Source organism: Gymnodraco acuticeps, unplaced genomic scaffold, assembly GCF_902827175.1.
Source record: "Gymnodraco acuticeps unplaced genomic scaffold, fGymAcu1.1, whole genome shotgun sequence".
In the NCBI taxonomy this organism is placed as follows: domain Eukaryota; kingdom Metazoa; phylum Chordata; class Actinopteri; order Perciformes; family Bathydraconidae; genus Gymnodraco; species Gymnodraco acuticeps.
This window is the reverse complement of record NW_022992287.1, coordinates 745,414-849,992: the sequence shown is the minus strand read 5'-3', so window position 1 is coordinate 849,992 and position 104,579 is coordinate 745,414. Positions and strand designations below refer to the sequence as shown.

The 104,579-nt window shown below is 40.8% G+C and overlaps 9 protein-coding genes and 1 non-coding gene across 17 annotated transcripts in view; 3 read left to right on the top strand and 7 right to left on the bottom strand.

Moving 5' to 3' along the window:
* Nucleotides 1-493: 493 nt before the first annotated feature.
* Nucleotides 494-14,527, top strand: tbc1d31 (TBC1 domain family, member 31). Of its 3 annotated transcripts, none has more exons than XM_034207689.1 (23): nucleotides 494-893; nucleotides 1,693-1,833; nucleotides 2,591-2,706; nucleotides 2,839-3,017; nucleotides 3,410-3,561; nucleotides 3,662-3,821; nucleotides 3,905-4,105; nucleotides 4,215-4,373; nucleotides 4,510-4,589; nucleotides 4,682-4,828; nucleotides 5,377-5,510; nucleotides 5,789-5,922; nucleotides 6,002-6,181; nucleotides 6,271-6,503; nucleotides 6,579-6,651; nucleotides 6,784-6,863; nucleotides 6,933-7,068; nucleotides 7,242-7,334; nucleotides 7,680-7,802; nucleotides 7,956-8,150; nucleotides 8,418-8,481; nucleotides 8,558-8,743; nucleotides 12,702-14,527. In XM_034207689.1, exons 1-23 carry the CDS (start codon nucleotides 823-825, stop codon nucleotides 12,848-12,850), a joined length of 3,186 nt encoding a protein of 1,061 aa, XP_034063580.1. In that variant the 5' UTR covers nucleotides 494-822; the 3' UTR covers nucleotides 12,851-14,527. The 3 variants fall into 3 exon arrangements, with proteins under 3 accessions (XP_034063580.1, XP_034063579.1, XP_034063581.1); XM_034207688.1 differs by having other exon boundaries at nucleotides 3,905-4,111; XM_034207690.1 differs by lacking the exon at nucleotides 8,558-8,743 and having other exon boundaries at nucleotides 3,905-4,111.
* Nucleotides 14,528-26,177: 11,650 nt separating this feature from the next.
* zgc:101716 (uncharacterized protein LOC492784 homolog) lies at nucleotides 26,178-33,259 on the bottom strand. Of its 2 annotated transcripts, none has more exons than XM_034207638.1 (8): nucleotides 32,430-33,259; nucleotides 31,577-31,678; nucleotides 30,461-30,604; nucleotides 28,649-28,699; nucleotides 28,050-28,194; nucleotides 27,707-27,851; nucleotides 27,186-27,318; nucleotides 26,178-26,621 (listed from the first exon to the last, which is right to left on the bottom strand). In XM_034207638.1, exons 1-8 carry the CDS (start codon nucleotides 32,532-32,534, stop codon nucleotides 26,448-26,450), a joined length of 999 nt encoding a protein of 332 aa, XP_034063529.1. In that variant the 5' UTR covers nucleotides 32,535-33,259; the 3' UTR covers nucleotides 26,178-26,447. The 2 variants fall into 2 exon arrangements, with proteins under 2 accessions (XP_034063529.1, XP_034063530.1); XM_034207639.1 differs by lacking the exon at nucleotides 32,430-33,259 and adding an exon at nucleotides 32,100-32,398.
* Nucleotides 33,260-35,637: 2,378 nt separating this feature from the next.
* On the bottom strand, nucleotides 35,638-38,092 carry LOC117540811 (fucolectin-like). The gene is made up of 5 exons (XM_034207675.1): nucleotides 38,039-38,092; nucleotides 37,816-37,853; nucleotides 37,359-37,650; nucleotides 37,096-37,241; nucleotides 35,638-36,378 (listed from the first exon to the last, which is right to left on the bottom strand). The coding sequence occupies exons 2-5, from the start codon at nucleotides 37,847-37,849 to the stop codon at nucleotides 36,032-36,034; spliced, it is 819 nt and encodes a 272-aa protein (XP_034063566.1). The 5' UTR covers nucleotides 37,850-37,853; nucleotides 38,039-38,092; the 3' UTR covers nucleotides 35,638-36,031.
* Nucleotides 38,093-38,602: 510 nt separating this feature from the next.
* On the bottom strand, nucleotides 38,603-54,775 carry LOC117540810 (zinc fingers and homeoboxes protein 1-like). Of its 2 annotated transcripts, XM_034207673.1 has the most exons (8): nucleotides 54,369-54,775; nucleotides 52,782-53,114; nucleotides 50,977-51,440; nucleotides 50,314-50,520; nucleotides 49,760-49,975; nucleotides 48,925-49,089; nucleotides 47,509-48,705; nucleotides 38,603-43,752 (listed from the first exon to the last, which is right to left on the bottom strand). In XM_034207673.1, exons 2-8 carry the CDS (start codon nucleotides 52,993-52,995, stop codon nucleotides 43,474-43,476), a joined length of 2,742 nt encoding a protein of 913 aa, XP_034063564.1. In that variant the 5' UTR covers nucleotides 52,996-53,114; nucleotides 54,369-54,775; the 3' UTR covers nucleotides 38,603-43,473. The 2 variants fall into 2 exon arrangements, with proteins under 2 accessions (XP_034063564.1, XP_034063565.1); XM_034207674.1 differs by lacking the exon at nucleotides 48,925-49,089.
* Nucleotides 54,776-55,296: 521 nt separating this feature from the next.
* On the bottom strand, nucleotides 55,297-83,438 carry LOC117540804 (ATPase family AAA domain-containing protein 2-like). Of its 3 annotated transcripts, none has more exons than XM_034207658.1 (30): nucleotides 83,075-83,438; nucleotides 81,758-81,912; nucleotides 81,328-81,383; nucleotides 81,001-81,181; nucleotides 80,715-80,802; nucleotides 80,487-80,571; nucleotides 79,457-79,621; nucleotides 79,020-79,137; nucleotides 78,792-78,806; nucleotides 78,212-78,313; nucleotides 77,644-77,752; nucleotides 77,333-77,448; nucleotides 76,978-77,152; nucleotides 76,678-76,766; nucleotides 76,036-76,195; nucleotides 75,796-75,886; nucleotides 75,348-75,525; nucleotides 75,084-75,220; nucleotides 74,825-74,936; nucleotides 71,288-71,474; nucleotides 65,849-66,034; nucleotides 62,092-62,227; nucleotides 61,134-61,330; nucleotides 60,849-61,008; nucleotides 60,600-60,722; nucleotides 60,190-60,363; nucleotides 59,256-59,960; nucleotides 58,945-59,078; nucleotides 58,571-58,699; nucleotides 55,297-55,807 (listed from the first exon to the last, which is right to left on the bottom strand). In XM_034207658.1, the coding sequence occupies exons 1-30, from the start codon at nucleotides 83,273-83,275 to the stop codon at nucleotides 55,775-55,777; spliced, it is 4,497 nt and encodes a 1,498-aa protein (XP_034063549.1). In that variant the 5' UTR covers nucleotides 83,276-83,438; the 3' UTR covers nucleotides 55,297-55,774. The 3 variants fall into 3 exon arrangements, with proteins under 3 accessions (XP_034063549.1, XP_034063550.1, XP_034063551.1); XM_034207659.1 differs by having other exon boundaries at nucleotides 80,487-80,568; XM_034207660.1 differs by lacking the exon at nucleotides 78,792-78,806.
* Nucleotides 71,109-71,243, bottom strand: LOC117540824. The gene has a single exon (XR_004568217.1). It is a non-coding gene; the product is annotated as a small nucleolar RNA SNORA5 (small nucleolar RNA).
* A 399-nt stretch (nucleotides 83,439-83,837) lies between the features above and the next one.
* psma2 (proteasome 20S subunit alpha 2) lies at nucleotides 83,838-88,657 on the bottom strand. The gene is made up of 8 exons (XM_034207649.1): nucleotides 88,506-88,657; nucleotides 87,902-87,978; nucleotides 87,228-87,360; nucleotides 86,683-86,805; nucleotides 85,984-86,065; nucleotides 85,768-85,841; nucleotides 84,958-85,015; nucleotides 83,838-84,867 (listed from the first exon to the last, which is right to left on the bottom strand). Exons 1-8 carry the CDS (start codon nucleotides 88,544-88,546, stop codon nucleotides 84,751-84,753), a joined length of 705 nt encoding a protein of 234 aa, XP_034063540.1. The 5' UTR covers nucleotides 88,547-88,657; the 3' UTR covers nucleotides 83,838-84,750.
* Nucleotides 88,658-89,263: 606 nt separating this feature from the next.
* mrpl32 (mitochondrial ribosomal protein L32) lies at nucleotides 89,264-94,750 on the top strand. The gene is made up of 3 exons (XM_034207650.1): nucleotides 89,264-89,447; nucleotides 89,597-89,793; nucleotides 94,270-94,750. Exons 1-3 carry the CDS (start codon nucleotides 89,351-89,353, stop codon nucleotides 94,519-94,521), a joined length of 546 nt encoding a protein of 181 aa, XP_034063541.1. The 5' UTR covers nucleotides 89,264-89,350; the 3' UTR covers nucleotides 94,522-94,750.
* Nucleotides 94,751-95,016: 266 nt separating this feature from the next.
* zmp:0000000930 (telethonin) lies at nucleotides 95,017-98,616 on the top strand. The gene is made up of 2 exons (XM_034207651.1): nucleotides 95,017-96,731; nucleotides 97,802-98,616. Exons 1-2 carry the CDS (start codon nucleotides 96,598-96,600, stop codon nucleotides 98,139-98,141), a joined length of 474 nt encoding a protein of 157 aa, XP_034063542.1. The 5' UTR covers nucleotides 95,017-96,597; the 3' UTR covers nucleotides 98,142-98,616.
* A 5,886-nt stretch (nucleotides 98,617-104,502) lies between these two features.
* The window catches only part of LOC117540806 (coiled-coil domain-containing protein 127-like), a 2,546-nt gene continuing 2,469 nt past the window's right edge, over nucleotides 104,503-104,579 (bottom strand). For both annotated transcript variants that reach the window (XM_034207662.1, XM_034207663.1), the window contains exon 4: nucleotides 104,503-104,579. This exon is cut by the window's right edge and continues 1,076 nt beyond it. The gene's annotated coding sequence lies outside the window, so the exon portion shown is untranslated.

Genomic DNA, 104,579 nt, shown 5'->3' with positions numbered 1-104,579 from the left:
TGACTCTGAAGTTAGGTAAACGTTTTCAGGGTTTTGATAATAATTGTGTTCAGCTAATTCAATATAATAGGCCTGAGGGATACATACAGTAGGCCTACTGACTGAGTAAGGATTGTATTGCCAAGTAAGTTTACACATACAAGGTATTTGCTTTGGTGTACGGTGGTGCATACATAATCAACATTTAAGGAAATTAGTTGTAGGAGATGATCAGAAATATAATATAACGCTTACAAAAAGAAAACTTATAAATAGAACAATTGGGAAACTGAATGTTATGATGGAGAATGATTGATTCAATGTTTCCCTTTTCACTAATAATAATACAATAGGCCTATACAAATCACAAAATATAATTATTTACAGATGAATATTACACACTTATTGTAGGGTCCCTCTCAGTTAGACCATATTTATGTAGTCCATGAGTGTAGTTTTCAACTACAACTCCCATATTGCTCCGCCTATTTTACGTCATTTTAGGGCGCCTAAACTGTTCTCAAAACAAGCAAAAACCTCTCCTGTAGCTGAAGTTGAAGCAAACTCTTAGAGTCTGATAACCTTTTTTAGGGGCTGTTGAACTTTGATTTACACTAAATGGTGGCGAGCTTTACGCCTTCTATGGCCGTAACTGTAGATAAGTGTAATGTTATCAAATGAAGCGCATTCAAATTTCGCGCTGTTTGATCCGCCTTTAAAGAGAGACCAGTCTGTTAGCTAGCCATGTTTGTCACCGTAAAAATGCGTCAAGAGCATACATAAGGTAAAGAGGACATTCTGTTTTGTATATGTATGCTGTGAGACCAGACAGACGTCTTTAAAATGGAGGTGACGGATATCGGAAACAAAGAAGAGGGGAAAGTCTGGCATCGAAAACCAACACCAGGAAAAGGGTAGGTCTCAAATATCCAGACGATGCACCTGGTTAGTGGTGTAATGTAACTAAGTACATTTAAGTACTGTACTCAAAATTATATTCCTTACACTTCTTTACAGCTTAGGTTAATACAAAATATAAATGGACTCATACATTATTATAGGCTATCCAGTAGTTTATAAAGTAGCCTAATTCAAATTAACCTTTACTACAACACTGAAGTGACGAACAAATAAATGCACCAATACTTTAAATAAAATAATTTTTAAAAAAACGACTTACTAACTTACTTTTGGTACTTAAAGTATATTTTGATGCTTATACTTTTTTACTTCAACTTAATTACAAATATGAATGCAGTACATTTACTTGTTGTAACAGAGTGTTTTACACTGCTTATTTATTGTAAGGGAGTTATGTTCTGTAACACGTGTTGCACTCCTCATAACGTTACATTCAACCAAGTATGAATATGAACTGTAAACATTTGAATGACAAACACTATGTATAAAGTTTAAAGGTATAGCCATATATTGTATACCCCCCCCCCCCCCCCCCCCCCCCCCCCCAAGAGATCTGTCTTTAGATCTGTTGTTTTTTTCCAGCCTCTTTTTTTAGTTTGTTTTTGAACCACTAGAGTGCATCCATGGTTCACTAAAAAGTGTTGCTGAGTTAGCATTTCTCCTTTCTAATGTGTATGTTTTTGTGTAATTGACAGTTAGAGGAATATAAAATAGCCTGTGATATATCACACTAGCCACAAATAGTAAATAGTTGGTTGAATCTTTTAAAGGTGTGTTGTTTGTCCTCTCCAGAGTGTTGGTGACGGTGGTCCGCACTGCTCAGCAGGCCAAGATAGTGCGTTTTCTCCATGTGACCTTTGACACCACAGGGGACTCCTTCCTGGCTGGAGATCACCATGGCAACATCTACGTCTTTGACATCAGTAGAAACAGGTGAATGACTGAGCTCAAAAGCCCAAAAATAATTGTGTTTAAGACATTCACAAATATAATGGGCCACTTACTGTCTTAATTACTGTGCACACTTTCCTTATCAATGCTAGTAATGGAAATGTAATACTGACAATTCTATTTGGAGTGGTAAATACACTTACACACTTTTTATTTGTCCCAATTTTCTTTTTAATATCCAAGCACATAATGTTTTATCATAAATGTATTTTCCTTTCTTATTTAGAGCACAGACAGAACACAGTTGCCTTAAAGGTCACCTATTGTGCAAAATCCTTTGTCATGTATTTTATACATCAACATGTGTCCCCTCTGTGTAAAGAGATTCTGAAAGTTTCAGGAAAAAAGATTTGCTCACTTTTTGTCCTGATCCATTTATATAAAAACCTGGTAACCAAGGTAACACCCCCCCCCCCACACCTTATCTCCTCCTAGAGTACCATTGCGTTCTTTTTAACCAAATATCTCTCAGAGGGGCGTGGGGAGGGGCTCCTTATTTTTTATCTCAGACAGAAAATCAGCACTTTAGAAACAGAGGGGTTTATGGGATGCTACAATGATCTGTTGGAGCCAAACACTTCCGAAACATGTTTGTATATATCTGAGACCTATAATATATTGATGAAAAACAGTATAATAGGGGACCTTTTTAAAGTGATCAGCCCTTACTCCTTAGACTCGGCATGCTTTCACATTTATCTGAGCTTGTGTTTTCCATTGCTTCTTTTCTTCGGTGCAGATTCCGTCTGGTGCAGAAGACAGGGCAAGCCTGCACTGCTCTGGCCTTCAGCCTCCGCAGGACCACAGAGTTCCTGGTGGCCTTGGCTGACTACACCATCAAGTGCTTTGACAAAGGTAGGATATGAAAACATCCCCACTTCAGTTTGCAAATTGTTATTTTCATAGATGTATGTTTTTTGGTTTTAAAGACTTTTTCTACACGAGTCATTTTCGATGACACTTATCTTTTCATTCCCTTAATTTCAGACACAAAGCAGCTGGTCAGTTGGATGCGGGGTCACGAGGGATCAGTTTCTTCGATCTCTGTCCACAGCTCCGGTCGCTACGCCATCAGCACGTCTTCAGACACGGCTCAGCTCTGGGACATGGACACCTTCGAGAGGAAGAGGAAGCTCAACATCCGACAGTCTGTTGGTATTCAGAGGGTAAGCATCCATAAACAAATAAAATAGCAGCATTCACAACGTGAAGCTTAGCATTAATGGGGCATTCTGGGTTTTATCTTTTGAAATAGGGTTTTACGTTTTTTTTCTTCGAACGGGCTGCACGATATGGGGAAAATAATGCCATATAACTTTGTTGAATATCGTGATAACCAATTTTTCTCCATAAATTAAATATATTGAACATCAAACTGAACAAAAGAATCACCAATAAAATATAATTATTATATAAATATTGTAGTCTTTTGCCATGTGTAGTAATTTTGGGTTAATTCTAAGCTATTGATACAATATGTCTCGCACATGTATGGTAGGCGAACATTTTGTGTTCTTTTTCAATTGTTTATGGGGACTGCACACTGTTTGTGTTGCAGGTGTTTTTCCTTCCTCTCAGTAACACCATCCTCAGCTGCTTCAGCGATGACTCCATCTTTGCTTGGGAGAGCGACACTCTGTCCTGCAAATACCAGCTCCCTGTCCCTGACTGTGGACCCAAAGTCTCCTACAAGGCCTTCGCTGTCACACGGTGGGTCTTTCGCATCACTACACCTAACTAGCTCAGTTATTATGTAGCTTCCAAAGTACTTTTTCATGATTTATATTTCCCACTCTCACTGTGTCGGCAGTGATGGTAAGAGCCTTGCTGCTGGGGGGCGTTCCAACCTGCTGCACCTGTGGTGTCTGGACAGCAAACAGCTGATCAGGGTGATTCAGATGCCCACGCAGGTCCGAACCGTCAGACAGCTGGATTTCCTGCCGGACAGCTTTGACGGAGGAGCCAGCCAGGTGTGGTAAATGTTAAACATATGATTATTTTCTCCACAGCAAACATGTCGGGTTTGTTAGAGCATTTCTTTCTGTCTATGTAGACGCTAGGTGTATTGAGCCAGGACGGTGTGATGCGTTTTATCAACATCCACACCTGCAAGCTGCTGTTCCACATGGGTTCCCACGACGACGCCATCACCACAGCGACGGTCAGCCCCAACGGCAGACACGTGGTGGCCATCATGGATAATGGCAGCATCAATGTCTACAGTGTTCAGAGTCTCACTCAGGAATTAAACAAGGTGGCAGTGAGTTGTGATATCAGATCAACAATGTCAAAGATTCAAAAGTGATGTAAGGTGTTGTTCTGTATGTGTGTTCATTATGTGTGTGTGCCCGCCCCTCGGCCAGCCTCCTCCCTCCAGGGTGGCAGTGGTCTCTGGCGGTGGAGCTGATCAGGACTTGTCCAACTTAAAGGTCAAGGTCAGGTCAGAGGTCGTTCAGAGAGGCAGGCAGACACAGGTGAAGATACTGAGACCCCCTGCTTGCTTTACAGCTGAGGAGAAAGAGGTAGGATCAACACTCATCAATGCTGTTATATTTTACATGTTCTTAATTTCTTTTAAGTCATAGGAATGTTCCACCACAAAGTATTACTTGCTACAATGAGTGGTTTTTCATGTTACGGTTATACTTCTTTGAACAGAATGAACTGCCTGCTGGTCTGAATAAGAAGAGGTTGGTCGCTCTGCTCAAAGGGTTTGGAGAGTATCCGGCTAAATACAGGTGAAGATAACTTCCACAGGATGAGGATTCATGCCAACCTTTTTACACTTGGTGTCAGATTAACATGAGACATTTGCATGTCTGTGTTGCAGGATGTTCGTGTGGCGGTCTCTGTTGTGTCTCCCAGAGAACCATGCGGCGTACAGCAGTCTGACTGACAAAGGCCTGCACTCAGCCTACCTCACTCTGCAGGATAAATACCCCATCAAAAGTCACAAATTACAGAGGGGCCTGCAGAGGTAATTGCTGCACACACACACACACACACACACACACACACACACACACACACACACACACACACACACACACACACACACACACACACACTATTGCAGTGCTTTCTTGTTTCTGATACTTGTAATTTAGTTTCTATCCTTTGTTTAGAGAAGAGTGTTAAGGCCAGGCCTGAATGGGAAGAAATAGGAGTATTTCATTTTTTTAATTTTGAATTCAAGAATAATGTAAAACGTTCAATGTATTTGCTTCCACTAAAAGTTGGATTTATTGTCGACATCTTACTCTATTCTTAAAAAAAATATGAATACTTAAAATCCAACCATATTCTCGCCCCTTGACTTAGTACTTACATTATTCTAGAAATGTATTACATTTTGGACATTTCAACTTTATTCTCTGCTGTTCGACTTATTCTCCACATTTAATCTTAATTCTCAACATTTGAACTTTTTAGTTTTAAAAAATAAATAAAGGTCTTCTCCCCTTTTCTGACCTTAATGCCTGACCCTGTTACTGTTCCTTAACTGTCCTCTCCTCCACTCCTCAGGGTTCTGTCTGCCTTAGCTCACTGGGCAGCCATCTTTGGAGAGGTGGAGTACCTCCCCCTGGTAGCCTTCCCTTTCGTCAAACTCTTCCAGAACAACCCAATGCTCTGTTTTGAGGTGGTGGCCACTGTCATAGGTACTGAATGTTTGTATTTATGAAGTAGTAGGCACAACATTATGAAAAAATATGAAATGACATCGACACATATTTGAAAGTATTGTGGCCTTTTTATGTGTAGAAGGTAGCACTGCTACATTCATAAGCCTAAAACCAAAAATCACTGCTACTAATGCGACTAAAGATTGTTGGACTGTTGACATTTCTGAACTTATTTTAAGCTCTGTTAATCAGGAATTTCAATGTTTTTTGGCTCAGTTTATTAGTCTGTTGATGACTGATGTTTGGTTGCACAGTGAATTGGGGTCAGCACTGGTTCGAATACTTTCCCAACCCCCCTCTGAACATCCTGAGCATGGCGGAGAACGTTCTGGCTCATCATGACAAGGAGCTGCTGCAGCACCTGGTGGACTGTGGCATCACCTCCCAGGTAACTGCAGGACAAACAGCCTGACGTGAAACACCCCTGTGATGCTAACACTTACTATGCATCTCTATACCTGTCCCAGCTCTACGTGTGGCCGCTGCTGGAGACCTTGTTCTCAGAAGTTCTTACTCGTGAGGAGTGGCTCAGGCTCTTCGACAACATCTTCTCCAACCATCCATCCTTCCTGCTCCTGGCCTGCGTGGCTTACATCACCTGCTGCCGGGAGCCTCTGCTGCTCTGCTCCCAGAAAGAGGACTTTGAGGTAAATGGATCAAGTCAGACCCATAGTCAGTAACTGGATGTCCTCCCCCATCTAATCATCCTCCATTGTCCTGTTTCTTTTCCTCTCAGTATTTCTTCCACCATCGTAACAACCTGGATCTGGGAGCCATGATAAAGGAGGCTTACCGGCTCATGGGCAGCACACCGGCTGACATCCATCCCAGGACTTTGCTCTCTGACTTTACTCCACTGACCAAAGGCCAGTACCCCGTGTTCAACCACTACCCAGAATTCATAGTGCAATACCAGAGCCGGGAGAGGGAGAAGATACGACTGCAAGAGATGGAGTATCTCCGCGAGAGGTGAGCGTATAGCTAGAGTATTAACAGTTTTAAGAAGATACATTTCAAGCTGTAACAGATGTTTTATCACACCAGGCAGGAGGTGTCAGCACTGCACACAGATTGCGTGCGTCGCCAGGCTGAAGAGGAGGCCTATTATGCACAACAGGTAGATATTGTTTATCATAAATCCATGTTAAGCACATATTATGTTATGATGAAATTCTTGTCTTCCTCGTATAGTTCGCCCTTATATGAAAATGTTGTGAGCTAAATACATGATTTCTTCATATGAACATAGGAGCTGTTGCAGAATGCAGAGGAACAGCGCAGAAACATCCTGGCACAAGAAGAGGAAAAACTAGCTCAGCAGAGGACAAAGTAGGAGAAAGAGAAAAGAGTGATGTGATTTAGCAGAATAGGCTTCTGACACGGCTCTGTTCTCTGCAGGTTGGCAGCCATGAAAAGAGAGCTGAAGGTGAAGGAGCTACAGCTGCTGGATGCGACCAAAAGACGTTTCCTCAAACACCAACAGGACCTCAGAGCCTCGCAGGTCCAAAGGCTGGACCAGGAGATCAGTACAAAGGTAACCTGGGGAGATGCATTCAAGGTGGTATTTCATATAAAGGAGCCCATGTTAGAAACACAAGCTCTGCTGATCACAGTTCATCCAGCTGGTGGGATTGTCTGTATGTATTCAAAGGAAACGTCATTTTGAGCACTGACTGACCCAAGCATAACCCACATGTTGTGCTACAGATGGATCTCCGGGAGCGAGAAACGGCTACAGCAGTCCAGGATCTGGAAGTCCGACAGATGGAGCTGGAGGCCCAGCGGAAACGACTCGAACAGGTGACCGAGATTCAAAAGACTTGAAACTTCTTTTTACTCGTCTTACGCCTTGTCTTTTGATTAACTTCTCCCTCCCTCCTTCCTCTATCCGTGTGAGCATTTATCCCCCAGTGATGTCTCATCTAAAGCTAGTAAACATGTTGCAGTTGAAAATACTAAAAGCATATGTTGTGCTTTCTCATGGGACATTTAATAGAGCACATGTTTGACACCAGTCCCAGGTCAGCCTTTAAGTTGAAAAAATGGTTTAGAGTATAGGTTACACTAAGGTAAAGCAACATATTTAGCTGATCACATTTTTGTAATAATTGTGCATCTGAAGTGTTTGTTTGTCGTTTCCCTCAGCACCTGTTTAAGGAGCAGGAGCGCGTGGGACGGGAGGTTGAGGAGGAGATGAAGATGAGGAAGGCAGAAAGAGAGGAGGAGAACTACACAGAGCTGTTACACCACACAGAGACCAACATGCAGGTTAGAAGGACTTTCCGATACGCAGCCAGTGTGATAATAACAACATATGTCAGCATTTCAAACACTTGTGAATTCCTCTGACTTCACGGGAAACTATCAAAGCCTCGCTGGCACGCAAACTCTGTATCTGTTAACTCTCTCTCACACACGCAGGCGCTGGAGGAGTCCCTAGCGGAGGCGTGCCAGCTGGGCCTGGAGTCGGACTGGCAGAGGGAGGTGGGGGGGCGCCTGCAGCAGGTCCACGCCCAGCAGCAGAGCAACAGGGGGAGACTGGCAGAGAGTCACAGGCAGACGCTGGCAGAGGAGGAGAGGCTGGAGGACACCATGAGGGATGTTGCCGGGAGGAAGGTGAGAACAACACGAGTGTTTGCCAAGACAACAATTTAAGTATTCCTAATGTACAACTATAACTAACAGCATGGGCGTTTCTGTTATCTTTAAATAAATATAAACAAATGGCTCTCAAGAAATTGATCTTTGTGATCGACACGCATAATATCCCACCTTCAATCCATGAATTACTAACTGTGAAACATCACGGAAGACACATTGTGGGGTCTGGAAAATGAAATGTTTTGCTTATTGTTATTCATAAAGGTACTTGTTTAATTGCAGTGGGATGAGGTAATGAATTCCAGAGCTGAGTTACAGGAGCAGCCTCTGTCTTCAGCTGAAACGGGTATGACTCCACACACACACACACACACACACACACTCGACGTGGATCTAATGTACCAGTGTGTGCTTTGTCTCAGACGTCCGAAGACAGATGAGGGTAGTATCGCCTCCTCATCGACCCATACCCGCCCCTTCTGTCAGTGCTGGACCCAGCGCTGCAGGTCCAGACATCAGGCCCGGCCCTGCCCCCCCCCTGAAGCAGGCACAAACCAACATGGTGTGTCTGAACAGCCGATCGCCTTCAGAGAGCACCTCCACCGTCTGTAAGTCACTGTAGACATTCTCCTGTTTTCTTAAGGTATACCAACAGGTGTGTTGTTTTCATACGGTGACGATACAGACTGCTTCAGCTCAAATGGCTCTCTGATGAAGAGCCACAAATGCAAAGCAGCAGCAGACTTGTGTTTGGTGACATGTCTGTGTTGCCCACCATCAAACAAAGTGATCAATTGCAGAGATCACAAGATGTACAATGCCTTGCAAAAGTATTCACCCCCCTTGGCATTTTTCTTTAATTCGTTTTAATTTAACGATTGAATTAGATTTGTTGAGAATGTGTGGTATTTGATATACACAACATGCCTACAACTTTGAAGATGCAAAAAATATTTTTTATTGTGACACAAAAAAGAAATAATAATGAAAAAGAGAAAACATGAGCGTGCATAACTACTCACCCCCCCCAAAGTCAATACTTTGTAGAGCCACCTTTCGCAGCAATAACAGCTGCAAGTCTCTTGGGGCGTGTGTCTATAAGCTTGGCACATCTTTCCACTGGGATTTGTTTCCATGCTTCTTGGCAACACTGCTCCAGCTCCTTTAGGTTAGATGGGGTCCGCTCGTGTTCAGCCTTCTTTAGGTCATACCACAGATTTTCCATTGGATTAAGGGCTTTGACTTGGCCACTCCAAAACGTTTCCCCTTAAACCACTCTAGCGTTGCTTTAGCAGAATGCTTTGGGTCATTGTCCTGCTGGAAGGTGAACCTCCGCCCAAGCCTCAATTCTCTGGCAGACTGAAACACAGTTTCCTCAACTATTTCCCTGTAATTAGCTCCATCCATCACTCCTTCTATTTTGACCAGCTTCCAGTCCCTGCCGATGAAAAACATCCCCACAACATGATGCTGCCACCACCTTGCTTCCCTGTGGGGGTGGTGTTGTGAGGGGGATCAGAGGGGTTGGGTTTGGGCCAGACGTTTACCTTGACGGCCAAAAGTTCCATTTTAGTCTCACCTGACCACAGGACCTTCTTCCACATGTTTGGGGAATCCTCCACATGCCTTTTGGCAAACTCCACACGTGTTTTCTTATTTTTTGCCTTAAGCAATGGCTTCTTTCTGACGACTCTTCCATAACGCCCAGCTCTGTGGAGTGTACGGCTTACTGTGGTCCTATGTACAGATTCTCCTCTCTCTGCTGTGGAGCTTACCAGCTCCTTCAGGGTTACCCTCGGCCTCTTTGTTGCCTCTCTGATCGATGCTCTCCTTGCACGGTGTGAGAGTTTTGGTGGGCGGCCCTCTCTTGGCAGGTTTGTTGTCGTGCCATATGTTTTCCATTTTAAAATAATGGATTTAATGGTGCTTCGTGGGATGTTCAAAGTCTGTGAGATTTTTTTATAACCCAACCCTTTGTCATACTTTTCCACAACTTTGTCCCTGACCTGTTTGGAGAGCTCCTTAGTCTTCATGGTGTCGTTTTCTCGCTTAGAAAGGCCACTTGCTGAGGTATGGAGGACTGAGGCCTTCTACAACAGGTGTATATATACAGAGATAATGAGGCACTTGATTTAACACAGGTGAACTTTATTTAAATTATTGTGTGACTGAAGGTCTTTGTTTGGGCTAAATAGCACACACCACTTTTCAGTTTTTAATTATTTTTTATGTTTTAAAAGATGCTCTCTTTTTTTTCACTTCACCAATTTTTTGTGTGTGTGTGTGTGTGTGTGTGTGTGTGGTTCACAAGTCTTTTTTTGCAAGTCCAAGTCTTTGGTCACGAGTCCAAGTCTTTGTGGGGTGAGACTTGATCAAGTCTCAAGTCTTTGGTCACGAGTCCGAGTCAAGTCTCAAGTCTTTGTGGGGTGAGACTTGATCAAGTCTCAAGTCTTTGGTCACGAGTCCGAGTCAAGTCTCAAGTCTCTAAAAAATAAAAGTCTCATGTCTCTTCTGGTTGTAATAAGCCTTCTATTGTCTGCTGCTATCCAGTCTGTTAAGAATACTGCACAGCTATATCTAAGAAATTCAAAGCATTTACTGTATTATTACCACTCCTATATCTATTAGCATACAGTATCCGTACTGATTAGTTGTTTGTTATATGATCACTTTAAACAGACTATTGCAATGCAATATGAGGAAAAACATCACACTTTAGCTAAATGCAAACAACTAAGCAAAACACTTCAGAATCAGAAATCAGTATCACAAATACTTTATTAATCCCCCGCAGGGAAACTGTGTTAAAAGTACTTTAAAATAAACATTTGTTCTGTGCCATTTGCAACTAAAAAACTATTGCTGCAATATTATCTGAAATATACTGAACTGGTGATATTAAAACATGACCTGTTCCAAAAGAGATATCTACCATTAACACCATTTACCAGCCAAATGCTGGTAAATCATGCAAGTGGCTGGTACTGTATGTTGCACGCACCAGCCACAAATAACAATGGCAATCTATTGAGTGGCTGGTAACATTTCAACATTCACTAGGCTAGCCATTTGGCCAGTTTGACCTCTGCAACCGTATTGTTTAATTACACTGGGTCTCTAATGACATCTTTTAAGTCTACTATAAATAAACATATTCCTCTATCCTCTCACTCAAACCCAGTGTAATGGTAACCTGATAAACCTGTAACATTAACGTTACGTGGTCAACAATAAACCTGTAACCTGCCTATAAACCGACAGATGTATTTATGTATGTAACTATGTATTTTTCTACGTTTAACGTTAGCCAGTAGATGGTGGCAGCGGAACGTAATGATTAACGTTACCGACCTTTTTTATGTCATGTCAAGAGTTGGATGTCAACGCCACTCAACGCAAACAAGTGTGACAAGCAAACATTCACTCATCTTTTCAAATATTCAGTTACAAAGCTAGTATCAAGCTAAGTTAACATTACATAGCTGATGCTGAGCTAAACATGTTTGCTAACCGTCCATATGCGTTAATGTGACTGACCTCTCCGGGTGAGTTTTCAAGTGCCTGATGAAATTTGACGTTGCACCAGCATCCTTGATTTTAATATTGCAGACTTTGCAGTGTGCGCTCCTTTTGTTGGTGCCGCCGGCGTTTTGTTCGAAGTTTTTATAGTTGAACCTAATTACAAGCGGTACAGCTGCAGGTGTGCCGCCGGTCGCCATGGTGTTACCATGATGTTAATGTTAAAGGTGGGGTAGGTAAGTTTGAGAAACCGGCTCGAGATATACTTTTTGTTATATTCCATGGAATGCTCTTAACATCCCGATAGCAATGAATATCTGAAGTGCTTTCACAAAAAATCCATAAAAAACTTTCATCTGTGGAAGCCGTAGTACTGTAAAAAGTACGACCAGTTATTTTAGCCGGCCCGGCTAAAATAACTGGATGGCCTACCTGCCTGTCAGCCTTCCATCGGGGCACAAACGTATCTCGTGCCCTCATTGGTCATGTGCGCGTTCGTGTGTGTTGGAGGAGGGGCTCTGTAAGGAAGTGGCAGATTTTCTCCGGTTGTGTATTTTCAGATTCTAGCGATCTCGAGCCGGTTTCTCAAATTTACCTACCCCACCTTTAATACGCCAAAAATAGAAAACACAAACTCGAGTCCCCATCTCTGGTGTGTGTCAAATACTTTCTTGTTTCTCATCTTGCTGGACAATGGTTATTGCAATTGGGTAACAAAAGGTTGAGACCTTATGAAGCACTAAACCTACTTTTTCGTAGAAGGGGCATTACAAATATTTGTATAAAGAAGATGCTAAATAAATTAGCTGTTATTTTTCACAAGCAATCCATTAGTTGTTTGCTTAGTAAAAGAGCAAGAGATGATGTTAAATTGCTCTCAAGAGGGGTGGGTCGAATGGGCAATTACTCTCATACATACCTTTTTGTTCATCATTCAATCATTTAACTGTTTCATCCATTGCAGCTCTAAATAATATGGCCAGCCTTCTCTTCAGTTTGAGTGTGAATAATGTTTCTATGTGTTTGTCTTTCTTTGACTCCTGACAGTTTCCTTGGACAGAGGTCGGGCCCAGCTGGACAGCAGCGAGAGAAATCTGATGAAGGAGATCAGAGAGTTGAGACAGAAGCTGGCTGCCAGAGCCAGAGAGGGCAGCTCCTCCCCGTCTGTCCTCACTCTGTCCTCTGTCTCCCAGTGACACACTCTGTCCTCTGTCTCCCAGTGACAGACTCTGTCTCCCAGTGACACACTCTGTCTCCCAGTGACACACTCTGTCTCCCAGTGACACACTCTGTCTCCCAGTGACACACTCTGTCCTCTGTCTCCCAGTGACAGACTCTGTCTCCCAGTGACACACTCTGTCTCCCAGTGACACACTCTGTCCTCTGTCTCCCAGTGACACACTCTGTCCTCTGTCTCCCAGTGACACACTCTGTCCTCTGTCTCCCAGTGACACACTCTGTCTCCCAGTGACACACTCTGTCCTCTGTCTCCCAGTGACACACTCTGTCCTCTGTCTCCCAGTGACACACTCTATCCTCTGTCTCCCAGTGACAGACTCTGTCCTCTGTCTCCCAGTGACACACTCTGTCCTCTGTCTCCCAGTGACACACTCTGTCTCCCAGTGACACACTCTGTCCTCTGTCTCCCAGTGACACACTCTGTCCTCTGTCTCCCAGTGACACACTCTGTCCTCTGTCTCCCAGTGACACACTCTATCCTCTGTCTCCCAGTGACAGACTCTGTCCTCTGTCTCCCAGTGACACACTCTGTCCTCTGTCTCCCAGTGACACACTCTGTCCTCTGTCTCCCAGTGACACACTCTGTCCTCTATCTCCCAGTGACACACTCTGTCCTCTGTCTCCCAGTGACACACTCTGTCCTCTGTCTCCCAGTGACACACTCTGTCCTCTGTCTCCCAGTGACACACTCTGTCCTCTGTCTCCCAGTGACACACTCTGTCCTCTTCCCAGTGACACACTCTGTCTCCCAGTGACACACTCTGTCCTCTGTCTCCCAGTGACACACTCTGTCCTCTGTCTCCCAGTGACACACTCTGTCCTCTGTCTCCCAGTGACACACTCTGTCCTCTGTCTCCCAGTGACACACTCTGTCCTCTGTCTCCCAGTGACACACTCTGTCTCCCAGTGACACACTCTGTCCTCTGTCTCCCAGTGACACACTCTGTCCTCCGTCTCCCAGTGACACACTCTGTCCTCTGTCTCTCAGTGACACACTCTGTCCTCTGTCTCCCAGTGACAGACTCTGTCTCCCAGTGACAGACTCTGTCTCCCAGTGACAGACTCATCTCTGTCTTCATCACAGAAACATATTCCTATCTCAGACTACAGAAACAGACTGAGGAGCATCCTGGCTGCTGACTGTCATAGTGTTCCTAAAGCATCCTCTAAAAACCACTTGTTCTCGTTCTGTGTGCATTCAGTCCTCTGACTGGCTCCATCATCTGCTGAGTTCTCTGGTAAAATCCCCACTAGCAGCTACAGTACCATTCATTTTCAACTCCGTTCTATCTGTGACTCTGGCCAAACAAAAGCCAGAAGCTGCATCATCCTCACTGTCTGTAGCCGCTGAACACTACCCTGTGTCACAAAGTGATGCAACACACAATACTTTGTATATGATAGACATCTGTTAGTTTGTTTACAGAGCAGTGGAACATCTTTGTAACTATTTTACCTCCAAATGTGTTATTGTATCATTCCAATGTAATGTTCATTTGTACACTTTATATTCATAGTTGTAGATTATTTAAGTATTCTTGCTGGTGCCCCATTTAGCATTTTTATTTCAATGCATTTTCTGTAATTTTATTATTTATGATCTGGTTTGGATAAAATATTTTTTAAAAACCTAATTCCACCTTCTCTTTCATTTTGCTTTTAAATAATTTATAGAAAGTAGGGGTTGGGGAATAAAGGATGGGATGGGAATTTGAAAGCATAAGTATATTCGAATATTCGGCCCCCCAAAAAACGGTTAACCGAAATGTACATATCCTATAAAATAAAAAAAATTCAATAACTTTTGGGAATAAATAAATACATGTTCAAATAAGTATAGAAACCAAGTCTAATTTGTCAAATGTATTGTAGTTATTGTAGTGAGAAGGGACAGGAACGTGAATGGAGGTGGTGTCTGCATGTACATACATAAAGACACCAATTTCAAAAACCGTACTGACCTGCATCATGAAAATATTGAATCTGTGGGTTGAAATTCTTTTTGACAATGCTAAATCTGTAATAGTCGGGACAATCTATAGACCACCGGAACAGAGTGACTTTTATGATACATTAGATGGGTGTTTGGCTGATGTGGGGGATGTAGAGACAATTATTATTGGAGACTGGAACACGGATATGCAACGTAAAGACACGTCCGTCTTCAAGTCCTTCAGTAGGATTTGTGATCTGCACGGCTTCAGCCAGCTAATCACCCAACCCACCCGGGTATGTGAAACAACACAAACTACCATTGATCTCATTCTGACCTCTGACAAGTCCAGGATCTCCAGTAAAGGGGTTATAGCATGCGGGTTAAGTGATCATTATATGATATTCTGTACCCGCAAAAAGCTAAAACAAAGGGCCGGCTGTCACAAAACAGTCATATCTAGAGACCTCAAAAACTACTCTAGCGAGGCATTTAGCCTAGAACTGGAGAGCCTGGACTGGTCAGATGAGCTCAGTGGTACACAAGTTGAAGAAACATGGCTTGGTTTAAAAAACAAATTCTCTGCAATACTCAATGATTTGGCCCCCCTAAGAACAACCAGGGTAAAAAATCGCGCTGAGCCGTGGATGCACTCCGGCATACTGACCGCCATGAAAACCAGAGACAAAAAATGCTCTCAGTTTCATAAAAGTCAGTCAATGCTTTCCAAAAGCACGAGCAGTGAACTCCAGGCCCACGTGACTGAACTCAAAATTGAAAGAAACAGACTAAGAAATGACGTAAGCTCCATGATCAAAACTGCCAAAAAGAATTTCATCAATGTCAAAACTGAGGAAAACAAAAATAAACCCCGTGAACTTTGGAAATTACTCAATAACCAGCTTGGCTGCAGTAAAAAACTCAAAACGAGATTTTCTAACTTAAACATAAAGACAGATAACAGGCTCATCACAGACAAACTGGATGTGGCCAAGTACTTGAACATTTTTTTCACAACATAGCCACAACTCTTGTAAATAAATTACCCTCCCACTCAGGGCTTTTTGGAGTAGATCACATCATGACCTGCTACAAAAACCTAGGGGTACGCAAAGATGATTTCAGTCTAGCAAGGGTAACAACAGCAGAGGTACTCATTAAACTGAGCGCCCTCCAACCTAACAAGGCCACTGGCCACGACAATATCCCCTCCAAATTCCTCAGAGACTCAGCAACCGCCATCTCACCAGTCATAGCTCACATAATTAACCTCTCCATAAAACAGGGAAAAGTACCCAAAGACTTCAAAATTGCAAGAGTAACCCCCCTGCACAAAAAGGGCATCAAATTGGACCCAGGCAACTACCGCACTGTTTCTATACTTACCTCCATCTCGAAAGTCATGGAAAAAATAGTATATGAACAGGTCGAAAAGTACCTCGCGGAAAATAAACTAATCTATGAATTTCAATCTGGCTTTAGAACATCCCACTCCACTGACACATGCCTTCTTTATTTGAGCGACCACATCAAACAAGAGGTGGACGAGGGCAAGTACTGCGGCATGGTGATGCTGGACCTACAAAAGGCTTTCGACACTGTCAATCACCCCATTCTGATTGACAAGCTAAAAGCAATTGGTTTTGATAAACTATCGGTGAGCTGGATGCAATCCTACCTGGAGGGGAGAGAACAGATGGTGGAGGTAAACAGTACTCTGTCCCCCCCCCCTCCCAGTGAGCTGTGGTGTTCCACAAGGAAGCATATTAGGTCCGTTACTGTTCCTAATTTATGTAAATGACATGTCATCAGCATGTGACTGCAACTTGTTCCTGTTCGCGGACGACTCAGCCCTGCTGGTCTCTGACAGGAACAGGTTGCAGGTTGAAAAAACCCTCAGCTCCGAGGTCGGCAGAATCTGCACCTGGCTCGCCGATAATAAATTATCATTACACCTGGGTAAAACAGAGTCCATTCTCTTCGGTTCGAAACATAATCTCAGCAAATCCGACGACTTCTCAGTTGCAGTGGGTGACATTGTCACAAGTAAGAAGGAAATTACATACCTAGGATCTATTCTTGAGGCAAACCTCTCCTGTGACAAAATGGCATCCAATGTAATAAAAAAAGTCAATCAAAGAACTAGATTCCTATACCGGATCTCCTCTCTGGTAAACAAAAACACCCTGAAAACTCTGGCAGGAGCACTCATTCAAGGGTACTATGACTATGCTTGCACGTCATGGTACCATAGCACCTCCAAGGCGCTAAAAATAAAACTTCAAACATCGCAAAATAAACTGGTCAGACTACTGCTTGACCTTTCATCTAGAACCCACCTCACCTCTGCCCACTTTGACAACCTAGGATGGCTTAGAGTAGACGACAGAGTACAGCTACTTGCAATGGGCCTGGTCTACAAGATCCACTACACCTCTATGGTACCCATGTACATGTCAAAATTCTTCCCAAAGGTCAAGGAATACCATGATCATAACACCAGAGGGAGCTCCACAAATCATGTGAAACCCAGATTTGGCACAAAAAAGGGGGAATACACGTTTCGCAATTATGCCACATCAAGGTGGAACGCTCTTCCCACAACTGTAAAGGAAAGTAAAACTATACTTACCTTCAAAACCTCTCTTAAAGAGCACCTTCGGGGGAGAGCATTGCAAAACTGGCCCCGGTAATGGTACAAATCTCAACCTGTCGTTCAATGGACAGCTTCCCCCCCCCCCCCCCCATCTATGTATATACTCGCATTTTAGACTCTGTTACTAACTGTATATCTGTAGACTTGGTATGTCTTAAATGTCCGGTTAGGATGTATTAGAACGAAATCTAAAATGAAAATTGTAAATAAGCAATCTGTATGTAAAAAAACCACCTGTATGTAAATTGTAAATAAGCCATCTGTATGTCAAATATGTCTTATATGTCTTAAATGATATGATGAATTGGAAATGGGGGACCCTGATGTAAACAAGACGAAAGTCTTTCTCTGGTCTGCATCCCCTTAACAATTGTATGTTTTGAGCTGTACTGTACTGTACCCAATATACAAGCTGTTAATAAACTTTTCAATCAATCAATCAATCAATCAATCAAGTATAACCGGACGTGAGAGAGAGAGATCAGCACCTGTGCAGCTCTGCCCGCTGTGAGGGACCGGTGAGCGGAGCAAAACACACCTTTAGACGTCAACTAACACATTTAGCTATGGCACTGTCGTATACATTGAATTATTGAATTTGATAATATGTAATCAACTTAGGCATCCCTCCCAAAAAAAAAAATAATAATAAAAAAATTAATAACTCATATTCGAATACCTGAATAATTTCGAATATTCGATTAATCGTTCCCATCCCTAGGTAGAAGTAAGATTTGCTTCTTCTAGGATTCTGTTTATCAACTTCCAAAAATGTTAATGCTACTAATGGACGGTATTTCTACAAACCAATGAAAGACGTGTTGATCATTATTGTGTTGCGTTACTTATTAAAAATTCACAAAAAAATACCAGTTTTCACGTTAGTCTGTGTAAAATGCATTTTGGAAATGGCTAGTTTCTAAAAGAAGCTAGCATTATGTTTCCAAATAACAGGTTATTTTTACATAAGTTGAACTTGGTCTTGAAGTCACAGAATTGACAAATACTAAAAGGTTATTATTAAACAGAGATTTGTGCAGTAGCATGGACCAGTATTTTTACTTAGATTTGCCCTGTGTGTTTACACAAATACCATTAGCTGATATAACTGTATTTATTTAACCAAATATAACCAACATTTTACAACAGCAATCTTTCCAAGAAGCCAACAAAGTAATTCGTCTTGTTTCTGCAAATTACGTACTTGCGTACAATAAAATGCAAATGGTATGACGTTAAAACAAATGGTCACGCATCAATAAAGATTTGTAAGTGCGTCATTACAACAGACATGACAGGTTGTAATGTATGGTTGTAATGTGTTGTGGCTTTTGAGTCCATCCTGCAGGTCATGCAAAGAAGGGAATTCAGAGATTCCTCTACGTACTTGAGTAACTAGCCTAGAATGGCCTTGTACATGAAATACACCAGTGCTGCATCCCGCTCATATCAAGAGAGAACTGCCACATCGCATTTATCAATCGCAAAACTGATTGGAGAAGATCCTAACAAAAAAGCACCTCTAAGTACTGAATCTGTATTATTTTTTAATCCATTAGTGAAATACCCAAACATTTACACCTCTAACAGATAGTGTATTAAAGAGACAACGTGCAAAATGCTAATCCAGTTCCTACTTTAGACATCACTATAAATGAGGGATATTTGTTGAGTTGTTTTGTGTTCATGGTCTATGTGCTTTTGACAATCAAAATCAATCTGTCTCTTCACAAACCAGCTGCAGATCAGGTTGGACTGTGCTCCGACCAGCAGTGTTCTCACTGTCAAACAGCTGAGAGCCCGAGTGTTTCTCTCCTCCCTGGGTGTGTCTGGAACTCTCTGTCTTTTCTTTTACTCCCATAAACATCAGGTGCTGTTTGACATGAGCCGTAACGACAGCCATCCCCATTCCTGTCACTCAGCCCTTTCTCTCCCTGCACCCATCATGTATCAGCCCTCACCTGCTCTAATCGCTCTCAGGCCCTTGAAGCAAAAATCGTTAAACAAAGTTCTTCATTTATGTTCATGTTTAACCAGAAATGCACACATTGTAGGAAAAAGCAGAAATGTCATATTTCACAAATAAACGTACCTATGGATAGATTTTTGTTACATGTTTTCTTGTGAATTATCTGCCTTTTTTAAACACCTTATTGCATAACTGTTGCTCTCACCTTTCCTCACGTGTAACCATATTGCCCTCAGCAGGGGCGGGTCTAGGGTTTTCTCCTTACTTCTATATATGGTTCAACCAGTAGTTCTTTCATTTATGTAATGTCAGAGAAATGCAGATCACCCAGGCTCTTGAGGATCATGCACCGCTTTTGATCAAATAATTGTCTGATGAGAATATTTTACCTCTTAACAAACTGAACAACATTAAGTCCATCATCCATGGATGCCAGCAGCGTGTCAGTGCTGTGGTACAGGAGGTCGAAGCCCCTGGGGAAGGTGAGGCGGCGGGTTCAGGACCTCCGCATCCCCTCCTCTTGCAGTGACTTCATGGCCAGCAGACCCCCGTTGGACCTGAGCCACAACGAGAGCGCCCGGCTGGCGGTGGACTGCCTGCTCAGCCGGGGTCTGGAGGGGTACCGAGAGATGCTGAGTGCAGAGGAAGAAGTGGACTTTCTCTCCGAGCTGGAGAAGAGTTACATCCTGGAGAATGGCAGAGATGGTTCGTGTTTGTTTTTAGCTTGCTCTTTGCTGCCTGAGGTTTGAACACATCGGTAACCAATAGATTCATTAATTGGATTTAAAAAAAGATAATGATTCCTGGTTTGTTTCTTTTTGTAGCTGATCCTGGTGCCTGTGATGATGGAGACGAGGTGGAGACCCTGTCTGCTGGCTCCCAGTCTCCCACAGCATGTTCCTCTGAGGATTCTACTGTGGTCGGTTTGGACCTGAGCCCCAAAGGTGGGACAAGACTTATAACATAACATCTGAATACCTTTATTCATCCCACATAGGGGAAATGTACATTGTTACAGCAAAAGTGAAGAGACAACAAATAAAACACTAGTTCGTCCACAAAAGAAACTACTCTGAAATAAGGAATTTAATACAATCTTTCTGCTGTGTCTACATTTACAGTGTAATCTCTAATAACATGGGGAATTCAAATTGGTAATATTCTTTATTTGTGAAAACAAAACGACCTGAATGTGTCACTTCACATAGGGTATGTTTATTTTCATACAAAAGTCAGCAATCATAAAGGAGTTCAAATGTGATTGACTTGCAAAGCTTCAAACAGGTCCTTTATCACCTGCATTTTAAGATAACATAATTATTTGAATGTGAAATTTGGTTTCACGTATAAAATCAAAGCATCACGTGATTTATTTTGTCTGAGATTGACTTTTGACATGTTAGAGTTTTAATTTACATGTAAGGTTACAAAAATGTGTCTTTCATCCCATGTACACTTTAAGATAAAAATGTGAAATCACAACACCAAGTTAAATGTTTTTGTAAAGTATCAAAGCATGATCTCCACTCATGTCCATGTCTCTTCCAGATGTGAGGCGGACTGGTTCTGTGCTGGACGAGCCAATCGCTGAGCTCTTCTTCCAGTCTGGCAGCCCAGCAGGCAGCATGAAGGACCTGGTCCGAGGGTTCATCAGGAAGGCTGCCATGGTGGGTGTGTTTCTGTGTGAGATGAGGAGAGCACTTAGTGTGTTTCCTCGTGTGCCTGCACATTATAAGAACATGCCATATCATGCATGCCTGTACATGTGAGGGATTATACAAATGTGTAGCCCTGAGTGCTGTGACACAGTGAGTGATATCTGTCTGCACAGGTTTTTGTTATAGTGATTGAAATCTTAAATGAAATGTGTGTGAGCAGGCCCTGGCCATAGTGATGGACACCTTCAGTGACGTAGAGCTGCTCTGTGATCTTCTGGAGGCCAGCAAGAAGAGGAATGTGTCCGTCCACCTGCTGCTGGATCATCTCAACTTGAACCTGTTCCTCAGCATGTGGCAGGACCTCAAACTGGACAGCAAACACTTCCCTGTGGGTCTCTTTATCTACCTCTGTCCATCCTCCTGTCTGTCTGAGCCTGAAAGCATTGTCCAAAACTTGGTTAGGGGGGAAAAGCACCTGTTTAACATTCCTTGAGTGCAGTATTTTTATCATTTCTACATAAATAAATACCATTATAGTATTCAAAAAGAATACTCAAATACAGGCTAATATCATGCATGTTGTGATATTTGTGATTATAAATAAGGTAACAGTTGGACAGGTTTACATTTAAACTGATGCTGTTCTTGATGCTTGTGCAGATTTGTGCGTTGTTTTATATATTATATAAGTCTGTGTAAAGTGTGCGTATAGTCTTCATTCCAAAGCCGAAACGCTGTTTTTTAACAATACATGCATTTAATATTATGCCTTGTGCAAAGACCTGATGTGTCGCTCGTAAACACAAGAAGTATTGGGTATAGTATTATTTCTAAAAAGGTGGGGATAAATTAGGTTGTCTGAGTCAAACTTTAGTTCTGATCATCACTATCAAATATTCATTTTCAGAATACGCACCCTAAAAGTGTGTGTGTGTGTGTGTGTGTGTGTGTGTGTGTGTGTGTGTGTGTGTGTGTGTGTGTGTGTGTGTGTGTGGTGTGTGTGTGTGTGTGTGTGTGTGTGTGTGTGTGTGTGTGTGTGTGGTGTGTGTGTGTGTGTGTGTGTGTGTAGAAGCTGTCGGTCCGCAGTGTGGAGGGACAGACCTACTGTGCTAGGACGGGCAGGAAGCTGACAGGACAGGTTTCTGAGAGCTTCATCATCACTGACTGGAGCGAGGTGCTGACCGGCTCTTACAGGTACACACTACACCAGGGGTGCCCACACTTTTTTGGCAGGTGAGCTACTTTTGAAATGACCAGCTCACCGAGGTCTACCAACCAAAAATAAAATCCCAAATTGCAAGGGTTGCTGAATAACACGTTTTATTTATACATGGGATAACTACAATAGGGCTGCAACAAACAACTCATTTGATAATAGATTAATCTATCGATTAATGAAACGACTAATCGACTATTCGGACTATTACTGTATGCCTTGCACAATTTCTCAAACCCTCTTATTTAGCCATCAACTTTTAGATTTAGCTTGAGGTTGTTTTAGGCATGTGGAAACTAACAATGAAAACAATAAAGATGAATACTTGATTCAAAAATACATATATTATTAAATGAACTTAACAAATTGTTAACAAAATTAACATTGCTTTTTATTTAAATTAAATAAATAATATTTCACATCAAAAGAAACAACAATGTTTTAACAAATCGTATTAAATAATCTGATGACAGAACTGTAAACAGAATAGCTGAAACTTTAACTAAATAAATAACTCAGTTAATCATTAACCCATGTTTGTATAATTGAGTTAACTGCGTGTGTTGCTGCTAGCATACACCTGACGTGGAAACGTTACTCGTGGATGGGGCTACAGAGCTACTAGAAAGACAGTGGAATCCGGTGCATTCCTCCGTCTGCATGTGGTGCACTTTTGATAAAGGTTTAGACAAATTGCTCGTGTTACCGCCCTGACATGCTAAACACTCTTGGCAAGGAGCATTGTCCACCTCAAGACGGGTAACATTTAACCACACCTTGGAGCGCTTCTCTCCGCCATCTCCTCCGTGTGTTGCTGCTTGTAGCAGCTGCGTGTGTGTAAAATGCCCCGCCTCCTCGCGCTAAAACGGGGGAGAGAGAGAGATCTCGTCTGGATTGGAAAGATCGAAAATTCACCGACCATAGACGCATTTGTTTGTCTTTTTGCATGTTAGAAACGAGTTGGCGACAGACTGCGAGATAATGTTTGTGTAGCAATAATACATGACCTTTCTCAACTCGCTACTCGGAGGGAAGTCGCTGTCATATGCTTTGTGAACACTCCGATAATGCCTCTCCACGTTACCTTTCTTTGGCAGAGCGACGCTTGCTTTACAAATAAGGCAAATAACCTTTGAATGTGACATCACAACAAAATATTCTTCCTCCCATTCTGGGTGGAAGTGGTATGTCTTTAGCTTCTTGCTCGGTCCCGCACTCATTTTGTTGTTTGTCTCTTGTTTGTCTCTTTAACTTAATTTGAGTTTTCCCGGCACTTGACTGATTTTGTATCGCTTTGCATTCTGGGTTAACAGACTGGAAAGCGATAGGTCGCTTTTTCTGTCAATCAAGTAAACTCCTGAATTAAGTGGCAGGAGGCCAAGGGAGGAGGGATCAAAACCTGTTTTGTCTATTTTAACGGAGCTGGATTTTTTGTAATGAATGACTCGCGATCTTCCAGCATTGCCCCCGCGGTCGACGTACTGGGAGCCTCTGCACTACATGCTTTAATAACATCTGATGGCATGCTAGGATTAGTTATGACATGTTAGTATGACTTATATTGAGATATTCATTTAAAAAACATTATATTATTATATTGGTATTATAAAACCCAAATGAATTTTAATGGACAATGTTATCAAATGGTATAGTATAACTAAGTCATATACAATACAATTGTTTTAATTAAATGATAATGGTATACTGTGACTTGTTGTTTTCTTTTTATGGCATACTATATTATAACTTTATATATGACATTTTTCTAACCTTATTTGTCATATTATGTTGTTCAGTACAAGCAATTAACGGGAGTTATGAGCGTAACGTCGTCCAGCGGTTACAGATTAAGTGTTGTGCAAATAAAAGACACACCTCTGTAGTCAAAGATATAAATCCTTTGTCACCTTTCCTTACATACTCAGCTATTTGTTCTATAATATAGGTTGCTTTTTAATGGCATACTATAGTAGGACTGTTTTATGACTTTTAATGGCCCGTTTTGATCTCCTCAGTTTCTCCTGGCTGTCCTGGCAGGTCCATCGTACTCTGGCTGTTCTTGTGAGGGGCAGCGCGGTCAGACCTGTCCATCAGGAGTTCCTCAGGCTGCATTCCAGCTCCAAACCCATCCCTGGCTTTATCTCCTTTATCACCGTGCCCCTCCTCCTCCCTCTTTACCAAACATTACAGGCATCTCAAAACGCTGAGCTGAAATCCAGCACGCCCACAGCACCATGCCACAGTGCTCCTAAAGGGACATCACAAAACCCTCACACCAAAGTAAAAACGCTGGTTTCATGCAATCCACAGAGCACAGATTTGGAGTGCAGCAAGGCCACGCCTCAAAGGGCAGGTGAAGGTACACACAGGCATAAAAAACGGACACAACTGTACCCAAAACCACTTGTTAACCCTGGAGCACTGCAGAGTGCACATCAGGGAATGGTAAAGCATACAGTGGGAGAGCACAAGACAAATGTTGAGAAGCATCAAATCCAGAGTCACTCAAGTCCTCTCAGTCCGACACATGTCTCATATGTTCAGTCACAGCTTACCAGCCTTACCATCACCACTACAACTGAACAAAATGCTGAAAGGTCAAACCCTCGACACACTGCTTCTCCCGCGTACAGAGAGCTTAGGACTGCCAGTGAGAGGCCAACTCTCAGGACAAATCAACAGCACCATAATGACAGGTTTCTGTTTCGCCAAAGGAATGGGAAAACCATGCCTCTGGAGGGGATGGCTGCCGGTCCGGAGAGAAAAAGACAACAATGGAACTGCAACTTTAAACCACAGGTGGACTTTCTATCTGATAATCCCAAAGTCCTGCCTCCTTCCACATCACAGCAAAAACCAGCAAAGACAGGCCCGTGGTTCCCTCTAACACACACACGAGAACACACATCTCAGCTGCAGACTGAAGTATCGTCTCTAGAACACAGGAGGCAAGATCAAACCCAGAGACACCATCAGGTTTCCTTCGAGTCCCACCCTACAGCAGAGGCTCTGAGTCCTAAACCTCGGATGGACTCCCAGCTGTTCTCACCGTGGACACATCTGCAGCCCCCCCCTTCTCAACAAGCCAGGTCCCCTCCCATAATGAACTGGATACCCCAGAGCAGCACTGGAAGACCCAGACCTGTGGCCCCCCGCAACTCCCTCCTCACCACCTACAGGACAGACAGACCTGAGGGCTGGAGGACATTTCACAGTGACAGGACTACAACATTAGGAAGGAGCCACAGCTTGACCGACAGACACCGAGCAGGCCCTCCTCCAAATGTACCCAATATATGAAGATTAGTTTCACTTATGGTCTTCAATTTATGGACACGTATTCAACTTCACAGTCTACTCATACAGGTCAACAAAAATACTTTATTCATCTGAAATTCTATTCAAAATAGTGTATTAGGAAGCTTTTTCCAGATATCATTTAGCTTAGCATAAAGACTGGAAGCAGGGGCGTAGCAGCCAAAATGCGTATTTATATTGTGTTTATTGTCTTATTATCATTATTGTTAACAGCACACACATGTGCAGTTAGCCACTTCTGCTAATTTTCACATGGGGGTGGTTTATGGTATTTATGGCACTTTATATGTCCGGATGTTTGTCCGGATGTTTGTGGATGACAAAGCCTGATCTTTTCTGTTGCCCGCACGGTCTTACCTTGGTTATTGTTTGTTCATTTTCTTTTCTTTTTAATCCTAAAACTTTAACGTCAGTTTTCTGAAAATGTTAAGGCATGAATGACATTTCCGCGAATACAATTTGTATCAATCATATATCACTTTGATGGTGGTCCAGAAAATAATCCTTGTCATAAATCATAACACACACACTATGAAGTGGATATTTGTATCTGCTTTATTAAATACTCTACTGTATCTGTGCTTGAATAAAATGAATACAATTCTGTGGAAGTGTGTGAGTCAAAACAGTTGACATATTTCTCTTTATTAGGGGGGGTATTTCTGAGATTGTCAGCATTAAAATGTACTGTGTGAATGTATGGGGTCTTGTTATGATATCAATAATGTGGATTTCCCACTCAATTTCTCCTGCTCTTTGGTGGGACCTGCACAGGGACAGGGTCTTCCTGTCAGCGAACAGGCCTCAGTTCTCTGTGTGCGTCTGTGTCTGAGGACGGCCGTCTGTTTCTAGCACACCAGTCAGTAAGATCTTGTTCCACCAGCGCTCCTTGAAGCTCTGCAAACACACACTGGACAGACTCTCCCCGTCCTGGCTGTCCTCTCTCATTTTGTCTGGGATCAGGTCCTCTGACACCACCTGGGAGATCATACAGTGAGAAGGTGAATGTGTGTTTCTAGTGGAAACTAGGGGTGGGAATCACCAGGCTCCCCACGATCCGATACTATCACGATACTTAAGCCACGATACGATAGTATTGCGATTCTACGATATGCTAAGTATTGCGATGCGATATATTGCGATATTGCAAATCACATGGGTCATATTCATGTCCGTCTTCCCTTCCTGGTTAAAAAATGTATTTGCAATATGAATAGTTTATGTAAATAACCCAATTTGTGTTCTTTGAACCTGAAAAGGAGATGGCATTGTTTTTGTTACTTTCATTGCAATTGTATACATGTCTTAACGTAACTTCCTGTTTTATATACGACCATCTTTCGGAGCGATATGCTACAGTTTATATAAAATAAATAAATAATAATAATAAAAAAGTTTATATTAATAAAATATCGATACTTGGCATCCGTGTATCAATACAATATCGCCACGCAAAGTATCGCGATGCTATGCTGTATCGATTATTTCCCCCACCCCTAGAAACCGTCCATATTCAAGCCAAAACCAGGAGCACATGTTCACCTCGGTGAGAGTCTGCAGGGTTGTTTCTTTGGGATTGAGCCTCTGCAGCACCTCATCTGTCGTCTGTAGGGTGCTTTCAGTGCGCTGCAACACAAAGGAGGACTGCTGCTGCCGGAGGAATCTCAGCAGGAGTCTGAGGGAGATATTCAGACACCACGATTTACATTTCAACTGTGACTTTCGTCAGAGTATTCACAGATTATTGTGTAGCTTGATGTGGGCAAAAAATACAACTCTGATCTTGGTGGGGGGAGGTAAAAGTTTCAGGATAAAAATCTGTATATATGATTATCTGGATGAGCTTCAGATGTGCGGGACAACTGATTTTAATAATGTATATTTCTCGCTGAAGTGTTGATCAAAAGGATCAGGGGTGCAAACTTCTTTCTTTAAAGAAGTTCATAAAATATCCAATATTTCCAGTGGATTTCAACAACTACAATATATTTAATTGTAGTTCTACCGACTTCTATTAGTAAGTTGTCTAATTTGTGCTGTGTATTAAAGTGTATTTACTTGACCTTGTCCTGATGAAACAGGTGCAAGCTTTCAGCCAGACTCTGTCCCCATCGAGCTCTGCTGCCTCCTCCTCCTCCTGCTGCTCCTGAATGTCTCCATCATTCTGCGTTTTCTCTGCTGGTTCACAACTCTGTAGAGAACAAGATCCTAATAAAGGAAAATACAACAATCAAATAAAACCAATGTCAATTTGTTTTATTTTTCATTTATGCATTTGGTTTTTGCTCAAATTAAGCGATTGCAAAAGCGTTAGTTCAACATATCAATAAACAACAAACACCAACAAGCCTCCTGCATTGTTGACATTTAATATATGATATGAGTGCTAGATGGAGCCCATCCTACCTGAGGTGCTGTTGCTGTCCAGCAGCTCCAGACACATCTGTCCCAGGTTGAACCAGTGCCAGGGGTTGAAGGGCAGCAGGATGCAAAGCTGCTGCAGGCAGGACATCCTCGATGCTAAGGCTCCAAAATGCTGGTAGATCCTGACCTTCAGTGAAGGATTACATTTGAATTAAAGGAACACCTCTAAAATGATAATATTAACATGCAATCATCAGCCTGTCAAACGTTATCTTTCTCACATGCTTTCACAGTGAAGGAATAATTCAGTAACGGAGAACATTTCTTGATGAGTCGATGTAAAAGGGGGGGGTCGCGTTTAACGACAGCAAAACGATATAAAAAGACGTGAGACTGTTTTAGCATTAGTGTTTGAGATATTACAGTTTTAGTGTAACTGTGCTTGGGAAGTAGTGAGCATATGACTTGATAAATGAGACTTAGATTACACAGCATGAGTTTCTATACGGGTGTTTTCATACATTCTTTCTTCTTTGACCTTTAGGGCATGCAAGGAAAACAAAGCTTTCTTCGAGGATTCAAGGTCACACAGGTAGAGGAATGTATTAGAATGATTTGCTTGTGTTCTTGCTAATGCTTACCTTAAGCAGCAGGATGCTGATCAGGTGACAGGTGTTGGACGCGTCTTTGCTCTGCAGAGAGATCATGGAGACTGAGTTCTGGTCACTTTCTAATGAGAAGCTTTCACACTGGTTTCTTATCTCAGTTTATTAGAGCTATGGAAATGCAAATGTGACTACGGCTTTTTAATACCGGAGCTTCCCAGAATCTGGGGCACATAAAAACACAGACACACTCCTCTTTAATGGCGCAGAAATGTGACGAAAAGGGCAATATTAAGGCTGTCCCAGGGAAATTGTCAGGTTTACTCATACATCATTTTAATAGGTATGAACCCATTGAAGGCACACAACTAACATGCGGTGAAAAGAACAATGGCTATCTTGAAGTTAAGAAATAAACGTTTAATATTTGCTTATATTGAAAGTGTATTGTATCATATAATACACATATGTATACTGTTTAAACTTCAACCTACCATTTGACCTATAGCCACTGCCTAAAGGCCCTGTCACACTGTCCCGAAATGTACACCCGATGGACACACGAATATGGAATTGTGAATTTCGCACGAAGATGGCCCCGAACCACACACGAAGGCAACATTTACATTACATTTAAGACATACAACTGCAATGAAAGTACCAAAAACAATTATGTTACAGTACTATGATACTGTACTGATATCTTCAGCCTTTCTTCTTTACTTTATCCGTCGTTATATGTAGAAAATATTACGTTTTCTCCGTAATGTTGTTTCCATAACAACAACAACTTCCTGTCAACTGTCCTTCAAAATAATATATTATATCCTTTTTAGTTTCACAGAACACAAATTGGGTTATTTACATAATATATTTACATGATTTTGTTGTGCAATAAAACAACCCGATGGACACACGATAAAGGAAATGTTCAAATTCGGCTGTGATCGTAGCAACATCGGGCCATTCGTGAGGGCATCTTAAGCCTTCGTATGACCGCCGGTGGAGTTTCTCAGGCTCCGGCAGCAACTTCGTGAGCGGTGGCAAAATCTTTGGCATGCCAAAAAATTGCCGAAGGACCTTGCGAAGGTTCATTTTCGTGTTGAATTCGTGTGTCAATTGTGCCCTTCGTAAGGCCATCGTGAGGGCATCTTGTTATCATCGGTGCCATCGGGCATTCGCCCCGATCAGAGTGAGGGCGAATGCCCGATGGCACCGATGATAACACGAAGATGACACGATTTGACAAGATGCCCTCACGAGTGCCTTACGAAGTTGCCGCTCACGAAGTTGCTGCCGGAGCCTGAGAAACTCCACCGGCGGTCATACGATGGCTTAAGATGCCCTCACGAATGGCCCGATGTTGCTACGATCACAGCCGAATTTGAACATTTCCTTTATCGTGTGTCCATCGGGTGTCAATTTCGGGACAGTGTGACAGGGGCTTACACCAGTGAAAATATCTCAAATGGTGAATTATTGTTTTTGTCCTTGTTGGTTTTATACTAGTTATCATCTACTAAATGTTGTGCACAATTTGGAAAAATAAATCATTGCGAATATTTTACATAATATTGCAATAGCAATATATATTATTGCAATAGCAATATATATTATAATATTTAAAGGATCGATATAAAATAAGGACGTTTAGTCTGTAGGATACCGGATTTTCTGCAGCAACATAATACTTCATTTAGAATGATACTTTCATATATGTTGCATCTACCACATATTGCACTACCACATATTGCAATTTTGATTGATTTTGAAGCCCTAATTTTTTAAACACCAAACATACAGATGGGGACTTGCAGTCAGAATAGGAAAAGCTCATTGGAGAATTACCAACAGGTCGGTCAAGTGCAGCGCCCGGTCCCTCTGTCCCAGTTCGGTGCAGCATCGGGCCATTCCCTCCAGCACATCTCTCCTGATGGTTAGGTTGTTGGCAGAGTTCAGCTCCAGGCAGCTGCTGTATACATCCAAGGCTTTCTAAACCCACCGCACCACGACAACACAAATGTTACATTCCTCAAAGGGGATAACAGATCACATGATCGGTATGGGACTAGGGTTGGAACAATACAGTACAATTGGAAAAGATGGAAACTTTTTAATTAAATAAAAGCGTTAATTCTTACATTGAAAAATAATGTTCTTTGAAACATTAATAATAATAATAATAATACATTTTATTTGTAAGTGCTTTTTCAGGTGCTCAAAGACACTTTACAGTGTTATAAAATAGGAAATAAAATAAAATGTAAAAAGTTGAATTAAAATATTATAACAACATTAGACAAACTTATAACCAAGACATGCCATCGGACCGAGTGTAGTACACATAATGTCACTAGTAAAAAGTTACATTTTTGTAATAAGATTGTATTGAGAGAGAGAAAATGTTTCCGGATAAAAGCTAACTTTGGAAAATGTAATTAAATGTAGCATCCCTTTGCAACCCCGAAGGTCACAGTGTGTGTATAATTACATATCATGATAGCAGAACTGTGTTGTTCTAAATACAGCAGATTACAGCTGTATTTTAACATCTAAACCTGGTTTCACAAGGAGGTTTGGTGTGATGTAGTTATATGTTATTTAACTAGTCTTTTTCCTGCTATCTTGAAATGTTGCTCAGTAGCACACGGCTGAATATAGTTAATATATTCATTTTTGCTCTGTTGGGTAGAATATGTCAATGTGTACATGACAGGAATAAGTAATGTAACCAATGCTGGATATTGTTTACATAGCAGCAGCTCTAAAAACATGCAAATACCGGCACATGACAACAGTGCTGCATACTGTAACAGTCCCCGTGAACCAGCAGGAACACATTGAACTCAGAGTATCCCCTTTGTATTTGTATTTAACTTGTTTTCAACTTCACTGGTCAGTAAAACAATTCACAATGGTCGTTGAGAAGTATTTAAAATGAGAGATAATCGACTGTCTTAATACCTGATAGTTCCCTTGTTTCAAAGCCAAGTCTCCTCTGAACTTATACACCTTCTGCTTCTCCAAAGGATCATCTGTACAGAGAGCAGAACTCTCACAGAACCACTGCAGGGAAACAAGACGAAGAAATAAGGGTGTACTCTGCAAAATAACTAACGCTGTCATGTAAGGTACAAGGAGCATACCTGTTGTTGTTTTTTAAAGTCTGGTAACCTTATTTGAGTATAACATGTATGTACTGAGATAGCTTTATGCAGTGGTAGAAAAAGTATTCAGATTCTTTATTTCAGTAAAAGTACTAATACCAAACTTAAAAAAACACAATTTCAAGTAAATGTACTGCAACAAGAATGGTACTAAAGTAAAACGACTCATTGCAGAATTGAAAAAATCTTTACATTTAAGTAATCATAAATAATCATATATTTTTTAAATACTTTCCAAAGTGTTGTTCGTCAAAATCTGAATGTTTTAAAGTAAATAGTAAATAAATCTGGAAAAATAAATATAGTTGAGTTAAAAATACCAAATGTGCCTCCAACATGTAGAAGAGTAGTACTCGGGTAAAGTACCAGTACCTCAAATGTGTACTTAAGTACATTACTTGAGTAAATGTGTACTAAGTTACTTTCCACCACTGGCTCTATGTTCGTGGAGACAGGCCATACTGTTTACTAAAGAGTTGACCACAGCTAGCTTGCTGCTTCCTTTCATTCATAGCCTTTTCCCGCCACAAGACCTGGGTGGCTTCTTCAATGCCCGGCATCATATACTACTACACACAGCAGCTGCTTGTTTATCCAGTAACGTTACGTTTATAACGTTGCAGTGTATGGTTTGTATTGAACAGACTCGCCTCTGGTTCACAGCGTTTGGCGTTGTAATGGGACAGAGGCACGGCGACTCGGTCCTTCGACTGAAGAAACACAGAGTCGTCGAACGTGCTTCCAAATATCTCCATCGGGAAATCACGAATAACTCCCTACTATTAATATTTAACGCGACAGAAACAAATGTCTATCTGAAACTCATGCAGGTTTGTTTACACTCTCATGGTTACACAGTCATTAAGTGTAAAGTGCACAACGGATACAACGTCGAGGATGAATAGTTCCGGGCAGAAAGGTTCCGAGCGACGAAGGAAATGGGTTACACAGTCTATGGTTACACCTTTATATATACAGTCTATGGGTTACACGCAGCAAACATGAACACGATTGATTAAACTGAAACTCAAATGCCAAAAAAAACTATTGTTGAAGGCAAGTGTGTCGTCATAATGCCCAGCCAACAAAATTAACCCACCAAGTATAGGCAGTAGCTTACTTTCACACTATGCATTTAGAGGAAATAATATAAGTGTAAATGTCATTCAATCTAAAAATAAATACTGATGGCGGCATATAGAAAAGTTGTAACTTACTAAAGTTATACCAAAGATTTGTGGTCACATAACAATTATTGAATGAGAAAATACAAAATCCTTTTAATTTAAGAGACAATTGAAACATTTCTGCATTTGGTATATTTATTAATATCAACATTTATCAAGAAGATATGGACAGACCATTCAAATGAAGCCAGGATCCATTTCAATAATATGATTTCAAATATATATATTATTGTATTACTTGAGGTCGGCAGTTATGTTGATCTCAGCACCGCTTATATCACTATGAGAAGAACGTTTGTTGAAGGTTTGGAGTAATTCTGTAGACACCCATCAGATAAATTCTCCAACATCTGTTTCAAGGTGTTAGCACATATCTCTACATCCTCACCAATAGCTCTTTCAGAAGTGTATTTCACATTATTCTCGTCTTCATAGAATGAAGTTGTATACTTTCTGTGTTGAAGGAAGCTGTAGGTGAACACAGAATTATTACAAATAAATTCCAAACACTGGCCCTTACATATTTAGCAAAGAAATACATTTACCCTTTTTTTAATTACTAGGCTATGGTATCAGAGCAGTAATCACATATCATTTTAGTTAAGTTAATGTGCATTAAGTGAGCTACTTACCAATCAGAGAGAAAGTATAGCCACTTCAGTTTATCGTCTATACAGTGACCACAGATATATACATTCAGAAATAAAGGTTACATTTCCTTTAAATTGCACAAGCTATATCTAGAGGGAGATATTTTGTAATGACTCAAATTGCAAACATATAGGATCAAATGTAAGTTGGACCAACCTTTCTTACCTTGTTGGGCTTTTTCTCTCTCCACAATTTACAGCTGTACTAATCTCCTTCCCTACTGAACATATACTGAACAAAAGCAACATTGCTCAGCTGTTATTTCCATAGTCAAATCACCTACAGACTTATTTTAATATCTGTGAACATGACTGCTGTGTTCTCTCTGCTCTACCAACAACGGAAGAGTGTTACAACATGCAAATATCCCTGCATCTCCTTCATATTAGCGAACAGGATGTTTTTTAGCTGTTTGGGCCTGCGTACGTTTGTTTAGGTATCCTACTGAATACATTTAATCATCTGTTACATTAAAAAAAGGCTTTTGTTTGATGGAGAAAACTAATAATATTACAAAATACTGTATTTCAAACTACTGACAACATTTTAAACACTGTTACAAATAACAGCAGTGACGGTTAATTACTGATACGATTCTCAACGTAAAAAGTAATAAATAGTGACTGACATAGTTTTATTGGGACATTCTCAATACTTGCTGATCTGGTTCTGCATTTAGTTCTTATTTCACATTTACTCAAAGCAAAATAATGTTGCTCACAAAGCTCACATATTAAAATCTAAATGCATTGGGGTTTGTCTTTAAAGAAGTTTCATTTAGCTGGAAATCCGGACAAAGCCTCAATTAAAGCAGGGACTTAACATAGCACAAACTGTTGCCTTTACATCTGGTCGCTACGAGCTGATGGTCGCAGGGTTCACAGAAAGGAATAGTTGTCTTTCTAAAGCAGAGGTGACACCCAAAGATACAGTTTTTAATCTAAGTTTACTCTCAGGGTTTAACACCGTTCTGAAATATAGTTCAGGCAGAGTAGGAATAACTTAACGTAGATGGAAATATCAGTATCATAGACACAGGATAACACACATTGAGTTGTTTGAGGTCATCATCAGTGACATTGTTGCATTCATGGCATAGTTTCTTAAAGTTCAAGACTGAGATTTAAAAAAAACTACCTCTAGGGCAGTGGTTCTCAAACCTTTTTCAATAATGTACCCCCTTTGAAACAAAAATTCAGCCAAGTACCCCCTGATCAGTGCAAAAACAATTTGTCAGGGGGACAAAAGCTCATATAAAGAGGTACAGTACAGTGCTGCACCATCAGTGTCTGATTTATTAAAAAAACAACCTTGTTTTCCTTACTGAGAAACACAGTCATTGTCTGCCTGCTTATCAAAGGACATCTAAAGCAACCACTGTTCTACCCTGGAACCGAGGGGAACTCTGAAAGTATACCCCATTGGCTACAAATCAATATGATTGGTTGATCAAACTGTCAGTCCAAACGTACGCTCTCATTCAGTGCAAGGGCCAGGGCATTCGATCAAGGATGTAGAATACCTTGGTTGAAGGATGTTCTATCCAGAGACCCAGAAAAAGATCTGATTGGTTGCTTTCTTTTCTAACACAAAACCACTGAAATGCGTAGTGCATGGTCCAAGAAGGACAAACAAATGAACGTAACACTGTAATATTACAGATCAACAACACAGATACGATTCTCATTTATTCATTTTATATACATTTTATTAAATTGTATTTATATAATTAAATCGATTTTGTTTTGTTTTATCTGAGTGTTTCAGGGTATTCTCTGAATACCCTGAAGGCCCTGACGGTTCACCACTGATACGGTGTACATTTTATTCAATCTAAAAATAAATACTGATGGCTGCATATAGAAAAGTTGTAACTTACTAAAGTTATACCAAAGATTTGTGGCCACATAACAATTATTTAATGAGAAAATACAAAATCCTTTTAATTTAAGAGACGACTGAAACATGTCTGCATTTGTATATTTATTAATATCAACATTAATCAAGAAAATATGGACAGACCATTCAAATGAAGCCAGAATCCATTTCAATAATATGATTTAAAATATATATATTATTTAATCACTATATTAAAGTATCATAAATTACAAATGAAGGATACATTGAAAACACTTTGAACACATTTTACAAAGTCACTGCATATCTGGCCTAAAATACATAGTGACACAAATTAAATCAACTGTTGCCATTTAAACCAATTTAAAGTATAAATGATCAGTGGAAATACCCTCCGCTTTGTTCCATCACTTTTATATGGGATGCTGCTGCACTGAGCCTGAACCGTAACATAGCCTACCTATTGGAGGAGAATCTGTTGGAACACAATATTGCCACTACTAAACCTAATCCAAATTAAAATAAGACCAGAGAAGAGACAACAACAATGATTTCTCTCACTTTGCACAGATGAAATTAAGCTGCTGATCAGCGTTCTTTTTGTGCCAATGATGCTCCCAATTTTTTTCCATGGCAGCACTCACGTCACAGACGTCTGTCCCACTTTCTGGGGCCCAGTATTCAAATGTTAAGCAGTGATCATTAACCCAGAACCAGAAATCAAGGATGCAGATGTGGCCGAGGCCCAGCCACACAAAGTCAGTGGTGGCCTTCATGGCCTCCAACCCAACCAGGGTCTGGGTGTTTGCGTCAAGGATGGAAGCCAGGTCCATGTTCTGGGCCCTGCAGTGAGACAGAGCTTCTTCCCAAGTCTTATTCTCTTGGATCAGCACAAAGGGTGATTCTAGAAAAACAAACACATAAGCTTAATATTTTTAAAGTGAATAAAAACCAAATATGTGAATAAGCAGTTTTGGTGGTAAGGGCAAACACACAATAGTTTGTGTTTAGTTATCTCCCACAGTAATGACAGTAAATAATAGGACAAAAATGACAAATGATTTTAAATCTTCTGTGGTAATAATTAGGGCTGGGCGGTGTGACAACAAACTCATTTCAAGTTTTTTTCTCCAAATTATAACGGCATCACGGTATTTATTTATTTTTCAATGATTTGACATTTGTTTACATTTATATGTTTTTCCTATCATAGAACAAATGCTTCTTCAAGCGACGCCTGACTCGACTTTACACATTTGTTGAAGCCCATCATATTTTCATACATTCTTCGTACTCCGATAACTATTTTCTGTTGAGGTGGTGGAGTAAATTACTTGTGTTAAATAAATGCAATAAATGTTGAATTGGTCCAGGTCAGATTTTTTTTATCTGAAAAACCTCCAAACGACAGACACAAAAAAGTTGTTCTTGTGTGTCATATGTATCTCCATCTCCAGTCTCATTTTCTTCAGTGTCCAACTTTACATTCAGCTTCGCATGTTATGTTACTGCTACTACACTTGGCACTGTACCCCAGCATGCATTTCAGCGGTGCGGCAGTGAAAGGAGTGCCAGGGCACACTTTTATGCTAATTATTAAATTATTATATATATTTTGTACCTTCTTTTGTGCCATTGATCTTCACTTCGCACAGAACTAAAGGCTCCTCTTTTGGGTAGATCACAGTGATGTAGCGTCCAGACACATTTCCATTACCTTTAAAGGTATTCCAAATGTCTGTGGCGAAGTTTTCAATTGTTTCAAACCTTGAAGAGAGAAAAAAAGATGAACACAAAGTAAGATGGAGACACATTTTCTCTGACGTCTTGAAGCCTGAAATGGGAATTAAAGTAAATCAAAGTAACATGAACTTAGGCTATTACTTGAGGTCGGCAGTTCTGTTGAGCTCAGGAGAGTACCCGATGTAGATCTCACAACCGTTTATAACACTATGAACAGACGCTTTGTTGAAGATTTCGATACTACTAATTCTGTAGACACCCATCAGATCAATTCTCCACCAGCTGTTCATCTGTTGCTTGGTGTTAGTACATATCTTTACATCCCCATCAATAGCTCTGTCAGAAGTGTATTTCAATGTATTGTCGTCTTCATAGATTGAAGACTGGCTTGTTTCGGTCCCATTCAGTTGTATACTTTCTGTGTTGAAGGGAGCTGTAGGTGAAAACAGAATTATTATATACAAATAAATTCCAAACACTGGCCCTTACATATTTAGCAAAGATATACATCTATCCTTTTTGTAATTACTAGGCTATATCAGAGCAGTAATCACATATCATTTTAGTTAAGTTAATGTGCATTAAGTGAGCTACTTACCAATCAGAGAGAAGAACAACAGGCTCCACAGCATTTTTCTTGTGGAGAAGAAAGTATAGCCACTTCAGTTTATCGTCTATACAGTGACCACAGATATATACATTCAGAAATAAAGCTTACATTTCCTTTAAATTGCACAAGCTATATCTAGAGGGAGACATTTTGTAATGACTCAAATTGCAAACATATAGGATCAAATGTAAGTTGGACCAACCTTTCTTACCTTGTTGGGCTTGTTCTCTCTCCACAATTTACAGCTGTACTAATCTCCTTCCCTACTGAACATATACTGAACAAAAGCAACATTGCTCAGCTGTTATGTCCATAGTCAAATCACCTACAGACTTATTTTAATATCTGTGAACATGACTGCTGTGTTCTCTCTGCTCTACCAACAACGGAAGAGTGTTACAACATGCAAATATCCCTGCATCTCCTTCATATTAGCGAACAGGATGTTTTTTAGCTGTTTGGGCCTGCGTACGTTTGTTTAGGTATCCTACTGAATACATTTAATCATCTGTTACATTAAAAAAAGGGACATTTAGTTCTTATTTCACATTTACTCAAAGCAAAATAATGTTGCTCACAAAGCTCATAATATTAAAATCTAAATGTATTGGGGTTTGTCTTTAAAGAAGTAGAACATATTGTTTTTCATTTAGCTGGAAATCCGGACAAAGCCTCAATTAAAGCAGGGACTTAACATAGCACAAACTGCTGCCTTTACAGCTGGTCGCTGCGAGCTGATGGTCGCAGGGTTCACAGAAAGGAATGGTTGTCTTTCTAAAGCAGAGGTGACACCCAAAGATACAGTTTTTAATCAAAGTTTATGACGGATACTCAGGGTTTAACACCGTGTTGAAATGCAGTTCAGGCAGAGTAGGAATAACTTAATGTAGATGGAAATATCAGTACCATAGACACAGAATAACACACATTTAAACTGTAGAGTTGTTTTAGGTCAGCAACAGCGACATTTCTGCATTCATGGCATAGGTTTTTTAAGTTGAAAACTATGATCATAGCTAATGTTTTTTTTTAAAAACCTACCTCTCTAGGGGACCAAATGTTTGTTAAAGGAGTGACATCTTTAAATAAGGGGTGATTAAATGAACATTAACACATTTATTTGGAGTATAGTTTGATCATTGTATTATATCTGTGTCTACGGACTGTAACCTAATACAGAAGCTGAGAGATCTCTGTCATGATTCGGTAAAACGGGTCCAGAAGTAAACAAGTTGTATTGAGACAAAAATAAAAAGCAATTGAAGCAATACTTTTTGGGTAAAAACTATCAACAGATAATCAGATCTGAAAAACCAGAAGGCCAAAGTTCCACTGTAAATGTCAATGCTGTAAAAACATTTGAATCTCTGATTTCTGTAAGAAACATTCAAGCGACTACCTGTCTAAATACAGACAACGAGTGAGGAGTATAGCAGGAGTAAAGGACACAGATATGACATATGCACAACAGGACATCAGGTAAACTACGCAGATCACAATGTTAGCTCTACTGCACAAAGTTAACTGCAATACATGTTAGAAATAAAATCAAAACTCAGGGAGCAGACTTGGCACCTCATCATCCAGGAACAACTATTTGAGAACATGATTAATATTGAAAACAGATGTATCAGACAGGCTGGTTGTGTTACTACCTTCTGTCTAAAAGCCGGCCAGGAAACCATTAAAGGGGCACTCCACGATTTAGTACCTCGAATACAGAAAGTTGGGAAGACATGTTTTTTTTTAAATACCAAAAACACTAGACAAAAATCAAGCTGAAAGCAACAGATTGGTGTATTTTTATGACCCTCTATATATCAACTTTTTCAAACCTACAATTTCAAGTGCGAGTTCACTGCTATACCATTGGAAAATCTGAATCCCCCTAAAGACATCACTGTGACATGAGTTTTTTCACCAAAGACCATAATACCAAATTATTTTTCTTATTTAACAAACTTCTGTTGCGATTTGTTAATAAAGCTTTTAATGTCTGTCATCATTCTTTATGACGTTATTGCCTCGTTTGTGTGTGGCAGGAGTGTTTTAATGGCAGGGAAAACAATTTAAAAGGTTAAACGCCAACAAACATGTATTGACATAATTATTTTACAAATAAACATCTGTGGTGAATTTAGAAAACTATTACATTTATATCTTTCCCCCCCCAAAAAAATGATTCAACTGTCTTAAAAATGTTTCGATCACGAGTTGGAAACATTCCTTTGCAACCAATAGTTTCATGCCAACAGTAATAGTGTGGACTGATCTTTATCTGCGAATCTGTAATATAACTTTCCAAAACAGCTCCAAGTTCCTCATATTCGGACACATAATTAACATGTAGAAACGTTTTTTTAGACTATTCCTTTAACTAATTGCATGTCTTTTCTCTTGAGTTTTAACTTTATATTATTGGCAACATAAGAACCTCAAAAAGCAACTCGGGGAAACACTGGCTGAACTCTAAAACTGACTCTATTTAAAAAACACTACTCTATTGTCTATCCACTGCTGTCTGGAAAGAGTAAAGACACAGTATTCATAGATAGAAACATATAAAACCATTTAAAACAGAGCGACTATAGTAAAGACAAAGCACACTGTGGGCTGGATACCGGGGGCAGGATTAAGCCTAACCCGGATTTAAACAAGACAGCCAGTTTGTAACATGTGTACAAATTAGCATGTGAAATACCAGAACTCTATAGAAAGGGCAGAAAATGGCTGCCGTGCAATGACTGCAATTTTGGTGATAACATAGTTCTGAGCTAAGGACTGAAATGAGTCCATGAGTTGGGAAATAAACAAAAACAAGAAACAGGTCCATAAATGAAAAGTGACTGGTATTTTTAGAAGGTAAACAAAAAAGTATCGCAGATTAGGCTTGTACTGTGCCAAGTATACCAACCCAAAACACTGTATGTACAAAATGAGCAGTTGTCTTGGTTATTGCATGCATTATTAGACAAAAGCTATACCTTGATATTTTGAATTTCCTTTTGTTCAAGGGCACTTGTCACATTACAACAAAATGCTTTGAGGATTCAACTCTCCTTCACTCGCCATTAAATTAAAAAAAAGTAGCTTGCGGCTAGCAGACTAAACTGCTTCAAAAATTAATCATTTAATTGTAGTGTAATAGTGCCTGGTGGGGAAAAAAACAATTCAATTGCCAAGGTATCCGTTTAAGTACTTACAACAAAAGTTTCAAATTTCAACTTCAGTTTTTTAGGCATCTTTTAGCAGAAAGCAGAGCTCGGTCATGCATCACAGCTTAGTTTGAACAAGCATTCTTTAGGAATCACCCAACAGTATGTGATTTCCAAAGCATTCACAAATCCTCATCTTCGGTCGAGAGTTGGGGAAGTTCTGTTCAAACAAGCGTACGAGCCATGTAGGCACATATAGGTTTATCTGCAAAGGTGAATCAGTCTCTCCTCTTTTGTGAAGAACTCAGGTTGACTGTTAATGTCCTGTCATGTCATACGGTTAAGCGTGTGAGAAGAGTTTGAAAGAGGAGCATTATTTGGTTGACTTTCCCGCCGCAAAGGCAATGCTGTGCTGTTTCTTCAGGCGTTACAACAATTCCTTCCACAAAAAAAAGTGAATTTTCCAAGAATGTCTGTTTTCTGAACAGTTTCAGTCTTTTGAAGAGTTGTCCCTAAGGCTCTGTCTGCCTTTCTTATAGACATTTAATGCGGAGAGAGTAAACAGGACACCAAAATCACAGAAGCATGTCTTGGGAAGTGCACATCAGGAGTATAGGCATTCATTTCACAAACGAGGAATAGAGGAGAGGGGTTAAGAATCAGAGGGAGAGATGGGAGGGAATCCCCATGTTTTAAAGCAACAATACATACATGACGACACATATAACACGTGTTCATTTGCAGAAGGAGAAAGGCTAAAAGAAAATCAGGCTCAAATTGTGCAATTTAGCAAAAGAAAGCAATGGATGATTGCTCAACTAGTTTTTGAGCCATATAAACATCCAAACATTTAACACATATCATTAAAAACATGGATAAATTAATACCCCTACTGAAAACACACGAGGATTAAGAAAAGAAGGCAAAATACTGGTTTAGATTTTAGTCATACAAAACAGATTTGGTCTCTCAGAGCCATTTTATGGTTTAATAAGAGATAAGGTGCCAAATAAAGATTCAGTCCACTATATACACAAGTGGACAAAGTGCATTTTTCTTTGAAAGTTTAGTTTAGGTGCTTCACGTTTGTCTCTTGAATGCAGACTAGGGTCAATTCAATATTTGAAATACTGTTTAACAGTTTTTCGTAAAAGTCAAGGTCAAGACCCAAAAATTATTCACTGACCTTGTTTTTTATATGAGCAGAAACGCCCAGACCTAAAAACATTGTGTGGTGGCAACTTGTGGTTTAACATTTGCATGGGTTAAACTCTGCAATGCATCCCCCACATCTTAAAAATGTAGTACATCCATTCAACCCATCCCAAACCCATAGGCAAGGGAAAACACTGCGGCGAAATAATTCAATTATCATTTCAGTGGACTGCCTCAGATCATTCAGTTCACACTTGGTGCCTCAGACTGTAAACTGTAGCTCACTGCTCAGAAGAACACACATTCAACGCTGAGACCACAGCCTCATACTGTCAGAATCCCCCTTTAAAAAGGTCATAATAGCACAGGAAGTGTTCTATAAAAAGGTGACATTTGTTTTAAAGCATTATTAACAGTACATACTAAACACATACATTTTGTCCATCAGATTTCTATGTGTTCTGTTCAAAATCTATAACACTAATGAAAAAAGAAGCTGCTATAAAGGGAAGACTTGGGTAGACACCCTGTGTTTAAAAGCACCGTGGCATTGGCATTCATTCAGCAGTACGGTAATTTGTGTCTTATCGTTTCTGACTTTCAGTGTCATCATCAATCCATGTCGGCTCCAACAACCTGCTGAATCATATCCGGCCCTTGCATTAGACTACACAGGTGCTAGGAAAAAAGGTGCCGTTAGAAGTAAAATCAACCGGTTCCACAAATAGACGTATGCTAGTTTCATTGGGGACATTGCTTAGCAGTGACATCTAGCTGTGATACGCTTTAAAGCACTTTTGTAAACACACAAATGATTCTGGGACATTCATATATCAGTAGATTTAAGTTAGAATTTAGGCCACAGCAGCCTAATTTAGTACATTTATCTCCATTTAAGCAGTCAATCATTTAACGAGGGGCAACATTTAAATCCCTCATTTACAACAGTATTCATGATTGCAATGTAAAGATGTGTCTGTATATCCTTTTTTTGATTTCATTTTAAGCTTGAAGATTGCACTTCATTGTATTCCTTTTGACAACATATTGCTTTATAGGCTTCATCAGAGTTTGGTGCACCAGGGTTTGTTAAAACTCCTTATTTACCAAGATTCTTAAAATGTTACACATCACTTACAATAGGTAAGATTCAGGGGGAGAGCTAAAGCTAATATTCCACCTGTTAGTCTGATGTAGACATGATGTCAGAAGTAATTTGAGAATACAGTGAATTCATGCTGCAGATGAGTACAAATGCCAATCAGTGGCAGAAAGACTTTAGCTGAGTGTTCTTCCAGCATTAGCCGCTATTTCTCTCGGGACATTCTGGGATGTTTCAGTCTTCAGAGACTGACAAAGACTTCCTGACGCTGCGGGACGGCTCCCAGACCTCGCTGTCGTCCGTATCGTCCCCGTCATCCTCCTCATCTCCTTCGTCCTGATCCTCATCTCCCCCCCCTGTGCCGGCTGGCTCCTCGCCGGCTGTTGACGCCTCCCCCTGCACCCCCACCTCCTCTCTGGCTGCGTCTCCTCCGGTGCTCCCTGCAGCCACCTCCAGGAAGGGATCCTCCCCCGTCTCCAAGCGCCGCTGAACCTCGGCGAACCACTCCCTCACCTTTTGAAGGAGAGAAAAGCATTAACTGGGTGAGGACAGCAGACTGTTACCACCTTTAAGGAAACAGAGATTAAGTCTTCTTGAAAAAGTGGATTTTGCATAATAGGTGACCTTTAAGACAACACTTATGCTGTGTTCACACCGGACGCTATGCGATGTTTGGGGGCGGCGCGATTACATGTAAAGTCAATGCAGAGATACGCTCCAACGGCGCGCATGAAGCGGTTGATGCGAATGCCGCGGCGCGATTGAGGCGATTGGAGGGGCCCGCGACAACCGCTCGAGTTCAATTTTTTCAACTCGAGAGTGAAATTCGCGTGACGTGATCTCGCGGTATCCAATCAGCGGTGAGGATCTCAGCCTGCCGCCACTGACATAGAACCACAAAACCAAAACATCAGCCGTTAGCTGTTAGCACTAGTGCTGTAGCGACGCGTCGACTTCAAAATATCGTCGACGACATATTTCCGCGTCGACGCGTCGCTACACACACGTGGGTCACCCAAAGCAACAAGCAGTTCGCAATCGCACTTCAAACACAATGGAGACTGAAACGGCTACCACCTCCTCCTCACAGGATTGCGCACGAAGCCCCCAAACGAAAACATCTCGCCCTAAATCTTCAAAAGCATGGGAATATTTTAAAGTTAGTCCAAAACGCAAAGATATTTATATATTTATATCTCACTGAGACTGCTGCATAGCCTAGCAGAAGCAGCAGCTAGCTGTGGTGGCTACCATTAGCAGCTAGCATTTGCTCTCCGATTTTTTACATAAAATGGAATTATGGATTATAAATTCAATCATTTTTTTATACATAGACGTTAAAAACCTATGGATTAACCGATTCAGCCGCGTTTTTTCTCATTTTAATGCCATTGAACACGTCTTTTGATCAGATTGACAGCTACGGTGGTGAGACGATCTCCCTAGAAGCTCTGTGAAGGTACGTGTTGTGATGACTGTATTTGCTTCCCCTGTCGCGAGTCCGGATCACTCAGTGATGATACTATATACCTACATAATCTGTGGAGTCTCAGCTTTAATCGGATATCTTGTATGTGCAGCTACGATAAGTAATAAGGGTACTTTTTATCTTGAGTTCTGTGCCAATGTCCGTTAGCATTTTTCGCTCAGGGGTCATTTAGATGCTTCTTATGAGACTTGTGTTTTGTTTTGGTAAACATGGTTTGTATCGTCAATTAGCTGAGATTATTTCCGTTAATCTGGTATAACACATTAATAGGTTCTTAAATATTAAGATCCCCTGAGACACAGTATCGTGAAAAAAATAATTTTACATTACGTTTTTTTTACATTACGTTTTTTATGAATTGAACAACAGAAAAATAATCGTTAGATTAGTCGACTAATCGATCAAATAATCGCCCGATTAATCGTTTTCAAAATAATCGTTTCCCCCCAGCACTAGTTAGCATTCAGAGCTCACAGCTCCTCATATCTGTTCAGAAACTGGACAAAAGTTAAACATGTACAAACCACAGACTGTCTGTGTCATGGTGAATACAGTCGCTGCTTTATTTATGTCTGTAGGCCGTTGTTATGAGTGTGGATGGAGCATATACAACGTTAGCTTAGCCTGGTCGATCCGATCTTCATTCAGAAAAGTCTGCAGACTTGTCAAGCATTAATTCATGGTTTCTACTAGCCGGTATCAGTATGTTGTTACGTCGGCATCATTTAGAATATGTACGTGTATTACAATTACATCACGGTAAAATATGTTCATTTTGTTGTAGTTGTAGCCCCCAAGCCAGCGCGTCTTGTTTGAATGATGCGAGTAAACACAGCTGACAGCCACGGTGAAAGTTGAGCGTTTAGAGCGATGCGATAAGAGCGATTAGAGCGAAGCGAATATTCGCATCGCGTCCGATTATGCTGCGTTCACACCGGACGCGATGCGATTTTTTGGGGCGGCACGATTACATGTAAAGTCAATGCAGAGACACGGACAGATGTGAATTCGCTTCGGCGGCGAGCATGAAGCGGTGGACGCAGCGCGAATCACGCGATTGAAGGGGGCCGCGAGTTCAATTTTTTCAACTTGAGCGTCAAATTCACGTGACGTGTTCTCGCGAAAGCCAATCACCGTTGGGATTCCCTCTGACATCCTGCTGTTGATCTGTTGTAAAGATGGAAGAGATGATCGTTGTGGCTGTGAATGGGTTCCCGGAGATTTACGATACAATGTCGTATATCTACCGGGACCGCAACAAATAGGAGCTGGCTTGGAGGAGTATAAGAACCCAGACATGACGGCGTTTGTTGCTACGTTTGTACAGTAGGACTTCCACAGAAGGTACAAAGCAGCAGTGGCGACTGGTCATTAGGGGCAGGTGGGGCACAGCCCCACCTAGTGTCAGCAGAAAGTATTTAAAATAATGATTACAACAAAATGCAAAAAATAAATTAAAAAATATATTAAATATATTTTAAGATCATGTTTAATCATCTGATTCGTCTGTACATTGCTGTTTTAGTCTGTGTTCTTCTAATTAGTGTCTACAGTGTGTGCCTATTGAGCTGTTTAGAGCCATGTGGGACAAAACCCGATCATGCCCCTCCCTCTCACTGTCTAAGTCAATGGTGACTGTTAAAACTACACTGCGCATGCTCAGAATATTTTCCTATTTAATGTGTGTGGCAAAAAAATAATGACCATAGGGGCATTAAGCTGCCATCCCCACCATACGTCATCTCACATCATTCAGAGCTGATTGGCTGTGTGCCGCGAAAAGTGTGGTGTGTGAAGAGGAGACGAGAGAGCTGCAGTGACGCATCCTAAAACCCGGAAGTAAGCTACGCATGGCTTCCCTCGACAAAAAAGCAATGAGATTTCTCCATAGGATTTTAGAAAATAGCTCCAAATAAGGTCTGTGGGAAACAAACCTGTTAGATAAATGCACGTTTTGTTCAGCCGGATAATATCCACATGTCTACCCTACTTTTATAATTTTCGAATCATAAATCTATTGATTAGATTAGATTTTTGATAGACTTTTGAAACTACAAGAACATAAGGAGGACTTTTACAAAAAAGTAATAGAGATTTTTGTCCAGAAGGATAGGCAAATGGACTTCATCTTCAAGTCAAGGTAAGACTGCAATTGTATTGAAAATGGGATCTTACTAAGAGAGAACAATTCAATATTTAAATGATAAAATTACATTTTTTGGGTATCCTTCTGTTGAACTGTCTGTTTAAAATTAATTGAAGCATCAGACAAAAAAAGCTTTTGAAAATAATATTATATTTTGATTTAGGTCAAAATATAATATTTGTAAACCTGAAGAGTCAGTGCCAGTGCATCACCAGCCATGAACCTCACTGCAGAAGTTTATAGACATCTAAGTTTTTTGTGCCCCACCACTTTTGTACATATAAAAACGCCACTGCAAAGCAGCAATAGTTGTTATATCCTCCATAGTCAAGGACAGAAATAACCAAACCGATCTTGCATGGAAGTGTAAACAACCTCAACTGTCCGTCAACAGCGCGCCAACGGCATGTCTGTTTTGAATGACGCGATAAAACAAACTGCAAGCCGCAGTGAAACTTGAGCGATTGGAGCGATGCGAATATTTGCATCGCGTCCGGTGTGAACGCAGCATTAGGCTTACCTTTTGACAGCTTATGCACAAAAATAACAGTTACAGTACATATATTTAAATGGTTAATTAAATATATTTAAATCTCCCATCAGGAAAAACACACGGACACTGAGACACACACACCTGTTCGTAGCTCATGTTGGTTTTGCCGACGAGCTCATCCAGATCTTGCTCATTGAGGAAGCGGTGCCTCATGTAGTACTCCTTCAGAATCTCCCGCCCACTCTTGACTTTCTTGGTGGGGAGACATCTGTCGACATCTGTACTGGAGGAGGCGGACCTTCTCGGCTGCTTCCTGGTTCTGGACCGCCCCCAACCACGGTTTCTGCCGCGTCTCTTCCGACCGGTGCCGCTTCCCATTTTATTGCTTCCTCCACCGTTCGGCCCTTCAGCGTTTCCACTTTGGTACTGGAAGAACCATTTCAGGTTGCTGTTCTTCCACGAGTATCGAGAGTCTCCGAACCAGCTGACGATGTAGGAGCGAGGGAGGCCGCTCTCCTCTGCCAGCTGCTCGTACTCCTCTGGGCTGGGCCACTGGGTCCGCACAAAGGCACTTTTCAGAATGTGGAGCTGCTCTGGAGTCTTTTTATTCTTATCTTTCATGTCTCTGTTGCTGCTGGTGGGCAGCTGCTTACTGCGGCCGCCGGGAGGAGTTTGACTACCTCTACGGGACGAGGAGGCAGAAGGAGAAGAAGAACTGGCTCCTGCTCCTCCAGCCTCCATCTTTCCTCCCTCTGAAGAAGACGGGGAGGAAGTGCTAACAGATGGTATTTTTCTTCTCTCTGTGAACCAGGCATCAATCTCCCTCCGGGTCAGTTTAGTCTCTGTCCTCAGGCGGCTCTGTTCATCATCTGATGGGGTGCTGCTTTTCTCAAAACTTTCCTCCAGCACCACCAGCTGCTCAGGAGTTTTCTCCTTAAATTTCTGTAGGGTAAAATCCGGGAATGGGTTCCAAGTTTTTGGCCGTGTCTCCTTCTCCTTCACAGGCGGAGTTCTCGGAGGGGGGGGGGATGTGGGGGTGGTCTCGTCGCTTGAGTCGATAACGATGGTGGTGCTGGCACTGCTACAGCTGCCACTCCCTCTGCCTCCATCATGGAAAACAATGACATTGCTGTTCTTGGAGTTGCGCTGGTTGTACCTGGTGTCGCTGAACCACTTCTTGATCTCTCCCTTTGTGAGATTGGTAAGCTTCATCAGTCGGGAAATTTCCGCATCTGTGACAAAGTGGTTCTTCAGGTAGCTGGCTTTCAGCTCGGCCAGCTGCTCTTTGGACTTCTTGGGACGCAAATTGAATGTGTCTGCACTGAGGGCCGAGTTCTCCTTAGAAAGGGAAGGGGAGATTTATAATTTTAGACAAGGGTTGCTACAGTGCCACACAGAGGTAGCAAATACCTAGTAGACTGCTATTGCTCTGTGCACCTTTTTTAAAGTTCAGACAATCATTACATACAACTGATTAAGACCCCTTGTTGTACATATCTTCCATTAACTCAGGTCATAAAATATAAACTTCGCAAACAAGACAACAGCTGTCCCCACCTGCGGAGAGAGAGAGGGAGGCTGGACAGTGGTAGCCCGTTTCAGCTCACTGTTTGTCAGGGTGGGCTGGCAGGAAACCCTGCTGGAGCTCTGGGACTGGCTGGGCAGCCCTGCCACCGTCAGAGTTATGGGACTGGTCACTGGAAGGTGCCCCCCTGGGCCCACCTACACAGAGTCACATGATAATGACACTAACACTTAAATAAAAGCCCTGAAATGATCTTGTGTCACTGCAAAAACATGCCCTCTCTTCTCAAGTATCCTTTTTAAGATATCAGTCAGAGCTAAGTATATACAGAGTATTGTTTCGATTAGCTACTGCAATATCATTGATTGTAATTGTAAATTAGAGAGACTTGTCAAAAAGCAGGAGCTATTTCTTACCAGTGAATCTAAAATATTTTATGACCTGGTATCAAAAAGTTTTCATTTACTTTTTAACCGTTTTATGATGCACATAATAGTGAATTGAGTGTAGAGTCAAATCAAAGTTGCTTCTTAACCCGGCATCGGTCACTTGGTTGGGTCTGAGAAATAGTGTTAAAATATTTTTTAACTAAAATGTCGACAGTTAGCTATTGTGGTTATATTAGGGTTGCTACACATTGTCCCACAATGCATTGCTGCCACCGAAAATCATATCCGGGGCGAGGAAAACTATTTTTTTACTTCGTTAAATAGTCAGCTAAACACAACAATAGGAGTTACTGATCTGTGAATGTCTATTAAACTCAAGCCCACATAATTCTCCCATTTAAATAATACATTCATTTAATGGAAATAAAATCTCTAGCCGCGTCCTGTTAGATATGGCGTCTTTTCTTTCCTTACCTACCTGTGTGAACACCAGGCCATGCTGGCCCACTATCTGGCAGGTCTGTAAGATGGACTGCAGGCCGTTGGTAGCTGCTGAGAGCTGGTGAGCAGGTATCACAGTGATGGTCTGCGGCACCGTGTGCACCGTGCCGTTAAACTGCTTCCTCCTGGCCTCCTCCACTTCCTCTGGGGTCCAGCTCACACCATGCTTCAGCCGCTGGGCTGAGAACCAAACCTGGGTGATATAAAATAATATTTATTAACTCCACCATATACAAAACAAGCAAAGGCTATATTTAGTATACTTTTAACTTAACATTCCATCAGACTATTAATTAAAGTCAAGGAGCTAGTTTTCACATTTTGTATGCAATTATAACTCTAATAGCTGATTATTTGCAGTTAACACTACAGTAGAACATTTTAAAGACATTCAAAATTGTATTTAAGACCTTGTTATGCTTAACAGTTTTAGACAATTGAATATAAGACTTTTAACAGACTTGCAATACCAAATAATAACAGGAAAAGCAGGTCAAAACAACACCAAAACAATAGCTAACTTTCACCTACCTTGATCTGCTCCTCAGTGAACTGTGTCTGCGCTGCCAGGCGGCTGATCTCGGCCATGGAGGGGTACGGAAACCTCTTGTACGTGCTGCCCAGCAGGGGGTTGGTGTCCATAGCTGCACTGTAGGAGGGGATGCTGCTGAGGGGGATGAGCAGCTGAGGCTGAGCTGCTGCTGCTGCACTCTGCTGGGCCTGGAAGGCAGAAAGCACCTGCAATAAAGGGAAAGAAAGGGACGGGGTATAAGAAAGGTCTGCAATGATACACCGCTCCAGCTCTGTTTGGTAAAGATGCTTTCCATAGTGTCTCTGAACAAGATAATGTAAATATATCAGATGCAGGGCTGCTGCTCTGTAGCTTGAGTAGAACCTCTCTGTTGAGGGTATTTGCCATTAGAGAGCAGGGCTTCACTCTTACATTTTAATGATGTCATGTGAATAATGTTTTTAAATGATCACTCTCTTATATTGCAGACCTACCACAATTACAATATCAGTCAATATAAGCGCAACTAGATTTTTCTTAAAAATTGTGCTGTCCTAATGAAGACATCGATTATCCAAAGTCTAGCTAAAGTTGTACGGTGTGCAAGCTTACACACTAAGGGGTAAATCTTACATCCATGCTGCTGCTATGAATTTGTATACCATTGTACAATCATGAATCACCTGTGCCAGGCCTGCAGGCAGGACTGCAGGGTTGAAAGCCGCTGATTTCCTCTGCTGCTCAGAGTACGGGCTGACCAGCAAGCCGCCCCCCCCGAGCTTCATGGAGTCGTGCAGCAGCATCTCCACAGGCGTCATCGGGCCCAGGGGGGCTTCGATGGGCTCCTGGTCTCCTGCCCTCACATCCCCCTCGCCCCCCCCGAAACCCTCCAACGCCTCCTCTGTACATTTCAGGGACACAGAGATCCTCTTGGGTTCAGATTTGCTTTTCATCCTCATGATGGGGGTCTTGCTGAGGGAAATGGCGGCGACCGTAGCGGGGTCTGCGCCTCCCTCCTCGGGTGTCTCGCACTGTTGTTCCTGTGCCTGCTGCTCGCTGCTGGGATCCTCAGGAGGGTCTGTAGCGCTGCGCTTCAGTGAGGGAGCGAGGGCTTCACTGTCTTCTACAGTAGAGACACTGGGCTCCTCTATAATAATAATAATATTAATACCACATTTATGGACGAAGTTTGTGTATATTTCAGGCCAAGAGTGTCATTAGGCCTTGTTTAAAGGTCACCTATTATACTATTTTTAGGCATAGGTAAAAAACATGTCAATAGGCACTTTCACACCGGAGTACTTTTCCCTTTTAGTTTCGATAGTTCCTGGGATTTAGCGTTCACACCAAAAAGAGAACTTAGTTCATGAGAACTTTTCCCCCCTTTTCAGTCCCTGCTAGAGAGCAGGTATTTTCCTGGGGAGAAAAAAGTTCCAATTTCTGATTGGCTGGGCGAATTGCAAACCAGAAACCTTAAAACTCTGAAAGGTTTTGTGAAGCCGCCATTGTATTTGCTGGAATTAGCATTAGCATTAGCCCAGCGCACCAACGGAGAGAGACTAACTTACGGCAACACAAAAGAAAACATGGGAGCGGTGGAGATGGCTTCAGTAGAATCTGCTGGCACTCCCAGCAGCTTCTACTGAAGCCAGTCCCCAACTTCGGGGACTTCGGGTGGCAGTATACGCCGTGAAGTTGTTTGCGGCCTGCCAGTAAACCCAAAGCAGAAGAAGAAGAAGTGACGTCAGCGGCTTCATTTGCGTAATCTTCCCTCAGGGAACTTATTCCGGTGTGAACGCGATCTGGTCTTTAGTTCCATTGGGGAACAAAGTGCTGGGAACTAAGTACGGTAAAGTACTTGGTGTGAAAGCGGCTTATGAAGTGTTTTGCTCAAAATACCAAACAGATCATCCATTCTAGCCATGCATCATACCCCTCTATTTCAGCCCTGTTAGAGAAGTGCTGATTCTGGGTCTTTAGCTTCTATAAAAAATGTAAATAAATGAGAGCTGAGACGAGAGCTCATGCAGGAGAATTTTACCCAGATAGCTAAAAGCTGCCGTGATTAAACGCCATATGATTTTCCAAACCACATCAAGGATTATTTCTGAAACAGTATGGAGCTCAAATGCTTCTTCTCTCACAGGTTTACCTGTCAAAGAAGAAGTGTATTATTAAAACCCACATAAGCAGTTACCCATTATTATTATTTGTACATGTATTTGTTTTTTAACTAAATTAATGCACATTTAAGTGCTGAAATGTTTGCCCAAAATATTGGTTATTGTTTGTTTCAGATGAATAATAGAGGTTTTAGATCACATGATGATATTAAATTATATTCATTTTGATATTATTTGTATTTAAAAAAAAAAAATAATCCACATCATGAATCTGCTGTAGGTTTCTTTATGATTTAAGAAAAATGTTGAAAGATATTGATGAATGAGGAATACTGTTTTCTACACATGGGAAATGGGATTCTTACCTGTAGTGGGAGGAGTGGGAACAACCACTACTGCCTGACTCAGCTCTTCTGCAGTCGGACCCTCCTCTGCTCCTTCTTTCCCCTTCTCCTCCTCCTTCTCCTCCTCTGTCTCTTCCTCCTCTGTCTCTTCCTCCGTTGCCCTTTCGGTTATCTCCTCCACCACATCAGAGGGCAGCACCATGCAAGGTGTGGACGATTTCCGGCGGCTCGACATCGTCAGACCAAACTCTGTTAACTTCTACTCAGGGTCACCAAGATCTTGGACAGAAGGGTTGAGGCTTACATGTCTTGGGGGGCTGGTTTCACATGCTAGAGTCTTTCAATTATGTATTTCTGGAGGAACAAACATAAGAAATAGCAAATGTCGAGAGATTTCTCACAAAAAGAGTAAATGTTATAAAAAATACATTTAAAATTTCAAATACATATTTTGTATTTATTTTATACATATTTGTATATATATATATATTATAATTATATTGTATTTTGTTTTCCTCGCGATTGTGGGAAACGGTATTTCGATCTCTTTGTCTGTAGCTACATACAAACTGAAAGATTGACAAAAAAGTTGAATTTGACTTGACCTGTTGGTCTCCTTCAAATCGTAAGTTATTTAAAGCAAAGCAGATTCAAAACTGTGAGGAGGAAGTCGTTTTTCTGTTTCCTATCAATATAAACTGAATACCTTAAGGATTTAGTGCAAATTAAGCAATTTGAAGCTCTCATTCATTATGTCAATATAATGGCCATTCTTTTTTTCAAACAATTTGTTCACAAAATAACCATTAGATATATCAGGAGTTAGTTACAACCCTAATTATAACCCTGATATATTAAGACTTCATCTTCAGGAAGGCATTCATTTGCAACTCTTTCATGATTGGCTAGTTTTGAACTAGTCAGTTTGTAATATCCCAATACAAAATGCTTCCACATTCCAAGACAGTAGTGGATTGTCACCAACACCTTCATTCATTCATGCCTTTTTCCACCAAATGATATTATACACTAATACAATATAATTATAAACTGTGTTGTAGTGTATCACAGGGTGAACCCACATCAAGTCAGCTTGTTGGTCATGCAACAGTACCAGGGCCCGAATTATATCACCAGAAAAAAATAAGCAATACAAGGATGTGATTTACATTTTCTTAACTACACATTTGCCAAACATTGCCAGGTTACTGTAAATAATTGATTTCGGTTTTCTTTTGTCTTGGCGATGTGATAAAGGTGTTGCAAAGGTGTAATTGCAATGTCAACTTCTAAGACCCCACAGCAGCAAAATGCCTGGGAGATGATGATTTATTTCTGGTGGTCTGCTGAATAGAATGCAGTGTTAACAATAACGCCAATACAATGCGCCACGCTGCACTGCCATCATTTGCATTAACAGTTAGCACAGTAATATCACTTTGGAGATGTGAGCTTGCTAATGCGTAATTATTAAAGTATTGTTATACATTAACATAAAAGGACATGTAATTTAGCTCTACATCATCTACCGTCCATACGAGGTGGGCCAACTAGCCGGTGTTAGCTCGGGCAGTCATTATTATTGATCACGTCTCGCGGTAAACTTACTGCAACTACTGAAATGTGCGCTGTGTTGATACCAGTCTACCGAGGCGAGGAGTGATTTCCTGGCTCTCCGCGGGTAACTTCTGTCCGGTGGTGTGTCTCCTTCCCCCGGCTAACCATTCAGCCCCAGCCTGGCTGGGACTACAGGAGCTAGCGTTAACGTTGTTGGGCTTGCGGGTCTCCGAACCCCAGCGGTGGGAGGCAGACCGGTCTAACGACTGCAGATGCTGGAAACACCGGACATCTCTCTCCTCGGCTGTCTATCTTGTGCCCGGGTTGCGCCTCGGTGAAAGTTATATCATCATAAACACGGCGGGGACACACTCTGAGCTTGGCCGTTGGTACTGTGTTAGTTTGGTGACCTAATACTCAGATATTTTTTAACGGCAGATTTTTTTAATGATCAAACGGCGTCATCATTCAATGTGATACGTCCTGACGTCATTCCTCGGCGACTCTCGCAGTTTACAATTTCGGAAACATGGCAAAATTGTACAATTGTACGCCTAGTATATACTATTTATGAGGTGAATGTAGCTTTGCGCTTTCCAGAAAAAATTATAATACGCAATTTAAAGCAGGACGGTTAACTCATTGGTTTCCCGACCCGGCTGTCCTCACATGACCCGTCAGGGCAGCACGACAAGCTACTTGAGGACACTGACATTGCCAAGCCTCTCAAAACAACCCAAAGACTTATTATATAGTAATGCCTCGGCAAAAACATTATGTACCAAACATTTAAAATGTTCTTGTAAAAAAACAAACATGTAAATATAAACTGAGGGAGATGAACAAAAGCAGAAGATACCTTTCCTTTACTAGGATGTAAATTAAACTAAACAACGTCTGTAAAAATGAAAGAGGATACACAGAAATACAGAAAAAACGTCAGGCAAGCATGTAGTGTATGCGCTGAAAAACACTGGGATTTATACACAAATAGACAACTTGTTTATTAGTCAGTAGTTAGTGAGATTTATTTTTACAATAGTCTGGAACAATTTAGTATTTTTGTTTAGCTTTTTTAACTTAAACAAATCCTACACTTCACATAATGCGAATAATTAGTATCTTTGGTTTGACCCTCCATTTATAAAATGGTAAAACTGTGTGGTCCCTGTGCACAAGACAACTCAAGAGTTGTTTCCAGAAAACAATCATATTGCCTTACACACCATAATGGCCAGGTGGATTAGGATTTGGGGACAATAAGTAAAAAGACAAACTACAACATCTGGAGAACACATTACATTAAATATTTTTAAAAAACGTAGTACCAGGCTAATGCACAAATATAAGTGCTTGTATAATTCTATGAAAATAGAACCTATGTATATTTACATAGCTAAGAGGGTGATGTGTGTGATAATTTTAAAAAAAGAGGTCATATTCTTCCTGTAGAGAAGTCAACAGAAGTCTGCAATCTCTCGTTCCAACTCCTGTTCAAAATGAGAAAGCAGGATTATAAACATATTAGAACCATTAAAAGTACGTAAGGCAAGAAAAATACATACATATTTGCATGATAAATTAGTGGTCAAATTTGTAAATGTGTTTGCACTAGTCTTAGATAGCCATTTAAAACATACAAAACTCAGGTATCAAAAGCCGCCTTTAACCCTTAAAGACCTAGACGGAATTTTCGCCTGCCTGACTCCTGTATTTATTTGTTTCTCCTAACCTGTTCTAACCTTTTCTAGCAGTCAGCATCAAGTGCCTTACCTCATTTGATTCAGGAGAACCTCTAGTTCAAGTCTGGTTAATTTAAAGTCCACATTTTACCTTAACTTTGTGTGATAATGGCTGAATTTACCAGCACCTTTCAAAAACGCCAGTACAAATGTTGTGTTTTTTTTTACTGTTTACTCCGCCAGGAACATAGGAATTTTCTTTTTTATTATTTACAAAGCTGCATTTAGATGTTTTAGGCTTTCAAATGAAATTTAATCTGCATATTATGTTCCCTGAGCAAGTTACAGCTATTTATTACAATATTACCCTAGGGTAATATGGAATAATTAAAACGAAATGTATTTCCATATTTAAATGACTGATCATGTTTCTTCTGTCAAGAAAAGGTTGAGAGAGATCTGTTAAACCATAACAGATGACATTGCAACAAAAATGACTTGTTTCAGAGAAATATATTATCATTTGAACATTTAAATACAAACACAAACAGTGAAACAAATTCAAAGTGCAAATTATCTTGAAACTATAAACAAAGTATTAGGAATATATAGAAAGTGCAAATGTACAAAGAGCAAATGATCTTCAAACTATAAACAAAATATTAGAAAAATATATAAAGAGCAAAGGAAATGTATCCACATTCATCATGGTCTGGGTCGCTCAGATGTACAGCTCTGCTGATTGCCATGAACCTGTCTCTTGTCATGACAGAAGCAGGAAAGAGAACACTCAGGTGTGATCCCTTCCTCCAGTAGTCTCTTACTTTTGGCAGTTTTAGAAGTGCCATGAACATCATAAGGCCGACATACATGAGGAATTTTACCGGCTTTAGCTCTTCCCAAACAAACTTTTCCCCCTTAGCCTGCTCCTTTTCAGCATTTTTGTTTGTGTTCTTGCAGATGATATTTACAGCTTGGTTGTTAAAAAAATGTCTAAATATTTGTGCAGGACACAAAAAAACCTTGGACTCCAGGGGCTCTTTTCGGGCAAAAGTGTGGTAGTTGTTGGGCAGTATCTGGCACCTCGGGTCCGTTCCAAACAGCTCCTGGCTCTTCTGGGGTCAGAGATGTTTTGTTCCCTTTTCCTCTTCCTCTCCCTTTCACTGTCAGGGGGGCTGGCATTGGTTTGGCCTTTTTTCTGGCTGCTGCACCCTCCTGGCCACATTATTTTCCCTCTCGGTTTAAAGGAGGCCTACTGATGGGGACAGTGGCTTGTGCATCCTCTTTCTCATCCTCTGGACTAAAATAAAAGGGAGGAAAATATACAGATATAAATGTCTGAATTTATTTTATTTCCTTTATTGCTTTTATTTCTCCAGTGTCATCCTATCTATTTTCTAAACACAGTCTCAACTTTGATTTGATTCACACTTTATCCCTCTGCTAACATTACTAGTTGATGGAATCAGTAACTGAATTGTAATGCAATGAATATAATAACATTAGACCTTATAACAAACAACCAAAGAGGGCAAGCGGAATGAGGCAATAAATGAAAGGTATTGCTTGACGTTTTTTTACTGAAATAAATAGTAGCCTCTATTGATAGTGAATCTATCAATAGAGCTCAGGACTTCACTTTATGACACAATTACAGCAAATGGCCATCCATTATAAAAACTCTTAGGACTAATTATTTTCGGCGTTATACAGAAATAGCAACCGATAAATGCAACACAAACAATAAGATATAAGCAAAGTTACTCACTTTTTATCTTCGAAGGGATCAATCCCGTGATCATACTCCTCTTCATCACGCCAGCTGTCAGCTTCAGAATCTGAAGAATCCACCGCTGCATCGCTAAGCGGTCCGCCAGACAAAATAAATGCTATGGCTTCTTCCGTAGTGTAATGCCATTTTGACATGTTGGTTTGAATTTGTCTTGGGATGTGTGTGTGTGTGTATATGTATATGTATTTGTGTGTGTGTGTGTGTGGGTGTGTGACTGTATCTAGATATCTCGTGTTGTATTTATTTCTCTTACGCTGGCAAAATTACTCTTCTTTAGTATTACTCTCTCGTCTCTCTGTTTCTCTTTGTTTATCTCCCGCCGCCAAAAACATACACAGCAACCTATGTTGATTGGTCGAGAAGATGGTAGCATGGGCAGAGGTTTGCCTGGACCTTTACATTTTATCTGGATATAGGGGGGTGGGACTTAGTCTAAAACCTTTGCTGTTTGGCTCAGACGGAGGGGCCGCGTGGGTCTCCTTGACGAATCAAGGCTGTACAATGTGATGACGTTGCCCCGATCACGTCGGAGCCTCTGAATCCCGGAAATGGACATAGTGATACCAGCAAAAAGCCTAGAATAGCCGCTTTACCTCACTTTTTAAATCAGATGGATAGGATTAGCGGTTAAAAAGTTATTAAGCATTTTAGAACGCTACCTCTTTGAAGCCGCGGGCGGCTCGCTCGGTCTTTAAGGGTTAATGCACTTTCTTTGCTATGACAGACCAAAATCAGTGTCAGTATCACGGTATTCGTTATCAGTATGGTCCAAAACTAACCTGTATTAGTAACGTTTTGTTGTAGTCGCGTCTGTGTCTGTAGATGCTTTGGCAGAGCAGAGCATAGAGTTTCTCCAGCTTGTAGACCTCGTAGCTTTCAGTCTTGGTCACTACTCTCTCCAACAGCTCCTGAAGAAATGAGTGGACAAGGCAAAAGAAAAAGGGAATGAAATGCAGATTACATTTTAGTTGACAAATTTCATAAACTTCTATGGAAAAAAGGCAGAAGAGTACAGGATAAGGGAAAGTTAGCTTTATTTCATCATCTCTTTCTAAGGTTGCCTGTTAAGTCATGATGCAAAAAACCTGTCTGACCAGAAACTATAAAAAGACTGAAGACAAAAATATTCTGCCAGCCGCAATATCTCACACACCTTTAATCCGTCTCTGTCCACCACCAAAGGAGGAGTTTCCTGTTCAAGGATCTGCAGGGCTTCGTCCACATCGACTTTCTGCTGCTGCAGCACAGCGTTCTTAAGAGCCTGTGTTACAGGCCTTACGCTCCGTTCTAAAAAACATACAAACAATATAATAGATGGCAATCTGTTGACACAATCAAGCTAAAACACTGATCTTGCACTTACTATAGTCTCTAGAAACACTACACAAACTTCTGATAAGCATGTCTTTTAGTATATTCTTAAAGCCAAAGTTGAAGAGCTGAGCTTTAAGTGTAGTATCAAACCTTTGTCTGTGTCCTCCTCTCCTCTGTGAGCTGCAGAGACGTCTGTGGTTGAGGTATTTGCTGCTTCCACCTCCATTGGTTCAGCAGGGCTGTTCTGCTCTGCCTCCTCTACAGTAACTACCTTGTTACTGTCGTCTGTCTGTGTTACAGCTCGACATTTTTCAGTCCTTGTTTCGGTCAGCTCTTGGCCTTTAGTTTCAGCCCCCTCCTCTGTGTTGGATGGCCCCTGGGTATCTCCTTTTGTCACAGTGTGGCTGTCCTTGTTAGTGTTGACTGGAATGCTTTCACTGGTCTGATTTCCTCCCTTTAAGACTTTGATTTCCTCAGACTGTCCTGATTGATCTTTATCCACACTTTCTTTTTCAATCTGGTCGTCATCTTCTGGTTTCCCTGATCCACACAGGATAACCTTATCCTCAGCAGCCGGACTCTTCTCCTCTCGTCCCTGCTGACTGTCCTCCTCATTCTCAGTAGGCCCTAAACTGCCTGACTCTCCATCCACCATCATGGGATCCTCGTCTCTTTCAGTCCTTTTCTCACACTCAGCTGCTCCTCTCTTCTCAACCTCCTCCTCCTCATCGTCTCCATCTTCCTCCTCAGACTCTAAGTGTGCATCGTCTCTGGATGTGTGAGGAGAGCAGGACGATCTTTTCTTTGCTATGAAGCCGGAGGACCAGCGACTTTTCCGCCTTCTCTTCTTCTGGGCTGTGGAAACAATTTCAGGGGGGGGTAAAGATTTTTTGTGATAGTTCTTTGAATTAAATAATGTCTAAACTTTCTATAACACCCCACAACCCCCCCCCCCTTCTTGCTAGCAGAATACTCTTCTTTACGTCCTTTAGTTCTAAACCAGAGTACATTTTCCCTATAAATAACCCTAAACAATTTGTACATATTGAAATCTTCTGGGTGAGTTTTTTACAGTGATTTTTACCTGTATGTTTAGGGGTTGTAACAAAGGAGGCACTTGTATTGGGATAGGCAGCAGCTGTGGATTGAGCTGGTTCACTTTGGGGGGTCTTTTCAGTGGTTTTGGCCTCAGCAGGGGATTTGGACAGTTTGGGAAGAACGTTGTAGAAAGAGGGCGCAAACTGGACAGTGGTGCAACCTGTTGTAGTGAAAAAAGAAATAAGCACAATGTTTTTCTGTCCTTCTTCACTTTAGTGAATATAGACTTTAAATTGAGCAGAGTCAGTGTTAAGGTAACTAAAATGACCATACTGGTTAATATCTTTGAATCTGGACTCACACATGTCTGGGTAACCCAAGGGTGTAGAACAATGTTACATTTGCTTTCCTACTACATGTATGTATATGCACAAATATTCAAATAAACGCATTCACCTCTTGCGCTGCGCGATGCTTTGCTCTCTTCACAAATCTTTTCAAAATCTTCATCAAGTTCATCTTTGATGATAGCATGGACGCTGTCCTTCAGAGCGCATGCTCTGTGGCGGATCTGACGGTCTGGACAACACACACACAAGACTCAAATGAGCAAGAATGTAACATTTATGTTCAAACAGTTGCATTATAATAGTCTTTTATTTATTTTCTTGTGAGGATGTTTTTGCTGATGATTTCACTGTGTACCTGAGGGGTCTCTGTCTGGGTTATATTCGAGGGCATTCTGCCAGATGAGATCCACGTCATAGAGGAACTCCTTCACCGTCTCATACTGATGGCGGTCGATCTTAGAGAGAACTGTCGACAGGTCCATAGGCTGCTTGATAACCTCAGCGTAATCTGGCACCTGAAACACGACAACGAGGCTGCTGTGAGTACAACTGAGGGGAAAAGGGATCGGACTGAACACTGAATAGTAAGGCTTTATTAGGGAATATGGAATGAGATGAAAGATTATAATGGAACAGTCACCTCTTCTAAATCCACAGGCTTTGTAAAAGCCTTGAAGCGTTTGTCTTGGGACAGGCGGTTAGTTACATCACGCAGGAAGAGGCGGAGCTCCCTGAAGGTCCCTTCATCCTGCTCAGCCAATCGCTGAGTCTCCTCTTCTGTCAGCTGGCGTGGGGTAGGCGGAGGGGCGACAGGGAGCACCTCCAAAGCATTGAGCACTGAAGAAAGTGGAATGTTGACAGAGGAATACAAAGTGAAATCAACGAACACAATACTACATAAGGCACAACATTTATTTGACATAGACTTTTGGTGTGCCGACAGCCTTCCTGTCTTCTCTGTGTTTACCCTCACACAATCCTCCACCTGAGCCATTTGGGCAGGATATGTAAACAGTAACCAAAAATCCAAACTTTTTTATTGTCCATCCATGGAAGGTTTAATGAATATATTTTTCAGGCATTTTTCTAAACAATCAAATCAGTAAAACCAATTGCTGTAGTGTAGCGAATAGGTGTATGACATCATCATTAAAATACTGTGTAAAGTAAATGTTAAATACACAAAACCACACTGAAAACCCTGAATGATGCTTTTCTAGTCCTCAGCTTAGGGACTAAAACCTACTTTAACTACAGATCACATAAAGCTTAGAACCGGCCTTACAATCATAACAAAAAAACTGTACCCCTCTGCATTGCTTTAATGTGTGTTATTTTATTTAAGATTTAAATATAGTATGTTGTTTTTAAAGTGTACCATTTGTATTGAATATAAACAATTGTTTGTGTATTGATCTTGTGTTTTATATAAAATAGTGATTTTAAACATTATTTAGGCTTTAAATAAGCCCCATGGTTTTTTTTGTCTCTTCCTGCACTGTTTATCGTTTGTTTTCTGTTATGTTTGTGTATTTCTAAATTGTACAAAACCATTAAATAAATAAAAAATGAATAAAATAAACTTCTCTATTTCTCACCAGCTTTCTTTTTTGAGGCAGGGGCCTTGGCAGCCTGATTGAGGATTAGATCCTCAAAGAAGTTTCTTCTTTCTCTGCTGTTGGGGACCTGGACATGGAAAACCTCCCCGTACTCCATCCGGAACAACTCCTGCACCTGAGACAAGAAAATAAGGACCCAAGAGAAGACATGTGGATGAGTGTTGTCAGTGGTAGAGAATCTTCTATAGAGAGAAAATTAGATGCATTGACATCTTATTTTCCCTCAACAACTATCTCCTTTAATGTTGCGCCCTCATGTATCACCGCTCTAATGGCGCATTTCCATTACAGCACAGAGGGCAGTTTAAGCGTGCCGTGCCCGGTCCGTTTTTGGTTGCGTTTCCACTAGGCGTAGTTCCGGCTAGCGGGTACTTTTTCACAGTTTTTCTGGCTCTCCAAAATCGAGGTTCTTTCCGGGTCAACAACCGGGCTGAGTATGCTTAACTAGTGAGAGAATAGCTGGCAACTACAACAAAATGAACATATTTGACCGTGATTTAATTGTAATACACGTTTCAAAATGATGCCGGAGTAACAACATACTGATACCGGTTAGTAAAAACCATGAATTAATGCTTTGACAAGTCTGCAGACAGACGGGAGACGAAAAACCTTTTAGAATGCGTGTTTTCTGAATGGAGATCGGCTAAGCTAACGTTATATATGCTCCGACCGTCCACACCAAGCGGCAAACTCTGGGGAACAGCCGGGACGCCAATATGGAAGTGCCACACACTGCAGTTCATACATGGGCCGCTAGGGACTGGCTGCAGAAAGGAGCAATTTCCATAGACCCCCATGTTAAAATGCCCAACTTTACAGCAGAAAAAAACATGTTTCTACCCATGGATGCAATAAATATTATTATCGATATAGTTAGATTCCACCTTCATGATTATGAATCTGTGAGTGAATTGTTTTCTAACACGACCCTTTTATTTATATTAGGTCTTAAAGTGTTTGCATAAATTAGGGCGTGGTCACTTTGATGGACACGTACATGCCTCACTGTCAGCTAACAGCAACTTGTCCACTCTGCTAGGCTACAACCATAGAGGCTACAACGTTAGTCATAGTACTGTACTTGACCCTTTAGCTTTAGCCGTGTTCGTGGTGATTGTGCCTTTTAGGGAATATTGTTACAAATACCAGACAATTAAAATGTCGTGCTGTGCGCTTGAATGTACTAACAGATCTTCCAAGAAGTCTAAAATGATAATATTATACATGTAACCCCATTCGCAGGTGTTTGTGTGCTTGGTAGCTTAGCTTGTTACTTATTAGCCAGCTAAGGACGTAACCCTTTATGCATACATATTAGGGCTGCACGGTATTGAAAAAAACTGACATCGCGGTTTCCCCCCCCCCTGCGGTATATATCGCATTTTTTTTAACCTGTTAAACCCCAAAGTCCCGGCGGGTACTTTACTTTTTTTTTTCACGACAGTGTCTCAGGGGATCGTAATATTTAAGAACCTATTAATGTGTTATACCAGATTAACGGAAATAATCTCAGCTAACTGACGATACAAACCATTTTAAACCAAAACAAAACACAAGTCTCATAAGAAGCATCTAAATGACCCCTGAGCGAAAAATGCTAACGCACTTTGGCACAGAACTCAAGATAAAAGTACCCTTATTATTACTTATCGTAGATGCACTTACAAGATATCCGATTAAAGCTGAGGTTCCACAGATTATTTAGGTATATAGTATCATCACTGGGTGATCTGAACTCGGACAGGGGAAGCAAACACAGACATCACAACACGTACCTTTACGTAGCTTCGAGGGGAGATGTCTCACCGTAGCTGTCAATCTGATCAAAAGACGTGGCATTAATGGCATTAAAAAACGCGGCTGAATCGGTTAATCCATAGGTTTTTAACGTCTCTGTATAAAAAAATGATTTAATTTATAATTTATAATTTCATTTTTATGTAAATATCGCAGAGCAAAAGTTAGCTACTAATGGTAGCCACCATAGTGGCTGCTGCTTCCGGTCTTGGCTATGCGGAAGTCTCTCACACATTACAAAATAAGGACTGTGTGATTTCCCCTCGATTCCATTGGCTCTGACGGTCAAAAAGAGATGTCACATGTCAAAATCCAGCAAGGTGGGCCAGAGATATGGAAAATCCACCCAAATGGCCCCAAAAGAGGGTTTTTTTGGTGCTAAATCTGTCTAAAAAGGTCAAATATCAGGGGAAGTTCTACACACACCAACACATGAACAAATAAGGAGTGAGAGTGACGACGCGTAGCCAAAACCGGAAGCTGCATACCACCAAGGTGGCTACCATTAGCAGCTAACTTTTGTGATCCGATTTTTACATAAAAATGGAATTATGGATTATAAACAATTGCTTCAAAGCCACAGATACATTATCAACCTATGGATCAACCGATTCAGCCGCGTTTTTTCTTTCTCGTTTTAATGCCATTGAACACGTCTTTTGATCAGATTGACAGCTACGGTGAGACGATCTCCCGTAAAAGCTCCGTAAAAGGTACGTGTTGTGATGTCTGTTTGGTTCCCCTGTTGCGAGATCGGATCGCTTAGATACTATACTTAAATAATCTGTGGAGTCTCAGCTTTAATCGGATATATTGTATGTGCAGTTTCGATAAGTAATAAGGGTATCTTTATTTTGAATTCTGTGCTAAAGTGCGTTAGCATTTTTTTTTTTTAAATGAATAAAACCGCACGTCCCTGCGGTGTGAATACCGCGCATGCGCATACCGCGGTTATCGCCATGACACGGTATATCGTTCAGCCCTAATACATATACATTTTAGTTTATGATTCAGCCTTGGGTAGGACTTTTATAGTCTATGGCTATGACGCTCATACTGCTAAACGGGAGCAAATGTTAATAGGGGACCCGATTATCCCAGTGGTGGCCGCCGGAGCTAACGGAGCCGCAGGGGGCTAGCTCCAGCCGGCGTCCCGGAGCTAGCCCACTGCGGCTCCGTTAGGTCCGGGTGGTGGAGTCCGTCTTTTCTCAACGTGTGAATGACAAGCATTAAGAATAACAAAATATAGCTAATTCTCTTGCAGATTGTCTCATTTGATTATGAATGTAACGTTTATATAGGGGAACTACACTGTTAGCAGTAACTTGGTATGCATGTATTTCATGTTAGCTTAGCTTCTTAGCCTGAGCTAGCTCTGTTTACTTCCAGTTCGGAGGCAGCTGGTCCCGCCTCGGCTCCGCCTCTTTGCCCTTATTTGGAGCAGGCGGGATTTGACTCTGACGTCACAGTCGAGCCGTTAGTGGCCGACTCCGCCTACTAAGGGCTTCACGGCAACTCTGCAGAATCCTATGGGTGACGTCACGGACACTATTAATATATACAGTCTATGGTCCACACTCACAACAACGGCCTATACAGACTTAAATAAACCAGCGACTGTATTCGCCATGACACAGGCAGTCTGTGGTTTGTACTTGTTTAACTTTTGTCTAGTTTCTGAACAGATATGAGGAGCTGTGAGCTCTGAGTGCTAAGAGCTAACGGCTGATGATGTTTTTCTGTGGTTCGCACTGAAGATGATGTCACGGCTCTGCCTACACTGCGTTAGTATAGTTACTACCCCAGTTCCTAAACTGTAATGGAAACGCAGCATAAAGTGAGCCTGGCCTACCAAGGCCTAACTATACCGTACTAAGCCGTGCGAGGCCCTGCAGTGGAAATGCGCCATTAGTCTACAGGGCCTCACTCCTCTTACCTCCACACTCAGTTGGTCATACTGCAGGTTGCATGTAGCAAGGAGCAGTATAGGAGCGAAGGAAGGGATGGAGCTGAGCAGGCTGAGGAAGGTGGCTCTTAAGGCCGGGCTCACTGTTTCCCACCACTGCCCGATGTGAGGGATGTACAGGATGCTGGGAGATGTCCGCTTCGCTTCAACAAAGATCTGTAGAAAAAAGAGAAATAAAGATTAATTGATGATACTTGTATTAACATTATTGTATTTACAGTGTCCACAAACATTGGCACTTACACAGAACAGTAGCAATTTCACTATGACCAATATGACATGATCTATCTCATCTTATAAAGCAGTGTTTCCCCTATATACAAATAGCGGCGGCAAAGCTGAAATATGTGCGCTGCTGCTAGGGGGCGCCAGCCAGGCACCCAAACATTTTTTTTAATAATAAGTGGCGACCCTTTTTCATTTTTGATTGTTTGTTATGTGGATTTGTAGTATTTGTGTTACTGTATGTTCAATAAAAGGTGTATTTTTGCTAAATCTTGAGACATTGCCACTGTATGTACTGGCAGGGCCGATTTTTGACATAGGCGCTGTAACGGCCCGTCCACACAGCGGCGTTGGAAGCTTCTTCCAACGCTTCTGCCCATTCACTTTGAATGGGGTGACGTCACTTTTCGCCGAACTGCATTGTGGGAAGCAGAGCGGAGCTTTCCTGGCGTTATATGAAGGTAGATATGGTGCAAAATGCGAGAGCGTGTAAAACCTAATGTGAGAACTTGCAGAAAAACAATCTGAGCTTGTGTGCATACATTTACACTTGTATAAAATATCCACGTAACTTTGAACCAAATTTACACTTGTATAAAATATCCACGTCACTGTGAACCAAATTTGAAGTCACAGAAGAAAAAAAAAAGTTTTGTAGCTTGTAGAAAAAAAATAACTTGGTGATGAAATGTTCACTTGCAGAAAAATACATATTTTTTAAATATATTTTCCATTACAACTGCAACTTGGTTATTACAACCTCTCAAATCAGTCATTTCAACTTGACGAATCTGCTCTGTGGCAGTATAAATCGACGAATCTGCGGTCTTGACTTTTGCTACACTTCTTGCGATAAATGTGTCGCAAAAGTAATTTTCACCTGTAGATGTGGGGGGAGGGAGGGGGGTTGGAGCGAAGGGGAGGAGCTATCAGAACAACGAGGCTCGAGTCAGTCACACAGTCACAGCCATAGTCACGTCGAACCCATGGTCGAACCGGATGACTGCGGGCAGTGCGGGGCAAACGGTCCGTGTCGCTACCAGTCCGCTGACATGGCGCGTCTATCAACGGTAAGTTTTGCCCATTACTTGCCCAGTATTACTTTGAATATTATTATTGTGATTGAGGATTAAATCCGCTTTGAGGACCACCGTTTTATATCATGCAGTTTAGCGGCAAAATAACGTCAGTTCGCCAGCTAACGCTAGCTTTGTTGAGTTTATGCTAGCTAAACAAGTAGTGGTTGTAGTCTACAGCAGTAATTCATATTAGCCTACTGCTTTGGCACTAACGGTTGATAACCGTTTATGAAATTAAAACCAATTGAACTGTACTGAAATAATGGCAAGTTTTATAATTATCTTGGGCTCTTGCTGTGTTTTCAAAGCCTTTGTAAATTATCCATGCTATTTTCTATTTAGAACGAAGACTTCAGAATCGTAAAATCCCTTAATGTGTGTATGCAATTGTGCTAAATTAAACTCTGGAATCAAGCAAATATTAATATGTTTGCATGACATTATTTATATTTTGCCATCACTTAATTATACGTTTAATACATTTAAGTCAAGCTAAGGTACATGGGATGGTAGCTAGTTAGTACTCTTACCTGTGATGCCTCCCCCAAACAGCATAATAAACAGACTGTATCATTAAAACTGCAAGTACCAGTTCTAGATCCTTGACTTTAGACAAACAATTCAAGAGACAAAATGTAATTAAAGACCAATCTTTATTTGAAGGTGCCTCTTAACCTGAGATATTAGTTATACAGTAATAGTATTGACAATCTAAAAAAACTGAGCAACTCAACTGTCAACTTTATATTTCTTATTGTCTAAAGCATTTATTATTTTTATTTTCCCCCTCTCATATTCAGTGTGGACGGATTGAGACAGCGTGGTGTCCAGAGAGCTGCAGAGAATTCAGGGAGAAACCTCCGTGTGATGGACGTCCTGTCTGTTGGTTTGGAGAGGACTGAGGGTCTTTCCTCAGCGAGGAGGACCAGGGCTGATGGAGGAGCCCATGCTGGGCATAGCTGATACCAACTGCACAGGCCTAGTCTGTCACTTTATTTGACTAAATGGGTTTACTTATACATTTAATAGGTTTACACCTTCTGTCCATATGTGCTTTTTATTTAAAACATTATTGATTAACTTTTGGTTCACATTTCAATAAATTGTATTTGTATTGTCACTCCTTTCGTCCATTATTCTTACTGAAAATGTTAGATTACACATTCACATCTGACTGAAGATTGGCCCCATTTATTTGTGACGTTGCAAAACTCTGCAGTACAAGGCACAGGTGATGTGAAGCTCATAAAGTGAGGCAAATATAAATAATCAGCTGATGGAGTGTAGATGTGGAAATAGATGCATCCCATCAGCTGACTATGTTTTTCGCCACACTTTATAAGCCTGACTATAACCACCCCTTCTCTGAGGTGTAGGTAGCGTCACAAACAAATGATGGTCCTGGTAGACTACAAAAATATTCGGTGTACAGATCTTTGTTTTCACAATAAAAGTAGTTTCTTAGTGAACGTCCTGTACTGGTCTTAAAATCTCATAACATCAGCTTTTAATGTTCCTCTTGGATGTTCTTCTTGACCCTCAGAGAAGGAGAACATGTTGTGTCTTTCAGGCATGTCCTTTCCTAACAAAAATGACAGGAAACATAAAACACATTATTGCAGAACAAGTGTGTTATTTATGAAAGCGGTGTGTTTAGGGGCTGTAGATATAATTATTTTGTAATTGTAATGTTTTTTTTTTATTTCAACAGTGAGCTACAAAGACAATCAGATTATGAATGAACAGTATGAAGTTCATCAACATTGAAATATATTTTATTATCAAAATAATATTTAACTGTTACAAACGTAGTGCAACTGTAGAAGCTTGCTCTGTTGTCTCACTGAAAGAATAACTTTTACCACGTTTTTACAGACAATATTGAGAGATAAATAGTAGCAGTTCTCTCTGTGTTAAATATATTTGCCTTCAATACATTACATTAGAAAGCTGACAGTCATATTGCTTGTTAACATCTAAATGTAACCTTTTGCATGGAAAAAACCCTCAACTTCACTGATGTGTAGGTGATCTAGTATTTAGTATTGTTTAATGGAATATATATCAGTGTATTAAAGTCAATATTTCATTAATTTAAACCAATATCTTTCTTGATTCTTTGTACCTGTGCTAAAGTTCACTGCTGTGAGGAGTCCAGTTCTGTCTCTCACTCTCTGGTCCAGCCTGTCTGCATCACCTGGACACCTTAAACAAACAGATATATATGTAAAGTACCATGTGTACAAACAATATAACTGATTCTCTTCTGTTGAACATGTTGGATTGTGTATTGTCCGAGTCAGGGTCCTTTTTATTTTACTGTAACTTTGGAAGTTGTGTTACCAATGCTTACTGTTTATTTGATACCAATTTGGTAATGCAATTAATACAAACAACAAGGTTTGGGTTCGTTCTTCAGATGACTGTGACGTTAACGTGTAAGCTCAATAATGAACTCCAGCTCAACCAACCATATTGTAATATCTAAGTAATCATCTTGAAATATGACATTAATAATTGTAATATACACACATCTTATTGTGAGGTTGATTTCACATACACTACTTCGACGTTAGCTAAATAGAAAATAGCATAAACTCAACAAAGCTAGCGTTAGCTGGCTAACTGACGTTATTTTGCCGCTAAACTGCACGATATAAAACGGTGGTCTTCAAAGTGGATTTAATCCTCAATAATAATATTCCAAGTAATGGGCAAAACTTACCGTTGATTGACGCGCCATGTCAGCGGACTGGTAGCGACACGAACCGTTAGCCCCGCACTGCCCGCAGTCATCCGGTTCGACCATGGGTTCGACGTGACTATGGCTGTGACTGTGTGACTGACTCGAGCCTCGTTGTTCTGATAGCTCCTCCCCTTCGCTCCAACCCCCCTCCCTCCCCCCACATCTACAGGTGAAAATTACTTTTGCGACACATTTATCGCAAGAAGTGTAGCAAAAGTCAAGACCGCAGATTCGTCGATTTATACTGCCACAGAGCAGATTCGTCAAGTTGAAATGACTGATTCGAGAGGTTGTAATAACCAAGTTGCAGTTGTAATGGAAAATATATTTAAAAAATATGTATTGTTCTGCAAGTGAACATTTCATCACTAAGTTCATTTTTTTTCTACAAGCTACAAAACTTTTTTTTTTCTTCTGTGACTTCAAATTTGGTTCACAGTTACGTGGATATTTTATACAAGTGTAAATGTATGCACACAAGCTCAGATTTTTTTTCTGCAAGTGCTCAGATCAGGTTTTACACGCTCTCGCATTTTGTACCATATCTACCTTCATAGCGTTTCAGGCTGCAAAAGTTAAGCAATGTTCAACTTTTGAAGCTTCTGAAGCTTTCGGTGGAAGCGTCAGCTAATCAAATCATATGCCAGTACAAGCTCTGTTTTTGTAGTGTATTTGTCTTTTGTAGAGATTTTTTTTCATTTATTCTTTATATATAAAATCTCGCCTAGGGCAGCAAACTGTCTAGAACCGGCCTTGGTACTAGGCCTCAAGAGCCTTTCTTGTGCTGGCAGACACATAGAAACAAATTGGCGGGGCGCACTTCGCACACACAAAAAAATTCCCGCACTCACATTGTGCTAGGCCCACGTGCCTTAGCACCGCTGCTATGACTCCATCCTAGGGGAAACACTGTAAAGGCTCAATTCCTAAATCAAAAGGTATGAGGACATAGGAAAGGAAGGTGAAGACAGCACAGTGGCATTAAACCAATCAGTCCCATGAAAAGCATTTTGATGATGAATATTTTTTGTAAAAAAAATAACAAAAATGTTTCCTGGTTACAGATTGTTTTTGAATTGAGGATTTCTTTTGTTTTTCTTTATTTCACATTACTCTAAACTAAAGTAATTAAATGTGACAGACTTCTGTTCTGGTAATGTGATGGCTCTTTCATAAAAGTATTTGTCAGTAGTACATATTTATCCCCACAACCCATTTGCAAAGGAGGCGGGGCCCATGAACTACAGTCACTGTTGCAGCCATTTTGGCCAGTGAGGTCCACTGAACAGAACACACTGAATTTGACAAGGCTGCAAAAGTAGAGACTGAATGTTTTACTTTGCAATGTTTCTCATTTACCTGAGCACAGGTCTCTTCTGGTGCAGTTGCGCTGGCTCCAAACAGCACAGCCATGTCCAGTGTGTACACGGTGAACTTCTCCAGAGCGTGGAGGACGGCAGGACCCAGGTGGGAGCTCTGCCCTGAGCCCAGTCTGCCCATCAGCAGCAGCCTGGGCCGGTAGGAGGTCGGGTGGCTCAGCACACTCCTACACACCCAGAGATGACCCAGAGATGAGTTAGGTGGTAGGAGAGGTTTCATTATTTGGATCAAAGATTTGACTTGCAGCACTTTTAAAATAAAGCAAAGATAAAGGGAACAAAAGTAAGACCCATAACAACATAGTGTAAATGCCTAAGAAGTATCAGCAGTGATTTTGTTTAAGAAATAATGTAAAACAAGATTGATTTACAATCATATTGGCCCTTGAGGAAGTGTGCCACCAAAATGTCACAAAGGATCCAAAGGAGGCACTGCTAGGTGTGATACCAGGAGAAATATTCTACAAATACTGCTTACAGCAGAAATGAAGTGGTCAAAACCTGACCCCCAACACATAATGTATGGATTGAGAGGGTGTGGTGAAATCTGTTGGGTGGAGTAAATAACATTCTCTGAGGATCCAGAAAGAAATATTTTGTAAACGGCTGAGTCCCCGGATGAATGTGCTGATTCAGTAAGACGACTCTGGTTGGCCAACATCTGCTGAACCATCCCAGTGGCTAAATCTCCTCATCAAGGTGCAGGGGCGGACTGGGGGGAAAAAGTGGCCCGGGGATTAATTGACAGACAGGCCCACTTAATGCGCGGCATGTATCGGCCGGCCGGCGACGAAAGTATGTTACTTAACAAAAAACCCTATGCATTTTATGTTATTTTGGACCATTATTCATATAGTAATCACATTACCTGAGCCCTTGAGTTGCCTAGAGCAAAATAGTTACGGCATATATTTAGTGATTTTAATGTTAACAGATCATTGATGCAATAACATTTGGACCCAATTTGCCTGACTTGACGCATGGAATAAAACATGGGGGTAGGAAGCATCCTCAATGTGGGTGAGACAATTTGACAGGGGGTGTGGGCAGGTGGTGGACCTCACCTCCTCTAGGGGGGTCCGGGGGCAAGCTCCCCCGGGAAGATTTGTTTTAAAATGTTGAAGTTAAATGCATCAATCTGGTGCATTTGGAGAGCAAAATTAGGGACTAAAGCTATGGATACATCTCTCAACACCAATATGAAACAGAACTGTAAACAGATTTACTTTTTCTTTCAACATTTATTTGAACAGCAAGTGGAGGCAAAAGTGACTGCACCCAGAACAATAAACCTGCTCACTAACGCCTACACTCAGTAACAGAATGTGGGTTCTGAATGAACGTTCTTCTCCACAGCCGTGCGACCTCTGAGTCAGACGTCACTTCCCCCTTTTCTATCCTACGGGTGCAGCCACTCTACCTGAACCCCTCTCTGTACAGAGAGTGAGGTGTTCCTTGAGACACACATCATATTTTCCCAGCAAAACAATCATCTCTAAAAAGTTACCATGATCAATGGTGTCATCATCTTGTGTATATAATGCCTTCGCCTGCGTGCCCCTGTAGCTCAAACCACTTTGACCAATGAGCTTCAACACATCTATGATGCGCTCCAACACTTGACGCTTCCTGCGGACTTCCTCTCTGTGACGTGACATCTGAGGTCCCATGAGAAGGTCCTGAATTGTGTTTTTTGAGAATCTGAGGAAATATGCCTCAGCGCAACCTCTGTGAGCATGGCTCTGATCATGCTCCTCGACTCTCTGATGTATGTGTGTGAAGTTGGTCATGCCAGTGATGAAGGAGTTGCTATCTCTAGGATTAGCAAAAGCCATACAAAGGGAGCAGAAGAGTACTTCTCTGGCTTCACTGTATGATAGCTATTTCCTGTTTGTGCCGTCTTTGCAAAAAAAAGCCCTCTGCACTACAGCCTTGTCTGCCTTCTGCTGGGGGTGAAAACGGAAGAATAGGTCTAATGTGCCTGACATCGGCCTGGTGAAATAATCAACTGGGGTGGCACTGACATCCTGGCCTTGACTAACTCTGTCAGTGTCAGCAGCAGGATCATCTTCAGCCTACATAAATGATTAGTATTGATTAGTATGTTACGTTATTATGTTACCACCATGTTATTATTATGTATGTAAACCAAGTAAAGTCTTAAAGACAGTAACAGGCTAATTTCCACCAGACAGTAACTTTAGTTGCAGGTTGACAAATAATGGACCCTTTATTATTTGTAGTATTAATAAGGTAACCTAACGTCTAAGCTAATCAAACAAAAGACAGTATAAGCAATCATCGTAGTCTCATTGATTCACCAGCCCAAGTCAAGTGGCTATAATGTTCAAATAGATTACCGTTGTCAATGAGTGAAGCAAATCTACCAGCAGCTTGCATATTTCACCAGAATTTGGTCAGTGAATGTTGTTAATTTTACCCTGTCCCTGTGAACACACAATGTACTGTAGGCAATAGGCTAGCTAGCTAATGCATTAGCTGTCCCTGTGAACACACAATGTACTGTAGGCAATAGCCTAGCTAGCTAGAAATAGGCTAGCTAGCTAATATTACCTCATCTGCTACATTAAAAAGCAAGCTAGCATTAGCCAAATGAGGATTTTCACTTTCAGCATCAATCATAACATTAACTTACCATCATATCACTGCTGGTACTGGGCTCTAGATGCCGCTGTACTGTGCCAGTTTCATTGCTGGACTCACTGCCACTGGGAATGGCCGCTGTGTCGGCTAACGTTACATCAGCTTCTCCGGTGGTGGTTGTACTACAACTACAACCAGCTGCAGGACCAAACGAAAAGTCTGTAATTTATTTTTATTTTGCTGAACCTTCCTCAAGTGCTTTCATTTTTTTATCCCTAAGTTTTTGTGCACCTCCTTTACGCTTTGGAGCTTGTTTATCCATCAGTAACTCACTCCTGATCTTTCACTGCGCAGTGACAGCAGCTACGGGCCTGATGGGGAGTGGCCGGCCCGGAACGCTTACAAATGTGGGCACTTACAAATGTGGGCCGGTAGGATTTAGTTAAGCAAAAAAAAAAGGGAGTGGCCGGTATACTCACAAATATGGGCCGGTAGGATTTAGGCAAAAAAAAAAATATTTAAATTTAAAAAAAAAAAAAAAAAAATGTATTTATTGTTTTGGCCCTCCGGCCCATGCACAGCACCGGCCCACCGGGGAAACTCCCGGTATTCCCGATGGCCAGTCCGCCCCTGTCAAGGTGTATCAAGTGTAGGGTTGCACAATTCCGGGAATTTTCAAAGATGGAAACTTTCCGGAAATGTTCCGCCCCTTTGCAACCCTAATCAAGTGGCAGTGGCCTGCACATGTCTTTCTCTGTACTGGCTTTGTAGATACAAATAAATGAAAAGAACTTGACAAAAGTGTGAATATGTTTGTACAATGAAACTTAAGTAAAAAAAGAAAAGAAACTATCGATGAAGGATGAGGAGATAATTTCTGCATAACTTTGCATTATATAAATTGTTAACCAACCTGGTGAGGTTGAGGAGACCCTTAACGGCAGGCGTCTGTCCACTAGAGCATATTTCTGAATTCTCATCCTCACTGTACATCAGATCATCCTCAGACAGACCACAGGCCGCATCTGGAAATAAACAAATGTATTCATTGTAAAATGAACATTCAATATAAGTGTGTTCTCTTTATAATAACTTACAAATAAAAGCGAAAGCCATTTGCTAAGGCAAATTAAATGATGAAACAGAATAGAAAAAATAAAGCAAGACCCCACCTAGTACACTCTTCCTCTTTAAGCCCTGCTCAGCGTGTGGGAACAATCTGCTGACGGTGTTGAGGATGTTCTGCAGGGCGGCGCTCAGCAGAGGACGGATGGCCGGTATCAGGGCCTTGGCTGGTGACACTACTGCCCTAAGAATCACAATCAGTATCATATTAAAATAAAATAAACATATGCAAGTACCAGGCACTGGAAACTAAGACAATTGTTTATAGATGTTCCAAATGGGTTTTAACTATAGAGTACGTTTGGTTATACCTCTGGGACGCAGGCACCATGTTGGACATGGCCGACATAAAGTCTTTGCTTGTGATCGCGATTGAGTCCACATCAAGCACAAGTTTCTGCGATGAGGAGTAGATTTGTGGGTAGCGTCGGCGCAGTGCACACAGGGCGGACTCTGAACACACTGCCTTGATGTCTGCACCGCAATAACCTGGCACAGAGAGAGAAGTTGGAGGAATGTAAAAGGATGTGCTGGTAATTTTGTTTCCTAGACACAGGTTTTGTCCTGGGCTCACACCAGTGTCATTTCCAGTATATGTTGCACAGAAAGCCTGAAAATGTGTTTCAGTAAATTTGATACCAAGTTATACATTAATGACATTTTTCATTTAATGTAGTAGCTTTTTGTTCATGGGACATTTAGCATTTGCATCTTCAAGCTGTTGGACCATTGTTCTTGCACCATACAGTGTAAACATACCAACACATTTATCGGCCAATTCTTCCAGAAAAGTGTCACATGGAGGTGGATCCCACAGTCTGGTGAGGATCTTCAGGATGTCCTTCCTTGCCTGCCAAACAAAATAAAATCTCAGCATTTCATGTTTTTTTGGTCAAATCGTTGAAAGCTGAAAGGATTCGAAAGCAGAAAAATCACCACATGAAATTATTTGTAAATATATATGAAAAGTGTTAAAGAGCATCTACATCATCTCCTCACCTCTCTGTCTGGCAGGCCGAACAGGAACTCTCTGTCGAAGCGCCCTGGTCTCCTCAGTGCGGGGTCGATGGAGTCCAGTCTGTTTGTAGCTCCAATCACAACAACCTCTCCTCTAGCATCTAACCCGTCCATTAGAGCCAACAGGGTAGACACAATAGAGCTACAGAGAACAAAAACAATGTTACTCACAATGTCTTCGGGAACAAAGAGGATAATACCGCAGTGAAATGATCCAGATTAATTGTTTTGGATTGTTATCACGACTACATGCTTCCAACCTGTGTCTTTACACAAGTACAGTATCCTTAAATATTGTGAAGCCCTCATTCTCATTGCAAGCTGCTCTACCTACTTTCTTTTCCTGATATATACAACATTCGGATTAAATGATACTACTATAGTAATAATAAATGTCAAGGCAAGTAGCTTTATTTTCTGAAGGACAACAGCCGAGCTATAAATAATTTGCTAAATGCTGATTAAGATGAATTTATTTATTTTATTCGTTCAAATTTGGCAGCCATATCTGGCAACCCACCACAAGATAAACATATTTTTATGGTTTTACTATTTGTTACTTACTGGTCTCAGTGCCATCAACAGACATGTTTTGTTCAAGGTAGGAACAGGGGTGCTGCTCACCTGTGGATCTGGTCCTGACGGCTGGACCTGACTGGAGCCAAACCATCAATCTCATCGAAGAAGATGATGGACGGACGCATCTGGTACGCCTGGAAACAATACGAAGAGAACTCAGTTGCAGATTGTATTATCTTTAATCCTGACACTTGATCATTTCAAAATAGAGCTATTTTATCCCAATCAACAAGTTAATGTGTGGCATTCTAAAAGTGATAGGATTGTCTTTTGCTGACTACAGGGACCAATCGCACTTCTCAATCCCAAAAAGTATATTGTGTGTTGATGAGGAGTTTGGTTTACCTGATCAAAAAGCAGTCGTAGCTGTCTCTCAGATTCTCCCACCCACTTACTGAGGCAGTCAGCTCCTTTCCTCATGAAGAACGACACCTTTTTATCCCCCTGACTGCACTCATTGGCCAGCGCTCTGGCTACGAGGGTTTTCCCTGTGCCCGGAGGACCGTAAAACAGACAGCCCCTAAAGACAAGAGAGAAAAGACAAAGAACAATAATGAGGATATTATTATGTTTTTGCTGCCATTGCAACCCAACGAGCTTCCTATAAGAACACAGTAAATCAGATATTGAGTCACAGAATATAAAATGAATGCTTAACCATATCATCCCGTTATCTTCTCTACAAACACACGCTGATTACCTGGGAGGCTGAATCTTGAACCTCTCAAAGACTTCTGGGTAGAGGAGAGGGAACACCACCATCTCCTTCAGCGATGAGATGTGTCTGCTCAAACCTCCAATACTATCAAACCGCACCTGGATGACAATAAGTGGGATGTGGTAAGTGCTGCTGTCCAGTCCTCCTTTCACATGTGTTGTATTAGCAGGAACACAAGGCTTTGTTTTATCCTTAGTGTTCAAAAGGTGGAGGAGGCATACAAGGCATGCCCCTGTTTATAAGACTGCTTTGTGCATCTCTCTCTTTAGATTCATTAAAGTACCGATGCTTACCGTCTTGTCTATTTGCATAGGGTCCACATCAGCCAGGCTGGCTCCAATCTTCATCCTGTCCTTTTGGATCCCCAGCAGGTCGTCTTTCACAAGGTTCATAGGCAGACATCTGCAGGGAGACACGGCAACATAATAATCAACTTTCAGGTGGTTTTTATTGGAAGCTGTTTTATCTCAAATATGATGGACTTTCATATCATATCATATCATTGTGTTTTGCATCAGAAACATTCAGTTATTTTTCCTGCTCTATCGATATAACATATTATGAGAGGATGATGGGTACTGGAAACATGTAGAATGTTATCACAAAGGGACCCAACACTAAGCAAGCATTATTTCACTCTTAAAATGGTTATCTAATTTTACACCTTAACTTACATTTGGATATAGAAATACAAACTCTAGAGTGCTGGAAAAGATGTATGAAGTTATGAAACTTGAATCAAAAGGGGAGAAGTTTATATGTTATTGATTTATTTTTGCAAATTAAGTCTTTTGGAGCACATTGATATTTGAATACAACCAGAAAACATATTGTTTCGATGACACTGAGTTGCGCTCTCACCTGTTCACGGACCTGCTCCTGTTCTTATTTCTCCTTATCTGGAATTTCTCATCGTCTGAAGATGAGGAAGTGGAGTCACTACTGTGGATAGCGTGTCTCCTCCTGCGAATGCAACGAAGCCACAACATTATCTCTCATCCCATCAGCATCATTATGACTGCAACACATTTATGCAATGCTTGATTTTTTATTATTTCAAGCCACTAAATGTTACCGATTCTTTATTTGGTTGTTCACAAAAAGCAGTGATTCACCACTTTTTAAACGACATCATCACCATGCCCGTCTAACACTTCGTCTGGACAAAGCGCAAGGAGAACTTCACTAACATAATTCTCCTATGAAGTTTAATGTGATAAAGAATTAAACCCACAAAATACAGACCAATAGAAACCAGTCTTTTAAAGAATGAGCCTCCCTTTTTTGCTCGGACAATTATTAACTCTGGTGAATTTTACTTCAAATATACCATAACCCAAATGTGCCACACTTACCAACAATAAAAGTGCTAGCAAAGACAGACAGCACCACAAAAAACAAACCAACAATAAACATTCAAATGGACAAGTGAGGGTCTTACCTCTCAGAACTACTCCTGAGGGTGGGATGAGGAGAATCAGAAAAAAAGAGAATAACATTTTGGGATCGATTTCACATAGGATGAAAAATACTAATAGCTATTAGAGACAGTGCAATATCTGACTAGGGTTGGGAAATGTCATTAGTCAAACTAGTTTTTTTCCTGACTTCTATGCTAATCAAGTGTGGTTTATTTGTTAATGGCTGATGTTAAAGCTGTCATACTAACCTGCTGGTTCTTCTGTTGTAGGGGCTCCTGGGCGCTGTGGAGCTGAATCTGAACCTGCGTCTGGTCGGAGACGAGTGTTCCACTGAGTACCTGCCGCACTTCCTGGGCTCTCTGGGTTCTAAGAAAACAATAACGGACCTCATCAAACTCTGTTAGATTTTACAACATACTAACATGGATTAAAGGTGCAGTGTTTAGTCTGCAGCTGCCTGCTCCACAATGAATGGAGGACAGCATTTTACTACTGGGCCAAAACAATATACATTTACAGTCATCAGTTGTTTTAAAAAGGCGTCCGTCTCCTGGGGAGGTCAGTCATTCTACTTGACCGGAGCAAACTCAAGAACTACAGCATTCAATGCTATCAGTTGTTATATTTGTAAGAACTTAAAACACAAAAAACAAAAAAAAACATGAAAAGCCCTGGTATAAATTACCATCCTGTGGGACCTGGTAGCGAACCACAGTCTTCCGTTGTCTAAAGTCATAACGCCTCTGATTTTCTTCTTCCTCATCCACGCCATTCTCATCTTCTTCATCTTCCTCCTCCTCCTCTTCTTCATCTCCCCCCTCCACTGCTTCCTGGTCAACTTCATTCCCTTCTATGAATTATGAAAAAAGGGTAGAATTGTTATTTCAAATGATCCATATTTTGAAACTCTAATTAATTTTCAACCCACAGCCGAATACTTCAATCATTATTCCCAGGCAATAGAGAGCCGCAGTGACGCGTCCTAAAACCCGGAAGTAAGTTAGCATTTTTACCACGTCCGGTTCCTTGGATAAAAAGCAAAGCAATGTCTCCATAGGATTTTGGAAAATAGCTCCAAATAAGGTCTGTGTTTGATACAAATTGAAGAGACGGATCACGTTTTGTTCTACGACATTAAATACACCAGCAGTGACCCCGCTGGTGATTTCTGAAGAGTTTACGTGTCTGAAAAACTATGGTTGTTAACATGTGGCTGAATAGGACTACAGAAGTTGTCCAGGCCGTTTTACGTCATTACACCGAACACGTAAACACTCCTGCTAAGTTTGTTTGCCCTGTTCTGCTTGAAAGCAAGTACCTGCCTCCTGCAAACTGTTCAAACAAACGCTTCAACTCGTACCATTTACAATCTGTATGTTTGAACATGGATCTTAAATTGGCGTGACGTTAAAGCAGCGACTCTGCTGTAGTTCCTTTATAGCATAACGTTAGCATTTTGCGACAAGATTTATGATTCGAAAATGATAAAAGTAGGATAAACATGTGGATATTATCCGGCTGAACAAAACGTGATCCGTCTCTTAAATGTGTTTCAACCACAGACCTTATTTCCAGCTATTATCCAAAATCCTATGGAGAAATTGCATTGCGTTTTTGACGAAGGAACCGGAAGGAGTTTACTTCCGGGTTTTAGGACGCGACACTGCGGTTCTCTTTGTACCTGAAGTGGTTATTATTGAACTAATCCATCTCACCTTGGATCTCCTCCTTGGCGTCTGTACTCTCCACATCTGTCCTCAGAGACCTTGTCAATCTGCCGCTGGTGTACACGCCAAGCTGCTACAGGGAAACAGGTCAATGCTGATTGGTTCACAGTTTGGCAGCTTGTTAAACATCATGACAAAGCTAAATGAAATGCTGTCAATAGAATACACAATACAAAGCTTGAGATGAAGAGTGACGTTTCCTGTGTGGGTTATTACCTCTTCTTCAGTGTCTCTATCTCTGCTCCTGAGTCTGCGTCTCATCTTCTTCATGTGATCCATCTTCTGGAGAACAGCTTCAGCAGTGCTTAGGGGCAAGTAGAGAATAAACTTGTCAGATTTAATCGCGTTTTTCTCTAATCTAATGACTCATTATCTCCAAATCCACACCCACAGTCCAGTGTGTATGTTATCCCATGTGTTAACAACTACTTTGGTGATTGTTTCAAATGAATCAGTGAGTTAGGAAGCAAAAAGAAGCTGGGGTGAATGTGACTGAACTCACTTGGTGATGAGGCGGTCGTAGAGCACTGACTGTTTACGGGTATCCAGTTTGTATCCGGTGATTCTGGAACTTCGTCGCACTGAACCCTCCTCCTCCTTCTCCTCCTCCTCTCCCTCCTGGCTCTGTAGATTAAAGCGGCTCCTCTTGGGAGTGGATGATCCCTCCACCACATCTGAAACATCTGGGGCGATGAAAACAGCTTTTATCAAATTACTAGTAGTAGAGACCCTATTAAAAACGAAATTCTGCTAAACATGTTGTGTGTGCTATACAATGTCCGAGCTCAAGGATATTTCTTTTTAGAATTGACTTTGTAGCGAACTGTACCTTCTTGCTGCTTGCCACTCGATGCGTTCCCTTCTCTCTGCAGCCTGGAAGATTTCCTGAACAGAAAGACACATACAAATCAGAACTACATACCTCATGTGAGGTATACACTCATATTTGTGAGCACATTTTTATATTTGCACAGATGAATACCCCTTGTGAAAGAGCTCCATCAAATATGATATGGCTAGCTTGTATTTGGAGCATTTATTGTTTTACATTCTATAAAAATGTACCTCACATGGTAAGCAGCAACAGACAACATTACAAATATTCAAGACAATAAATGAATCTTTTGACACACGTTTTGTCATACTAAACCTCAGAGCTGCTAGCAAAAGGTTTTATGGAGATGTTACAACACTTGGTCACCGAGAGGGTAACTGGTTAAAAAGCATTACTAATATCAAAGTAACTGGGCCTGTATTACCTGAGGGATCCTCCTCTAGTGTTGTCTTCAATCACAGGGGAGCTGGTCTTCGGCTCCATGTCAGCAAAAGAGACCTCTGGTTTAACCCTCTGCCCTCTGGTCCTCAGAAAGTGATAGGGTCCACTTCCCTCGTCCTGCTTCAAATCAGCATGTCCCTGCCACATTAAGAGTTCAGAGTTTATAGCATAAGTACAAGCAAGGATGCATGTCTGCTTCTTTCATTTAAACAACTTAAATTATCAATTCAAAACCTTTATTTATCCAGGTAAAATCCCATTGAGATCAATGATCTCTTTTTCAAGGGAGACCTGCAGAAATCATAGGAAGAACATTTTCATTTTCGGTCTGTGCAAACTGCAGTGTACTAGATACAAAACTATAAACCACTGTGACTCTTCTCTGCTATTTGTTCTTACTTAGAAGTGTAATGCAAACAGTGTAAATCCTCACTATTACCATGTGAAATGTGTTCCTGTCTGATTCATAATAATTCATGGCAACAAACTGTTAAATATATGTGGCTTTTTCATTCAAATTTGGTCCATGAAAAATACATGAATATACATGTTTATAACTGCTTTGTGGCAGGGACTGACTGTCCCATGACTTTACAAATAAAGACCTGCTTTTCATAGCAGAAAAAGTCAAAATAACTTGTTTTCTTCTTTCACTAAAGGGTTACCACTATCTTCCATATATTCCACTGAGCATCATCTCTACAGGCACATTGTTGAAACACTTGTCTCAGATGTTGGCTAATGGGCTAGAAATAAAGACTTAAAAGTAAGCATAAGTAAGTTTACTCTGAGAATATACTTTATCAACTACTTTATGATCAACCTATATTCTTAACTCCAAACATGTGGAGACTAGATAAATCATAGGGTTTCAGAATTGAAGAATGAGTAAATGAAAAAAGAATGAATGAACATATGGCTCAACTCATCCCTCTACAATCAAACTTATACCAAAGCACAACACCATGCTAGTCAAACGATATACTAATAATAACATTTGCCTTTTTAAAGCCATGACAACACTGAACCCAAGTAACAGTTACAGTTATACTGTATAGTGTTTAATGATATAAGCACCACATAAATTAGCCCATGATATAAGAGTTTAAGTACATGTTAGGAGGGACTACGAGTGCCAATTCACAAAATGTGTCAGTTGCTCTAAGACTTAGTGACAAGCTGGCTAGTTAGCCTAGCACGCTAGCGAAACTAATACAGCAGAGTTAAGTGACTAGATAATTGATACACCAAATACATGGTTGTGTAGTTATCTAAGCAGCTGTCTGGGTGTAATGCTCACATTCACTGTGTTGTTTTCGGTGCTGCTGAAGCTGTCATCCAGGGCCCGGGAGGACCGAGTCTGCCGGGCGGACTTTCTGTGCGACGCGGGAAGCAGCGACAAAAACTCCGAGCTTGTTTCCAACTCCATCGACCTCCTGTTCGGGATTGTTGCTATCGGTTCGGCTCCGGGACCACCACCGCTGCTGCGTAATATCACCATATTGACTCCAAAACGACCTTTTTCCAGCACGGACGACGGGTAAACAGCCGCGATACCGACTTAAAATTTCGTTAACGTTAAACGTGCCGACAACATAGCACAGCTCACAGTAAATATCCGCCAGCTGACAGGCAGCTCACTAAAACCCTTGATTTCTGGCGCCACAAACGTCACTAGAAGTAATGAGGACAGCGAATAAGAGCTTCCGCTAGAACAAATAGATCTCTGGGATGAGTGCGAGTTAAATAAAGCTATAAAAGTTGTTTTGATTATCGGCAATGTTACAACATAAACACTTCACCCATATTTAATGGACATTTATCATAACACTCATCGTAATTTTTTAAGTTTCCAACACTCAATATAGGCGGAGGGATGCTTAGCCATTCTTAAAAGGTGTTCCGGCTGATCTTAGAGCGCGCTATTTCAACAATCGCGTGCAGCTGAGCTTATTGTGTGTACAGTGTACTGTGAGCACATTCACGTTTCACTTATTTAACAATAATATTTGACCAAACTGCCATATCCAAACAATCGCATAAGAATTCAAAAACAGTCAACATGAACTCATCGTCTTTTATTTGAATAAGTGACAGATACCAGAAGAAAAAATACAAACTCTAGAATTGTTTCTAGCCTGAAAAAAAAGAGCTTTTGTAAAACGGCTGTACAGGCAACCAGATCCTAAGTGTAAAATCTCAACACTCTCCATTGCATCCTTTCTCCTAAGCCGATCCTCGTTTATTGTATTTCAGGGATACTAATTAGGTGCAGTCCGGTGAATAAAAAGGAAAACTGTCAATGTTCAAAATGAGTAAATACCAAGTCTTTTATAAACATTAGCCTCATTACCATTTTCAATGTTGTCCTTTTTGTTCACCTAGAGGGCCATTTTGCACAATGGTTACAAGCATTTACATTCTGAGTAATGATACAGCAACATTGCTTGATTTGAAAACCGATAGAATTAGCTTTGAAACAGTAATGACAAATAAGAAAATGTAAGGATTCAATGGAAAACTTGAGATTTCACGCATCAGAGCCCACATTCCTTTTCATATACACAGCAGCCAACTGTCACATTTCACAGTACCAGGATATCCATTGTATAACGAGGCCAAATAGTTATGTGATAACATTAGTTTGCCATCTCACAGTCCCCGATGTTCAGTCTATGCAGTTGTGAAAAGCCACATAAGCACACAAGTAACATCACAAAGTAAAGAGGGTCTGGGCATAATACAAAAGAGCGAGGCTGTCTAATTCTGCCAACTCACATTTATAGTTTGGAATATAGTGAGGTTTTAGCATTTGTTCTGATGTATTTTCAGGACAGAAACAGTTTGGTCATATCTCAACATGGCCAAACTATGTGACTACCTGTGGTTTAAAATAATGTGTCGTGACACAGTTGGCTACTGTGCTTTTATGTCATGAAATGTGTCCAGAGAGCCCCATCACCAGGGAGGGTGTGTTCACGCAATGGCTGCCAGGTAGTCTTTCACCTCCGCTGGGGTGAGTCTTCTGAAGCCGGCCTCGTTGCAGATCCCCACCTCAATGTTCTCCTCTGTCATCTGACCCTCAAAACTCTCCTGAAACACAAAGATAGTAAGGTATAAATGAAGGATACTACTAAGGAAATATGTTCTATATCTTAGGTATTTTCATAACAAATATCATACCTTCAATGTCAAGATGGCTGTGTGGATGGCATCCTCCAACTCCAGATCGTTGTTATACCTGGAGAGGACAAATAAGTGGTTATTTAACAATCTGTGAAGTGTAAAACAAATTGAGTATGCTTTGTAATGCTTTCCTGTATATTATTCGAAGTTCTTGTTCCAGTTCCTAAACAATTTTGAGTAAGCTATGTGAATAATGCCCTTTTAATACATAGACATAAGTGCCAATATTATATAGTGAGCCATTGCGAAATCAAATTCATTGCATTTGTGTCACCGAAACATGAATCCTGAGAATCATGGATTTCTATAACTCAAGTGAAGCGGGTGGCATCCTTGTGGATCTTTCTTGAGTGCAAACTACAAATCACTTGGATGGAAAGCAACGCTTCAGCCCTTATTCTAGACTACACTGGGGCACCTATTCAATCTATCAGGCATTTAAAAACATTTTATAAATGACATACAGACTTCGCTCAAAGTTGCAATAATATACCAGACTTTGAATGCATCACATCTCCAAAAATTACCACAACAAATAAGTATTTTTACACCTGTCTTGTGTTGATCTTTTCTTTTTTTTTTCATACTCTGTAAAGCACTTTGGGCTGCGTCAAGCATGAAAGGTGCTATATAAATAAAGTGTATTATTATCATCATCATAAAAGTTCAGAGCACTCAGCACTTATTGTGGGAGACACTAATTGTTGAATACAAAAACTAAGAAGCTCACATCTATACATTTGCTGTCTGCAAAATCTATTTATTTTATTAATTCGACAAAAATTGCCTTTTATGGTAACGTCTTACCTTTTTTCCAGGAATGTTTTTCCATTAACGTAGTTCTTGCCCATGGCTGTGGCTTTCCATGCAAAATATGCACCCTGCCAGCAAGAAACAGAGGAAAATAAGTGATTATTATAAAAGAGTTCGACTCACAGCAGACTAAGAACATGGAATAAGAGTTGAGCACACTCCAAACAACATGTGCTACCAACCAATATGAAAGTTAGTAATACAACATACAGAGGGGTCTGACTGGAACAGGTAGGGTTGGCCTTCATCCCATCCGGCAATCAGCAATGAAACACCAAACGGACGCACCCCACTGTAGGAGAAAACAACACAGGTTCAGTTAAAAATAATTCTGACAGATAGAGTCTATAGGCGCTTTCACACCAAGTACTTTGCCGTACTTAGTTCTGATGAACTAAAGAGCAGATCGCGTTCACACCGCAATAAGTCTCTGGGGGTGGATTAGGCAAATGAAGCCGTTGACGTCACTTCTTCTTCTTCTGCTTTGGGTTTACTAGCAGACCGCAAACAACTTCACGGCGGATACTGCCGCCCGAAGTCCCCGGGCCGGAAGTCCACGAAGTTGGGGACTGGCTTCAGTAGAAGCTGCTGGGACCCATTTCTGATTGGCTGGGCGGATTGCAAACCACGCCCCGTAAAACTCTCAAAAAGTTTTGTGATGCCGCTATTTTATTTTCTTCGCATTGCCATTATCATCATTAGCATTAGCCCAGCGCACAAACGGAGAGAGACTAACTTATGGCAACACAAAATGAAATGGTTGTCATGAACTAAGTACTAGTTCCGGATTTTTTTGGTGGAAACGCACATTTTCGGAACTATATATCGGAAATATACTGGGAAAAGTACTCCGGTGTGAAAGCGCCTATTATGTAGTGTTTGTATGAGTGCTTCTTCATGTTTACCCACCCGGACTGTGTGTACTCCTGCATTACAGAGGCCACTCTCTGGACGAGCTGGCCTGTGGGGATGGGCTCCTGGTAAACCAGGAAGTACTGTTGTGCCAACTTCCGAGCTCGTCGCACCAAAACCCTGCAAAGACACAACTCGTTAATTTATCTGTGAATGCTAGGCTCAGTTGTCAGACAAACACTGGTTTCATCTTCTAGATTTCTCTCACACAGTCATCAAAATCCTGAATCATGCATTTTAAAACCTTGGGCACACAAGATATAAGACACTTTTCATTACGCTAACTGTTGACCCAGAAATCCCCCGCCCCCTTTCCAATCATAGAGGATCTCCCCATCCCTTAAATGAAACACCTGAATTATACAAGGAGAGAGGAGAATTCTTCAGAAAGGAATGGATTTGCTTTAGCCGTTTATAATAACCTAACACAGCCCATTTTCACAAGACCTCCCCTATAGTTCTTTTAAAGCCTTTGGACATCAGACAGAACAAAACGTTGTGTCTCAAGATAGCAAACGAAACCTCAGCAAAAGAGTCCCCACCTGTAGTCAGGACCCATTCCACTGTAGACCATGCCTATGTGTTTAGTGATGGGCTCCACTTTGTGGACGCTCTGCTCATCATACAGAATGGACTTTTGTTTCTTCTCTGTTGCCAGGACAACTCCATTGGAAGCTGAAAGTAAAAGACAAATCAAAATTAGCATCTTCAAAAATGTTAACTTTCTAACCAGCTTCAACTATATGTAATGCATACATTTGAAGGACATTAGTGGCCAATTAGGTTTCTGCACCAGTGTCTGTGACATTGACCTATTGACTTGTCTGAATACAAATCAGGTCCTTTGTTTTAATAAGCTTGTAAAACCCTCATTGTGCAATACTGCCATATTTTGCCCCTGAGTCCCACTTCCCTCTGCACTTGCAGTTGTGTGTTTCTGTGGCAGAAATGGTTCACATCCATGCGTTCCCATGGTAATGAACCCTTTAGCAATACATGCATTTAAGGATTATACACCTTTCAAGACATAGAGTATTGTTGCATCCTCTGATATCAATTCGTCATCTAACAAATGTGGATTATTCTATAACATGTTTTTTTCAACGCTAAGCATGCAGCGTATTTCATCAATATTTAAATAATATTAAAATACATGGGACCCACTTTGTCTAAAAAACATAGTTATAGTTTTTCTCCGCACATTTCCATGACTTACCTTTGATGCCCACTGAGGGAGCTCCGGCTGCTACGGCTGCCAGGGCATACTCAATCTGGACCAGTTTACCCGAGGGGCTTCAGAAAGAAACAAAGGATGCTGCATTACTATTATGTTGAAAGACAACATCTACTAAACGTTAACGGCTTCTGTAGTAAAGTTTCCAAACGGGAGCTCATGTATTATGGTCAACAAAGACGAAACCGAAAGCTAAAACAACCGACTCATCTGAGCTATTGTAGCTAGCTAAGCTAGTTTTAAGTTATCATGTGGAACTGAACTGTTTCGGGCTATTCAGTGACACGCTTTCAAATACAAATGTGTGGCAGGTTTTTTATTTTATCATCAATATGAGAAAAAGTCACTTTTTAACTGTTTCATTTGAAAACACATTAGCCAACATGCTAACAGTTTGCATTAGCCGATTCATTGCACTACCCGGCGATGACAGTGCATCAGCTACAACTTTGGCCCAAATCTGCTTTTACTGTCAAAATGCAAAACCCTGCGTATACGTTATCGAACTGCCATTCAACAACAACCTCTACGTGCTGAAAATTAGGATGCTAATTTCAAATTAAAGGTAATTTTTTGAAAAGTTTACCTAAATGTGGTGAGGGAGAAACTGTAGCCTCGTTCCGCCATCTTGTTCTTCTTCTTCTACTCTGTGTTGCCTGGAGACTTGCACATCCACTGAAGAGTGCACACTGCCACCTATAATAGTCACTGGACATGAACACCCACCCGGCCTGCCGTACAACCTTTGGATACATAAGAAATGCAATTGTTTTAATAAAACAAAATAATATATTCTTCGGAATATACATGATGAGGAGATGAGTCATTGCCTCACAAATACTTTATTACAGATAAGATGTAGAGAGGTTGATCTAAAACAAGTTTTACAATGCAAAGTAATTCAATAACTTTAAAACTTGTATGTATTGTCAGTAATCCAAATCATAGAATCTTATAGAAAAAATAAATGCATTATTTATGAACATTTTATATTCAGATTCTTTACTTATGACATCATTATTATAGAAAATGCATGTGCATATTTCAGATATCTTACTATATTTATAATGATAGCCTAATTATATGTATATACTTAACACATGTGCTTGCTACTAAATAATCACAGCATTTGTATTTTAATTTATTCACAAATCTTAAATAATAAAAAAAGAACTAAATTCTAGAAAAAAGTTTGGTGTTTTGTTGAACCATAGAGACTGATTTAAAGTATAATTAATTAGTTAATAAACAAAGTTGAGTGTATTTTAGAAAATGGCCGCTAGGTGGTAGTAAGACACCTAGATGACTTTCGCCTGCCTGCAATTAAACAGAGGAAGAAGCGTGGTCTGTCGCAGTTTGATGACGATTATTGAGTCTCTGTGACCGTGAGCTGTTTGACATGTACGGAAAGCAAGCGTGCTGACCAAAACAATGATGAATTTAGCCACTTTAGTGAACAGCCTCAGATGCTCTCTGCTGAGCATTGAGAGGAGACTTCTGCAGGCGGCCGGACTAGAGAGACAGCTGGGTGAGTTTACTGACTGGAGCCCAGCAGGCAGAAGGTTATTCTGTTGCTGACCATCGACACAAGCCCTGTCTCTTAAACAGATTCCTCGTGCTGAATTTAATGTTAAGGTGCAGTGAAAGCTAACTTGTAACAATGTATTTCCTGTGCAGCCCCAGCGCTGACAGTGGCTGGCCCCAGTCTCCTGCCTCAGGTCGACAGGGAGGATGGGCTGGAGGAGCAGCAGAGCCCGGATCAGCCTCCTGGCCTCACAGACGGTATCATGTGGATGGCAGTGCCCAAAAAGAGACGCACTATAGAGATCAACCGCACCAGGAGGAGATCTGAAATAAATATGTTACAACTCAAGGTACTCTATGGATCCTCTCAACTTGTCCTTGTACTCTAACCCAACTGTTCTCCATTGCTGTCTAACTTATAAAGCTTTCTAGTGCTGATTGTTAGTGATTGAATATATGAGCGGCAACTCATCCCTGTACATTTAAAGCTCAATAGCAGCAGTTTTCAGCAAGTTAAGCTCTAAAAATGACATTTAGGAAACTCACAGAAACATCTCAGTTAAAAGGTAATTAAATGTTTCCTAGGATGAAAGTTGGAAGAAAGCAACGTTATGTTTTTTAACACAGCTAATCAGACTTCTTATAGCATACATATTACGATATGTGTGGATTATTCACTGTCAACCAAGTGAACCAATATTCCTAATGGAACCTAACAACTGTTAAAGTTGAGAACCCCCTTGTGACTGACTGATACAGGAAAACATTCCTGCCCACTGCAATAACTCTCTATAACAAATCACCTCTGGGTGTCAGAGAAGTCAGTGCATGACATTAAGGATTTTGGGAGATGGCCCTGTGGGCCATCTAAGCTAATTTACAGATGGCCCTGAGCCCAATAGAGATTGCCCTGAAAAATGCGCGCGGACGAAATGACGCACGAAGGGTTTTGGGGGGCCTCCCCCTAGAAAATGTAGATGTTTGCAGGTCTTAGATGCTGTCTGGTGCATTCTCTAGACTGAATTATAAGATGAACCACCACAATATTATATTGTTCAATTTTATTCTTCATTTCACTTGTTTGTTTGTGCTTAAGAAATACTTAAGTTGTTGGTCAAGACACTTTCCATCTGATGAAGGCAAATGCCTTCCCAGATGTAAAAAAGTAGAAAACATTACATTCAGTTATAACTGCCAAAACAAACATTATTTACACTATTATGGCCCCTGTTAAAAATGTTTGTAATGTTATCTACTGTAAGTTGGTCGAATGAATGCCTCCTCATCCGGAAGCTGACCGAGCAGACCCGAGCAGCAGTCGAGAGGAGCCGAGCGCATCCGCGAAGCACACTCTGGCGACGTCAGAGTTCCCGTTAGCCGGCAAATCTAAATCTCTTCGGTCAAAATGTCCGGTCAAAATAATTTCCCTTTAGAGCAATACCGCTTCAGTTGCGCCACTTATGTGACAGACAAGAAGAGTCAATTCTAATAACACTTAATGTGGAGAAAGAGATGTCCTGTATGGGTTGATTGTGCGTTGATCTGTTGGTAATGCCTCTGGGTTCCGGTGGGCATGTAAACAAATGCATAATGCTGCGCTATACTTTGTGGCCTCACCCAGTTGCATAGCGACACTTATTGTTTAGGTGTCTTTTAATAAGCAGGTAGTCATATCATTAGCTAGAACTAGCTGGATCTGATCGATATGGACATAAACGCGAGTGAAGTCTAATCTGACGGGAGAGAGAGATCAGCTGCTGCTGACGAGTCGACACGCAGCTCTGCATAATCACATGCAGCGGTGAGCGGAACAAAACACACACTTCAGGTTAGAATATCACACGTAGCTATTTTAATTACCTCTCAAACTAGTTATAGATATGTTTAGTTTTACTGTCGGGTCACTCATTACTGGATCCGCAAGCTGCATGATACTGGCATAATAGATTGCCCGATCGGCAACCAGCAGGTGAGGCTTCATTGCCCGAGCTAAATACTAGATGGCCCCGGGCCATCGGGCAGTCCTTAATGTCGAGCCCTGAGTCTCTGCTCCATAGTTTCTCTTGGAATAAAATCACACTGTACATTTTACATTTATATATTCAATTTAATATAAGTATGTCACATACTTATGTACATATAATACCTTGCTTTATATCTTGTTATTGTTAATTTGTAAATTCAAAATGTATATTTTCTACTTTCTTGTTTATTTCTTGTCTTTTAATTTGTATTGTACAATGCCATGTATTTTTGTGCTGCTGCAACACTAACATGTCCCAAATTGGGATCAATAAAGTACTATCTTATCTTATTTATATATTTCAATTTATATTCAGTACTTAAGTAACATTTCACATTCTGTAAAATCGTTTTGGAGCACTTGGTGGTCAACAGTGTGAAAAGCCTTCCTGAGATCAAGGAAGACAGCACTACATATGGGCTCGTGTCCAACATACATTTAACCTTTTCCACAAAGACACAGTTAGCTGTCTCAGTGGAGAGGTGAGCACGAAAACCAAACTGCATTGGGTGGAGTGGAGCGAAACCTTTATCTAAATGTTTGGTGATTAGTTTTGACTAGGGATGCACCGAATATTCGGCCACCGAAAATTATCGGCCGAAAATGGTTAAAAGGGCCCTTTCGGTAGCACCGAAAAAATATCACCGAATGTCAGAACAGGCTTACGTTGGTAACCTAACGTGTTGTTGTGATGACGTAATAAAGACGCGGCGACCATGCTCGCGGCTGGCTCACAGGGGGGGGGGCATTGACCTTTGTCATCGAGATTGCCCTGAGCCTTTAACAAATCGTATTAAATAATCTGATGACAGACTGTAAACAGAATAGCTGAAATTTTAACAAACTAAATAACTCAGTTTCCTCTAATCATTAACCCATGTTTGTATAATGTAGTTAACTCCGTGTGTTGCTGCTAGCATACATAACACCTGACGTGGAAACGTTACTCGTGATGGGGCCACAGAGCTACTAGAGAGACAGTGGAACCCGGTACATTCCTCCGTCTGCATGCGGTGCACTTTTGCTAAATGTTTAGACAAATTGCTCGTGCTTACATGCTAAACTCTTATTGCACTTATGGTAACAAGTATTCTCCACATCGAGACGGGTAAAGTTTAACCACACCTCGGAGCGCGTTCTCTCCGCCATCTCCGCAGTGTGCTCCGCTGCATGTAGCAGCTGCGTGTGTGTAAACTGCCCCGCCCCCTCGCACACAGACGGGGGAGAGAGATCTCGTCTGATCGAAAATACATCATAGACGAATTTGTTGTCTTTGCATATTAGAAACGAGTTGGCGACACTAAGACTGCGATATAATGTTTTTTAGCAATAATACATGACATATAAATGTACTGTATGCATTCAAAAGTGCTGAATAAATGTTTTATGGACCCATAATAGTGATTATTATTTAAGTTAAGTTTTGCCATAATCATGTCTATTTCCATAATCAGAACAACATTGGTAAAAAATGTATACATTATATATATATATATTTCTATTAATCATTTTCGGCCTTTCGGAATTCGGTTTTCGGCCAACTGTTTCCTATTTTCGGTATCGGTTTCGGCCAAGAATTTCCCATTCGGTGCACCCCTAGTTTTGACACCCATTTCTCAGCTACCTTTAGAGACACAGGGGAGGATGCTGATTGGTCTGTAATTGGACATTATTGCCTTATCCCCAGATTTAAAAATCGGTGTCACCGTGGCCACCTTCCAGGATGATGGAACTTCCCTCGTGCTGATAGATTGATTCACTAGCATAGTAATTGGTTTTATTAGACCGTCGATATGTGTCTTTTATAAAGTTGGTGTCGAAATCATATGCATCCCTAGCCTTAGAACCTCTTAACCCTAAGACCTCAAGGTCTAAAACGGGGTGTGTATCCACAATCGGGCTAGGTGAGACCTCAGATGGCAGGAAGAACTTTGTAATGTCCAGAGCACTATTTAAGAAATATTCATTGAGAGAGCTGGCCAACACTGCAGGGTCTTTTATCAGGGCATCATTGATTTTTAATTCTAGTACATTATTTTCCTGTTTGGTTTCTTTACCTAATAGTTTATTTAAAGTGGACCTATCATGCTATATTTGAAACATATATTTTAGGGCCATACCTATATAAAACATGTCTGTGCAGATCCTGCATTTTAGCCATGCCTCATTTCGCTCTATTTGCTCTTTCCAGCCCTGTTTTTGCAAGGGCTGATTCTGCTTTTGTGGCAGACTACAGCGCCACTTACAGGCCTGGCATATGTACTACAGCGTCTCCAGCGCTTTCGAGCGGTCTCTCATTCCCCTGTTAGGTGGAGAGTTGCCCATATAGGCGGAGCACCCCTTTTCTGACGTCAGAAAAATTCAAATAATAATCAGCTCCGTTGCAGCCCCGTTTTTAGAGATTTTGGTATGGAGGAAAAGAGAGAGGGTTGTGTTTTCTGACACTTGGTGAGTTCCCTGACACACCGGGGACACATATTCATGTATAAAAGACGTACTAAAGTGCATTTTGCATGATAGGTCCCTTTTTAAGGTTTGCCAAACTTTTTTACCGTTACCTTTCGCACCTTCAATTATGTTGATGAAAAACTTTGCTTTGGCCTGTCTTATTGTTTGTGTTACTTATTAGTTATTAATATTGGTTGATACTGATAGTAGCTGCTTGTTAGCTGAGCTCATATGCTATCATTATTAGTTTATATGTTGGATTATAAGTAGCAACAAACTGCGGTAAAGAAAATAGATATTTCCTAAGTTATTTAGAAACATTGTTGGACCCACTGTTTCTCTCTTTCTCTCTCAGACCAACATCGAGCCATGTCCTGAGTGTGGCCACTTGAAGCAGAAACACATCCTGTGCAGCTTCTGTTACGCCAAGGTGTGCCGAGAGACGTCAAAGATTCGGCAGCAGATGAAGGCGATGGAAGGGGGGGCCCATGGGGCGCCGGCAGTGGAGACTGTCATCCTGTATGAGGGAGAAACACCAAGTGAGCTGGACAAAGACAAAAGGATTGTGGAGAGGCCCAGGAAGAGGCCTGCCTGGTTCAGCCTCTGAGGTATTCATGCTGTTTTTGATACCAAAGCTGATTCTTGATGTAGTTATCTCTGTAAAGATACCGTACCTGATCATTGATTTGTGGGTTTAAGGCTCACACAGCTACATATTTGAATTTTTGGTTTAATTTCATTTGTCACTTTTTCAACTGTTTGTCATATTCTCAAATTGGATACATTTACTGTATGTTTGAATATTTGACAATACATTCTTTATTTGAAAAAGGAAATGATGTGCTTCTTTGTTGCCTTAAATTCAAAAACTCAAATGAGACCATTCAATGTAAAGACTTACCATTGTGTTAGTCAAAAAATCTTACTTTATCCACTTTATGACACAGAAAAAACAATTAGGTTTGATAGTTGTGCTCCAAAGTCATTGGCACAATAAAGGGGGGTCAAGAGTATTAGTGTCTACCATAAGCTTTCATTAAGACTACAGCTTTTTATCATCCTCTGAATAAACCCAATTTTAAAATAGCCACAAGCTTTTTATCAGTAACACAAATATGGTTATGAATCACTTGGAATCGGATGTCTTAAGATTTCAAACATTTATGAAAAGTGTTCAAGTGATGCATCCTTCTTGGCTTCCTTGTGATGGAAACTAATCGCCACTTGTTCTGATCTTGAAGGGATGCCTGTTTGTGAAAGTGTGTTTGTGTTGCCACAGCAACATCTATTAGTCAGGATTCAGCATCAAACTGGAGTCATGTAATACTGGCTCTTGTGTTGCGGGGGGGGGGAACAGACTGTTTTTGCTGGGATGAGTCCAGCATACCTTTCACTGCCTCAGTCACACCGTCAACCCCCTCTGATACAGTTTCACCCTCCAACTGATGGAAGTGGGGCAGCCAGCGTTCTCCTGAGAGGAACTAAAGTTATAGTATGTCAGTGGTGTCAAATTGAACAGGATATTAGATATTAACAAACAATGTATGTCAATAAAAGTTCAGATAGTGTGTAACCAAATTACTTACATTTCAGAATTCCAGCAAGGTGTTTTTACCTGCCTCCCAAACATCCTTCACATCCTTCCATTACATCTGAAATATGAAGATAATGAAGCACTTCTGAACACAAAGAGCATGGAATAATGAGATCCCTTTACAAATCAAATGAGTCTCCCAACAAAACTTTTCTAAAACTCAGTCATAAAGTAGAATCATTTTGCCCAAGGATCTGACGTCTCTTTGGATTAAGACTGTCAGCCAGTGATCTGATTTCCCTCAGCTGTTTCCTTCCTGTGACATTCGGTCTATGTGAGAGACATCCGAGGAGTTGGAGAATATTTTCGTTGACATGCTGGGATAAACCCTGGATTCATGTCATTTAAGCAGACTGGTTGTTATATATCTGTCAACACATGCACACTTTCATAGTCTGGAAGTAAACATAGAAGACTTTCTTTATATCAGCAGTCGGAGTCGTTGTAAGTAAGTACATTTACTTAAATGCTGTAGAAGTGAATTGTTGCCATAGATGATTTCAGTATTTCAATTTTTGGCTACTATATACTTGTACCCTTTTTTCTACTACATTTATATACTGTAGGCCATTTTGTATAACTTAGTTTTAGTATTTTGATTTCATATTGATGCTAAAACCTGATGTAAAAATCAGCACTTAACCTGTGACAGGGTATGTTTACACTGTAGTTTTGCTACTTCTACTTAATTATCTAAGTATATCTTTCACCACTGGGTTAATGATATAACATAAATAATTTCCATAAATGAAATCATTGGCGTTTCATTAGGTTGAGTCATGTTACAGAAAGAGCTAGTGCTCATTTTCAAATGAAAACCAACCTTCAGGATGCCTGGAGTAAGGACATTCACTACAAAGTGATGCAGAGGAGTAAAAATAGAAACAAGGCTGAATATTTAAGACATCGCCAAACACACTCACACCTCAGACTGCTTGGTACAGACGTTGACGACAACACATGATTTGATCACTTTTTGTGTTTGTCTCCTTTGAGTTCTATGTGTGTCAAGTCAGACAGGAGTGAAAAAGGACACGAAAAAGGCTTTTTACACAGAAGTTAAATTCTCACTTTCAAAACAATCCCACAATGCACTGTGTGAGCAGAGGTGGCTGCTATCTGGTGAACTCCTACTGTGATCTTCAGGAGGAGAACCAGTGGAAGATGGAGAGCTACAAAGCCTGCTGGGTGAGCCTCGTCCTGGAAACCAGACCACAATACAAGTAGGTCGTTTCCTAATCAAATTCAGCTTTTTTCTAATTTTGGTTTGTATGGATCACTGCCATACAGGTTGGGTTTTTTCTGCTGTATTTTCTCTGTTATGTTTATGTGAACTCTGTTGAATATTTGTAGATACAGTCCTCAGTATTTGATAATCATCAGAATAAAGGGTAAAGGTACAGCAGCCCATGTGTTTGTTTCACTGTAAACACACCATGTGGGCGAGCTTTTGACCTTCAGTCCACACTGATTCACTTACATAGGGCTATTGCACCGCCTTGTTTGGTTTGAAACCTTTTTTCTGGTGGCTAATTGAACCCATATCCTTTGTGCTTCCTCTCATGTTCAACCTTTTTCAAAACTTAGGCAGAAAATACTTTGTTGAAAATCATTAAAGACGGGTCAGACATTAAGCTGTCAGGATTGGAAGAGAGCAAGGCAGGTTTTTTTATAGTTGTTTTATATTTGTTTCCAATAATCATCAAATTATTACGAATTAAGTAAGTACATTTATTATATTATGACCAAATCATGCCTTTTGTACTTTTGTGTAAACGATTGAGACTAGTATGCTGTCATTCTATACAATGGACACGTTTGAAAAACATAAATAAATGACATCATTGATTATTTTGTAGTTTGTTCCCTATATCCTAATTTCAGAAAGTTCGATATTGTAGAAAGGACGAACACTTAAAGAGACCGCCACTAAAACTGAGCATTTAAAGCAGATCATTCATACAGGTACGGTATCAGGCATACAGTGTGATGTGTTTTTTGACAAATAATGTCAAGATGTTCTAGTAAAAAAAAAGTATGAATCTGACAAAGAAAACAATAGGTACCCTTTCAATTATTTAAAAAACATAACCTATATTTCTTGTAGTGTTGTCAAAACTGTGACCAGCTTTAAAGTTTCAACTAAGCAAGAGAAGTGAAGAAGCAGTATTCACCCTTGTCTACAAGTTATTTGAAAACGCTTGAAAGAGATCTAATGATCACGTCGCTCTACTTTTGTGTATTACAGAGAGTTAATAAAAAGCATTTTTCTGGTGTTCTTAATGTGTTCCAGGCTGACTCTCTCAGAGACAGACAGCGTCCGTAGAGAGAGTTACAAGCAGCAGCAGGTGATCCACTTCCTGGTGGAGAGGAGCCCCAGCCAGACCCTGAGGCTGGGCAGCAGCAGAAACATGGCAGAGCACCAGCTCCCCTTATCCAACACCAGCAGCTCATTTCATACCACAACTAAACAAAAGCCAGTCATACAAGAGAAGGGAAATAAAGAAGAGGACAAACAGGAAGTGACTGCCATTACTCAGGACGTCAGCAAGCCACTCAGAGAGAACTTCAGAGCCTCCAGCCTGATGTCCTCGCAAAGGGAAACCTCCAGCCGGGTGCAGAGGAGGGAGTGAAGAGAGGAGTCATTTAAAATTCAGAAAATATAACGTAGCCTTTGTTATTGTCGTTTACATACAGTACTGGTGTTGGTTAAACAAAATGTGCTTCTAAATGTAATCAGCTTAACTGTGACTTTCAGTGACAAATGAAAGTGTTGATTAATTGTTTTCTCATTTTCTATGTTAACTATAATTCAAACTCCAAAAAACAACACCTCTCATAATGTTCTTGTGAGTAGTGCTGTTGACTGATTTAAAGAGAGATTTACTGGATTCTATTCTCCTAATTCGGTTGGCAAATTATTATATTTAAAACATACATTTTGGATTGATGAATCCAGGAATGATGTGCTTTATTTTGCCTAAAATGAATGTTTGTATGCATGTCTTGTAGATATGAACGAATTCTGAAACAGGTTTTCAACAATGATTGTAAATGTTTGTCATCGTCATTGGTTCCCAACAAACAAAGTAGCAAAGCTTCTTGAAACATTGTCTGGAATCTATATTTATTATTGTTTTACCTGGCCTTGAAGTTAATAAACGGTCCTGTCAGAAGATACAACCAAAACACTTAACCAATAGGTTCAATGTATTCCTGCTGGAAACTGGTTTAATGTATGCATCTTCATGAGCTTTTATGTTGAATGATCATTCTTCAGGGAGCAAATCCAGTGGAAGCCCCCCCCCTCCCTGTGGTAAGTCAATAACATCATAAAGGCAGCCTCAGCGAACTGATATATATGGTAAATGCAGCAGCACTTTTGAGAGTGTTAGAATAACAGTCCGGAAATGAAGTCCTTAAACCTGGAATTTATTGATTTATTATGATTTCACATAGTTCTAAGAGTCAGTACATTTGCATTTATGGCATCATATCCAGCACTTAATCACCAAGTTATGGTGCAAACAAAAAAAGAACATTGAGATGTTTGGCAACCTTATAGAAAAGCTACTGCTTTAGTTAATCCATTCATCACAGGGGTGCAGTGTGAGGGTGCTGTTTGACTATTTCTGTTGCAGTTTGGTGGTAAGGTGTTGCAGTACTGAGCAAAACTTTGAGCTCTATCCCCTTATTTAGATTCACATGCACGTTCAGTGTCCAGTCTCCCTGATAGTTAACCTAAAAGCTCCCACAAACCAGACAAAGTAAACAGATATACTATGCTTTTGGTTCTTGGCCATGAATCATAAACGTCAACAAACATATCGAGTGTAAAAAGAGATGTTCTTCATGGATAAAAAACAAATAAAGTCCCACAAATATCATGATAAATATCCCCGAATCAAGTGTATCAACATGCCAACAACACATTCTACGACTTTGCAGCAAAATAATGTTAGAAACATATTTTCCATGTGTTAATGGTTCCCGTTTTCTGTTGAACACATTGTCTATTTATTGTCTTTTTCTTCCTGAAGACACTTGCAGCCAGCAACACATAGATGTGCAATATCACATCATGGAGTAATACAAGGGAATCCTAAATGCAAACCTGAGGTGGACAAACTTTCATTTTCCAGGTCTACAATGTATCCCTGTGAGCAGTAATTCATGGCACTCATGGAGTTAAATGGATACAATTGTTGTGATTCATTTTTGCTAAGTAGAAACAAAATACACTCTGTACATCATTAATTGTCCATCCAATATGGATATCATCATAGTGGATTGTTATCAACCTGATCTCACCAGAATGCGTGACTCCACCACCACTCCTTAACCAGTTAAGCCCGAAGGTCCCCCCAGTGGACCCCTCCCACAGTAGTTTTTTTCTTACATGTCTCAGGGCTTCTTAACATTTATGAAACTATTAATGTTTCATACCCTTTTAAAGGTAAGAAACTCCGCTAACTGACAATAAGAACAATTGTTAGCTAAAAAAAACACAAGAGTAATACCAAGCCTTTGAATTAGCATTGAGCGGAAAAAATGCTAACTAATGCTAACGCTTTTTTACACACAACACACGGTAGAAATGCCCTTATTACTATCTTAACTGCACAAACAAGATATACGATTTAAAGCTGAGACTCCACAGATTCCACACATGTAATGTCATCACTGTCCGACCTCGAATTCCTGGAGCTATCAGCCAGAAAAGAGAAAGTAAACAACATCCGGTTTCAAAAATATTACAATAATTACATCTTACCTTTTTTGATTTGTGATCAAAAGTTGTGTTCAACGGAATAAAAACACATCTCAAGGTTAATCCAATGTCTTTGTGTCACGTATAATTTTTTACTGATAATCAATCATCATATTTATGGCAATATACTCGGTATAAAGTATTGCCGTCCAGGCTTGCACTTTCAGCTATGCTTCGTTTGCTTCTCTATTACGTCCGCTATGGTAATGTTTACGTAGATTTGGGAACTGCCCATCGATTCTATTGGTTCTGATGGTTAAGAAAAAGGTGTAAATCACACGAATCGACCAATGGGTTCCAGAGATATGGTCCTGCGTAAACTATAAAGAATGCCAGCCAGCTTAAGTACATTACGCAGCCGACTTCATTTATTGTTTACAACGTAAAGAATCAGGAAATGCAGCAGGACCCAGAGCGCACGGAGCACAGAGCGGACAGCAGATAACGGAATTGCAGTTGTATTGCTTATAGATTATCAGAACATTTCAAAGGGGACACAGCCCCATTGGATATTAATCTATGGATTAACTACATCATCGTTTTTATCGTTTTAATGCCATTGAAGACCAGTTTAGACCAGACAACGAGGAAGGTAAGTCATTGTTAGCCTAGCGCATTAGCGCTAGCGCCATTTGTTTTGATGTACGTTTTTGTTGATAACGTCGCGAGTTTGTATCTTTCAGTGTTGGGCTGTTCAGGTGGGCACCGTTAGATTCTGTGTCTCCTTGCGATCATAAACAATGTGTTGGATGTGCAGCTAGGATAAGTAATAAGGGAGCGAGGAGTGATTTTCGGTGCTGTAATAGGTTAGCATTTTTCGCTCGGGGCTAATTCAGAGGCTCACTGTAAGAGTAAGCCTATGTTTTATTTTATTTTATTTTATTTATTTTTTTCACAACAGTTGTATTTGGATGGAATTAATACCTATAGTGATAATTCAAAGTAATAAAATGATTTTTACAGTGAAAAAGTTCAAATGGAACCGATGGTTCCCAAATTACCCAGAGGTGAGTCCGCTTAGACTTTATTTGTCTAAATCTCTCTAAAAATGTCAAATTTCACTTTTAGGTGGACATTAGAATTTACATGTTTTTACTATGTTCCATCTGAACTTACTTTAAAATAAAAACATCTATATTGATTCTGACACTTCTACATCCAACTCACAGATGTAACCTTGCTTTGAGAAAAATAATTATTAATTTACCCCTTTTAGAAGTGAAGATATATCATTTGTTGTGTTAGTGGCATTTTCGAGCCTGAAACCTGAAAAACAGGCTCAGGGCTTAACTGTGTGACAGTCGCAGATTGATCTGAGTGTTTCTTATAAACTGTAGGGGCAGGGGAAAAGGTTAAGGCATGTAGTTTAGATTCAAATTAAAGGAAAATCTATGATGCATGTGTATTATCCTCGCAACTACAGTCGTTAAATGTCCACTTTTATGTAAGGTTTGAGGGTGTGGTTCGGCAAGCCTCATTTGCATATTCACCTGTCGCGGCGCACCCAGAGGCTTTTTAGTGGGCGCGTCAACAGGATGCCAAGGTGGTTCTCACGGGAGGAGGAAGCCTATGTGTGGTGAATGCGGGTATTCAGCGGGATAGTTACGTTTGCATGTGGATATTGCATCGACCGACCTGGAAGCACGTCTCCTTGGAGAGGACGCGCACAGATAGAGAGATTCTCTCCGACACAGGGTGAGATCGCTCCTTTGTGCCACGCTGGACCTCGTGTTTCCTTTTTTGTGTGGAATATAGCCTGAAAAGGCCTACAAACATTTCTGTTTTTGCCGCCGACGGGCGCAGGAGCAACAGCTTTTTTTTGTCAATGAACAATAGCCTGGATTAGGCAGTAAAGACACTTGTTGTGTATCGCAGAGCGGACTGTTTAATTTTGTTTGTGTTGTTTGGCTGGAAAACTGTCAATATAATGGATCCATGCATGAAATCTGTCTCTGTTTATTTGTTTAAGGAGCAGATTATCCGTTTATTATTTCTGTTTACCTTTTATAATATTATTTCATTCAAGAACCCCTTGTGCGTTTAATTAACACAACTATTTTAGATAGTTGATCGTTACAACTGGTTAACACCGCATTGCGTGGTGGAGTCACGAACTTTGCTACATTTACGTGTCTGCACCACGCAAACAACCTAAAGTGAATGAGGCTCCTTTGTCGTGGTGCACACACGCATCCAACTGCACTTTCACTATCCGACGTGTTTATGATGCGCCAACGAACGTCATAAATGTGCGTCTGCTGCTGTGGGGAAACTATGGAAACTACAGTTTTCTACAGCGGACTACAACATGGATGTTTAATAAGTACTAGGGACTACTGTAAACTCATCTAGAGACTCTGCACCGTGCTCTGATGCTGTTGCTTTATGCTTTATGAACGTGGACAACAGAGAAACATATTCTTCAGGACCAAAGTTGGAATTGAAATAAAAAAGGAAAGTGAAACTTATGCTCGTCACCCTCTCCCTCCGGTCCACATTAATACAAATGATCCCAATACGTATGATTGTATGAACTATGAAAAGATCTTAAAAATAAATACAAATGTATTTATTATAAACGTTAGTCCTTAACATCTATCACTGTGTATATCACCATTCAAACATCTTTTAAAAGTTGAACAAACTCCACACAGCTCAGTAAAGACTGTGATGTTGACTTTATTTGATCATTTCAGTAAAAACTAACGTTCATATTTCTCTTTTTGATTATAATACTGATGAACGTTCAGAACAAAGCACTTTGGCAACTTACCACATAGCCTACGTTTTAAAATGCTTAATTAGCACCGTAGCTTTCATGATATCATTTATCGGTCATCGGTTGTTTCCGTGAACGGCCGACTGTTGAGTGACGGCAAATGCTGCGGCTGCAAGGCATTGTGGGACAGCATTTTCTCCTCTCCTTTCGGTGAGGCAGGTTCAGTGGTTCCTAAGCTAAAGGAGGTTATAAAGGTAGTTTGAAACCTCCTTTCCTATCATCTAGAGCAGTGGTTCTCAAACTTTTTTCAATAATGTAAAAATTCAGCCAAGTACCCCCTGATCAGCGCAAAAACAATTTGTTAAGGAAAAAATGCTATAAAGAGGTACAGTACAGCGCTGCACCATCAGTGTCTGATTTATTAAAACAACAACCTTGTAACTGAGAAACACTTAAATGCTACATTTAAAATGTTTACAATCCATCACTAAATTCATGGCAAACCAATTTTAACATCATGCAATAACACTAAGACGACATTAGTTGCATTGAACTGATCTTTTTAATAAGTTGTACTTACAATGTAGTGAAACATGGGCTTGAGCTTCACTGAGGATCCTTGTCATTCTGACAGGGAGGCCACTGTAGTTATTACACTTGGTGTTTTGAAATATGTGTAACTCTGTTCATATCAAACCCACACTGCTCAAACTTCGTTACTTTTCCTAAAATTGGTATATTTGTATATTTCTTTATTTTGGGGCTATGGGAATGAAGAGAAACAAATATATGAGCATTTTATGAGCATGGGATTTTGACCCCTCATGCAAATGCATAATGCTGCGCTATACTTTGCGGCCACACGCCGTTGTCAAGCAACGCTTATTGTTTATGTCCTTTTGAAAAGCAGGCAGTCATATCATTAACTATAACTACTAGATCTGATAGATTTGGACATAGACGCGAGTGAAGTCTAACCGGACACGAGAGAGAGATCCGATCAGCTGCTGTTGATGCAGAACACGCAGCTCTGTATGATCACAGCTCCACCGCTGTGACGGATCGTTGAGCCGAGCAAAATACACTTAGAGTTAGACCTAACACACTTAGCTAGTTTATCTACTCTGGAACTAGCTAAACTAGTTATAAATATATGTATTCTTTACTGTCGGGTCACTTATTACAGGTTCAGCGAGCTGCACGAGACTGACGGGCTGTCAGGAGAGGGAGAGGAAAAGAGAGCACCCCGTTTATTTTTCCCATTTTATTATCCAGAATTTCTGTAAACTTTTGAATAAAGTAGTTCATCTCCTATTAGTAGTTTGTTTAAATGCATTAATTATGTTTTTTTTCCATTAACATAAAATAAATCTCACGTACCCCCTGCCGTACTCCAACGTACCCCTAGGGGTCCGCGTACCCCCATTTGAGAACCACTGACTAGAGAATTCGAACGGCACTTATCATGGCTGCCACTGAGGGACTTCCGGGTCATTTCACTCCGTTAGGAAGGTTCCTAAGCTAAATGGACTATTCGACTTCAGCCCCGGCCGATTAATGGCGTCGGTGGGCGTCAGGCCG

Bases quoted from the DNA above. Each gene is read 5' to 3' on its own strand.
- mrpl32 (XM_034207650.1), top strand. From the start codon at position 89,351: ATGATGAATTTAGCCACTTTAGTGAACAGCCTCAGATGCTCTCTGCTG. The intron at 89,448-89,596 runs GTGAGTTTACTG...TTTCCTGTGCAG, and splicing joins CGGACTAGAGAGACAGCTGG to CCCCAGCGCTGACAGTGGCT. The intron at 89,794-94,269 runs GTACTCTATGGA...TTTCTCTCTCAG, and splicing joins TAAATATGTTACAACTCAAG to ACCAACATCGAGCCATGTCC.
- zgc:101716 (XM_034207638.1), bottom strand. From the start codon at position 32,534: ATGGAGATATTTGGAAGCACGTTCGACGACTCTGTGTTTCTTCAGTCG. The intron at 30,605-31,576 runs GTATTAAGACAG...CGGTGGGTTTAG, and splicing joins TGAAACAAGGGAACTATCAG to AAAGCCTTGGATGTATACAG. The intron at 26,622-27,185 runs GTGAACATGTGC...ATGATCTCCCAG, and splicing joins CCCTGCAGACTCTCACCGAG to GTGGTGTCAGAGGACCTGAT.
- psma2 (XM_034207649.1), bottom strand. From the start codon at position 88,546: ATGGCGGAACGAGGCTACAGTTTCTCCCTCACCACATTTAG. The intron at 87,979-88,505 runs GTAAACTTTTCA...TTCTTTCTGAAG, and splicing joins TTCTCCCTCACCACATTTAG to CCCCTCGGGTAAACTGGTCC. The intron at 87,361-87,901 runs GTAAGTCATGGA...TTTTACTTTCAG, and splicing joins TCCCTCAGTGGGCATCAAAG to CTTCCAATGGAGTTGTCCTG.
- LOC117540811 (XM_034207675.1), bottom strand. From the start codon at position 37,849: ATGCTGTGGAGCCTGTTGTTCTTCTCTCTGATTG. The intron at 37,651-37,815 runs GTAAGTAGCTCA...TTTCACCTACAG, and splicing joins GTTGTTCTTCTCTCTGATTG to CTCCCTTCAACACAGAAAGT. The intron at 36,379-37,095 runs GTACAAAATATA...TTGTTTTTCTAG, and splicing joins GATCAATGGCACAAAAGAAG to AATCACCCTTTGTGCTGATC.
- LOC117540804 (XM_034207658.1), bottom strand. From the start codon at position 83,275: ATGGTGATATTACGCAGCAGCGGTGGTGGTCCCGGAGCCGAACCGATA. The intron at 76,196-76,677 runs GTGAGCAGCACC...TGTTCTCTGTAG, and splicing joins CGTCAGGACCAGATCCACAG to CTCTATTGTGTCTACCCTGT. The intron at 61,009-61,133 runs GTGACTGTTCCA...GTCGTGTTTCAG, and splicing joins AGCCTGTGGATTTAGAAGAG to GTGCCAGATTACGCTGAGGT.
- tbc1d31 (XM_034207688.1), top strand. From the start codon at position 823: ATGGAGGTGACGGATATCGGAAACAAAGAAGAGGGGAAAGTCTGGCAT. The intron at 1,834-2,590 runs GTGAATGACTGA...TCTTCGGTGCAG, and splicing joins TTTGACATCAGTAGAAACAG to ATTCCGTCTGGTGCAGAAGA. The intron at 6,652-6,783 runs GTAGATATTGTT...ATATGAACATAG, and splicing joins AGGCCTATTATGCACAACAG to GAGCTGTTGCAGAATGCAGA.
- LOC117540810 (XM_034207673.1), bottom strand. From the start codon at position 52,995: ATGTCGAGCCGCCGGAAATCGTCCACACCTTGCATGGTGCTGCCCTCT. The intron at 49,976-50,313 runs GTAGGTGAAAGT...TATATCACCCAG, and splicing joins TCACTGAGGAGCAGATCAAG to GTTTGGTTCTCAGCCCAGCG. The intron at 43,753-47,508 runs GTGTGTGTGTCT...CTCCTTCAAAAG, and splicing joins CCAACATGAGCTACGAACAG to GTGAGGGAGTGGTTCGCCGA.
- zmp:0000000930 (XM_034207651.1), top strand. From the start codon at position 96,598: ATGCACTGTGTGAGCAGAGGTGGCTGCTATCTGGTGAACTCCTACTGT. The intron at 96,732-97,801 runs GTAGGTCGTTTC...AATGTGTTCCAG, and splicing joins GAAACCAGACCACAATACAA to GCTGACTCTCTCAGAGACAG.